General features: G+C 37.4%; 1 protein-coding gene across 50 annotated transcripts; it reads left to right on the forward strand.

The window, feature by feature from the left end:
• The first annotated feature begins 6,335 nt into the window (after positions 1 to 6,335).
• LOC114659860 (mucin-19-like) lies at positions 6,336 to 90,096 on the forward strand. 50 transcript variants are annotated; one of them, XM_051920842.1, is made up of 52 exons: positions 6,336 to 6,417; positions 7,077 to 7,103; positions 8,229 to 8,252; positions 12,682 to 12,717; positions 13,718 to 13,750; positions 16,430 to 16,459; positions 17,362 to 17,593; positions 17,872 to 18,001; positions 19,881 to 19,944; positions 20,185 to 20,282; positions 23,202 to 23,409; positions 25,334 to 25,453; positions 25,829 to 25,949; positions 26,029 to 26,167; positions 27,126 to 27,209; positions 27,925 to 27,994; positions 28,828 to 28,965; positions 30,185 to 30,334; positions 32,009 to 32,103; positions 33,542 to 33,668; positions 35,927 to 36,170; positions 39,245 to 39,285; positions 39,640 to 39,728; positions 42,740 to 42,894; positions 43,015 to 43,153; positions 43,777 to 43,881; positions 43,981 to 44,166; positions 48,839 to 49,078; positions 49,299 to 49,455; positions 61,748 to 61,873; positions 66,926 to 67,067; positions 69,971 to 70,002; positions 70,825 to 71,076; positions 71,125 to 71,220; positions 71,269 to 71,364; positions 71,461 to 71,604; positions 71,653 to 71,796; positions 71,845 to 71,892; positions 71,941 to 72,036; positions 72,085 to 72,276; positions 72,373 to 72,822; positions 73,416 to 73,949; positions 74,069 to 74,304; positions 74,900 to 75,086; positions 75,841 to 76,282; positions 76,435 to 76,613; positions 83,415 to 83,484; positions 85,227 to 85,336; positions 86,630 to 86,661; positions 87,441 to 87,606; positions 88,232 to 88,340; positions 89,516 to 90,096. In XM_051920842.1, the coding sequence occupies exons 1-52, from the start codon at positions 6,369 to 6,371 to the stop codon at positions 89,676 to 89,678; spliced, it is 7,377 nt and encodes a 2,458-aa protein (XP_051776802.1). In that variant the 5' UTR covers positions 6,336 to 6,368; the 3' UTR covers positions 89,679 to 90,096. The 50 variants fall into 50 exon arrangements, with proteins under 50 accessions (XP_051776802.1, XP_051776843.1, XP_051776798.1 ...); XM_051920883.1 differs by having other exon boundaries at positions 71,269 to 71,316; XM_051920838.1 differs by having other exon boundaries at positions 71,317 to 71,412.
• Positions 90,097 to 140,647: the final 50,551 nt, after the last annotated feature.

Raw genomic sequence — 140,647 nt, forward strand, 5'->3', positions numbered from 1 at the left:
AAGTCCTGGATATTTAGACAGCTACTTATTTTCTCAAAGTATAAGCCATTATTGGACTATTTGTCTTTGAGAGTTGTATAGTTGTTGCTCTTTTTTGTTGTTAAGCTAAATGACACATATTAAAAGAGGTTTATGAGGCTAGTGCCCCAACCCTTCTTCATGTGTACCCATCTTGTTTAAATAACAGATATTTAAAAAATGAGCAACACACTTACACCCCAAGAAATTTTCCTAGCGATACAGGATATTTTAAACAATAGGTTCATTTATTGACACTTCATCCTTTACAAGATTTACATCCTAAAATCAAGAAATTGTTTAGCATGGGAAGAATAATAAGGCTAATTAATAATAATTTACACATTGTATTGAAAGCTTATTTTTTCTCTTTTTATCAAACAATGACATTTTCTTGAACATTTGAACCAATGAACATTTATTTTATATCATGCCTGGTGATTTATTACAGAACATGTGACTTAAACTGACATTAGATACAACTTACATTGACACTAGAGATTAAAAAGTATCTGAGAAAAAATGCATGTTGGGCAGAATAACTCAAATTATTGACTAAAAGAAATGAAATGGCAGCTATTTAACAATATTTATAAACTTAAATACAATTAGGATTTTAAAAGAAATCCTTTCTTGTCTCTGTTGTCTTACTATTTTACACAAACACGATTTAATTAATCATGTCGCATTAATCAAACAATCTAAAAGGCTTCCGACACAGAACACAATATCACAAAGTGCTTTACAAAGCTAATAAGAATTCATTTCTACTTAAAATGACAAAATGTAAGATCATTCGGTACATGATAATGAAAAAAAAATTTTTGAAGAGTCTGGATAACTAAGGATACAAAAGCAGAGGAATCTGAAATAGCAAAGCAAAATTATGTATATCAGTGAACCATACTTGGTACAGAAGAATAAATTTGAGAATAAAGTTAGAGGTAGACTATAGCTGAATAAAACCAAAGAGTGAAGACAGACCAACCTGTTTTGAAGGATACAGAAGTGTTTAATGAATATTGCATAACAAGAATTTCAACACACACACACAAATATATGTATGTATGTTTGTAGTGAAGACTTCTGTCAATGGTCTGAGTACACAGAGATTAAGCACTAATTCAGTTAACCAATGCACACAAGTCACTGAAATGTCAGCATGATGCTAATTTAAAACAATTTTTTAGACTGCAATGAATATAAAATACACAAAGTCTAAAATGGAAAATTTCCATACATCCGCTGTGCCCAACCACATGCATTTTACAATTTTAATTGCCTATCCATATCACAAAACAACTGATATGATTTAAGGAAAGATTACAATGAAGAAAAGACTAGAAGAAGAAAATCCATTGGAAAATGTGTGCTTTAGCAGGAATCAGTAAAACAATGGATCTTTAATCTTGTTTCTGAAGCTGATTCAAGTCAAGGAATCAAGTCTAAACCAAACAAGGTGGCACCTTCAGTGATCTAAAAAGTAGCATGATACAGATATTCACTGGGGTGAATAGGATTATTAGATACTTGATTTTTCTGTAAATTACACTTGGATAACTGGTAACCCTTGTTGAAAGATAAGATCCAAACAAGGCACCACAAATGGGTTTCAGCAAGGTCTTCATTGTGCTTGTGGGTATAGACTTCAATATCCTCAGATACTCAATGTAAGCCCTGCCCTAAATGCTAAGTAGTTGGTCACCAGGAAAATCCAGAAAAAAACTGGTTTGGTAAAGTGATTAAATCAATAAAGCTATGGAATATATTGAAGTCGAAAAACTAGATTCATCCCTAAATACTACTGTGTTATAGTGTTGGTACATCAGGAGGAAAATAAACTAGCAAAGCTATCAATTAAATGAATAAGGTAATTACAATATTTTGTGCACATCTTCTAAAGTCGCAAATGGCATCTTCAGATTTTCTTTACAATATCACTGACCTCCCCAGACAGTGTGTAGTATGTGTATTTGTCAGATTTCATGATAACTACATGCACAGAATCTAAACTTCCAAAAAAAGAGTCTGTGCGTGTTTTTAAGTTGATACAAATATTTTGAGCTATCATCTTACAATTGAAATTAAATGTGCAAATACATCCTTATTGCTTATTGTAATTTTACCCACCATTACTATGATTAAAGTTACTTCAATGTGCATTTAATTTTTTCTGGAAACCTAGTAAAAAAAACACAAACAAAACAGCCTTTACAAAGCAGTGCAGGAAACAAATTCAATGAAGACAGCAAATGCTTTATTCTTTCAAACCAATTACTTAAATCAGTGCAAATGATAGGTTTCACAGACCTCTGGGAACTTCTGAAGCTAAAATTAGTGCACTGTCTTGGTTAATCCTATGCTGGCAAAGTAACCCTCTTGGATAAGCACTTGTTGTAGTAGCTGAATGGGCAAATATTTGCACATAAATAATGTCTTTCTCAAATTAAACTAAGTATTTGGTTTCAAAAGGTCATATTGAAATATTCAATTTTAATTAGGAAAAATCATCACATAAAAGTATATTCCATGAGTTCTTTTAAAATGTGAAGTTTCATTTGTAACATTAGTATTAGTTAATCAATGATGATAATTGTGTCTTTACAGTTAAACTGTACTGACCCATCTCCATGATAATTATTTTATATGTGTCTAATTTTTAATAACATACTTTTTTACATTTTTGTTTTAAAAAATCCATTTATTTGTTCATTTACTTCTTGAAGTTATGGAGGAAAATGAGGAGCTATAGCTTAATCTGCCTTTAGTGCATTGTAGAAAACAATGATGACATTTAGCACAGATTTTCAGTACTGGTATATTTCTAGGATTAGTAAAAAGTGAAGGTACCATTGGAATAAGCATTGCTCCTTCATAATAGGTACTAATGAGCAAGTAATCAGGAACCATAAAACCGAGGCTCACCATTCACTTCTTACCAGGAAATGCTTTATTGCAAGCAACTTATTTTCAGAGTAGTTAGCACAGCGGCTTTGTGAATCCAGCAGCCAGGGTTCTAGGCCTATGTTGTCTGTGTGAAGTCCCTCTCTATATCTTTGGAAAGTTTTTTCACATAAAAAAGTGAGATTAAGTTACCATTGTAAATTGGCTTCAAGTATGTCTGGATGTTTGAATACGTAGCCCCTGTGATGGGCTGATACACAGATAATTGTGGAGTTTTACAGCTGTTCTGCAGTTCTTTTTTTACAGATAGTTGGTTTCTCCTTATCTCAGATACTCTTGAAATGGACACCAGACTCTGAATTGAATTAATAGAGGAAACTGTTAGGGAAAATTTTAACTGTTGGATTTTATGGTTGTTAGATGATTTTTTAAAATTTTATTGTGAATGACAGCTTTAAGACTATGTTAATATAAACGGTACTTTTTAATATTTCTAGCTAATTAAATGATAAAAAAGTTTAACATTTTTTCATTACTTCATAAACTGTAATGTAGATAAAATATGTTACATCTGTATGTTAATTTCTAATTAAATATTATTTTTGGGTAAGTTGACACTAACAATGCAGTTATACAGATTTTGGTTGACATTATCTGTCATTGTGTATGAGGACCATACAGAATGTTGTCATGTCATTGATATTATTTATAAGCATAAGCAGCACAGTATGAAGTCTTCAGTGGTGTTTGCTCCTGTGTTCATATGACTCCAGAAGTAAAATTGAAAATTAAGTTGGTTCATGCATTTGAATCTGGTTTGGAAGCCACTGAATGATGGCTGCCTAGCAGTGCAAGCGGTATCATCTAATTTCTTACAAGATGGACATTAAGCTACAAGTCCAGCACTCTTCACATCTGACTCACTATGAAATGCAAATACCATAATCTGCCTGCACTTAATTCAGTTTGTGTAAATATACAAGGTAGGTCTGTGAAATAGGTTTAAGTATACAAGAATTGTTAATACTACAGTAATAGTTATTTGCCTTGAGAGCAGTAAAAAAAAAGATGCTTTGAATATACTGATAATTGTGGAGTTTTACAGCATGTCTGAGGTTCTTTTCTTAGAGACCGTTTTCAAATAAAAAATGAATACTCAACATGTTTTCTAGTATAACTGGTAGTACTGTACTTAGAAGGCAAAGTGGCTCCTTTTTCACACGGTTTTCTTGACTGAAGTCTGTTTACCTATTTTGCTTTTTAAACTTTATAGTTAATTAAGGCAAGTTTTTTCATTCTAACATATAATTTGAAACAGTGCTGGCAAACAATATGAGCTTCAAACTGCTTCAGATTATGACTATCAGCAGTGTAAACCAGTCCCTCCCCAAAGCAAAAGAAAATAGAAAAGTTGTAAAGAGAATAACTGGATTAACAAGAAAAACCTGAATAGGGAATGTCAGGTCTCACAGAGAAAACAAATGAATGACCACTGCAAAAAAATAAACCATAATGTCTATGTTGCCAGTTACAAGTTCATATATACTGTAACTACTAATATAAATATTTCCAATATTAGATAAACTAGCCAGTCTAAACTGGTGGCTCTGTATATGAAAAACTAATTGAAATTCACTGAGTCATAGTTACAACATACTGAGGGTGCAGAATTAGCCATGTTATCTATATCAACGTTTTGGCTCCTCCTGGTAATTTCACAGATGCTCCTAGGACTTCCAAGAGATTTAATCATTCCAGCCTTTTTGGTTCTGCCTTAGGATCTTCTACCAGTGGGCTGTTCCTAGTATACCCCTTGTAGGTACTACAGAGAGAACAGACTAGTTACAATCTTAAACAACTTTAACTGACGAATTGGCTCTATTCCAAGGTTCTCCTTTATTGTCGACTTCCTCACTCTGTTCCTTTCTGTCATTAACTAAAGTTGCTTAAAATGCTTTCCAACATCAAATCTAATGTTTCAAAAAAAGCTTAACACTATGAATATTTGTTAGGCTCATATTGTATATTTGAACAGCCCAAGTAGTTTTCCATGCAACCACTAAGCTGTATTGAGACGATCCTCTTGTGCACTGCTCTAGCTGTAGCACCCAGCCTGGAGTGTGTGAGTATGCTCACACCAAGCTGGGGCCTCTCTCTTATGCCAAGTGTAGAATATGAGACCAAGTAGTCAAGATCTAGACTCAATGCTGTGTGAACAATTGAGTCCAAGTAAACCTAGTCATCCACAAAATCTCTTGCTGTTTCCTTTTATTTTTTTCCTGCCCCCAAATCCAAATTTCAGGTACCAAGATCTAACATGTCTTGATCAGACCACTCTTGTTCGGCATTGGTTTTTCAGCTTTTGTGAGTCATTCAGCATTTACTGGCAAAACCACCCCAAGCTTGACTTCAAGAGTAGTTTCCGTATGCCTTTACTTGATAAAGTAATTTTATATTTTTCAACTATCATGCATCAACGAATGTAGAAAATCTATATATACAGAAGATTTCAACAACCCTGAAATGAAAATGGGTAGCACAGACAATTTATAAGATAATGGAGTACACACAGAAAGAAACACCATAAACAGTATACCTTACATATACTGTGGCTTATTTAGGTTATTTAGATCACGAAAGTTGAATATATCTTAAAATATGAAAGCAAAGCAGAAAATAACTATGACTTTATTGCAGAGGCTGCAAAAATTATTTAATTATAAAACTATGAATAATTAACAAGAATGTTAGCTACTATCTTCATTGGGTGAAAACTATACAGTTATGATTACTGAAGGCTACAGAATATTCAACTCAAACATGTTTCAGACTTTCTTTTTTACTTTATTTTTTTATGCAGTGTTTTATCTAGATAACTGGAGAGGTTATTGTAGACATGTAACTAATACTGTACATACATTTTTATATGTATAAGTGTGTATTGACTATATATGTTTGGTTTAAAACAGATGAAATAAAGTTTGTTATTATGATGACTACTATTACTAATTTTTGCATGAAAGTAGAAGTATCAGTAAATGCAGACTTTTTGTATATATAAATGTCTTAAAAAAAAGCACGCTTATAGTTATATTTACTATTAATATATCCCACTCTCTAGTCCTTGCAAGTTACTTCAGACAATCTAGCCCAAATTTTAATCATTTAGATCCGGTGTCAAACTTGTGAAAATAAAAAAATAAATACTTAACTACATAAATAAATAATAATGTTCTCCAACCCCCCCACCCCCCACCCGCTTCCAAGTTAAAGACTGCTGTTACTTTCCTCTGGAAGACTGCTGTTTAACCTGAAGAGGTGAATTGCACAATACAGTCTACTTCCTCATGCCTTTATAATAGTGGCCGATGGAGAGTGCATATAAGGGGCCTTTGTTGGCACCTGCTGCAGTCTTAGCTCGGGTGTGAGATTGGTACCTTCACACCATGGGGCTTCCACTCAAGGTTGTCATCTTTGGGCTCTCAATAGTCATAGGTAAGTAACCATGAAAAGCTTTAGACTAAAGCAAATTTAAACAGCTCAGCTAAGAAAATAAATAAATAAATAAATAACTGGAATGTTATCAGCTTCAAGTAATATGTATGGAGCAGTTAAATGCCTTACTTCAGCTCAAGGCAACATTTTCTGTCAAAAGAAAGTGAATATTAAAGCTTTGCAGCTGATAAAACTGAAAAAGTTTAATAAAAAAATCAGAAATTTTGTATTTACTAATTATTTTAACTTAAGAAAAAACATATTTTATAACAGTTAAATTAATTTTTGCTTTTTAATACATTAAATACAAAATTGCTTAAGCAATTCTTAGTGTTATTTACAATTTTTTAAATGCATTTACAAGTTAAAAGGAAAAGTAAACATGAAATATAATCCTGGGAATGAGCTGGTGATTGGAATTGATCAAAGTGACAAGGCATGATTTAAAAAGACTGTTCAGAAAATTATAATCAGTGCTCTTCAAGAGAAATTAATTAAAACTTCATTTTTAAGTGGGTAGAAGACCTGTTACTGATTTGTGGGCCATTTAGAATGAGACCCTACCCACTCAATAAAATAAAAAAAATAAAAAATTAAAATACAATAGTAAAAAAGTATGGGTTAAATGTTGTGATGCTAAATTTCTTTTCCTTTTCTAGGTGCCAGTTCTTTTAGTGGATTTAGTGGTAAGTCTCAAATTCTGTTTTACTGTCTTTGCCATAATTTCAGTCACTATTTAAAGATATGCAGCATACAAATGATTTTATTTAATTTTATGGAAAGATTACAATGTTTGGCAATAAACAAAACAGTAATAATAACATTTAAATTCATTCATTTTTAATATTGTATGCTAAAATCTAATTATAATATTCAGTTTTACATAGCTACAATGTATTTTTTTATTCTAACTAGACTAGGCACTTACACCAGATGTCCAATTCTTTATTAAATAAACTTTGTTGTTTCTAGAAATGGTCCAAAACCTATATATTAGAGTGCAGCACTCTCTAGCTTTGTTCACCACAGTACAGACTATAAACGTGTAGACATGCCCTGTGAGTGTCTCCCAAGCTACAGTTTCATTCAGCCTGGGGCTAATGGCCCTGTATAATATGTATTTTATTGAAGTTTTTCTGTATTTTCTCAAAGCATGAATGTGGTAACTGATTCATGTGATCTTACTGAAAAAGACATATTTACCTTAAGACACGTTTATCTTTATTATATCCACCCTCCTCCATCACAACATTATGTTAATTAAACATCTCCTCAGACACAGAGGCACAAAGAAATTCTAAAAATGAGGAAACTTATTTACTAAACATAAAATGCAGCAGAAAAACAAAAAGCACCGATTTGACTTGTTTGGCCTGTACATAATGTCCACAGATAATTCACTCCTTGAAGGAGAGGCAGTTGCCTTGTTTACTCTTCAGCTGCTTTGGTTACTCCTCAGTTACCTTTCTGAAATAGTTGTTTACCAGCTTCCGTAACACCATACTTGGGAATCAACACGCACATCTTTTTCATTCCTTAGATTTTAAATTTTTAACAATTGTAGAACTGAAATGAAGAATAGTTTTATAGATGATTTCAATTGATCATGTAAAAATAAAACAAATCATCTTAAAATAAAATGTACTAATATTTATTAATTCTTTTAGAGGCTGTCCAGTGTGGTAAAGTGCTAGAATACTTTCTCAAACCATTACTTTACAAAGTATACTAAGCTGAAAAGCTGTCAAAGTAGAATGTTTTGAAATTGGATTTTGATTTTAAGTATCTTTTTCCTTTGTTTTTAATTTAAGGTGAAATTGGGAGTGGGTCTGGTGGTAAGTTAAACTAAATGCTACATTTCTTCAATTATTACAGTGCATTTGCATGTTACGGCTAATAATTTCTTTATTGGTAGATTACAAACTGAACCAAAAATTTTATATCCTTATATAAAACAGGCACATAGCCACTATCCTGGTAAAAAAGTTTCAATTTCTGTTTTAATGCGAAGATTACTGCAGTCAAGTGGCGCTTTTCAGAGAATACCAATAAATAGATAAAGTGACAGAATGAAGAATGAAACTGAATCACCAATGTACTCCTTTTTGCTGCTTCTCACTCATTCATTATGGCAAGCAGTGAATAATTTTTGAGACACTAGTGAAAAGAGTGAGCTTGTATTGCCATAGAATTGCCTAAATGAGCGTACTTCCTTGGATCTATAAACTTGAGAGGATTCATGTTAAGCTAAAGTAACTTATTTCTAATTAATATGAATATTTAGAGCCACTGAGGTCAGTCATTGAGGATAGGGTCTGTGCTCCACCTACTGGAGTATTAGAAGTACTGCTTGTCAAGTATCCTGCATCTGCACTTGCAGAAAGAATATGACTGTACTTGATCTCACGTGAATGACACTCAGCTAGTTACAGCAGGGTAGTCAGGCTTAGAATTAAATCATTGTTTAAAGTAGTACCTGTGATATACTCAGAATTAAAAAAAAAATAGTCACTAAATTATTTCTGAATATTAATTTTATGAGGTGGTGCAGTGGTACCACTGCTGCCTTACAGTAAGGAGACTGGGGTTTGTGTCCTGGGTACTGGGAGTTTGCATGTTCTCCCCATGTCTGTATAGGTTTTCTGTGGGTGCTCTCCTCTTCTCGCAAAATCCAAAAACAAGCAGATTAGGTGGATTAGTGATGCCAAATTGGCCATTGTGTGTGTGTGTATGTATTTTCACCCTGCTATGAACTAATGCCCTGTCCAGTGATTGTTTCTGCCTTGCACCTAGTGATTGCTGGGATGGGCTCCGGCAACCCCACAACACTGCTGTGGATAAGAGAGTTAGGAAAATATATGGATTCATTTTATGACCATAATCATCAGTACTATTGGAATTACAAACATATAATTGGAAAGAGAAGCTGTTCTGTTTCTTGCTAGCATACAAATGACCTCATTGTCCACTACTGTGTAGGCTCTGTCATAGAATGGCAATCAAATTTTGTTCACCTGAGTTATGTTACAGCTGCTCTTGGCTTCCGGCCAGTTTTCTACTAGACAAAATGAGTCAAATTTAGAACCTTTTGTTAACAGAACAATAAGAAGTTTCATTTCATTTGAAGAGTTTTATGAAAGTTGGATTGATGTCACACAACTGCTGAAGGAGTAAATCACAAATGTCTGTCCTGTAGGTGAGCTATATTAATTATCCTTCACAGTTCTGCTTATTTACTGCAAGTTGCCTGCTTTTTAAAGGAAATTTTAGGTTCAATTATATATCAGTAAGAAACAACAAATGGGGACAAGAAATCTACTAGCCTATAACACAATCCATGTCAATAATATTGAGCACATATCAATGCATTCAGTGAAATGGATATCGAAATTTGGAGTACAAATACTGAGGGTTCAGTCTAAACCTTTAGACTAAAAGAAAATCTACTGATGCCGTAGTTCTTCAGGACTGAGGATAAGGACCTCTGATCATGTACAGACTCCAGAAAAATCATTTAATATGGACACAAACAAACCTCCATAAATCTAATTAAGACCTCCATTGAGCATACCTGATTTAAAGCATAGCTTATGAGAAAACAATTATAAAATGTTTTCATTTTTGAACTGAGTAATTGTTCATTTATTTTTTATGGTATCACAAAAGTGTACAGAGTTAAAAAGTGAACACATTTCTGAAATTTAAGTACTTCCTTTAAACAATTTTAAATCGAGTGGAAACAGAAATTCCAACATCAATTAGCAGAATGAGTTGTTCTTCTATAGATATTTGGCTCAAGTTACTGGCAAGAAATTTAATCTAAGACCTAAGGGTGTAGTAATGCTCATTCAACATTTCCAAAGTAAAGGCAGACTAGAATAGACCAAAATCAGGTAACATTATTTCAGGTAATTTTAGATTCTGTTTTAATCAAAGCTTACAAAAATGACCATTTAAATTAAAAGTATTTTTGTGGATCAAGTGATTAACAGTACTCCAGAATATTCCTTTTCCTATAAAAAAACAGTTGGGGGGCAGCTTGAGTCTGTCGTTGCAACATCAGGTTCAAGGTAGGGGCCAACCCTGAATGTAGCTACCACCAGACCATCACCGAGCACACTAACTTACAAAGGGCCAGTTTACATATCCTGCACATCTTTAGGATGTGTGAGGAACACTAAAGTATCCAGAGGAAAAACCCACACAAACACAGGGGAACCATAAAAGCTGTAACACACAATGACTGGTCCAGAATTCAAAGAAAGGAACTTGTAGTTGTGAGACAGTAGTACTAAACACTGTGCTACTCTCAAAAACATTAGAGTTAGATGATTAAGCAGAAAAATTACAAAGTAGCTACATTTCCGGTAAAGAGAACTGCAACAGAGCTGTGTGATTTAACAGATAAAATATTCAACTTATCAACCAACTTTCCATACTGTTCAGCTCAAATCAGTGTTGTAAGGATAATACAATCAATGTAAAACAACACCATGCATATCCTATCTTCTTTTGATACCTTTATTAAATATCACTTTTTATTCAATGCTTAACAATGATAATAGAATACGGAAACGGGACAACATTAATTGTAACTGGAAGTAGTTATACAAAATAGTAATACTTCGAAAGAATAAACTGATTAATGTACTTTGCTCAAGTTAAATACCGTAGTGGCAGATCACGCAACAGCACATTGTATTGACTACAGAAGATCATAATGTCAAGGATTCATATTTCAAAATGACGGTAATTCCAACACCTTAGAAACAATAATTCAGCATAAAACAATGGAGAAAATTCCAGAGATTTCAAACAACAGCTTTATCATATTCATCTGAGACTTCAATGACACAGAACAATTACAGTGAATCCAAGCAATTTAGCAAAGAATTTGAAATGTTCTTGAGAACAATTGAAGTCACATTCTGTCATTACTCAAAATGGCAAGTGCTAATGCTTTGTTATTTTTGCCTACTTGCTTTTCATGTTTTTGAATTTAAACTATTTATGTTAGTACAACATTACATAGTTGAATAGCTGATCAAAATGCCAAAACATTTCTTTTAATGTTGTAACTTAAATGATTAGTTTTAATACTAAAGTTCTAATTATTATGCATGGTTTACAAGTGGATGTTCTTAATTTAAAAGCTTAATTATTTACTATACATGGCTCTTTCACATAAAAACCTTATATTAATCCCTAATCTCTGGAATGCTTTCCCAGGCTACTGAGCAACTGATTACATATTCAATGAGCAGTTAGGTTTTCTAATGGAAAGAACTACTTAAGCATACTGATAAAACTACTCAAAGCAAGAGAAATGTATGCCAATAATTATTAATCACATTGATTTATGCATTTACATCTTGCAATTTAAATGTTCTGTCTTATGCCTGATAATAACAGAACAGACTTTCGATCCTAATGTCCTTATTTTGCTCACTGCAAAAGAGGGATATATAGATGTAACTGACAAATTCCCATCTGTAATGTCCATCCATCCATCCATCCATCCATCCATCCATCCATCCATCCATCCATCCATTATCCAACGCGCTATATCCTAACAACAGGGCCATGGGGGTCTGCTGGAGCCAATCCCAGTCAACACAGGGTGCAAGGTAGGAAACAAACCCTGGGCAGGGCGCAGGCCCACCACAGCATCTGTAATGTGTGCATTTGTAAACTGTCAAAAATAGTCAGATTGTTGTCTACAAAGGTAAAAGTGTTTTTTTAACAAATTAAACATTCAGACTTTTAAAATTAAATTAAATATCATATCCAACTATTATTTTTTCTAATTTCTTTAGGTTTGTAAACCAGTGGCATATTAATATAACTAAATGCATGCTATTAGGTAACGTAGTAAAGTAATTGATTTTGTTAATGTAGAGAGCAAATTTGAAAGATTTTGTGATTACGATTAGTAGGTTAGTATGAAAGCAAGCTGCTAATTTTGCGGTGCATTTCCTGTATGGTGTAATCTTTATTCCTTTGGGGTTACTGACACTATTAAACCTTATGTTTTAGGAAGCAAAGTAAGAAAGTCACCAGATCAGTTCAGAAATATCAATCAATCTGATGAAGTGGCTTTAGATTAAATCTAAAAACAAATGACATACTATAGATCAATATTAGGAAAAAATAAAAATGATTGTATACAAGTTGTGTTAAATTTAGAATATTTCAATATATACCTTTTAGCCATAAATATTTTTTATCATTTTGGTATGATTAAAATAATCTTTTTTTTAATAGGTAGTGGTTTTGACAGTGGATCTGGTGAATATGGTGGTAAGTAACTGAGAAAATTCTATTGCACCAAAATGTTTTTTTATATTTTCAGGCTTCCCTCATATAAGCTTGAGTTATTATAATCACATTATTATTTTTTGTACCTAATTACATACATATTCATATACCATCCACATATTCTAATGCTCCTAACTGACTAAAACACTAAGAGTGTTGTCCAAGAAATTTCTGTATCTTATTATGTGGTTAATTTGAAATTATCCAATTACTACTGTAAAGGCACAGTATAATCCATTTCCAAGTAAATGCACAGTTGGCCTTCAAAATGGTGTTGTATGGTTTAACACATTTTTAAAAACTGTCTTATTGAATTTCTTGAGACAGCAAAGAAATTAGCAAGAAATTCTCACAGGTGGCAGGCAAAGTGGCATAGAGGCTTTGGACTACAAACCATGAGGTTGTGGATTTAAATCCTGCTACTGACACTGTGTGACCACCACTTCACCTCCAATAGGAAAAATAAAAATAAATGTATCCAATTGTATCTCAAATGTTCTAAGTCTCCTTGGATAAAGGGATCAGCCAAATAATACATAATAATCATAAACTTTATGGTGACAATAATGTCCATAAAAGCACTGTTAGACCTTGGGTTTGAAAAACTCTGGTGTCTGAAAAAGGTCAAGGTTTGGATGTGATGAATCTGCTAGTGAGGAACAGGCTGCAATTTAGGATTTAGACTGGAATAGGAAGGGGACACATGGTTTTTCAGGCTGTGAAGAATTGCATAAAAAAGAGGGTAGAAAATCCATCTAGTCATCTTAAATGTATGTTCAAACAGTTCTATAATAAATTACTAGCAGTAAAAAAACCTTTGTTATAGATCTTTCTGGGCAACCCTCTATATACAGCATATAAATTAATAAGGTTATGATTAAAAGACTACTGTATGAGTATAATGTTTTTATAGAAATGTTTTTCTGCAGTATAATCTATCTATCTATCTATCTATCTAAAATATATTACTTTTTTTTTTTAGTCAATCCCACTGCACCACCTACAATCTCACCTGGTAAGCAAATAAAATAGAGCTAATCTACTCAGCACAAACTTTGTACAGAAACTAACTCTATGTTTATTTTTGCTAACATTTCCTAAGTGCGTAAGTATGCATAAGCGAATGTGATTATACTGTACGATTAAACCTCACTTCCAGTCCTGAACTTGAGTATATACATCTCATTTGGTGTGAAAATTATGTTAATAGATGTCGAAGTCTTGATTCCCACTGGTTAGTTTAGGAATCTAATACAGGAGTAATACAATCAGTATGAAATAAAATTTTTATTAATATTCATGGCAATTTAATGTGTTTTTCCCCTTTGTCTTGTATTGTACTTACCATGCAAAGTCTGGACGTGTACTCTCAATCTACATAGCATCACCACAAATGAGTCTGTTGGTGCAACCTTTTTGTTAATTGTTCATGTGAGTTAAAATGGATGGGTGCATGAGCGTATCCTGCAACTAAAATGTACTCTGTCCAAGGTTTGCTCCTATGTTCTGACTGAGCTGCCATCTTACATTTCAGCAGTTCATTACCCTGAATAAGCAAATTCAGAAAATGGATGGATGGCCAGAAACGTGCATGCACATATCAAATAAAGACAAAGTGAGGTTTATAATAGTACCATTACTCATGTTCATAGTTGATAATGTAAAATATTTTCAGAAATGCATGTTAAAAATTGTCTTTTGACAATTATCCATTTTAACCTCACATCCACAAACAATGACAAAACCAAAATAATATAGAGCTAAATGACTACAACAATTTTGATAATGCTTTGGATTAAAAACTGCAATGCTCAATACTTTATTACACTTTTATTTGCAGGTAATTACAATTTAAAAGATATTATAAAGTGCACTTGATACTAACCCCTGTTTTGTCTGAATGCAAAGTATACTGCTCAAAAAAAATAAAGGAACACTTTTTAATCCAAGTATAGCATCAAGTCAGTGAAATGTCTGGGATATTGATCTGGTCAGTTAATTAGCAGAGGGGGTTGTTAATCAATTCCAGCTGCTTTGGTGTTAATGAAATTAACAACAGGTGCACTAGAGGGGCAACAATAAGACGACCCCAAAGACAGGAATGGTTTAACAGGTGGAGGCCACTGACATTTTTCCCTCCTCATCTTTTCTGACTATTTTTTCACTAGTTTTACATTTGGCTACGGTCAGTGTCACTACTGGTAGCAAGAGGTGATACCTAGACCCTACAGAGGTTGCACAGGTAGTCCAACTTCTCCAGGATGGCACATCAATATGTGCCATTGCTAGAAGGTTTGCTGTCTCTCCCAGCACAGTCTCAAGGACATGGAGGAGATTCCAGGAGACAGGTAGTTACTCTAGGAGAGCTGGACAGGGCCGTAGAAGGTCCTTAACCCATCAGCAGGACCGGTATCTGCTCCTTTGGGCAAGGAGGAACAGGATGAGCACTGCCAGAGCCCTACAAAATGACCTCCAGCAGGCCACTGGAGGGAATGTCTCTGACCAAACAATCAGAAACAGACTTCCTGAGGGTGGCCTGAGGGCCCGACTTCCTCTAGTGGGTCCTGTGCTTACTGCCCGGCACTGTGGAGCTTGATTGGCATTTGCCATAGAATACCAGAATTGGCAGGTCCACAACTGGCACCCTGTGCTTTTCACAGAGCGGGTTCACCCTGAGCACATGTGACAGACGTGAAAGGGTCTGGAGAAGCCGTGGAGAATGTAATGCTGTCTGTAACATCATTCAGTATGACTGGTTTGGTGATGGGTCAGTAAAGGTCTGGGGAGGCACATACATGGAGGGACGCACAGACCTCTATAGGCTAGACAACGGCATCTTGACTGCCATTAGGTATCGGGTGAAATCCTTGGACCCATTGTCAGATCCTAAGCTGGTGCAGTGGGTCCTGGGTTCCTCCTGGTGCATGACAATGCCTGTCCTCATGTGGCGAGAGTATACAGGCGGTTCCTGAAGAATGAAGGAATTGATACCATTGACTGGCCCCCACACTCGTCTGACCTAAATCCAATAGAACACCTCTGTGACATTATGTTTCGCTCCATCTGACGCCACCAGGTTGCACCTCAGACTGTCCAGGAGCTCAGTGATGCCCTAGTCCAGATCTAGGAGGAGATCCCCCAGGACACCATCCGTCGTCTCAGTAGGAGTGTGCCCCGATGTTTTCAGGCATGCATACAAGCACGTGGGGGCCATACAAGCTACTGAGTACGATTTTGAGCTGCTGCCATGAAATTTCAGCAAAATGGACTAGCCTACCGCATCATTTTTTCACTTTGATTTTCAGGGTGTCCTTGAATTCTGCCCTCTGTAGGTTGATAATTTTCATTTCCATCAAACGATGTGGCATCCTTTTGTTCCTAACACATTACCCAGTCGATATCAGTATAGATGTCCAGAAGGATTTTTTTTCTCAATTGAGATTTGAGGTGCTTTTAAAGTGTTCCTTTAATTTTTCTTTGAGCAGTTTATTTCAATTTGAATATTTCTATAAATTAAGCAAAAATTGTTTATTTTATTTTGATGAAAATGTCATGGTAAAAGTTTAACTGAAAGAGTTGATAGTTTTTACTCAGTTAGTTCTCTTTGGCATTTATCTACCCTATTTGACTATTTTTTCACATTGACAGATTCATTTTCAACATTTGTAACGCATTATCTCTATTTTTATTTCAGATGACATGCCTGATGTGCCATCAGATGTGGGTGAGTAAAATTACACTTTCACCTAAACTAAAGAAACTAAAAAAACAACCAATAATTTAAGATGTAATACTTTTTTATAACGCTGAACTATTTCTTCTTGAAGGAGCAGCCACCAACACACAGCCCAATGTTGTATTCAGGACAGTAGATGAATGTTTCTTTGAACACTTTTCTTACAATATTTTTTCTGATGCTTGAGCACGAGAGGGTAGAATGACAATGCCTGATACACACAATCGATGCGTCCCTTGTGTTACTGTAAGCTATCACAGCACAAGGCTTAGAGACTTCCATACTCCCCCTAAAGAACAGTTTCTGCATTCTGAACAGTGCTTAAGGGTTTAATGTATTTCTTGTCTGTCTACTTGATTGCACTTACTTGTACCCCACTGCAGCATTACACAACTGAGGTCACCAGGCATATCATGATGGTTCAGTCATAAAGTGCCACGTGCAACAGTTTCACTATCTGGTTTGATGACCGTATCATATTGTAATCACTATTGCTTGATTCAACTAAAGGTTCAGTTTTATCTTATTCTAACACTGGCATTACAGCTTCTCGTTTACACACAATTGTGTTTTGGTAGAAGAATCTGAACCACTAATGAATATTGATGAGTTAACTTAGAGTGTCAAAACATATAGAAATATTTATGATTTCTTTGCATGATTTTCTTCTCAAGATGACAGCAGAATACTATTCCAAGAGTTATTCAGGCTTAACACTGTCAAAGCAGACATTAGTGTCACCACCAATCAGACTCGGGTTTAACAGTAATTACACAGAATTTCGTGCCTGAGTTATGCTGGGGGTTGACACTAAGGTGGTTAATATTTTTATTAATACATGTAATTTGTCTATGTTGGCTTTATTAATTTTTAATATGTTTTGATTTTAGATGAATGCAGTGTATTTGGAACTGGATCCATTAAAACATTCAACAGCACCCTTTACTACTTGCAATCAACCTGCACCTTTGTCTTAAGCCGTTTTGACTCTGCCTCAAGCAATGCTGAATTTGATATTATAATCAAGCGAGACATGAATGGCACATTTACTAAAATTCAAGTTACTATAGACAAAACTGAGACAGTTATTGAAAATGGCAACATAATGGTTGATGGGGAAAGGTTAGTGTTTTTAATGTTGTATGCCATATATCATTGTATAATTCATATACATGTGAATCTTCAGGGACATCATTTGTACACTCAAGTAATTTCTCAAATAAATTATTTTATTTTTAGCTAATGAAAATTTCTGATACTTTTCAGATATGATGATTAATTTATGCTGCATCAACTGAAATTATTTCACTTTTGTTAACTTTTGCCTTAGTTATGTACACTTAAACATTGGTCTAATAACATCTGCAGTTCTTTTTAACAAATAATTTTCTAAATCACAGAGTTTCTCTTCCTTATGACCACAAATCCATCCATGTCAACAATTTTGGAATTTATAAAAGAATTGAGAGCAGAAGGGGATTTTTGTCAGTGTTTTGGGATACTAATGATGATGAAGTAGATAAAGTCTGGGTAAGTTATTTTATTTCTACAGATGCTCTATTATTGTTTTAAATTTAAAGTGGATGATGCAAATTATTCAAATTACTGGTAAAAATACAGAGTAATGGGGATTGTGGAAGAGAGGTGAAATAGAGAGTGCAGACAGGGTGGAATGGGTGGAGAAGAGTGTCAGGAGTAATCTGTGACGGACTGATATCAGCAAGAGTGAAAGGGAAGGTCTACAGGACGGTAGTGAGACCAGCTATGTTATATGGGTTGGAGACGGTGGCACTGACCAGAAAGCAGGAGACAGAGCTGGAGGTAGCAGAGTTAAAGATGCTAAGATTTGCATTGGGTGTGACAAGGATGGATAGGATTAGAAATGAGTACATTAGAGGGTCGGCTCAGGTTTGACAGCTGGGAGACAAAGTCAGAGAGGCGAGATTGCGTTGGTTTGGACATGTGCAGAGGAGAGATGCTGGGTATATTGGGAGAAGGATGCTAAGGATAGAGCTGCCAGGGAAAAGGAAAAGAGGAAGGTCTAAGCGAAGGTTTATGGATGTGGTGAGAGAGGACATGCAGATGATGGGTGTAACAGATGCAGAGGACAGAAAGATATGGAAGAAGATGATCTGCTGTGGCAACCCTTAATGGGAGTAGCCAAATGAAGAAGAAGAAGAAAAAGAAAGAGACTGGTACAAATGATAGTTAAATCCATAGGTTGTGACTTTGAAAATGGTAATGGAAACATAGAGCCTACTAATCGGAAAACAAAATTTAATAATACATTCTCTTAAAATTTAAAAAAACATGATTTAACTCTTGTGATAGAAAGCTAAGAGTCATTTCTTAATTGTCATCTTTTCAGGTGGAATTCACTTTCACCTCTTTTATTCACAGTAATGCAATCTACCCAGAAATTATTAAAACTTTTGCTTATTTACAGAGACAACAGATTTGCTAAAATCATCAGTTTTAGATTGCTCTTTTAGTTTGCCTCCTATTTGGTGCTGAGCTTCACAATGTTAGCTGCTTTCTCATTTAAGCATGAAGTACTAGTGGAAAGTACTGTAATAAAACTGAATAATGAGGATAGCTTGTTTATTGTTCGATATCTCTGAAAAAAAAACATGTCTGTTTATTAGTATCCCAATTTGGATGTTATTTATTAGAGATTTAATTAGTACTAACAATAGCCAGCCTCATTATGCATTCATAGATGACAGCATTATAAACTTGGCCACTGAAACACTACAATGTGATGATCTACAGCTAAACCCTGACCAAGCTTAACCCTGACCAATTATGAAAATACAGACATTAAAGAAAAGTGTGCCCAGGGTAAGAACAGAAAGCTTTGAAATGTCTATATTTGCTTTCAAGGAGTAATAATAAAAAAAGTAACCTAGAAGCACAGTACAACACAAAAGAAACTCGGGTTTGCTTAATCAGATTTTAGGATAATTTTAATAGGAAGCATTAATTTACAACTAAGAAAAGCAAGAATATTGCATTCGATAATAAACTGAGTTTAAGATAACTATACAGGAGAAAATTAAAGAAATACAAAATAATGCAGATTTTGCATGTTGTACAAATCTTCAATAATGTGGTTAATACCTCTGCTAGAGGAAAGCAGTGATCATCTGTATCAGAGGCACCTATTGGAAGTGACTTTATTCAGCTCAAGGAGTTGAGCAAGCAAAAAAGTAAAAGGCTAACATTCTCAGTTGTACTTGGCCACAGAGTTGACATAAACAAGACATTTGCAACTGGTCATTATTTAACACAATCAATATCCCTTGATTATGATGAATTAAGAATCACTGTGTGCCCAGAAAAAGAAGAAAAGCCTATGAACATGCACTATGGAAATGTTTTAAATCTTTTGGGTTTCATTTTCCTACAGGTGCAACTTCGTAAAGACTACCGTGGAAAAACAGCTGGACTTTGTGGAAAATACGGTGTTGATGGTAATAAATTGTTTGACAGCTATTACACAAATAGAACTAACTAAGAATTGAAGGCTAAGAGGAAACAAAAGAAAAAATCAATTTAGATTAAAAAAGGATGTTTTGGAAGTATAATCTTCCTTAGTTAATTATAAAACAGAGGATTCATATTATATCTGTAAATTTATATTTTGTTGGACTTTGCATTTTAAAATACCCTAACCAGGATGACAGTAATGCTGATTTTTTTTTTTATTTTAGACAGTGACCTACAGCAGCTAATAGAGGACAACAAAATTGCTACAGAGGAAAGCTGTGAAACTGAAACTTCTGAATCTAACTGTGATGAAACCACTACGGTAAGAGTTTAGTAATAGCAAAGAAAAAATAATGGATAGTAGGATGTCAGATTAATTTCTTTAAATACTATTCCAACAAAACTCAGGCAAAAATCAATTAATGTGGTGGTCAGTGCTTCTTCCTGTCAGCTTCTGTGACCTGGTCCAAATTTTACATGTCTTTTTGGCTACTGATTTCCTTATACATTCCAAAGACATTTATTAGCTCACCGAGTCTAAATTTGACTAAAGTAAGAAGCATGGTTTTGACACTAATACTTCAAGGATTATTTTAAATAATTTTCTTCACAGTGCACACCATCCATCCATCCATTTTCCAACCCGCTGAATCCAAACACAGGGTCACGGGGGTCTGCTGGAGCCAATCCCAGCCAACACAGGGCACAAGGCAGGAACCAATCCTGAACAGGGTGCCAACCAACCGCAGGACACACACAAACACACCCACACACCAAGCACACACTAGGGCCAATTTAGAATCGCCAATCCACCTAACCTGCATGTCTTTGGACGAAACTGGAGCGCCCAGAGGAAACCCATGCAGACACGGGAAGAACATGCAAACTCCATGCAGGGAGGACCCGGGAAGCTAACCCAGGTCCTTAGGTCTCCCAACTGCGAGGCAGCAGCGCTACCCACTGCACCACCGTGCCGCCCCAGTCCACACCATGGAAAGTATAATTCATTGTGAACATGACATAATATAAATTAATGTAAAATTTTCTTTTCAATTAACATAACTTGTATATCTTTGTGTATGTGGTAATAAGGTAAAATAACATACAAGATCACCTCAGTAAATGATCTACTACAAGTGAACAACTTAAAAATCTACACAAGTAAACATAAAGAAACACAAGCACAGAATAAGTTAGTCAGTCTCCTAACTACAGGGTCACAAGGGTCCGCTGGAGCCAGTCACAACTAACACAGTGTGCAAGGCAGGAACCAGTCATGGGCAGGGTGCCAACCCACTGCAGGACACACACCAAGGACAATTTAGAATTGCCAATGCACCTAACCTGCATGTTTTTGAATTGTGGGAGGAAACCCACACAGACACAGGGAGAACATGCAAACTCCATGCAGGGAGGACCCGGGAAGCAAACCCAGGTCTCCTAACTGCGAGTCAGCAGCGCTACCACTGTGCCACCGCACACAATAAGTGACACTTTTAATTTGGAAATATTTTATGTCTGCACTTTCTTGAAACATACAAGACACAAGTATTTAATAAAAGAACAAAAAAGAAAAATAATTTCACTTGCATGCCATTGAAAGCTTACCTCATACACTCTTGCACTTTTTGTTCACCATTGTAGGTTGAACTTCTGCAGTCTCTAAACATATTGGCAATTCAATGCACATGTTATTTGCCCTCAAACACGTTTATTTATACTTAAGCATGAAGTCACAGGATAGCCCTTTATGCAGTATGCTGAGCACTAGTGGATTTATACAAGCTACACTTTAGGGCTCACAATTTAAAGGGGCATCACAAAATTTCAGATTTTTTTTTTGCTTTTAAAATTTTATGTAGCTTGTTATGTATGCTGTAGTTTTAAATATGTAATCAGTAAATGTATTTATTTGAGAATAATTTGTATTTTTCACTTTAGATGTCTTGCTATTAAATAATTAAAAGGCACTTATATGTTTTCAGTTTTTTTGTGGCATTCTGCTTTAGTACGCACCTTTGTGAGAGCTTCTGGTATAACTTTTTAACAAGCTTTATACAGCTTACAGCCTCACTAAGTCTAAATTAGGAACTGATGTTTAGCAATGTTTAAGAAGGATCAGTCATTTTAGGATGCCTGATGCTGTACCAACATAAAATATCCTTATTATCAACATGAGCTGTGACTAAGATTCACACTTGAAATGGAATTATTCATTCATAAGCAGAACACTTTATTACACATACGAGTCCGCAACAACTAAACACTCCACAGAATTATTGTGTTAATATATTTCAGTGGCCTCTATTTTCCCAGTTTAGCAACATGTCCGTGTAATTTTCTCCAAATTATTATTTCCATTTCATATTTATTAGCTTGTGCTGAGCACATATAAGGTCCAAAATCAGTTTGTCTTTTCAAAAATGCCTTGAAGCCCCACAGTAAGGAGACCTGGGTTTGCTTCCCAGGTCCTCCCTGCATGGAGTTTGCATGTTCTCCCCGTGTCTGCATGGGTTTCTTCCGGGTGCTCCGGTTTCCTCCCACAGTCCAAAAATATGCAGGTTAGGTGGATTGGTGATTCTAAATTGGCGGTAGTGTGTGCTTGGTGTGTGGGTGTGTTTGTGTGTGTCCTGCGGTGAGTTGTTGCCCTGCCTGGGATTTGTTCCTGCCTTGTGCCCTGTGCTGGCTGGGACTGGCTCCAGCAGACCCTCGTCACCCTGTGTTAGGATATAGCGGGTTAGAAAATGGATGGATGGATAATTGTAAGTTGCATTGGCTACGCTGTATTTTGAAGCCAATACTTTATTTAACATGCACAAGCTATCAGCAATACAAAAGCACACCGTATACAAAGCTTTCATTCTAGCACACTGCCGTTTTCAAGAATTATTGAAGAATTATTTAAAGTAATGATTTTTGGTGCCAGTTACTCTAATTTCAGTTTAAAACATTAGTATATGATTTTCTATAAATCTAGTTTTATTGATGTTCTAAATCTATCAATTCAATGGCATTGTAAAATATAATTAAAATTCTAAATTTATTATTCATTTTACTTTGTCAATAAAAACATAATACAACTTCTCAAACGAATTAATATCATTTATAGCAATTGCCAGAGTTTTTATGTGCTGTCCGTCTTGGGAAGGCAGTTTATACGATCTTAAAACTGATGTGTAGTTATTATATTTTAGCCCACTACATATTAATAATGATTTTTATATTTTTTTCATATTTTTAGATGTGCCAGAATGCTATTTCGTACAACTTTTTCCCCTGTCTGCCTTATGACTTAATCTGGCCATACATGGAACTCTGTGGACAAGACACATGTCACTGTGCAAATCCAGCCAAGTGTGCATGTGCCATTTTTGAGGAGATAGTCAGGCAGTGTCCAAGTGATGGTATTGCAACACTTTCACCAACATGGAGAGATTCTCAGCATTGTGGTAAGAGAAATAATTAAATATTTAATCAAAATTAATTTTTAATATTTACCAATACAGTAACTATACAGTCAAATCCATACATATTTGGATAGTGACACAATTTTCATAATTTTTGGCTCTGTAAGCCACCTCAATGGATTTTAAATAAAGCAATCATTTTGTGATTGAAGTGTATCCTTTCAGTTTAGTTTAAGGGGTTTATCAAAAATGTTATATGAGCCGTTTAGGAATGACAGCTATTTTTCTGCATAGCGCTTCCATTTCCAGGGGCTCAAAAGTATATACAGTTGACTGAAAAGGTGTTCCATAGCCAGGTGGGAACAGTTCCCCCATTATTTCATTAATTGTTAAGCAGGTATAAGTTCTGGAATTGATTCCAAGTGTGAAATTTGCATTTGGACACTGTCACTGTGAACTCTCAATATGAGATTCAAAGAGCTGTCCAGAGCAGGCCATAATTAGGCTGAAAAAACAAAACAGATCCTTTAGAGACATAGCAGAAATCCAAGGAGTGGTTAAATCAACAATTTGGTACATTCTTAAAAAGAAGAAACACACTGGTGAACTCAGCAACACCAGAAGGTCTGGAAAACCACAGAATGACAACTGTCCTGGATGATTGCAGAATTCTGTCCTTGACGATGAAGAACCCCTTCACAACATGTAACCAAACCAAGAGAACTCTCTAGGAGGTAGACCTATCATTGCCAAGGTTGACAATCAAGAGAAAAATATCATAAAAGTAAAGACAGAGGGTTTACCACAAGATGCAAACCACTGGCAAATCTCAAGCATAAGGAGGACAGATTAGACTTTGCCAGAAACATTTTTTTAAAGGCCTGTCCAGTCCTGGAACAAGCTTCTTTGGACAAAGTAAACAAAGATCAATATGTACCAGAATGTTGGAAAGAGAAGAGTATGGAAAGAGAAGAAATGGCTCATGATCCAATGAAAACCACATCATCTGTGAAACATGGTGGAGACTGTTTTATGGCATGACATGCATGGCTGTGAATGGAAGTCCGACACTAGTGTTTATGTTTATTCTGTGGGAGAAGTAGCAGGATGCTTTCTGAAGTGTATAGGGCTATAACATCTGCTCAGATTCAGCCAAACGCTGCAAAACTGACAGGACGATGCTTCACAGTACATATGAACAATGAGCCAAAACATCATGTGAAAGCAAAGAAAGTGCTTTTCAAAGTAATGAAGTAGAATATTCTTCAATGGCCAAGTCAAATTAACTGACATCATCCCAACTGGACATGCATTTCACTTGTCGAAGACAAAACTGATGGCAGAAAGTTCAACAAATAAGCAGCAAAGGAAGACAGCTGTATTAAAGGCCTCGCAAAGTATCACTAGGGTGGAATCCCAGCACTTGGAGATGGCTCTGGGTTTCAGACTTCAGGCAGTCATTGACTGTAAAGAATTTTCAACCAAATACTGAAAATGATCATTATATGTATGATTTTGTTAGTTTTGTCGAAATACTTTTGAACCCCTGAAAATAGGGGGGATCATGTAAAAAATGTCTCATACAATATTTTTGTTAAACCACTTGAATTAAAGTTGAAAGTCTATATTTTAATCACATTTTGATTGCTTTGCTTCATATTCATTTTAGTGGTGTAAAGAGACAAAATTATGAAAATTGTGTCACTGTCCAAATACTTATGGACCTAATTATACCTACTCTATATAGCCATATTATATGATCATACTACAGAAGACTGAAAAACTACAATTATTATAACAAATGGGTGTCTATGCTTTTAAGAAATGCAAATGTGTGTGTGTGTGTGTGTGTGTATATATATATATATATATATATATATATATATATAAATATATATATATATATATATATATATATAATATGCTGTATATTCATAATATTTTATTATTTGTGCACAATTCACAGATGAACCTTCCTGCCCTGGTAACATGATTTACAGTGAGGCTGGTCCAGCTGTCCCCAAGACATGCTCCAATCCAACATTTTCTGATGACTCACAAATAAGCACTTGTCAATGTCCATATGGTAAGAAACCAACACGATTAATCAAAATATAAAAATTTATAAACCAAATAAAACAATGTTAAAATGGCAGTGCAACGGACTGACAAAGTAGCTGCATTTGCTTTAGTCAGGGACTTTCATCATTGGAATACAAACCAGATTAGTATGCATTATGATTGTGTTAGGTAATACCTGCCCCATGGTTCTGAAAAAATATCGGAGTGAATGCTGCCCCCTCATATTATACTGTAAATATGTATAATATCTTCTGCATGTTTGGGTTGCTTTAAGAACAGACTCATTTTAAAGTGAAGTTCTTTGAATGACTAAACAGAGAAAATTGTGAATATTGTTTTATATATAACACATTGTTATGATTTTTCCATTTAAAATAAGGCACAGTCCTTGATGATCTTAGTGGAAAAAATAAATGTGTGATGAAGAAACAGTGCCCGTGTGCATTTGATGGTAATATCTATGAATCTGGTGAAGTACGTGAATCACTTTGCCAATCATGGTGAGCATCTTTAAATTGAGAATAAAAAAAATAACTTAAGTAAGATATGTTTAATGATGCACATTTACAACTATTTCAGCGTTTGTAAGGGTGGTCAATGGGACTGTGAAAATAATGACTGCGTGTCTCGATGCACGATTGAAGGCGGGTCAGCTATTAAAACATTTGATGGCAAAACCTACTCAGTATACAGAAACTGCAAGTATATCACAGCAGTGGTAAGTTTTGGAATTGTCCTTGTTTCACTTTGCATAATATTTTAAACAGAGCATTACTTTACAACAATGTATCTACAGTATGTATTTATAACTAGAGACTGTCTATTTTGATTTATAGACACAAATGGGCCACATATATGGCATGCAATATTTTTATGTACCAATATATTAATAACAACAATTACTTTTATGTGCTAGACTAGATTAACTTCCCATCCTACCGACTGCTTGACCCTGAGCAATCAGCCACTATTTCAATTTGAACGACCTTTACATAGTGTATCTTTATGATTTGCGTGTTTCTTTTTATTGAATCACTGTATGTATGTACATATGTGTAATTTTATATCTTAGAATTAACAAGTTTTTTTCAAAATTTTAAAACATTTATTCTTAGTTGTTTACATGTCCATATAACTTTCACATATTACGTTTATCCTGGACCTCTGAGTTTCTTTTAGAAGAAATTGTAAACAATATCATGACTAATATTGCATAGGTCCATTTCACAAATTAATTTTATGTTAATTATGGGTAAAGATGAAGCAAAGTATATTATTAAAAACATATTTATTGATGAAATCAAAGTACAAAACTTGACAATAATGAATTATTATTATTATTATTATAAATACTCTATAAACTATACTGTGTACCCGTCTAGACAAAAACATATGAATTATTTAGATTTTAGAACTCTAAAGTAATCTATAACCGTTCCACTATGGCAGTATCTTTGAATATCACTTGTCCATTTTTTCAATCTATGTGTTACATTCCCCACAGTTTTCCTAAATAGAGGCCAAAATTTAACATCACTATCTTTATTGCATTCTGAGTTGTTCTTTCATACCTCACATTCATCTTTATATTTTCTGTGCAAATAATCTTTTGTATGGAACATGTAGAGTATAGTTAATTCTTTTATGCTGTTATATAAAAATGTGTATACCTCCAGGGTGAAGATTGGACTGTCTCAATTACTTTGAGAAAATGTAAGAATGGAATATGCTTGACCCAGGTGGAACTGTCCCTACAATCAGTAAGTTTTAAAATTGTACATTTTCATTTATTTATTTATTTATTGTACTTTATACTCCATAATTGTATGCAAAGGAAAAGACATTATTGCAAGTCATCCTTTGTTTAAAAAAACACTGAAAAGTAGGATTTGTTGCAATTTTATCATCCACATTTTGAAGGAGGGAACTTGGATAAACTCCTAAGTAGTGAATGTGGGCTCTGTAGGAAATCGATCAAAAGAACGTTACATCCATGCTTATATTGTACCAATACCCATGTATGCCAAGCCAAAGTGACCAATCAAAGTGACACATGCATGTCTGAGAGAAAAGGACTGCCCTTAGAAACACAAAAAAAGGGACAATGCACAAAGCTTACTCAGAGATTTTCTGGGTTAGGATTTAAACACTTTGGAGAGTTGTAGAGTAGCAATGTAGGTGTTTGACTAAACCTTAACTTTCATTTGGACCTTGTTTTAAAGGAAAGAGAGAACTTGGAGTCTGTTGACACCAAGAGATGATTCTTTGGCATTAATGAAACACAAATATTAAATAAAATGTAAAACAAAGTACTGTTCTTTTGATGTGAAACTATGTTAAGTAGGGCTTTAATTGTTGTAATTATACTGCACATTAATTTTATATTTTCTTTTTAAGACATAGTAGATGTGCAAATATAATGCATTCTTTACCTATGACATGTTCTGAAAGTTATAAATTATTAAATCTTCATAGGAAATCTTCACCTTCTTCAATGAAACAGTGTCTAATGGTACAACCGTCATCACTGATAGCTACAAATCAGGTAAAGGACACATCTCATTGAATGTCACTGAAATGAAATGCAAAATAAAAAGAAATGGCATAAATTAGAAAATGTCTCTATTTAACTTACTGCATCTTGCACATGGCCTTGTGGAGAAGGCCTTGAACTTTAACTACGAGCTTCTACTGTAAAATACTTAGAATATATACAATATATATGCATTAGCTGTGCAAACCATTTAAGACTGGTTGAAGTCTAATTAATCAATGTACACCTCTGCGTTAATGTTTGCAGTACACCAGGCAATAAATTTATCTTTGTTATACAACATTTGGTTTGGGATACATAAAAGCACTGTTAATGTTTGTAATGTGCCATCTATTGGAACGACAAATGCAATGCAATTTATTACTAAAATGTTTGTGATCCACTATTTTTTGGAATGACAGAGACAAAGCAACCAAACTGACACACAGACATACATACAGACACTTAATCTTTTTTTAAAGATGGATATGTGTGTGTGTGTGTTAACAAATTACCTACTTGTATAGAAAGATACTATAGAAAAGAGTCTGAACTCCATTTATGTGAAAAAAAGAATGAAATGAAATGAAATCCATTATATTAATTTACACCCATGAACATACATTATGGATTGATACAAAAGCTGAAACAGCTATCTGTAGCCTTAATTTTATAGTTCTTGAATATGTTTGCTATATTCTCTAAAGTGATTCTCTCAAGTGACTACGGATGGCTAATCATGCATTCTCTAAGATCATATAGCTTGTCAGTGGAATTTTATGACATGTTGACTATACTAGGAAACAGTTATAATAATATTTTTTCTTTCACTGTTTACTCCTCAGACTCAGTGGTCATTTTCTGGCAATTGTCAACATATGTTCAAGTACAGACATCATTTGGTCTGAAGATGCAGGTTCAAATGGCTCCCAACATGCAACTTTATATAACATTACCAGTGGAAGCAAAGGGCTCTACAAAAGGTATGTCTCCAAGATCATGTGCATTCAACACAAACTGCCACAGAGCATACTCAATCAGTTGAAGACATCGCAAACATACTTTTGTGTTTTATGTGTCATAGGTACTATGGCCTAGTGGCTAAGACTAGAGGATGAGTACACATCACTGACAGAATCAGACAGAATCAGACACATAGCAGGTTTATCACATGTCTGTGCTCTAGCCCTTAAGTTCCATCTGATGGTGCTCAGTATACATAATAAAGATTTTTTTTCTAAACCTTTGTGTGTTTGTTTCTGTCTCGTATCTGACATTGCCAGGATAAGCTCTGGATATGTGTGACTATGAAGTGGATTAAACAAGTTCTGGAATAGATGGCTCGATAATTGTAATTGTAATTGTTTAATTAGTTAATGTAATTTTCAAATTAAATGTTCAAGAGGTTTAGTTTTTTATCTCACTAATAAATCATGGAGATCTAGTAAAATATTAACAAAACAAGGAATAGTTGAGAAAGACAGCAGTATGTTTTGCTCACTTTCTCATAATGTGCCCAAGTACTGAGCTTAACATATGTAATTTGTTTTAATGGTTTGGACAGCAAGGTGCTACTGTGTATAACCCATAATGTAATAATCAAAAATTAGTTACTGCAAAATCTGCCAAACACCGTAAAGATTTACTTACTCTCTTCTATGTATTTTATCAGAAAGCCGTGCTTCCACATTTTTGAAAGTATTTAAAGACTTCAGAAATATTTCATTACAACATGCTAGTTTATCAGCTTCAGTGAATGGTTGGATAGATACTTCTGAATATAATAGTCCATCAATCCATCCATCCATTTTCCAACCCGCTGAATCCGAACACAAGGTCACGGGGGTCTGCTGTAGCCAATCCCAGCCAACACAGGGCACAAGGCAGAGAACCAATCCTGGGCAGGGTGCCAACCCACCGCAGGACACACACACCCACCCACACACTAGGGACAATTTAGAATTGCCAATCGACCTAACCTGCATGTCTTTGGACTGTGGGAGGAAACCGGAACACCCAGAGGAAACCCACGCAGACACGGGGAGAACATGCAAACTCCACGCAGGGAGGACCCGGGAAGCGAACCCAGGTCTCCTTACTGCGAGGCAGCAGCGCTACCACTTCGCCACCGTGCCACCCAGTATAATAGTCTATGGGTGAATTTACTTCTGATTGTGTTTTTTTTTCTTTTATTATTTACAGGTCTGTGTGGCAACTACAATGATAAAATCATAGATGAATTCATTTCAAGCTATGGAATTTTAGAACATTCAGCAGATAATTTTGCAGAATCCTGGGCAATAGGACCATGTGAAGTAATACCACCTCCAGTTTGCATTAGATCAGAGAATGGTAAGACTCATTCTATGCTATAGACTTGAATGTATTATTCAATGTAACACTATTCTTTGTTAATAATGTTCTGAAACAAACAAAATGTATCAGCTGAATAATGATTATTTACTTCCTAAGTATGAAATTTGTTCCACATGATTCCACAATAACCTAAGCAGGTTTTACGATTGATATGAAAGAACTGTAAAAATAAGACAGAACAGTAAAAAAAAAAAGGATGACACTGATAAGTGATGACAGTTCTAGCTATATGAAAATTACTTTACTTCTGGGTGATTTTAATGGCCAGATCTTGCTCATTTCAAAATTTCATTCTATTAAATACAAAGAGGTCAACACATTTTATATGAATTACAACAATATTTCCATTGTTATTTTCTGATTTGGTTGCTGGAGATGCTGCATGCAAAATTACAATTAATTTAATATTAATATGAGCAGAAAATTATCAGAGTAGTTACAGGGAACACCATAAAAGTCCTCAAACTAACTATCCATCCATTTTCCAACTCTCTGAATCCGAACACAAAGTCATGGGGGTCTGCTGGAGCCAATCCCAGCCAACACAGGGCACAAGGCAGGAACCAGTCCCGGGCAGGATGACAACCCACTGCAGGACACACACACACACACCCACACACCAAGCACATGCTAGGGCCAATTTAGGATCGCCAATCCACGTAACCTGTATGTTTTTGGACTGTGGGAGGAAACTGGAGCACCCAGAAGAAACCCACGTAGACACGGGGAGAACATGCAAACTCCATGCAGGGAGGACCCGGGAAGCGAACCCAGGTCTCCTAACTGCGAGGCAGCAGCGCTACCACTGCGCCATTGTGCTGCCCACCCAAACAATAGGGTTTCAAAAAAAAAATTTCGTACATATTAGTAGTTAAATTCTTTCCATGTTGCAAACATTTCTAAATGACCTGGATATCTACTGAATATTTTTCTTGAACACGGCACTCTGTGATTTGAGGACACCAAAAATATTACAATGCGGTATTTTATTTATTTTATTCAGATATGCTCACAGGGTTCTGTACTTTCAGATATTTCATTCATAAAACCCTCACATCAGGTTGATAGGATGTTTATAATTTACACTAATATAAAGTGGTACACACTACTAGTTCAATTAAAAAGCGTGTGAATTAGCAAAAAAGTCAATTTTTGCACATGCTTGATGTTTGAGAACACTGAGTGATTGAGCAGTGATATGAACTTTCCTCATACACAGTTACCAGCACAGAGGCCCATGGTTTTATAGTGAGATTTCTAAATAGTCACCTTTGTCTCATGGAATGACACTTCATACAGCCTTTTTACAGAAGCTTTCTATAAAAGGCCAAATTTACCTGTATCTATCTAAATCCTACCATTGCTGTCACATCTACACTTATTCATGTCACAAAGTAATTTTTAAACATGTTTTGCTTTATTTATGTAAGTGATAATCATTAGGATTTGAAAATGGCAAATAAATCCATGAATTACAAGCTCAGTTGCCACCATAAATATTTGCTCTCTAACATCAGGATAAACTGTTTTTAGCTTATTATGAGGTGTAACTTGATTTGCATTTCTTATAGTTCTTTGCTTTGCATTATATTTTACTCTACTTTAACCTTTTGATTCTTGCACACTTTCATAATTTGATTTTTTTCCTAGAACAATATGGGAAAGAGAAGTGTGCTCAAATCAGGGATCCAAATGGAGTTTTTGCACCATGTCACTCACTTGTGGAATATAAAAATTACGTCAAGGTGAGTAACTAAATAATGAGTATAATCTTTGTATAAATGAAATGAATTGCATGGAAAACTTAATGCAAAAATGTGTATTTCTTCTCTAGGTAATATTATTTTTGATAATATTATCCACCTTGCTAAAATGACTCATTTACAGGAAGAATTCAATTTCTAAAATGACAGACGATATACACTACGCTTCCTGCAACTTCATAATAAAAATCTTCTGTATTGAGATTTTGTTCATTGTACAAATTTAATTGGTGCAAGGCTACTATACTGCTCAAAGAAATTGAAGGAACAGCTGGACAGGGGCGTAGAAGGTCCTTAACCCATCAGCAGGACCAGTATCTGCTCCTTTGGGCAAGGAGGAACAAGATGAGTACTGCCAGAGCCTTACAAAATGACCTCCAGCAGGACATTGGTGTGAATGTCTCTGACCAAACAATCAGAAACAGACTTCATGAGGGTGGCCTCAGGGCCTGACGTCCTCTAGTGGGCCCTGTGCTCACTGCCCGGCACCCTGGAGCTCGACTGGCATTTGCCATAGAACACCAGAATTGGCAGGTCCACCACTGGCAACCTGTGCTTTTCACAGATGAGAGCAGGTTCACCGTGAGCTCATGTGACAGACGTGAAAGGGTCTGGAGAAGCCACGGAGAACGCTATGCTGCCTGTAACATCGTTCAGCATGACCAGTTTGGTGGTGGGTCAGTGGGAGGATGAAGGAATTGATACCATTGACTGGCCCCCATGCTCACCTGACCTAAATCCAATAGAACACCTCTGGGACATTATGTTTCGGTCCATCTGACACCGCCAGGTTGCACCTCAGACGGTTCAGGAGCTCAGTGATGCCCTGTCCAGATCTGGGAGTAGATCCCCAAGACACCATCTGTCGTCTCATTAGGAGCGTGCCCCGACGTTGTCAGGCATGCATACAAGCACGTGGGGGCCATACAAACTACTAAGTACGATTTTGAGTTGCTGCATTGAAATTTCAGCAAAATGGACTAGCCTGACCCATCATTTTTTCACTTTGATTTTGTCTTGTCTTTGAATTCAGCGCTCTGTAAGTTGATAATTTTCATTTCTGTCCTACGATGTGGCATCCTTTCATTCCTAACACATTACCCAGTCCATATCAGTATAGATATCCAGCATTATTTTTTTTCCCATTGAGATCTGATGTGTTTTCAGAGTGTTCCTATAATTGTTTTGAGCAGTTTATATTGATCTATATGTATTGATGTTTTAATCTAGTTCTAATAACATTTAACTTTATTAAAAAGAAATTAAGAATGCCAATGTTACCAACAATATAAATTAACCAAAAGAGACATTCTTCTAATAATTTTAATGAAATTCATCAATTGTTAAAATAATAAATTAAAATGGTAACTATATTTTTTGTTCAGCATAAATTTGTGAAATTATGCATGTTATTTTTCAGCAATGTGAAATCAACACTTGCCTCTGTGAACGAGCTCAGACCTGCCTGTGTGATGCACTAGGAAACTATGCAAAAGCTTGTGCAGCTCAAGGTTTCATAGTGACAGGATGGAGAGGGGACGACTGTGGTAAGTTTTCTTACTTTACTTGATTAACATTTTACATCACATTGTACTTCCTATGCAAAGAAGAGTCTGATGTGATACGATGACCTGAAATGTTTTAGATATTGTAACTACTTACATATTTGTAACTACTCAAGTATGAAGAGTAGTAGCTAGTTACAGTAACTATCAATGTACTGTTTAATCTAAACTTCCTTTTTCCTGTTCTGATGCTACTTTCAGTTCTACTGTATATCATTTGTTTTTGTTATATACATATTATTTGAAAGTCATTTAATAGAAACATATACATTATTTTAGGCCAAATACCGTAACATAATAAAAATGCGGTTAAAATTAAAAAGTAGCTATATTCAGAAAAAAACAGGTAGAAATAATAAATCCTTTATTATGAACCACCCATTGCAAAAATGTGCATTGTCCTATGCATGATAAATGTAGTATATTCATACTTTAATGAAGCTCTTCTGACTGCTTGATATAGGTCTATTTTACAATTACTATGTAAATATCTCATTAATTATTATTGCTTATTTTGTACATGCCTTTACTAAATATAACAAACATTTCATCATACATTACAATAGTTTTTGCTATTAGTAGTTGCTGGGTAAACTGATTTGATTAGGGTAACACAATCAATCAGAGTTGGTAACAAAGTCAATTAACACCCAATGGCACTACACTTTACTGTTTGCCAAGAGGTGCTAGTAGTATAAGACAACATTATAAATATTCTAATATGGTGTTGCACAAAATCAAGGATTTGGGGAAACCATCCCATTTCCTCAGTTACTAAACAGCTTTCCTTCAAATAACACAATATTCGTAAATCAACTTATCTGCTTTTTATGTCATGACAAGCATTCTCTTCACCTTCTCTGCAGTTTAAAGCTTGTCTTTGCCATTTAGCACACAAGCCTGAAAATCATCATCTTGGGGGCTAATGTTGCTTTTTTTTATAGTTATAGTCAGTGTTGACATTGTAGTGTATTTCATGAGGTAAGAAGCACTTTCATTGACAAGAGGACAAACAGCAAGGTTAGTCTTTTAGCAAGAAGCCCAGTTTTTTCCCATCTTCTCTTAAATTCCTTCTTATTATCAGTGAAGTGGTGCTGATAGTACATACAATAATTGGAACCATTTCCCATTATTAAGAATGTTCAAAAATAACTCATTTTAAAACCATTCACATTTACACATTGCATGCATATGCAATTGGAAAAGGGCATCTGTCCTCTCCAATGGATGTACTACAACATATTACTAAAATAAATCTCCAATAAAGGGTACTACTTCCTTGAAAGGATTTTTAAGACCACAGCTACAGTAATGCAAATATGTATGTTACTAATTAATGAATGCCATAATTAAATCCATCCTCCCCTAAGCAGCTCTCTCTTGCATGTCATCTAAGCATAAAACAGAGGAACATTCAGTTAAAAATTATTATTATTTTTCAGCGATGTAAAATCAACACTTGCCTTTGTGACTGAGTTCACTCCTGTCTGTGTGATGGGCATAGTTTCAAATTTCAGATTCAGCTTTAGAGAGGTAGTATGTTCCTCATTTACTTGTGAGATAGTCACTCCTGTCAGCAGACAGATCCTCATTTGTCAATCAAAGGTACTGAACTGGTTACAAAGTCGCAAGTGTGTCCACATGTCCGCTGTTTATGCCCGAGTGTGCTGCCTGTGTAAACAGAAGTGCAGCGATCTAAATAAATCTCTATCACACATCACTCACACCCCTGTTACAAAATATGTAATAAACAAAAATGTCTCCAACTTTTAAAACAGCAAAAAATATAGCAAAAATAAAAAGCATAGAACTTATTTAACACAGTTTCAATAAGAAGACAAAGAACCTAAAAAATATTTCATGTCATTTAAATATTGATAATATTTAGCAATAATATTGCTAATATTTAAATTTAACGGTGTATGTTTCTGTAATTACATTATGTGTTAATGTAAGTGAGATTTACTTTATATTTGTAACTTTACATAATGATATCTGATCTGGGTTATGATGTAAATATATAGCAGCACAATTGTGGAAGTTTTTATTGTTCGTCTGCTTCTTCCCCAGCCTAAATCTCAATCTCTGTTCATGTACATACATTTAATAGATTTATAAGAATTATATTATTACATAGAGTGAACAATGTACAATAGGTAATCGTATTTCTATTATGAACCAGGTGCTGTGAATGAATTATTTTTAAATCCATTATTTCTTTCTTTTATTTGTATTTTTAGTTGAAGAATGCCCAGCAACTCAACACTTCCTACACAACGCATTTGCCTGCAACCGCACATGCAGGTCATTAGCAGGAAATGATTATGCCTGTGATTTGGAAGATGTTCCTGTTGATGGCTGTGGCTGCTTAGAAGGGCTGTACATGAATGAAAATGGATTGTGCATTTCAAAAGAAAAATGCCCATGCTACTATGAGCAAGGCATGGTTTATCCAGGATCAACAGAGATTAAAGGACAGAACTGGTGAGTGCTTTCTGGTGGAAAGTAATAATACAAATAAAGTCATCCATCCATCCATCAATGATTAAATCCATTTACTGTACTTTCTGGTCATGGGGTCAGAGCCAGCACTGAATACAAGACAGGAACCAGTACCACAAGATGCAGTACAACTCCGTTGTAGAGTATATTCATACACTCATCCACACCCACAGCCTGTCATGCACATTTTTTGGACAGGATATTTATTAATCCAAAGACCATTTGGATGTAAACTCTGAAATTGTTATTAAATATTGTCAAATATAGTTTTTAATTAACAATATTAATAGAGTTTAATATTATCGTGGGTTAGCAACATATTATTTTTAACTTGGCCTTCCGGATATCCAACTTTTAACAGAGAGTGCAACAAGTTTTGAAGCAACCCGCTATATCAAAAAAATAGCCAGCCAATTTGGAGGAATTTGTGCCCGTAGTTTCTTTTTTATACATGAGCACAAATTTAAATCCTCCATATTTTTGGTACATTCTTAATAAACTACTATAAATATTTCTTTTGTCCTTTTACTTGTCTAGTTACATATGGTTAACATTGACCATTGTATGTCATCAATAGACATTACTGTTTTAGCACAGCTTAGTTTTAGTAAAACAAAAATAATCTTTAATATCCAATGTATTAAATTAAACATGTTTAGGTAAAATAATCATCTGTAGAATCTTCTATGAAATCATCTGCAGATGCTGTTTCTCAATGCTGCTACTGCATTGACTGAGCTTTACACTCGGTCCGACTGCTGAGGATGCTGGCTGTGGTGACAATCCCACTGGAGCTGGCTGATCAGACTGATCCTCAATCTTTATAGAAATGATTATTTGTAAAGTCCACTGTTTATTCTCAGAATAACTTTTAATAAGGGGTAACTCAGTTTAAATATTTTACTTGACCCAATTCCAACAAAAACAGGAATAGATCAACAAAACGTTGAGAGATCATATTTAACTGGTTATGCATATGTCTATATAGAAAGTTCTGCAGCCTAAAACAGTATTTACCAGGCTATGAGAGCAAGCAAACATCTAAGTGCTAAGCATCTGCTTGTCTTTTGTTTTAGTGAAGCCAGTTATTATCTGCTGCCCAGAACTTCAAGAAAGGAAAAACCTTCCAGGATGCAACATGAACCTAAAAAAAATTATTATAGTTGAAGTGCTAAATGTCGAGCATGATCATGTGGTTTGGCAGGTGCACTGAGACTGCATTTTGGGTTACTTAGTTTAACCACACATTAGAACCCACAGAGCCTGAATTTTGTTTGTACTTAAGATTTTGTTGGCTTGGGGAGAAATTTGGCATAGGATTCATAGAGAATGATATGATCATTATGGACTATCTGACTTATCTGACCATTTGCATTAACTAAATTATTTCACTGATATTTTCCATTCAGTAACTGAAAAATAAATACTACTGTAACAAGTACGGGACCCCTCACACCAAACACACAACACAACTGCACTAGACAACAGTTTCAGTCCAAAAACACTTTTATTGGGTAAAAAAACATCACAAATATATAGTGTGGTCAATGGTCTTCCAATTTCTGTTTTTCATCTTTTCTTCTCTCCACAAGATTGTGGTCCTTCTACGCTCTCGGCTCTAAACAGCTTTGGAGTCAGAGTACTCCTTTTCAAGCAAGACCTAAGAGTACCTCAGCTGCAAAAATATTATCTCCAGTAAGCATTTCCATGTCTGATGGAGCCTCAGTGGGGCATGGAAACCTCCCATGGCAGCTCCCTCCAGTGGCAACAAAGGACCTCAGAAGAGCTGGCCAATTGGGAGTCCACATGGGAGCTTGATAAGAGGGATGCTGCAAGCCAGTATACCTGAGAAACACATGACCCCAGGAAACAGTCTTCCGCTGTCCTTTTATTTGACTTTCTCACCAGGAAAGGGAATACCAAACTTCCCTGATGGGATATTCATCTGGGCTAATACTGTCCATCCTTATAAAAGCTTCATATAACCATGTATCACTAATGCACTTTAGTGCCTACAATTCTGTTATTTTAGTTCCTACAAAATATAAACAGAGGTAAGAGTGAAGACATCGACACATTACTAAACACTGTGCTCTATCTGAGGCACTCTTTTGAACAACACTGTCCAATGAATTAGCCAGAGCTCTGGATCATTTGCCAAAATCTGAGGCTACCTGCAATAACTCCATCTTGGCCTCACAAAATGTCTTCTACACTTGGACATTTGCATTGTTGAATAACAAAGATGTAGTTTTATTAACTAAGTTGGCAATATCTCAGTAAAAGGGGAACAGTCACTTGCTAAAACTAGCAAAAGGCATCCTTTATTAACCTGATATATCCCTCATAACAGGTTTAATCAATAAATCTTAAGCTATCTGCCAGGGCAAACACCAACCACTTTTCAGCTACAGCACTTTGCAGTTGGCCCCACTATTTACTATTGACCGGAACAAAGTACATTCAGTCTTCATGTCCCCCTGCCCTTTTTTGAGATCCATAGACAAAAATATCTGCAAGCTTTTGACATTATTAGTCATTTTGATTAAGCTGATGCACCTTCTGTCTAAGCCAAAGCCCTGTCTTTTTGTGATGAGGTGATACCTGTCTTCTCATGGCTGACCAGATCATAAGCTTTAGATCAGAAGTTATGATTTAAAAAACATCACTGAATGGTCATATGTTTCCTCCTTTGATCAAATTCAGTCATTCACATTTCTTAGTCTCAATAAGGTCTAGATACAAGCAACCAAACCAGCTGAGCTAATGTAGCTCCTCTTTGCTTGGGCTGTTGATACTGCTGTTATTGTTTAGGATGGCACTTTTACTGCAAGATGATTAAAGAGTTTTATTATATAGACATATATTTTCATATACAGAATGTGTGCACAATTATTAAATAACTGATGAATAGTTTCTTACTATTTAATACTTGAAGTTTTCTGTACTGTATTTGTATTATGTTGTTATTCCAATAGCCATTGTAAAGCAAAGATAATAGATTAAATAAATAATTTGCTTTCAACAGTTACATTTTCAATTTTTCTTTCTTGTAGCAACTGCACAGATGGTGTACTTCACTGTGAAACACCAGAATGTAAGTTATCTGAAGAGTATACTGAAAATTGTAAATTCACTTTATTCTTGCAATATAAGTGTTAAACATGTACATTTATGTAGTTCAACTTACAAAAGGTGCACTAATTGATTTAATAGACCCAATAACTGATTCAAAAATATGTGCACACTCTACAGGCAAGGAAAAAAAATGATCAGGTTATTACAATTACTGAGTGAGTGAGTGGGTTTTACTGGACATAAGACCTAAGCATTTATCTTGTAATATGAGTTTGGAGATCCATGGATCTATTTATCTACCTATCAATCTAGATTTCATTATAAACTATAAACAAAAATCAATCTGAATTTTATTTTTCTTAATTTTTTACAGCATGCAGTAAAAATGAGATATATGTAACATGTTTCAATCCATCAACACCTTTAAGTGTCAAAACATGTTCCAGCCTTTCTCTACCCACAGTAAGTTTCTTTAAAGTCTCAACAACTTAATACTTTAATAATAATAATAATAATACATTTTATTTTTATAGCACCCTTAGCATGATCAATGCACTTCACAGAGTCTCAGGAAGAACAGAGGGGTATATGTAACATTAGATAGAAATACTTTCTGCACAGAACACTAAAACAGATAAATACAGGATATACAAAGCATAAATAGAAGATAATAAACCAGAGTAAAATTTCAAATTCAATACTAAAAAAACAACAGTCTGAATAAATGACATAATTTGTGATATAACACGCACACACACAAATTCTCCTAAGCATCTTGACATAAACTAAAAGGCAGAATGTTAGGTAAAGTTAAAAGCCTTCCTGAGCTAATGAGTTTTAAATTGCTTTTCAAAAGAATGAATTGGATTGGCTGATCTAATTAATTTCTAATTAATTTCGGGAGGTAATTCCAAAGTCTGGGCGCTGTAGAGCTGAAGGCCCTGTCACTCACAGAGTGCAGGTCAGTGTGAAGCATGACAAGATTACCAGAATTGGAGGACCTTAGAGGGTGAACAGGAGCAGAATGATGGAGAAGGTCACTGTTGTACTCCACTGCAAGGCCATTTAAAGCTCTGTAGGTTATTATAGAATTTTATATTTGATCCATGAGGTTAGCTTGCATCCAGCCCTGCAAGCAGGTACTCCAACTTGCAGGGAAAACACAGTGATTTGTGGCAGGACTGCTCTCCAGCCACTGTAAAAAAATTCAAACTAGAGTGGTGCCAAGGTGTCACCTGTTCCATGGCTGTGCTTGGTTCCTAATTTGGGACCCTGAAATGGTTCTTATTGAGGTGGATGTGGCAACACGCTGTGATATATGATTAGAAGTGGCACCTGTCAGTAGGGAGTTACAATATTCAATGTGGGATATGATAAAAGCATGGACAGGTTTCTCAGCATTAGAAAAGGAGTGGAATAAGCAAACATGGGATATGTTACTGAGGTAGAAGTAAGAAAGATTCTTAAAGTGGTTTATGTGGGCAGAATAAGAAAGTGATGAATCAAAAATGTCATCAAGATTCTTTGCATAAGAAGAAAGTCTGATGAGATCACCATCAAGGGTGACTAAGAAGGGACTCATTTTCTTAAGTTGTGTTTTAGACTTCTGCACCAACCAGGTCTTAATTTAACTGAGGCAAGTTGTGAGCTGGGAAATCTTTGATGAAGTTGAATTTTAAGATTGAAATAGTTGAGGATCATCTGCATAAAAACAACTCAGTCCAAAACTACAAACAATATGGCCAAGGGGAAACATATAGATACAGAAGAGCAGAGGGCCAAGGACAGAGCCCCGAGGAACTCCTTGTGTGACTGGCGCTGAGTTGGATCTGCTGTTGCCAAGACTAACAAACTCATGCCTATCAGTCAAATAGGACTGAAACCACTGGAGGGCAGTGCCAGAGATACCCAGCATGTTCTCCATTCTGGACAGTAGAATGTCATGCCTGAGAGTGTCAAATGCTGCACGGAGGTCTAACAGAATTATTATGCTGGTTTGTCCAGAGTCTGCTGCCATAAGCAAATCATTGGTTACTTGAAGCAGAGCAGTTTGACAGCTGTGCTGTGCTCTGAAACCAGACTGAAAGGTTTCCATGAATTTATTAGAGTTAAGTAATTGGTGAGTTGGGAAGCTACAACACACTCAAGAACTTTTGACAGAAAAGCTATGATTGTCACCATCAAGACCATTGGGGTTACAGAAGCAATTTTAAAAGTGGCTCGCACAAAGCCAGTGTCAAAGGATGTATTTATTATTGTTGTAACAGTCAGGATTATGGCATGAAGACAGGATTTTAGAAGTGTGGCATCCATTACACAAGTAGTTGGCCTCCACTTACAAATCAGGTCATTAACAAATCCAGATGTGAATTGTGAAAATTTAGAAAAGCATCTGGATGGAATAGGAAGACAGGGAAAAATATAAATGGATGATGGATTTGTGTTTAGTTTTATTATTTAGATTTTTAGTTTTATTACGGAAAAAGTGAAGGAGATTTTCACAAACCTCAGTAGAGGAGGTAATTGGGCCAGATGCAAGTGGAAGTAGTTTATAAAATACAGAGAACAAAACTCTCAGGTTATCTTGGCCACTTTCAATTATTCTGCCATAATGTGTGTTCTTAGCTGCAGTTAGTGCATCTTTGTAAAAACCCTGTGATGGTCAGAGAAAGTCTGGGTATGCACAGTGAGGCCAGTCTTATGTGACATTCTCTAAAAGTGTTGCTTTCACAGACCGTAATTCTGAATTGTATCTTGGAGCTAAATGCTTAAAGGAAACCTTGTTATGTTTTAAAGGAGCTGTTTTATCTAGTGCTGAATGAAGGGCTGAATTATAGTACTCAACTGATTAATTCAAATCCATCATGCCAATAGGAAAATTAGGACATGGGCAAAATCACCCATGTCCTTTGACAAATCCTGTTTGGTGTCAAAAATACAAGTTTGTGGTAGCAAAACGATGACATAGAATATACCTTTGTTTGGGTCCTTGATACAAACAGATTAACATTTAGCACTCTCACCTGTGAATTAGATTTTTCAGCAAAGTAATAGTTCATTCAACAAGGCTGGAAATATACATGAATGGTTCCATGACAGTTACATTGAATAAATCTTAATCCGCTTGCCATATCACCAGTGTCATAGGATGGAATGTGTTTTTCAAAGATCCATCACCATTTAGATTGAAAAAAAGGGGACCCATTGGTGTCAGCATGGACTCTGGCCCATGTGTCACACTTTCAGTTTACCTTGTTAGCCCATGACGTAGAATTTAGGCTGTTCCAACATTTAGTTATATATTGACTGTTTATATATTATATATGTTGGATAAGCTATGTATACAGCAAGTGAGGTAGAGAAGAAAAATACTTATAAGAATTATAGTAGAATATTGCAAGTTGAGAGTGTTTGTTATTGCATGATGTAAAAAATATAATGCACAGAAAATAACCATTTTTTTTGTGTTTTAGGTTGGACGTACTCAGTGTGAGAGTGGTTGCTATTGTCAAGAAGGTTTCTATTATGATCACAATGGTGTATGTGTTTCAGTTGATGATTGCTCCTGCATTTTTGAGGACAAAATCTATAATGCTGGTGAAAGTGTCGACAATGACTGCAATAAATGGTAAATACCAATATTTACCATGGTATCAATATATTTCATATACAAGATTAACATTGAAAATAAAATGTTACATGCACAAGTAGAATTTACATTTATATGTTACAATTTTTTTGTATCTAGCACTTGTAGTCAAGGAAGGTGGGAGTGTACACTGGAAGACTGCCCAGGAAAATGTCAAGTGTATGGAGATGGCCACTATCAGACCTTTGATTTAAAATGGTACAGCTATGATGGGAACTGCGAATATTCTCTTGTAGAGGTAAGATGCATAGAAAAGCAATCAGTATCAGGTGTAAATATTAGTTAATTATAAGTACATTTGAAAATAAGTAAAAGTAAAGGACTGTGGATTTAGGGAGCCACCTAGGTGGTAGAAGGAATGAAGTTCTGTCTAATTGCCTATATAACAATGGAGGATGCAGTATTGAGTAGGTTAGTAATTGAACTTGTTTTTATATTGAGCCAAAGAATCTCTAAGAGACACTAGAGGTGTGTCTCATTAAATATTTTTTAGGTTTGTAGGAAGTAAAATAAACATGATAGCACTAAATTCATTTACTACCTTTCTCCTGTCTACTGTATGTACTTAGGAGTTTTCTAGACCCTACATTAACAGTAATAGTCTTCTGTTTTTTACTAAGTTGCTCCAGGAAAGTGAAAAGCACAATGCAGGATGTTCTTTGTCCCATGTTCACCTATTACCCTCTTAAACAGCTTTAAGAGAGGGTTGTTTTAAATTTATAGGGCTTCTCTACAGTGAGCAATTTAACAAATGTAGTGTTTCTGCCTTTTGGAAGGCTCATTAATTAACTCAAGCTTATTTAAGAATGCAAAGAAGTTTAATAAAAAAATATGTCAATAAGAAAAATTATTTTGTTTCAGGATTACTGTGGTAAAGACACTGGCAATTTCCGTATTACAGTTGAAAGTGTTCCATGCTGTGAGGAGGCACTGACATGTTCAAGGGCAGTGACCATTGAACTCCATGTAAGGATTGTTTAGTTTCACTTATCTATAATTTGCACTTAACCTGATAATAAACTAAGTGCTACTGAATATTAAATGTGTTTTTTTACACCTTGACAGGACACAGAAATAGAGCTTAGTGACTCAAAACTGACTGAGAAGAGAATTGGATCTTGCCGTGACAATATGATAGAATATTCTGCTCATACTGTGGGTCTCTATATCATTATTACTACCTCCAGTGGAATAACATTGATCTGGGACAAGCACACAAGATTAACTGTTATACTAGATCCCATATGGAAAGTAAGTTCATTTTAAATGTGCACATTAATTCATAAAACAAATTCTATCCGTAAATAACTAATGAGCACTAATACTGCAATTTATACAGTTTTAAAAATTAAAAAAAATTATTTTCTGATCTGCTTAGTTCTGAACAGGGTCACAAGGGTATGCTGGAGCCTATCCCAGCTAGCACAGGGCGCAAGGCAGGAAAAAGTATTTTGATTAATTAATCTTTGTTATATAGCACCCTAAACCATCACAAAATGCTTTACAAGGCAAATAAGAATACATATCAAAACATTTAATATTAGAAACCTGACAAAGTTACAAGTATGAAAATTAAGTGGACATATGAAAAGATAACATGAACAGTAAAATGGAGTAGCCATGACAATATATTCAACATAGGATCATTGCAGTTGTTACTGCTGAGTCAAATTAAATAATGCAGTTCTGGATAGACAGCCATTTTTAAATGGCATTTCCACTAGTTCTGTTATACAGCTTCGCAAACACACATAGGAAGGGAGGGAGTTGCATAAACCAGAGGCCATAAAGCTAAATGAAAATTCAGGAAGGGTTGAAAAATAAGTCCTTAGAATGTTGACAAAGTCCGCATCAGGGTATCTCTTTTGGCTGGCTTGTTGGTATCATTTAGGAAGTAATGTCAGATAGCCTGGAGTGTTAATATTAACAGCATAGTAAGTCAGTAGAAGAGGTTTGAATATAATAAAATAGTTTACAGGATGCCAGTGTAGATGACCCCACTTGATGGGTTATTTGTTCATCACATGTGGTTCTTTTTAGAACTGCGAATGGAGAATTTTAAGTATTTTATAACTGGATGACACTTCATGCAGGGAGATCATTGACATCAGCAGCAGTAATTCCCTGAATGGTGAGGAAAGTGTGTCAAAGTATTTATGTATCAGAAGAGGAAAGGAAGAGTCACACGCTTGCACTTTCTGTAAGTGGTGGAATGAAGTCTTAGGAGCTACAAATTTTTTTTTAAAATCACAGTGTTGTCGAGAATATCTCCAAAACTGGTGACAGTCAAGAGACAGGTTGTAATGAAGGGAATTGAATTTGTTCAATTCACAGGAGATTTTTCTAGAAGCAGTTCTGTTTTTGTTTTCAGTTGTAAGAAATTAGGCTTGTTGTGAACTTGTCTACAAAATATCTAATATATAAATAAGGAGACCTGGATGTCCTTCATATTGAACAAGTGCATAATGGTGTGCTTTTGAATCAGGTAGTCTAATAGAAGTACATAGATATTGAAACTGAAGTAGAACCTTGAGTAATGCTGCAGGAGAGGGGCTGCAAAAAAGCATATTTCTTAAGGTACACTCATACAATGTTATGAGCAGGAATAACAGGCATTACTGAAGATAAGAAGTGCAGGAGAAACATCCAGCACCAGCAGTTAGGAGGAGGCTGTTCGCTGTACATGTAACAGTTGTCTAAGCAATGCGGTAGTTGCTGAAATAAAATTAAAAGTAGACGGCTGCCAATGAGACCCTGATTTAGTTGTTTGCAAGTGGTGTAAGACTAAGGTTTTGGTGCAAAAAGAAAGATTTGAGTTTGGGTGAAAGATAGGATGGGTCAGTATAGAATCCTAAAAGTGTGTTTTTGGTCAGGATCAGGCAGAACATTAGACACAGAAAGCAGAAAGAGGTAAAACGGTAGCAATAGGTTGTTCAACAATCTTTAGATCTGGTAATAATCGATACCCTGTAAATCATCAGTTAATCTGAAATCCTGATATTTTAAATTCTGTATTTTTTTTTATTTTTAAGCTTTAACACTACATAACATTGTCAAACATGCATGGTTCATTGCCAGGCCTTGGTGACTATAGCTTATTTTAGTAGGAGGAAGGAAGGAAGGAAGGAAGTGCAAGGCAGGAATTAGTTCTGGATTAGGCACCAATGCATCATAGACCACACTGACATGCACAAAATTACAAATGCCCAAAAGCAACTGGGCATGGGACTCGAACACAGGACACTTAATCTTTGTGGTAGCAGCTTTAACCTCTGCACCACTCCACTACCCTGTTCTATAAATCTCATTTTAGGCAAATCTTTTAGCCAGAATCTGTGTCCTCTATAATAAGAATAGGGAAAACTTTCCCAAAGTGAGTTTTATCAATAAGTTTACTAGGTCAGATTTTTGTTCCAACCAACCTCTGCTTATAATTGGATTTTTAACTTAATTAAACAAGCTGTTAATTCCCCATTTCTTTGTTCTGGAGTTAATACAGAAATTATAGAACTGGGTTTGTTAATTTTTAATTGGAATGCAGCAAGCCTTTCTTTATATATGCCACATGGAGGTAATTTAGAACTGAAGGAAAAGAAAACCTATTGGTTTAGCAGTGATAGTGAGATTACTATGCATCATAAGAGCTGAATTTTTCCTTCAACTCTAGTAGCATGATGAGGATAAATAACAATATAGTAGTGGTGGGGTAAGATTCCTACAGAATTGGGTACAAAACCCACTACAACCAGTCCATAGAAGGGCCATCTCAAGCACACACTTACACAAGGGCAAACCAGTAGTCATTTGACTTAACACTCACACATCTTTGGCACATGGGAGCAAAGCTGCAGTATCTGGAGAAAAACACACACTGACTGAGACTGGGTGAAGGATTTGAACCCAGAATGCTGCATACAGAAAGAGGCAACGCTACCGACTGCACATACAAACAAAAATAAAATTACATTAAAGACATGTACAGTAGGAAAAATGACACCTCCTACATTTATTTTGTTTTCTATTTTACAAATAGAATGTAAAATGAATCTAATTAATGAATCAATTCATGAAAAAAAATACTGTATACAAAGCAAGAAAGGAATACAATTAGAATCTGCTCCAGTCAGAAGGAATTGCTTCCAACATGTAAATATAATAACAGGAATATCCACCAGGGGGAGCTTTAACTTCATATGTACATCAAAAACTTGCTGTGTCACCAGTTCCTTCTGTATTGTGTGATATGCTGCTGAGATAAGCTCTGGGCCCTGGTGATCCAAAAAGTGAGTAACTGGATACCACTTTTTCCCCAAACTACAAAATGTACCATATATTAATTGATAGATTAAATAATCTAAAATTTTAATAATGGTCATCTTCTTCTGAATGTATACTTTAAAGAGATGTCATAAAAAGTTAATATAATAACATCAAATATGCATACTTCCACTTAAATATAGTGAACGGTGAATTTAAATGAAATACGTGCATAGTTCAACACTCAATAGCTACAGGTGTTTATGTTACTGCCTGTTTGAAGAAATACACTGAACACACATTTTTACTGTGATACTATAAACTTAAATTCTGGTGTTGATAACAATATACTGTACATGTATATGCCCAATATTTCAATCATTTGCTGCATAATTTATTTGATATCACACCATGATATGGTGAATTTCTTTTAGCCCTGTAGACAACACTCATTCTAAGCAGCATATTCTATGAGGTGGCAGCTTATTATGTACAGAATTAGAAGCGAAAGGAGAAGATGATTTCCAATATTCAAAATGTAGCTTTCATGGTAATTTTTTATTTAGAATTTTATTTGAGCGAACAAATTAAAACTGTAGTTTGAACCTTACATATATTTTAAGTGGAATCATGTTCACCACTTGATATTGTAGCTGCATTTGTTCCAAATTACCATAGTTCTGAAGCTTTTAGTTTGCTTCATAGGATGATGCAACCAATAGCATGACACATGTTACAAATAATTCCACAGACCAAATATCTTCGTTTTTAAAAGTTTTAGCAAAAATTCAAGGCAAAACAATTCACACAGAAATAGAGAAAAAATAGATATTAAAGAAAAGGTCTTGTTTAAGAAAGTTCTGTTTAAGGCTTATTTATCTTGTTTATGTTTCTCTAACTTTGATCATACAGTTGTACTTTAAATGCTCATTTCAAAATGCTCAGAAAACTGTATGCCAATCTGCTATTTGCAAACATATCTAACAGTCCATGCTAGCAGTAAGACTATTTCCTACCTGGCTTAATTAACACTCCATGTACAGATAAAGCAAAGAAAAGTTCTATTTCTTGTTAACTTACAGGAGGTAAAAGACTATACCATATTCTAGGTAGCTATAAGAAACTGATACCCTGTTATTAAATTATACAAACACTTACACAAATTTAACTTTAACATTACTTTCTAAGATTAGCTCTTACAGATATGTTTGTCAAAAATTGTTTTTCTTTATTTTTCCTTGAGTTGTAAATGATAGAAGTGAATGGAAAAATATCTAATAATATCTTTATTAACTTTTTTTTACTTTTTCAAAATTCTTACATAATGTTTTCTAAATTAAAATACTGTTTCTGAATTATCTTCATAAATAAGTGCTAATTTAAAAAGTATAAAAAATTATATTAGTATAATTACACTAGTAACATTTTAGGACACGAAAGTTGTTCTTGATGAAGTTATTTAACAATACTTGTTATGACTGAAAATGTTAAGTCAGAATGAAATATTATACCATTAATATGGTATAATAATATGGTAAATATACCATTATTTAAATCTTACATTAAAATACAAATATGGTATAAATTTGTTTACACCTTATTAATTTTATAAGGAAAAAGAATATTTTTTGCAACAATATAATTTTTTTTGCATAATGTATCATAGGGTCAAGTTTGTGGGCTCTGTGGAAACTTCGATTCAGATCCTACGAATGACTTTGAGACAAGAGGAAAATCTCTGGTGACAAATGTAGTTGAATTTGGAAACAGCTGGAAATTTGACCCCAGCTGTGGCAACATTGTAAACCAGTCCTTCCCCTGTGAGAAACACTGGTACTGTTCAGCATGGGCACAGAGGAGGTGCAGCATCATTAAAGATACAGTCTTTCAATCATGTCACAGCAAGGTAACAGTATTTTGCATAATATAACAATTATTAACATAGGTTCGGGTATCAGATATATTAAGAATATTGTATTTTATATAATTACCTTTTATATAATTTCATTTGGTAACATTTTACAACTGACTAAGTAATACTTATTTTAATATATTTTAAAATTTGAACTTAAAATAGTATAAAAATATTCAAATAATATATCCATATAATATTTTATGGAATTTAGGTGGATCCTCAGCCTTACTATGATGTGTGTGTACAAGAGTCTTGTGTCTGTGAAATGGAAGGAAGATTTCTAGGTTTTTGCACTGCTGTTGCTGCATATGCTGAAGCTTGCAATGAAGCAGAAGTCTGTATTAAATGGAGAACTCCAGATCTATGCCGTATGTATTTAAAAATAAGTAATTTTACTGCATCAATAATAATCGGTCTATTAATGAGTATATGAGTACTTAAATTTGAAGCAATTCTTTCATTCTGAATAAATCAAGATGCTTTAAACATACACAAACTACATGAGCAACTGTGTTGGCTCAACTTTGGGGTTAATTTAGCAAACAGGACATTTGAGATTATTATATGAAATAGCCCCTTTCGTATGTAGTATGTATTGGACCATCTTTACTGTTGTTAGTGTGGACACTTTTTGTGACTGAAGACAGAGAAGAAAATTAAAATTAGTCAAAACCTTTTATTGATACATACCAGACAAGGGTAAAATGTCAGAGAAACACAGTCCTAGGACACCGCGCTTCATCTGCCTCGAGCGCAGATGTCCTTGCTCTTTTATACATTTCTAATCTCCTGATCGTTGACCACGTAAGCAATAAAAATAGCGTCCTGACTCATTGTATTTTTCCAATTTTTGTAAAGTCATTACCCTAAAGGTATATTTTCTTGTCACACACATCATCAAAAGAAAACTTCCAGAAAGTATACATGCTTTTTGTCACGTACGCAAAACACAAACAAGTTTCATCATTCTGTCCTATTTTCTGTACACACATACATTTTGTTCAATTACATTATTTTATGTTTTCACACTCCTCCCTTTTTGAACAAAATGATGTGGGCAATATAATTCTATCTTGAAATGGTTGATGAAGGGGAAAGGGGGAAGAAAATGGAAGAAGCTATACGAGACATGCGCTCCTCATGTAGCATATATGCCCTTTCCATAGAGGCGGTAAAGTACTTAGATATTATATAGCGAAACAAAGGGATAATACAACAACCAACCAGGAGGAGGAGGCAAAATGTCACAACCAAAGAAATGAAAACAGATCTTATCCATTTTCCCCAGGATCCGAAGGAGGATGCAAACCACTGATCCCAGGGATTTGTAATGCCAGAATTAGTGGAAAGTTCTTTAGAGAGAGCAGTGAGGCCTGCCAATGCACGAGTTATTGATCCATCTGGCGCGGTATTATTTGGAATATATGTACAACAAGCATCACCAAACATAGCACAGACACCTCCCTTTTCCGCAAGTAACATGTCCAAGGCTAGACGATTTTGCCAAGTCATCAGAGAAGTACGATCAAGCTGTTCATGTATGCCTTCAATAGCGTCTTTGGTGAAGTTAAGGAAACGTTGTTGGTTCCCACAGTTGATAATAGAGCAGAAATCAAACTGCACTGATGTGGTAATTCCTAACGGGAAAGTCAAGGTGACCAGGGCAGTAGACAAGGGAAAAGAAAAGCATAGTAGCACAGCAATCAAGGGTGCCATCTCTTGCAATGTGAGGCGTGAATCCAGGCAGGCAGTCCTTCAACTTTCACGGCGTGTGGTGTGGATAGAAGAATTTGGAATGGTCCTCTCCACCTAGGCTGATGCCAGTGTTTCCTCCGAGTATCTCGAACCAGGATCCAGGTGCCCAAGGGAATTGGTAAATCAAAGGAAAGGGGGCTGGTCCTCCAGGCTTGATTAACCTGCTGGTGGATTTCCTTCAACGAGGTTCGCAAACCTGCAAGACTAGAGAGAAGATCATTGTCCACAGTATGCAAATTCACATTTCCTACAACCATGCCAATGGGCATGGGACGTCCGGTCAGAATCTCAAACGGCGATAGTCCCAGTTGTCGGTGTGTCCGTACCCTTAGTCCCATTAAAGCTAAGGGTAGTGCATCCGGCCATGATAAATTAGTTTGTTCACAAATTTTTGCGAGTTTAGCTTTTAAAGTGCCATTGCATCGTTCTACGATGCCTCCGCTTTGGGGATGGTATTTACAATAATGGTGCACATTAATTTGGAGCCAGGTGGTTAATTCATTTATAATAATCTCTTTAATTAGTGCTTTAGCTACTGTTTTGGCATCGTTGTGTTTTGAAGGGAAAGCCTCTACCCATCGGGAGAACACATCGACAATCACAAGACAATATCGGTACCCTTTAGACGGGGTTAGTTCAATGAAATCCATTTGGAGGTGTTCAAACGGACCCATTGGATTAGGGGTAACGGCGGGACTTACCTGGGTACCTTTTCCCACATTAAACTTTTGACATATTGCACAGCATCTGCAAATTGCTCTGCATATGTAGAGAAACCTACAGCTTCCCAATGTTTTTCAACATCTCGAACCATGGCATCTCTTCCTGCGTGATCGAGGCCATGGGCGATTTTTGCCATTCCTGGGAAAGAGGCTTTTGGGAGAAAAGGTTTGTTAGTGTGTTTATGAGTCCAGACTCCATCAGAGAGGGACCCTTCTTTGGACCATTTTCTCCTTTCGATATCCGTGGCTGCACTCTGTAAAGAAATAATTTGATTATCAGGGTCCTGGTCATTTCTCTGTTGGAATAAAGAAATTGGTGTGTTATTATATGCAGCCTCTTTAGCAAAGTGGTCAGCTAATTCATTCCCTTTGCTAACAGGATCCTGTTTTCCTGTGTGAGCTTGACATTTAACAATCGCTAGCTTCGATGGTTTGGTTATAGCTTCTAAAAGGGATTCGATCAATTTCTGATGTTGGATGGGTTTGCCAGTACTGGTCTTAAATCCCCTTAGTTTCCATAGTGCTCCATGATCATGGCAGACTCCAAAAGCATACCTGGAATCTGTATAAATTGTTACGATCTTCCCTTCGGACAGCTGACATGCTCGAGTGAGTGCTACGAGTTCAGCTGTTTGTGCACTTAAGCTTGATGAAATTCGATTTGCTTCCAGCAGGCGGTCCCCTTGGACCACTGCGTAACTAGTTGAGATGTGAAGTTTTGGCTTGTACTAGGATAGAATGTACAGCGTAAGGCACTTTAACTGTTAGGGGGCTCATGAGAACTACATCCGTGCTTGCTAAAACAGCTTCTGTTGTTGCAGCCACAGCACGAAGACACGGAGGAAGTGCTGCGGCCACTGGATCCAGTTTTTTAGAAAAATAAGTCACCGGTCTTTGTTTATCTCCATGTTGTTGCGTCAGTCAGTACTGCATTCATAAATCCCTGCTTTTCGTCCACGAACAAAGTGAATGGACGAGAATGATCAGGCAAACCTAGCGCGGGCGCAGATAGAAGAGCAGTTTTGAGGGTACAGAGAGCCTTCTCAGCCAGTTCATTCCATTGGACCTGGCCAAAAGGAGGATGCCAGGAGTATTAGCCAATTGTTGCAACGGCTGTGCTCTTTCAGTAAAATTTAGAACCCACTGTCTGCAGTAGCCCAGAATACCTAAAACAGACATAACCTGTTGTTTTGTGACCGGTCTAGGAAGATTTTGGATGGCTGTAATGCGATCGCTAGAGAGAGCTCTTGTTCCATACATAATGTCATGACCTAGATATTTTACAGTTGTTTTGATTAGCTGCAGCTTAACTTTAGAAACTTTATGGCCATTTTTCCTCCAGAAACAGCAACAATTTCTGAGTATCTATTGTACAATTTTCTTCCATAGCGCTACATATCATTTCCATCTACATACTGTATCAATGTACTACTTCCGGCCAAACGCCGTCTAAATTTTGGGCAAGAGCTTAACCATAAACACAAAGGGCTTCTCTGTATCCTTGAGGCATGACGGTCCATGTCCAACGGCGGTACCGCGTTTGACAAGATCGGGATGTACGGCGAAGATGCCAGCCTCTGCTTCGGGAGACAAAGGATATTGGGCACGGTGCGGGTGGAAGGAGGATTTCGGGTGGATCACCAGAGGCTCACAATGGGCTATCCTTAAACGGTCAGGAGTATCAAAAATACCTGGAGTAACTTGTAACCAGTCTGTTCTTTCAAGGCATTTTTCCACCCATGGTCCTATTTTCCCCCATTTAACAGTGTGTGATTTAGCTAAGGAAATATGAGGCACTATGCCGCCAAGATAATATATGTGCTGTGAGCATGTAAGATGAACAGAAGCAGCTGCCTTTGTGGATGAAATAAAAACACAGGAGATGTGAAGGGTTTCGGGGCAAATACCAGAAGTAAGGAAAGATTCTAGCCAGGTGGTGTCTACTTCTATAGGGAAGTATTGGGCAGTACAGTGTAAAATGTCAGGGGCCTGTAAATTGGGAAAAAGACAAGGGGAAAAAGAGTGTAGGGCTTTGAGGAGAATGGTGTGTGGGGAAATATCTAAAGTCCATGCTGCAAAAGAGGGTTTGGGGTAAGGGGTAATTTGACACAACAACTTTTGGGGTTGAACAAGGTATGTCCGCCAGGACGTGACTGGACTTGTAGAGGTTTTGATACTTGAAGAAGGTGAGGTTGTCCAGAAGCAGTAAGCACAGTAACAGTTTCGTTTGAGGCAGGGACCTTTGCCAGCAAGAGGGTAGATCAAGTGGCACCAGTGTCGATTAAGAAAACAGTCTCAGTGCCATCAACGAACAATGTTAGTAAAGGATCAGTCTCTGAATTATGGGTGAGCAAAGGTAGTTGAAAAGAGTGGCTGGAGGTCCCAGCGTTTTCCTATGGCCAGTATTGTTGGTCAGGGGTGTCAGAGAAAACAGGTGGAATAAGGGGAGGTGGGGGCTGTTGCTGTCTGTGAGGGCACTCCCGACGAAAATGTCCAGTTTCACCACAAGCGTAGCAAGAGTAGGAATTAACATTGGGATTAAAGGGAGAGGGAATAAAAGGATTCTTAGTGTGGTCAACAGGAGGAGCTCTAAAACCACCTCGTCCTCTTCCTCGTCCTCGTCCCCTTCCTCTAAAGCCATATCCTCGACCTTGGTCAGGAGTATTCCTGGTATAATAGTTCATCTGTGCTGCCAATAATTTGGCATGAGAGTCCGATTCCTTCTGCTTAGTTTGTTTTTCGGCATGTTCAGCATGTCGTTTGACTTCATCAAACGTGGCACTTTCCCACTCAATACAGGAAGTGCGGACCTTGTTTTGTATATCAAAGCGCAAACCGGAAACAAAAGGTGGAACTGCAGCTCGGGTGCGGTCATCAGCATTTCCCAAGCCCGAGTGATTAGCCATAAGGTCTTGAATCCTATGTGCCCATTCATCAACCGTCTCGTCTCTCTTTTGTTTTGCAGCAGAAATAAGGGACCAGTCCGTTCCTTTTTTATATTTTTCTGCAATATTTTGTCTCAACGCCTCCCATTGTGGGTTAAATTCGCCTTCTCCACCTATCCCCTGTCCTCGAGTTAAAGCTGGGTTCCATACCCATGGAACGTCATTGCGGACACCCCTGCTAACAGTGGCCCATGTGGTCCCAAGCTTTCGACGAAGTACCTGGGTCCATTCAGCAGCATTAGGCTTATACATGCTATCTAACTGATCAAGTTGTTCAACAAATTTTAGTCCTCCTACTTCCTTTGGATCTGGAAGTGCATTCACGACATAAAGGGCAAGTAAGTGAAGGTGAAGGATCAGAAGAGAAAAAAAAATTGGAGCTGGTTTGTGAGTGGAGGTTTGACTTCGAGTGCATTTGGAGACGGGGGTTTGTCTAGTACAGGGTGGGTCATCACGATGGGTTGAGGGGTCATAGTGATCTGTGCCTGGGGAATCATCAGGGGAAACTTCTGCTAGTTGTAGTGCAGGGGGGGGGCAGTCGGAATGGGGGATAGAGGAGGGGATAATAGAGGTGCCTGAGGTTGGTTCTGAGGAGGGGAAAAAAATAATAGGATAAAGGGGGTACTGCTTCTAAATTTCTATCGATCATATCCATTCGATACGGTCCACTATTATAACAACCCTGCTTATTCCTACACAGGATCTTCCTAGTTTCCTGTATTTCACTTACATCTCCTGTCCCCTCTATCGGCCAACGCCCACCACTCTGTCTATTCCATTTCTTACATGCCTTCTTGAAATCTAAACCTGTCTTCTTTTCTATAAATTTTCTAGGAGACCCATTTTTACGGGGCGTCTGTTGATCCTCCGAAAATAATTCTTCCAGCATTAATGATTTTGATCCCCCTGTGCGGCGATTAACAGGCTTACTGTTATAAGTTCCCATTATGTTCCCTTGCCCTCCCGGGTCCTGTATTTAATTTTCCAACTATATACTGATTCGCCTAATCCCTTGTGGGTATGAATCAGCGAGGTATTAAGTGTGCCACTCACTATTCCCTTACTGTTCCCTTCTTTAGTTCCAAGGGGAGACACCTAACTATCGGTCCTGTTCCAGTTCCCAGGAGAACACGGTATTGTTGCTTATTCCGTATGTAGATTTATTTATTTTTCCATAGCGCTACATATCTTCCATAGCGCTACGTATCATTCCGTTCCTAACAGCAATCCTGCAATCTGTGCTCTTTTCGGTTTATATTTCCATACCACCCCGTTACTCGTCCCGTTAGCCTGTCCGCTCACATCCCCGGATTCCAGCTCAGGTGACTTCGTGTCCGATTCGGTTCAGCAGAATACTACATCAATACGTCCAGCCGAGTCTAGGATATGGGTGAGGCCAGTATCCTTTCGTCAGACCTTTCGTATGCGTCAAACTGCTTGGGTCAAGTCTCCATCACCTTAAGCAACCCGTTGAGATATGAGTATGACTAGACGGTCAACAGGAAACTCGCCCTCCTGTTATTTAGAAAATAAAAAATGTTCGGAAATCCCCCGGTGCTTACCCCAGCCTGGAAGTGTGCAAGCTCTGTCTGGAAATCCGTTCAGTCACCGTGGATGTAGCAAAGAGGAGACCAGGGACTCCTCACGCAAGAACTGTTTCAGGACAGGGCAGTCCTAACTTTTGCCGGAGCTGCATGCTCTGCTGCCGGAGTACTCAAGTTGACGGCAGTCCGCTGGTAAGACGGATCACTGAAATGGTCTCGCTGGAGGAGTCGACCGGCCGTCTCTTGCCCCACGTCCGGGCGCCAAAAACTGTGGACACTTTTTGTGACTGAAGACAGAGAAGAAAATTAAAATTAGTCAAAACCTTTTATTGATACATACCAGACAAGGGTAAAATGTCAGAGAAACACAGTCCTAGGACACCGCGCTTCATCTGCCTCGAGCGCAGATGTCCTTGCTCTTTTATACCTTTCTAATCTCCTGATCGTTGACCACGTAAGCAATAAAAATAGCGTCCTGACTCATTGTATTTTTCCAATTTTTGTAAAGTCATTACCCTAAAGGTATATTTTCTTGTCACACACATCATCAAAAGAAAACTTCCAGAAAGTATACATGCTTTTTGTCACGTACGCAAAACACAAACAAGTTTCATCATTCTGTCCTATTTTCTGTACACACATACATTTTGTTCAATTACATTATTTTATGTTTTCACATTAGCAAATTTAAAGAAAGAATCTCTTGTTCTCAGTCATTATCTAACACTGACAATGAGATTTAAGCAAGATACATAAATTGCCCTTGATCCCTTATCATGTCAAAAGCAGTTCTCAATCCAATCCATGACACTCCAAGTATTCTTTTACACTGGCCATTCTTTTTCCTTCTGTTGTCTTCAAATTCTGCACCTTTCTGCCTGACTGTATAATGCTGGAGGTCACTTTCCCTTCAATCCTTGTCACATGTGCAAACCATACAAGCATTCTTTCTGTCTCTCATCTTAACTATTAATGTTTCTTTCTTTTTGAATTTCTCTGATCACTTTGTTTCATATCTTGTTCCTTCATGATTTGTCCAATATTCTTCAGAACTAGATCATTTATGCAAATAATATGCATACTGACAACCTGAATGGCCTTACTGTCTCCATTTTTGCCAGATGTGGCATTTCTTCTCCTTTGCTGAGAAGTCTCTTCGACTTTGTTTACTGCTACTGATTTGTTTGAATTTTCTGGCATCTTGATAAACTTCTTAGTGTTACTGCCAGGCAGTGACCAATCCTCTTCCAGGGCCTCATTTATAAATGTGCCTCTTTTTTCTTCGTGGAGTTTTATTCTGTCATGCCCGCTGTGCTGGAAACCATTAATTGACTGGCACCTAATTAGAATGCTTAAAATAATCTGCTTTTTAAAATTGTATATTCCATGAATGCACAAGTCCTCTGTGATGCTAAGAGGAGACTAACAAAAGTCATGGCTCAGTGGCCAGGGTCAGCTCGTGATTAATTTATTTTGAGGCAAAGTAGCTTTGATAAATGTGATGGTACTGTACATGGTGGCTGGCTTATTGGTTACTTAGTTGCGGAGCACAGCCAGATGATATTGAATTCAGGTGGCATTTTCTCAATACATTAGGACCAATTAAGTTGTAGCATTGTTTCAGGGGTGGCATTTGAGGCACATTAACAAGGTGACTGTGATATATAAAGGTAAATGGCATAGAAATGCACGTATGACAGGTTTAATAAATCTTTTTTTTTGGTCATATGCATTTTTCTCTTTTTTAGGTATGCACATATATTATGCTTGAATCAATACAAAGTTTTATAAATGAGGCCTCCTCTAGGAAGCTGGTATATCAGTTGACCTAATTTGCCCTAGGGCACTAGTTCTTAACATGGGGCAAGTAGATATCTCTACATCCCAGAGCTGCCACGCTGCAGCCCCAGTCTGCAGTTACTACTGACCAGTTACAATATAGTTAAAATTAGGGTTGTGGCAGGGTTATATGACTGAAATAATGCAGAGTAGAGTCCAATACATTTACTCCAACTACTTGGAGCTCTAGGGTGGATGCTCCAGTCTAGAGATATACCAGGTTTGCTTGGGTCTGGGTGGTGGTGGGGTTGAGAGGCTACAGCTCACTAGGGCACCTAAGTAAACTCTTGGGGAGAGGCTGCAAAGTGGCTGATAATAATGATAAAATAGTAGCAAAATATTCAAATCAATATTTAAATTAAGCTACAGCTGCAGTGTCAAATCTGTCTTTTTCAAGAGGACCACTTCATCAATATCCAAGATATTGTATCAGCTTGGCTATTGAGCACACACCCCACTGACCATGAAAAGCGTAGCACTGAGACAGATCTATGAGACAGACAACACTAACTTTACAGCTTAGCTATGCAAACAGGATAGATGGGTGGGGGGCATGAAGACATCAAATACTAGAGTTCGAACGTGGATGTTACTTTGCCAGGGGGTTAAGACATAGAGAGAAGCAGAGGAGTAAGCAGCATCTCTCTTTATTGATAATAAAGCTGAAGCTGGTGTTCTTGCAGCATAGCTGAGAAAGAGACATGATACTGGCCACAATGTCAAATGGTCCCATTAAGGGTAACTGACAACAGCAGCATGACCAGAACAATGGGGCAAACTGTACATAGTTATTTCTTTCTTTCCTGCACCATCCTTACTTCTCTCCTTCCAGCATCCTTAGTTCTCTCCCATTTTGAACATCCCAACTTGATAAACTGTTCTTTTCTTGGCTAACCACACTTTCTAAATCACAAAGAAGTCACTACAATACTGTATGTTACACACAGTGCACAATGACTGCCAGTTTTCTCAAAGACCACCTTTAACATTAGTTTCATATAGTACTGTATATAGATCGTATAGATTATATCCGTTTATAATTTAAGAAAGATCATATTTCCACCTGGCATTAAAATCATCTTGCGTCCTCTGACGTAATGTGCGCCAGACAGCACACTGTTACTAGTAACCTGTATGATGACATGCCATACTGTCATAAGAAATGTCAGTCAGCCCGTATCCAACCCGCTATATCCTAACACAGGGTCACGGGGGACTGCTGGAGCCAATCTCAGACAGCACAGGGCGCAAGGCAGGAACAAATCCCAGGCAGGGCGCCAGCCCACTGCAGCCATAAGAAATGTGTTTTAAATTAATGTCAAAGAAATGAAGGAAATGCTCCTCAATGTGTGCCGCTGTTGCCACTCCACTCACATTTTAAAGCTACACAGGAGTCAAGGCTGGCCACTTCTCTGCAACCTTGTCACAGTCCTGCAACGATGCTTTTGTGTTTTCCATTGACTAGTTTGTTGTACATTGAGAGAGAATGTGTTTGCATATTCACTTGTGTTAAATGAGCTACTACTGATGGAACTGCTCCAATATTAAAGGATAACAAAATAGCTACTGTAATTAGGTTATGAAAAAAAAACTAGCTGTGTTACCCATATAAGACAGGTTGAAAGTAACTAACCTAGACCTCAGAGTTAACATTTGGAGTGCATCATGCACTGCAAGCCTCTCTTATATTCCATTTGGTATGGGATTTGTAAAAGCAGTGTTAATGTAGGTGCCGTCTTTTGGAATGACAGAAACATAGTAACCATATAGACACACAGACATATTCTTTTTTTATTATGGTAGATGTCTGCGAAGACTAATTCTACACTTTAAAAATGACTTGATTTTTTTTTCATAAATATGTAATCATTTTATGCATGATTTATCAAATAATAGGCGAAGTGAGTAGTGAAAAATGTCCTCAGTGAAAAAATTGTGTATTTTGATAATTAATGGTTATTATTTATATCTAAAATGTCAACTTCTATATTATGATTAAGAAGTTCATGCACTAGTAAAATGTTGTTTTTTTTTTGGTAAAAACATAAAGGCTGTTTTGAAAGGACTTCTTAGTTTTGCATTACATGTTAAAAATACAGGTAGTGTAAAAACACTAGCAGCAAAACTGAATTTGTTAATAAATGTAAGTTCAAAAACAGGTACCTTTGTCAACACTGCAGCAAACGTGTTAGGGTTAAATATGATGGCCTGTGAAAAAGGGGCCCTAACATATTCACATGATACACTAGCGACCTTGGAGGAATAAAGTTTGAGAACTACTGCTCTAGGGCATCCTTCCATCACTACTTGTCAAAGTTTGCCGCTTCTAGACCAAATGCTGTCCCCAGCCCAGTACTCTATGTGGTCTGTCTCATGCACTACTGGCCAGCTATTCTTGAAGCAGGGTTCTTGACAGGCCTGTCCACTTTGTGTAACACCGTAAGTCATACATTGGCCAGGGCTTTCTCTTCTGATTGCACAGCACTAAAAGGCAATTCTTTACATCTAGTTGTTTGTCCATCCACTACAAAAAGGTGCTGATTTGAAATCGAACAAAAATATTTTAAAAAGCCCCATTTCTTTTGGTTCTTGTGACCTTATAATGAAAAAAATCCAGGTTTAGAAAATGGATGGATGGCTGCAACACCATTCGGCACATTTATAGACATTCAACTGATTTAGGACTCCTTTCAATTCATATAGTCTTTTAGATGAGTTAATTTGATTGGACACTTTGTGCTTGACAACTCAACACCTGAGCCATAAAACTATGCAGAGGCCTCTGTCTGATGATAAGTACAACATTTTTGCAACTTATTGAACATTTGGTCATTTTCACTTTTTCTTACCTAATTACAATGCTGAAATCAATAGTACAAAATTGAATGTGCAAATCCTGATGATGACAATATAAACATTTTATTTGTATAAGAATTATAACTTTAATTTAAAAAATGGTCTTATCTGCTCACTGTGGGATCTGAGTGAAGTGTTTTCAACCAGCTGCATCTGAGATAGTAGATTACAAAGCCATTAGATAATTAGAGGATTTACAATGTACAAATGAATGTGGGACAAGATAAAAGCATGGACAAGCTTCTCAGTATCATAAATGTTCATCTATAACATGAGATACCGTGCAGAGGTGGAAGAATGAAAATTTCCTAATATGATTTTTGTTAGTCGAATACGAAAGGAAGGAATAAAAAATGACATCTTATAGATCAAATTAAATCTGATAAACTTTATTAATCCCATGGGGAAATTCAGAAGTCATGGTGTTATGATTGTCATGATAGTGTCACCACTTAGTAAATGAAAAGGATGTAATTTACTTAAACTGAGCATATAGTGCTAATCAGCTTGTGTTCTGTTTTGTTGTAGTTTATTTTTAAAGAGCTGTGCTCCATCCAGCATTTAATGTCTTCAAAGCGGGAGATCTCTAATGAACCTCTACTTTTAACAATGAAAAGATCTGAATATTAGCTACATACATACATTGTAAACCAGTAAGAAGATTCAAAATATGACTATGGAATGTAGATATAAAATAGCAAAGGGTCCAGGACAGAGCCTTGAGTAACTCCATATGTGACAGGCTGGAAACTAGACCTACTGTTGACTAGACAAACTCATGTCTTAGGTAATACTTAAACCACTGGAAGGAAGTGACAAAGATACTCAGGATGTTCTCCACTCAGGACTAAAGATTGGATGACAGTATTAAATGCTGCACTAAGGTGTAATAGAATTAATATGTTGATCTGCCAGGAGTATACTGCCATAAATAAATATGCATTTTGGTTTGAAAATATATGTATAGCTATGATTCTAAAGTTATCAATATTATTTCAGCTGTTTATTGTGACTATTACAATGATCCTGGGACATGCAGCTGGCACTATGAACCTTGTGGTACACCAGCTATTAAGACCTGCAGTAACAATGAAGTGGGCAACAAATATGCTGCCAAACTTGAAGGTAGGTTAATTTTTCAATAACAAAATATAACAGTCTAATTCTAACATTAGAGAATGTCAACTATTGCAGATACAGCATTATTATTTCATGTGAAGGTCTAAGGTACCACAATTCTATTTCTCATCCTCCATCATAAATGTATAGCTGTTTAGCACTGGCTACTATCCTTAAGTGGTAAGCCACAAATACCAAATTTTGGAATGTACTTTCCAAAGGATTGATGTTTGGCACTCTAAACCTAGGTATTTATTTTCTGACCAAGAAGCCTATTCTTCATTTATTGGATGTCACCTTAGTACAAAGTGACTATATAAGCAAGAGATAGGCTTTAAAAATGAATTTTCTTTGCTTTGTGAAACTCACGTATTATTGTTGTGCATGACTCTTTTTGCTTTTCTACCAATAAATACACTGCACATAGTATTGTGTATTCTACTGAACAGTTTTGTTGCAAAATGCTACATATCTGTTTTAAATTGAGAAAAAAAATCACAATTTTTGATGTATTGAAAAAGCATAGAGAATACTGATATTGTAAAGTGTATAATAAATCTATATCGAAATATTCAATTTTCAAAAGTAAGCCTAAAAAATGCCACATATCAGTTCTATGTTTTTTACAAAAATGCTACTTAAATATAGTAACACATCAATAATAAATCTAAATGAGAAAATAAAATACAGCAAAATAAAATAAATTTAATAATAAAAAAGACAAAGAAGGGAAATAATTAAAAACACAGCCTAACTGAAAAGCAAAAGGCAAGAAGTAGGTATGCGCATGAGCAAAAACACTTTTAGAAACATTCCATAAAGAATGTTGTGAAGATGCATCAAGCAGTTTTACAAAAAGATCAGGAAAAATCTTATGAGATACTGCTTGAGGTGTTCTTAATGATACATACACTCTGTGCAGAAACACTACTTACAGTGCAATACACAAAAATTCACAATTGTGTCCTTTTTCAGTAATTGCTAAATTGCCAATACCTGGGAAATGTAATAATTTTAAGCACATGAAAAATGAGATAAAGTGAATTCAACTAAAGTTTAATTTAAATGCATGTGTAGGCAGTTTATATGAATCTATATTTAGTCTATAAGTTCCAATATATATGCAAAATCTCAGTACATAATGCATGCATTTTAATCTATATACAATGTATGTGTTTCAATATGTAGTGTATTTCAGTGTACAGTTCATGTATTTCACTCTAAAGTATATATCTATCATTATACAGTGTAACAATGTCCATACAGAGTGTATGTACTCTTAAGAGTGATTCAAGTCTTAAACAGCAGTTCATAAAAGCTGATAGATCACCAAAAGCAACCTGCATCTTTCAAGGCACAACTGCAGCACTCAGAGAACCAACAAAAGCCTTGTGCCATGCACAATCCCACACCACTGTAATGATGCAAATAAACACGAGAGGCTGTAGATAAGTGTACATATATATATATATATTGTGGAAGCCGGCCTGGACACAGACAGGTGGACACGTTCAAGTCACCTACAACATTTTTATTATACATATTAACAGTGCACCACAAACCCCCAAAGTCCCCAAAAGTCCATGCCAACTCAAATGCCTTACTCTTCAGGCAGCCTCCTTGCCTCTCCTCCCGAGCTCCGTCCTTCTCCACTCCCGACTCAAGCTAACGAACGGAGGGAGGCGACCCCTTTTATAATCACCTGGATGTGCTCCAGGTGCTTCCTGGCAATCTTCCACCGGCACTCCCCAGTGTTACGGAAGTGCCGGCTGCGCACCCGGAAGCACTCCGGGTGTCCCCATTTCACTTCCCCCCAGCACTTCTGGGTGTGGTGGAAGTGCTGAGGTCCTGGGCTCCCAAGGCATTGGGGCGCCCCCTGGCTGTGACCACGGGCCCGTACAGGGTTGAGCTTCAAAGCTCTGTACCCGTGGTCCCCATAGGTACCAGGGTGGTCGCCCCCACGTGGTCTGGGAAAGACGTAAGCCCTCTTCCGGGACGCCCCCCAGCCACCTGCGACAATATATATATATAACGGTGTATACTAAAAGAGAAGTGGTGCTACTCTAAATTCTGAAAACAAAAGGGTACATCTTAATATTATGAACAGTAGGAAAATTATATATTTTCCTAAAACATTATTTCAACATGTCATGGTAGTCTTGAAATACCTTTCTACCCCAGTGATTCTAATAGTTTAAATATGGTGTTTGTGATGAAACCTTTGAACTACTCTAATAAAGTGTGCAAGAGATGCATGCTCCTTTTATACCACTCACACCTACTGTCAGGTCTAATCTTAGACAACATCCATTGCATACCCTTCTCCTTGTTGTCGACTACAGTGTATATAAAGTACTGTATCTAGTCATCATGTGTCTGGTATATAAGCTCAGTTTGCCTTGTTGCAGAAACAGACCTCAGGCATATCCTGAGCTCTCTTGTGTGAATCAACATCACGCGTTTCCTTCTTAGGCTTACTTTGTTTACTTATTAGTTGTATTTATTTTTTTCTTAACCATTGAGTTAGCTTTATAAACTCTGGTAATAGCTTTTGCTGGAGCTATAGTTTTATTTCATTTCCTGTTCTGGTTTTGACTATATCTTTGCATGAGCAACAGTTGAAAAGTTGATTTAAACATAGCTGGCTGGATCCTTTAGGCAAACTGTAGTTCCACCATGCTGCCTTGGGGAAATTTATAATTACTAAAATGATCTTCCACACATGTTATTTCCATATAAACTACTATAATATGTTTTCATAAGCAGTTTCCGCACAATGTACTTTTTTTAGTCTTTTTACATTGTCTTTATTTATTTTGAATTACATAGCACTATTAAAGTATAGAAGGTGTGTCATTAGGCATGGCACTATTCTCACACAGGTATAGGAACATAGGTTCAATACTCGCCTTGGCAAAGTCTATTTGGAGATTACATACAATCACTGTTTCTGCGTGAGTTTTCTCAGGGTACTCTCGTTTCTTCCCACATCCCAAAGATGTGCACAATAGGTTAGATGATAACTTTCAATTAGCCCAGCACTTGTGAGTGTAGAAATAAATGTATCTTTTTATTGACTTGCATCTCATTAGAATTGTCTCCTACCTCATTACATCCAGTGCTGACAAGACAAGTTTTGGATTCCTATAACCCTATAAAGAAAAAAAAATGATGGATAGCTAGAGCAGCATTTGATAGATAGAAGAGCAATTCTCTTTAAATAAATCAATACATAAACAGGTAGATAAGAAAGTATATATATATATATATATATATATATATACTGTGTATATATATATATATATATATATATATATATATATATATATATATATATACTGTATATCTCTATATATAATCTTCATTTGGATCTTGATCTTTGTTTGTCCGCGAATGAATTAGAAGAAGAAGCACTAGATGGCAGTAGAGAGACAGCTAAAACATAGGCATTGCATTAAGAATCTCCTCCAGGCTTATACTACTGAAGACTTTAGTACCAGTCACACCTCAAAACACAGACATTCAAACTAAACAAATTGTTGTGCTTTAAATTAACTAATCTTTATATATAATCTTCATTTGGATCTTGATCTTTGTTTGTCTGCGAATTCATGTTCCCCTGACACTGCCTTGGTTGTTACTTTTCTTTACAAACACTGTCGATAGCACTCTTTGTGTTTAGATCTGGCGTTGACACCGTGCTTTGTGTTTAGATCTGGCGTCGACACCTGCTTCGTTGTCGAGACTGTGGTTTTTTCTGTTTCTATCCACTGTCGTTGGCAGAACTTCGTCCAAATCGAATGTTCACCCGCTTCTTGGAGTCGGCAGTCAGAGTATATAAGTTGGACATATTTCTGTGATTTTCCATCAGTTGGCATTTGGAGTTCAAGAAAGAAACATTGGTTCTTCCTTACTCTTTGGATTGCCACAAAGCAACCTGCGAGATTGGAGAAAGGTTGAGAAGAGATCGTGAGAGGAAACGACAGCGTCGTGAAAACAAGACGGTCTGTGAACGGAGAGAAGCAGAAATGCTCCTCCACCACCACATAATTACTTTTTCGGACAGTGATTCCGAGTAGGCCGTTCCTATCGAATCATTGTCCAAGGGTTTTGTTTTGTAATTTTGTTTCCCTTATAAAAAAATCATAATGCTGTGTGACGAAGGGCCCAGTTCACGACTGGCAGCCGCGTTTAAACAGGGAGCCCTTCACAGACAACTTTAACACGCGCAACGTAGCTGTGCGCACATGGCTAGTATATATATATATATATATATATATATATATATATATATATATATATATATATATATATATATTTTGGTTTGAACAAAGAAGAAGTATAAAAAAGGAAAACGTCTGACTTGGCTGTCACAGTCTCAGTGAGGCATTATGCAGACTTTTTGCTGTTGGTATATAGGAGCCCCATTTGTGTTTCCTGATACACTACTGCTAAATATTTTGTTGGTTGAAAGTCCTCAGTGTTAATGTGTCACAGAGAGGATATGCAGCATTATTCTCAATGGCATTCAGTTTTGTTTTAATTCTCTTCTTTTCCACTCCCTCCACAGTGCATCCTATAACTGAGCTTGCCCTTTCAATTAGCTTGTTAATTCGGCGGGCCTCTCTTGAAGTGATGTTACCAGCCCAGCACACCACATAGAATATCACACTGGCCATCACTGAGTTACAGAAGATGTGAAGGATGTCACTTCCCATATTAAAGGAATCTTGTCTCCTAAGGAAAAAGAGCCAGCTCTGTCCTTTCTTATATAGTTCCTCTGTGTTTCGTGACCAGTTCAAACTGCTATTAATGTGAATCCAAAGTGTTTGTAGGAGTGGAACACCACTACATCCACTCCATGAATAGTGATCCAACATAGAGACCCTTTGGTGTATCAAAAGTCAATGACCAGTTCCTTGATTTTGTTAAAGTAAAGATGCAGATAATTCTCTTTACACCAAGAATCAAACTTCTCCACCCTGAGTTCTGTATGATTGTTGCATTGTACAATATATTATTAGAAACTGATTAATTATTACTTTCTTCTTAATACAGGGTGCTATGCAAAGTGTCCAGATAATATACCATATCTTGATGAGAACACAATGACCTGTTCTACTTTGGATAATTGTACTTGTTTCCATAATGGAATAATTCAACCAGGAGAAACCATAACAAATGAATGCAATCAAACTTGGTAAGTGTTTACTATTACTATATTTCAAAATACATTAAAATATTTATTTTCAGGAGGTTATAATTTAGCGCACTTTTCAAATCAGGTATGTTAAAAAAAACACTCAGATTTATGACATTTACTGTTCTGAGACTGCATCAGTGTATGGGGGGATAAAATAGCTAGTTAATAAAAGTAATATTTGATGGACAAGTCAAATTAACTCCTGATCTATCATTTTTCAAACCTTTTCTTAACCGTATGGCTATCTTTATGAATAAAATATAAAATATAAGTCAGACTTAATAACAAAGATTATTATTATTTCATAATTCCTGTAAAAAGCTCTTGTTCTGTTGCTTTCAACCTTCCTCACATAATTGATCAGACGTTGCTATTGCTTATGCCAGTGTACTAATCCAGAACAACAATAATTACTCAAAACTTGAAACTATGTATCACTGCCAAACCATTCAAATATCTATCATTTGTGCTTCTACAACATTTGAAATCAAACTAAACAGCTAAATTATACCAAAAACACCACGAACAACACAAATGTATTACTTGCTGATTTGATTCCAGCCTTCAGTATTGTTTTAGCAGTGTTAACTTCATGCCCCCGGGGTAATGCACTTCCATTAACCTATTACTTATCAATCTGAACTGGATTAACTGATTATTCAGTGGATAGGTAGCTGGAAGAAAAACTGTAGCCACATTCATTACAGTCAGAGGCTGAATGTGAAGCTTTGATTTATTTATGAAAGCTACAGTATGTATAGTGCTGTATCAAAAGGTGATTAATCTGGTCTTTCTCATTCACCTCTCTCACTCAAATGCACAAAAGTACAAGTTAAAATTACAGCTAAACTGAAAGGTGATTGGTTAAAAGCAAGCACAAATCTGGTACTGTATTTTTTATTTCTGAATCAATTCCAAGTGTTAATAATGAAAGCTTTTTTTGCCTTGAAAAGGAATCAGGATTTTATAGCAAATTCCTGACCTTCTGTGTGTGTGTGTGTGTGTGTGTGTGTGTATGCATGTGGGTGTGTGCATGTTCTCTCATGTACTACCTCTTAAGTTCTTGCAAACCACAGGCTGAGAACCACTGTCCTATTACACTGTAAATATCATTTGTTGGTAAATGCCAAATGTCCCTCTGTCACTGCCTAATTAGTATTTAGCATTTCAGGCACCATAATGTTTGGGACATAGCAATGGTAGGTATATTAAAGCAGTCATATTTATCACTTTGTTACAAATCCATTTCATGCAATGACTGCTTGGAGTCTTCCATACATAGACAATACCAGGTGCTGAGTATCTTCACTGGTGAAGCTCTGCCAAGCTAAGAATGAGCCATCTTCAACTTCTGCTTGTTTCGGAGCTTGTCTCTTTTAAGTTTTCTCTTCAGCACATGGAGGACATGCTCAATTGAATTTAAATCAGATGACTGTCTTAGCCATTCAAAAATTTTCCATTTTTTTGGCTTTGAATAACTCCTGTTTTGCCTTAGCAGAATGTTTCGGATCATTATCTTGTTGTAGGATAAAGCGCCTTCCAATGAGTTTGGAGGAATTCACTGGAACCTGAGCAGATAAGATATTTCTATACACCTTAGAATTCATTGTGCAACTGCCTTCAGCAGTTACATCATCAATGAAGATAACTGTGCTAGTACCTGTGGAAGCCAGTACATGCCAATCCATAACATCCCCACCACATTTATCAGATGAGGCAGTATACTTTGGATCTTGGGCAGTTCCTTTTTGTCTCCACACTTTGCTCTTGCCATCATTCTGATACAAGTTCACCTTTGTCTCATTTGTCCATAAGACTTTTTTGCTAACTGTAATGTGGCCATTCTGTTTTTGTGGCTGAACAGTGGTCTGCATCTTGCAGTGTGGCCTCTGTATTTCTGTTCATGAAGGCTTCTCTGGATAGTAGTGTCTGACACAGATACATCTGCTTCCTGAAGACTGTTTCTGATTTGTTAAGACAGGTGTTTGGAGCTTTTTTTTACCTATAGTGAGGATTCTTCTATCATCGGCAGTTGGAGGTTTTCCTTGGCCTACCAGTCCCATTGTGATTAATGAGCTCACCAGTGCATTCTTTCTTCTTAATGATATTCCAGACAGTTGGCTTAGGCAATCCAACTGTTTTACTGATGTCTCTAACAGTTTTATTCTTGTTTTTCAACCTCATAAAGGCTTTTTTTTTTACTTTCACTGGCATAGCTCTTGTCCTCATGTTGAAAAATGGCAACTATAGACTCCAAAGGTAGTCTGAAGGTAGAAGCTAGCCTAGGTGCCTTATGCCTGCACTAAACAATGATACACACTTGAGTAATCACGAATACCTGTGAAACCAATTATTTAAAAAATTATGGTGACCTAAAATGGGGGTAACAGTGTATAAAAAGTGTTGTCATTTATATATGACGTTACTGAAATGTACAGTATGCAAATATCCTTAAATGAAAGTCTGCAATATGCACCTTAGTCATGTCTGAATTGTTTGATTTGTAATTTTAAACAGTAGAGCAGAGGTGTAAATCAATGAAAAACATGGAGGGCACTATGTATAATGTTATATATAGTACTAATAAATTAAATTCAGGATTACTGGACCTTGATTCTCACATTGGGGGTTTCGCACAGTGCCAGACCCCCAGCTGTTTCTGAACTTAAATCCCTCCTGGATTGCATGGAGAGGCAGTTAAGCTAAATGAGAACTTCTTTTATTCAAATGACTAATGTTCAATGACTATTTTCAATGTTCAAATTCACTTTACCTGAGCTCTGTTACAGCAAAAATGAGTCTGAATCTTAAAAAATGATCAGTTTATTCAATACACTGCATTGAATTAATAATCTTAATTGACACTAAGTGTGAAATGACATTTTACATTTTTTTAACAGCATATGTACAAATGGAGTGTTATCATGTACAGGTAAGTTTAATTTTAATTCTTGTTAGTTACCAGAACCTCTCTGATTTAAAATATATATCAACTGTATACAGCATATTCTAAATATTAATATTTTTGGATACTGTCCTTAAATGTGAAAGAGTTTAATAGAAAAAGTTTCAAAATTGGTGTTGCTTGTTTTTTGGTAAAAAATGGTTAAACTTCAGGCTAACTTAATATTAAAAAATTAACAAAATTTCAAATATTTCCATTCTACAGTAATGCAATATCAATTCTTTTTGTATTATTTTTTAAATAGTACTGGGTAGTGAAAATTGAAACATTAAATAGGACTGCCATCTGTAATTGTCAGGTTGTCATTCTCATTCAACAACTCAACAACAACTCAAAAACTCAAAACTCATCTGTTCAGGAAGGCTTTTAGCTCTACCTGACTTTATTACCCTTCTTTCCGTTTACCTCTATGTCAAGATGCTCATGTAACTTATGTGTGTGTGCTAGACCATCAATTATGTTGTCTGTTAGGATGTTTCTCTGAATTTACTATCTTACTCTTCTTTATTTATTAATTTGGTTTATTACAATGCTATATACTATATACTCTGCCGTTCTTTCTTAAACTCTGTGAAGTGCCTTGAGCATGGGAAAGGCGCTATATAAATAAAATGTATTATTATTATTACTATTCTTTTAAAAATAATCTAAGTGATGAAATGAGATTTAAAGCTTCCTGCTTTGAAATCATATTCTGATGTGTCACATTCAGATAGATAAAATATTGTTTTCTTTTTAATATTACTTTTTAGATTATAATATTCATGTGAAACTTTTTTTTTTTAACAGACCCATCACCTCCTATACAGCCAAACCCGATGCAACCAGAAATACCACAACCACCCACAGATCCTCAGCAAAGCCCAACACAACCAGAAACACCACAACCACCCGCAGATCCTCAGCAAAGCCCAACACAACCAGAAACACCACAACCACCCACAGATCCTCAGCAAAGCCCAACACAACCAGAAACACCACAACCACCCACAGATCCTCAGCAAAGCCCAACACAACCAGAAACACCACAACCACCCACAGGTCCTCAGCAAAGCCCAAAACAACCAGAAACACCACAACCACCCACAGGTCCTCAGCAAAGCCCAACACAACCAGAAACACCACAACCACCCACAGGTCCTCAGCAAAGCCCAACACAACCAGAAACACCACAACCACCCACAGGTCCTCAGCAAAGCCCAACACAACCCGAAACACCACAACCACCCACAGATCCTCAGCAAAGCCCAACACAACCCGAAACACCACAACCACCCACAGGTCCTCAGCAAAGCCCAACACAACCAGAAACACCACAACCACCCACAGGTCCTCAGCAAAGCCCAACACAACCAGAAACACCACAACCACCCACAGGTCCTCAGCAAAGCCCAACACAACCAGAAATACCACAACCACCCACAGGTCCTCAGCAAAGCCCAACACAACCCGAAACACCACAACCACCCACAGATCCTCAGCAAAGCCCAACACAACCCGAAACACCACAACCACCCACAGGTCCTCAGCAAAGCCCAACACAACCAGAAACACCACAACCACCCACAGGTCCTCAGCAAAGCCCAAAACAACCAGAAACACCACAACCACCCACAGATCCTCAGCAAAGCCCAACACAACCAGAAACACCACAACCACCCACAGATCCTCAGCAAAGCCCAACACAACCAGAAACACCACAACCACCCACAGATCCTCAGCAAAGCCCAACACAACCAGAAACACCACAACCACCCACAGGTCCTCAGCAAAGCCCAACACAACCAGAAACACCACAACCACCCACAGATCCTCAGCAAAGCCCAACACAACCAGAAACACCACAACCACCCACAGGTCCTCAGCAAAGCCCAACACAACCAGAAACACCACAACCACCCACAGATCCTCAGCAAAGCCCAACACAACCAGAAACACCACAACCACCCACAGGTCCTCAGCAAAGCCCAACACAACCAGAAACACCACAACCACCCGCAGGTCCTCAGCAAAGCCCAACACAACCAGAAACACCACAACCACCCACAGGTCCTCAGCAAAGCCCAACACAACCAGAAACACCACAACCACCCGCAGGTCCTCAGCAAAGCCCAACACAACCAGAAACACCACAACCACCCGCAGGTCCTCAGCAAAGCCCAACACAACCAGAAACACCACAACCACCCACAGGTCCTCAGCAAAGCCCAACACAACCAGAAACACCACAACCACCCGCAGGTCCTCAGCAAAGCCCAACACAACCAGAAACACCACAACCACCCGCAGATCCTCAGCAAAGCCCAACACAACCAGAAACACCACAACCACCCGCAGGTCCTCAGCAAAGCCCAACACAACCAGAAACACCACAACCACCCGCAGGTCCTCAGCAAAGCCCAACACAACCAGAAACACCACAACCACCCGCAGGTCCTCAGCAAAGCCCAACACAACCAGAAACACCACAACCACCCACAGGTCCTCAGCAAAGCCCAACACAACCAGAAACACCACAACCACCCGCAGGTCCTCAGCAAAGCCCAACACAACCAGAAACACCACAACCACCCGCAGGTCCTCAGCAAAGCCCAACACAACCAGAAACACCACAACCACCCGCAGATCCTCAGCAAAGCCCAACACAACCAGAAACACCACAACCACCCGCAGGTCCTCAGCAAAGCCCAACACAACCAGAAACACCACAACCACCCGCAGGTCCTCAGCAAAGCCCAACACAACCAGAAACACCACAACCACCAACTATATCACAGACAACCACAGGTATGTAAAATAAAAAAGCACTATTTTTCCTGTAATTCTAAATGAAAATGAAGATTAGCAGAAAAATGCCTTTCAATTTAATTTGAAGTTAATATACAATATTATTAATGGTACAGTGTTGTAATGGTTAGCACTTCTCCCCGATCACTGTATGGAGTTCAATTACATTTTCTGCGCATTTGGCATGTTTTCTTGGTATTCATTTTGGTTTTCTGAAGGTAATCCAGTTTTCTCAAATTTACCAAAGATATACATAATAGGTTATTTGGTAACTATATATGTGATCATTGCTGGGTGTATAAATAAGAATGCCCAAGAGTTGAATGATACTCCATGCAGGGCTGGTCTCTTCACAATGACCACTGTTTCCTGCTTTCTTATAATGAACTAGGAAGATTCATAGAAGTGAAGACGGAACAGTTTTCCCCTGTATCTAGCTAGGGAATCTTGGGGAATAGATGGATTTTATAGTATTTTGAGTGCTGTGTTTTGGATTCATTCACATGTAGATTATAATTTTCCCTTAAATTTGTGTTAGTTTGCATATTCTGTGTAGGCAATTTAAATTAACCTGTTTCATATATATTTTTTAGGTCTTGCCTGTTCTGGTACATGGACTGATTGGGTTAACAAGAATTCTCCAACTCTAGCAAATGGTGGGGACCATGAGACCACAGCCAGTCTTTGCTCTCCAGGAAGCAAAGTTGAAAACATTCAGTGCGAGCCTGTAAACCCTAACCAGTTTATGCAGAATGTAATATGTAATAAAGAAAGTGGTTTAATTTGTCACAATGACGACCAAAGTCTTAAAAACGGTATACAAATGTGTGCTGATTATCAGATTAGAGTCTGTTGCAGTAACACAGTGCCAACAAATACACCACCTCCAACGCCCACCAAAATAGTTACTCCTTCACCTCCTTGTATTTGTGAGGGCAATCAGGAAAATGACACTTTTGCTTGTGGGGAAACATGGATTGATGGTTGCTCTAATTATACATGTATAGGACACAACTTGATTCAAAAAATTCCATTTAACTGCCCTGTAATTCCAATGCCAAAATGTGACAATGGTTTGGATCCTGATATAATCTCAGATGGCTGCTGTACAACATATGACTGTGGCTGTGAGTATACTAAAGTTTTTCTATTAAAACAAGCTTACATTTAATTTATTTATTTCACTGGTGCTTTTACTCAGTATAGCATACCTTCTGAATAGTTACGTGTTGTTGCTTTTTTCCAGGCAAGTGTGAGGTGTTTGGAGATCCTCATTATCTTACATTTAGTGGAGTTCAGTATGCCTTCTTGTCGGACTGCACTTACATTCTAGTACAGGAAAAAAAACCAGTATATGGATTCTCAGTTGCTGTGGATAATTATTATTGCATACCAGGTCTCAAAGCATCCTGTGCAAAAGGAATGTTTATAACCTACCTCAACAACAGTTTGTCACTCACTATAACAAATGGAAACATTTTGGTAAGAGTTAAACTATATTTTTCAGAAAGCAATAGCATTTGGTTAATAAAGAAGAATTATAGTTTTTATGAAAAGTAAATTTATAGGTCAGATAGTTCCACATTTTTAAATCTGTTAGCAAAAACAGGCAATATGCCAGCATCATAAATTCATGATGCTGGCTTTCAAAATATAATCATATAAGCTATAACTTTCTTTTCTCTCTCACTTACTTTTTCCTTTAAAATCATTACAGTGAGCATGTTTTATGATCTACTGTTTTATGCTAGCATTAATAATTACATAGTTAAAAAAATTATTAGTCAAATAAATAATATCTATATTGAATGCACTTATTTGTTTATACTGGAGCAGGACAGAAGGAACTGCATTCTTTCTCTACGTTGTCCTGCTCATATAAGACATTTATTCTTGGCTTTTTGGTTGTGCTGGTTTTCAATATTGACCCGTTTTTATAGCCAGGCTATATTTGCCTGGGCTTGCTCTTCCATTGGCTTTTGTTGTTTTTTTTAGGTACAGTGTCAAATCATATTCACTTTACATGTTCAGGTAACATTCTAATTTCTTGCATTTTTTGAAATGTTTTTTCTTTTAGTCAATACTCAATGGCAATGTTGTAAAACCACCAATTTACCAAAGTGGAATTCAAATGCAAACTACTACAACTGTAGTGACAGTTTACATTGAAGATATTCGAACCTATTTGTCACTTTCCATATACAACACAATCAATATCCAAGTACCAAGACAGTTTTTTGGAGGCAATACACAAGGGCAATGTGGTATGTACGATTGCTTACTTTCTGTTGTGGGAATTTCAGTCACAAGTCAGTAACTGAAGGTTGCAATTAGCATTAAGTTTTATTTAACTGAATTTGCAAGTCATTGTATAAGAATGTGCTAATTTATGAAGGAAGAATTTTCTTCTAAGAGCTTTCAACATATTTATCTTATTTTTGTTTTATTTACAAATCATTTCCTTACTTCAAATATTAAAAATGGATTAGATCAGTAACTTTTAAAATGCCTTTTTGTAGGGAGAGTGGTCGACATAGCAGCATAGCAGTTGAGTGTCTAAATATTTAATTTAACTTGCTGAAGAAAGGGTTGACTTGGACATCTTGATTAGACTGTGTAGTGCACATTAATATGTTGTTGCAAATGTGTCCATAGGAAATATAAAAACAATTCAAGAACAAACTTTAATATATTGCTTCTCAAAGTAAGTATTATCAGAAAGCAATGTAATATGTACACTTGTTTATTCATGTCTATAGTTTAGTTCCCTCAAATAATGCAATTTGCTCAAGGTGGCACAGTAAGTTAGAAACCTAGTGGCTTTTGGCTTAAGCTCATATGATGTATGACACACTAGTAAACAGTGGTATGAAGAAGTGACAGGTATTTGTTGAAGTAAGTGCCATGGTTGTTTTTTTTTTTTTATTAATGGCTGTCCTTAAACTAAACTTTAATATTAACTATCCATCTTTTGTAAAATAATACATATAGCGTATTTAAAAAAGTGTTCTTTTTCAGGTGAATGTGGTGGGCATTCATGTATCCGCAGAGATGGAACTCAAGAACCAGATACTTGCTGCGACAAAACTGCTTATGAATGGATAATCAATGATCCTACAAAACCATCATGCACATCAGCTCCTAAACATGTCCCTTGTCAAGCTCAGAGTACTTCTATACCCCCGACAACAGTGACAAAACAAAAAACAACTACATTACCACCTAAAACAAGCACTAAATCAAAACAATCTACTAGAGCATCACATAAAACTACTAAGACAATGGCAACAACAAAACAAACTACTAGAGCACCACATAAAACAACTGTGACAACGCCAACAATAAAACAAACTACTAGAGCACCACATACAACAACTGTGACAATGCCAACTACAACTCTGCCACCTCAAACAACACCAGAAGCACCCATCATACCAATTTGTGACATATTAAATAATAAGTGAGTATACATTTTATTTACATATGTTATACTTTTCAAAAACCTTAACATCCATTTTGGAGAAAATAAAAAGGGAAGCTTTTCTTATGTGACCAATATGTAAATTAAATGTAAATGATTTTGTGATTATCTTTTGTAAACCTTTTTTTTAGGATTTTTGATGAATGCCGAGCTCAAGTAGACCTTACAGTTTATGAAGATGCCTGCATTTTTGACCATAATTTGGTAAACAGCTCCCAGATAGATTGCTCTAGTATTTCACGAGCTGCAGGCCGTTGTAAAGAAGTAAATATCTGTGTGAACTGGAGACATCTAGCAAATGGATCCTGTGGTATGTGTTTTTATTTACTTTTATCAGTAAGAGTAAGAGTAAACATGGTGTATTGTTTGCTAGTTCAAAATTGAGAAATGCTACTATATATATACACTACATATATTGTCTCCTATTTGCGGTTGTGTGACTATAAATATTTTATATAGTATATATATATAATATACAGTATATATATATAAATATATATATATAAATAAAATTAAGGTTCTCATTTCAAATAGCAGAGTTATTGAGCAGTGCCATGCATTTTACTGAGCTGCAATATTCTGTGCCATTAAGAGTTGCTGCTGAGGTAGTGGTGACTTAGGAGCAAGACATTTGCATGTCTGATGAACCTTCCTCTCTCTGCAATCTTGATGAACATTTGAAGTTCTTTGTTTCATGTGACACTGCTACATTCCTTGAAGAGAGTTAATGAGAGAGGAATCATTCATCCCAGACCTTATATGCACATTGGAAAGTGTTTGGCGGAGATTGGGTACTTGGTGCTGCCCACTAGTTAAAATTATTAAAATATGGTTAAATTATTTGATATAGTCTATAAATATTACTAATAGTTCCCACAATTCCTGGCAAACTATATTTCATTGAAGAAACTGGGGAGTTACACAGGTTCTTTTTCACAAATTTTTTCTTTTGTAAATTATAGAAATGGTGTGTTACAGAAATTCCATAGTGAAGACATAGTCAATCAAAGGGTGCATCCACATTATCAATAATGAGTTCTCTGAAGATCTAATGAGCAATTGAGCTCCATGAATTGAACACCGTATAGATTAAAATGAAATATATAACTACCCTGCATGGGATTAGCAGAAAAAAGTATTTATTCCTTAATGTAATTCTTACTTTGCTTTGGTATTATGAGTGTGTAATGTACAACTGGATTGATAGGAAGTTAGAAATAGTTATTGATAATTGGAGTACAAAGCAAAATATATACAGGGAATAAACTGAGCAAGAAAGGAATGTGCAGTTCCATTACTTTTTAAGTCCTTCAATAGTCTCAAAGCACAAATATTAACCAAACAATAAAAAAAGCCACTGGCTATTACATAATGGCATACCACCCATTGCTTTAGATTTTCTCTCGATTGTAACATAAAGCGAGTTGACTGGGAAAAGCATGCCCATATTTAAACCAATCTTTGAACCCAGAGATGCTGTAAAATTCAATAAACAAATGTAACACTATGGGCAATGTGAAGTGAAGCATGACATCAACACAGATGGATTCTTTTTGCTTCATTCCTTTCCTTATATATCCAAATAGCTGACGTTTGCCAAAGACAGCAACCGGGAAGATATTGTAGCAACTGCAAAAATGAATCAGCAATAACAAACTGCCATGTCTGGTTCCACATTTTTTACATATCAATATAGTAATCCATATATAGAGTGTTTTGTCAATTTGACTGGAGGCTTCCGGGCTAGAGTATAGCAGACCTAACTACACAAAAATATCAGGTGCAAAGCCAAATCTGTGCAGTGTAGTAGAGACATAACTTCCATTCCATTCTCTCAAAAGCTTTTTTTTAAAATCCAGAGTTAGTCCTCTAGCAACTTGAATTAACAGTCATCAAAGGTTTGGCAACAGAGGTCTGTCTTTAACAAAACCAGTTCAATCTTGTGATATTGAAGGGAGCACCACTTTATCTATTATTTTAGCCAAAACCTTAGTCACAACCTTAACATCATTGTTCAGTAACAAGACTGGCCTGCAGATGAAATTGGCCTGTTCTATAGAAACTAACTAGAATGAAAAATTATTTTTTAAGTCAGTTCTGGCAAGATTGTAATTAAAGCTTGATTGCCATTTGCATCAAAGCAACATAAAAGTACATAAATATAGATAAATAAATGATATCTGTGCATTAGTGAACAGTCAATAGAAGATTAGGCAGGGAAGATTGTGAAATACAGTATGCTAAAATTGCAATGGAACAGCAAGAGCACATAATAATAGAGGTGCATATGATATTATTTATCTTGATTTTCAGAATACTTTTGATATGGTACCATATGAAAGGCTTGTGATCAAAGCAAAAAGATGGGGCATCAAAGTGTAATCTATAGACATATACAATGTAAAAGGCAGTATATACATGCTCGACTCAACACAGGCTGACACGGAGGCATGTGTAAAATCAACAAAATGATTTTATTTCTTCTTCAGCGGAGATCCACGTCTTCCCCGTGTCCCTCAGCCCTAACATAGTCCCAAGTACACCAAAATAAACCAAAATAAAGCACGCCACACTCTTCTTCCTCCACCACTCCTCCCAGGAAACCTCATCCTCCTCTTCCCGACTCAGGCTGGTGAGTGGTGGCTGCTGGCTCCTTTCATAAGACACCCGGAAGTGCTCCATGTGCTTGATTGCCGAGATCCGGCTGCACTTCCGTGTGTGGCGAAAACACACACTCTCCTCATTACCTGTCTATATGACTTCAATCTACTTTCATGTGCTTCTTTAGATATCTCTCCCATTTTTGTTGTACGTCTGATTGTCGCATTTCTTATTCTGTCCTTTCTTGTAACTCCACACATCCATCACAAAATTCTCAATTCTGCCACATCTAACTTCTTCTCCCGCTCTCCCTTTACTGCCCATGTTTCAGCTCCATACATCATTTCCACTCTCTTAAAAAGCTTACCTTTAACCTTTGCCTTAATTCTTCATTCACACAATACTTGATACCGTCTTCTAATTTTTCCATCCACACTGCCATCTATGAGTTATCACTGCATCTACTTTGCCACCTTGGGCTATCACTGATCCTAGATGTTTAAATTTATCCACTCTTTTCAATAGTTATTAAACCTCATACATTCTGTCTTCTTCCTATTTATCTTCAATCCTCTATCCGCCATTCTTGCAACTTCCTTTGCAATTCCTCTTTTTTGCTGCTACTTAGCACAACATCATCAGCAAAAAAGCATGCACCAGGGGGATTGGTATTTTATCCAATTTTATCACATCCATAAATGGATCAAAGAGGTAAAGACTTGATCCCTGGTGTGGACCTACTCTAACTGGGATACTGTTTGTTAGCCTAACACTGTTTTTAAACCGAGTCGTCACTCCCTCATATATATCCTGGGCAATCCTCACATACTTCTCTGGTACTCCTTTCTCTCTCATGCACCTTCAGACCTCTTAATGTAGCACTATATCATATGCCTTCCCCAAATCTATAAACACCACACAAACCTTTCTGCTTTTCTTGATGGTCTCTATGAGCTGTCTCAATGCAAAGAATGCATCAGTTGTTCTTCTCCCTGGCATAAAACCAAACTGCTCCTCCCCTATGGTGGTCTCTTTCCCAAGCTTGCTCTATATAACTCCTGCCCAAATTTTCATTGTGTGTAACATCAGCTGTATACCTCTGTAGGTTTCACAATTCTTAATATCACCCTTCTCTTCATAAATGGATACAATCACACTCTTCCTTCACTCCTGTTGTATTCTCCCCTGTTCATACCTCTTTTGCATTAGATCCCACAACACAATTTCTCCCTGTTCTCCCAACCACTTCCACACTTCTGCTGGTATTTCATCTGGTCCTGCTGCCTTTCTATATTTGACTCTTTTTAGTGCCTACATTACATCTTCCTTCCTTATTCATGGTATTAACCCTTCATTTGGGACTCCATTCCTGAAAGCTATGCTTGGAGTTTCTTTGTTCAACAGCTTTTCAAAATACTTCTCCATCTATTCTTCATCCAATCATACTCATTTAAGACCACACCTTGCTTATCTTTCATCTGCTTATCTGACTAAAATCTTTTCCAGCCTTGTTCCTAGCTTCGCTGTTCTAAAAATCATTCTCTCTCCCTCTTTTGTCTCCAATTTTTCATAAGGCTCTTCCAAACTTTATGTCTTGGCTCTTGCTACTGCCCTCTTTGCTTCCTTGTTTGTCGGCTTATACAGTACACTCCTTCATAGCCTTTATCAGATCTTGTACCTCACTTTTTCACCACTGTATTTTTTTGTCTTTAGGTGGGCTCCTTCCTGTCATCCTACCCATTCTTTAATCCAGCTATCAAAAGATGGGTTAATTGGTTATTCTAAATTTGCTCATACATATGTGCATTCTGTAATGGAACAGTTTCCTTTTCTAGGTTGGATCCTGCGTTATGCCTGCTTCTGCTTGGATTTTAGTGATTCTTATAATAATAAAAGTGGCATGAACAATATTATAATTTATGTATATTAAATTAAAGATAACACAGTTAAGTAATAGGATGATGACTTAAAGCAATCCAGTTCTTATTGCTCACTTCCAAGACTTGATGTTAATATTAGACTTACATTACACTGATGCAGTACAAGTGAGTGTAGTTATGTGTGCTGTTTCCTGGGATAAATTAGCATTCTGTCTAGAGCTGGTATTTATGATTGATCTGTTCAGAAAATGAAATAATGCAAGTGTGCATATCAAGAAATATAACTTAGAGCATATTCTTGCCTCATCCTGAGTATACTTTCTGATATACGCATTAAACATTAGGCAACACTTTCTCTTCATGCATAAATATGATGTTGAAGACGTTTTTTCTTTGTTTTATTAAATATTTTAGTGAGATATATACTTACTTTTGTACAGAATCGTATTATAAGATTTGCCTTTAAGTTACTTAAAGTTATCTAAAATTAGTTCCAGCAATGTTGCAGATATATTTCTTGAAATACGTTAAATCTATTTTTTTTAGCACAAATGTGTTTCATTGATAATCTTGACTTTGAAATACAGTATATAAATGCCAGTACTTTATTTTCAAATGATATGAAAATATGGCAATCCCCTGATTATTTTGTTTGAGTGGGGATTTACTGCTTTGAAATATGTTAAAGAATAATGCTCTGCTTTCCTAACTTCATACTCAATATCTGCTTGGAAATGCTTAAGTGTGTACAACACATTAAGTGCTTCATATACCGCATCTTCTAGTGTTTATAATAAAATAATAATATACTCTATAATTAGTAAACTGTTTTTTTTATATTTAGTAGAAATTTTTAGAATATATATATTCAAGATTGCTTAAGCAATGGTCTTGCCACATTGGAAATAAGTTTGGAAACATGAAAGAAATTGCATAAAACGTCTTTCTCCCTGATATATCAAAACTGTAAACTTTATATTGGATTGTTTCACTTGCAATACAATACATAGTGACTGGGCTGCATGTAAGGCTTTATTTTTAGAATGAGATGTTTAAGAAATTATACACACAAAAATATAATAACCATTCAAAGACATTTTACTACACACAAATAACATAGTAATAATACACATCTTAGCAAATAAAATCAAGAAAACTATTGGATAAGAACTTACAAAAAAAGTTACTGAAGCAAATAATTCTGGAGAAGCAAAAATTACTTTGTTTTTAAATGAATTCACTTCAGAAGCAAACATTTTAAATTAAGTTTAATATAATGGAAAGTACTCAGTAAAGACTATTCGATAGTTGTGAAGTATTATTTAAAAGGATCTGGATAAATAAAGTACTTAGAGAGTGTAATTTCCCACTAGGCCTTTGCTGATTAGTAGCACCAAAATGTAAGTACTGAATGGGAAACAAATATGAAAAGGCAATGCTGAAGAAAATAAAAATGTGATCTCTTACTAATAATAGGTTAGCCTATCAAAATAAGGAATACTATAATGTAGGATACATGACATCCCCTGTGTGCTTTTTAAAACATAGCTTGCTTCTCATCTGTTTGTATATTCTGCATTCTTTCTGCTGCCCTCAGCAAGGGTAGGGTTAGCAAGTTTGGAGGGGTAGGCTTTTGGAAGCCTTGTCCTACACCCAAGTGGTCCTACACCCAAGTGATTTATATAGCATTCCTTTACTTGTTATGTGTATGCTAATTTTAGAAATAAATGTTTCTTTGTCCACACTAATGACGCAGCAGTTCAAACTAAACAGATGAAGTGTCAGATTTGATAGATAGATAGATAGATAGATAGATAGATAGATAGATAGATAGATAGATAGATAGATAGATAGATAGATAGATAGATAGATAGATAGATAGATAGATAGATAGATAGATAGATAGATAGATACTTTATTAATCCCAAGGGGAAATTCACATACTCCAGCAGCAGCATACTGATAAGGAAACAATATTAAATTAAAGAGTGATAAAAAATGCAGGTAAAACAGACAATATCTTTGTATAATGTTAACCTTTACCCCCCTGGGTGGAATTGAAGAGTCGCATAGTTTGGGGGAGGAACGATCTCCTCAGTCTGTCAGTGGAGCAGGACAGTGACAGCAGTCTCTCGCAGAGGCTGCTTTTCTGTCTGGAGATGACACTGTTTAGTGGATGCAGTGGATTCTCCATTATTGACAGGAGCCTGCTCATTGCCCCTCACTCTGCCACAGATGTCAAACTGTCCAGCTCTGTGCCTACAATAGAGCCTGCTTTCCTCACCAGTTTGTCCAGGCGTGAGGCGTCCTTCTTCTTAATGCTGCCTCTCCAGCACACCACCACGTAGAAGTAGTGAAGTGGACCAAAACATGACTTTTTCTCTAAAATCGGTCAGATATTAATTCCTTACAGACACATGTAGCTTTTCATTATTATATTTAAGAGAACATTTAATCGGACAATGAGGCGTTATTGATTAAGAGAACTTTATACCCAGAATATGTGTATAAGATCTTAAAGGACTGAACAGCATCATTACACTTATGAATAAAAATTCCACACATATTTCCAATGATATATTTTCATGTATTAATCTTTTGTTAAAGACTTTTTTTTCTTACTTTTGCAGACATACCATGTGATAAAGGAATGGTATTTGATGAATGTCAAACAAACTCTGATGATTACTGTCAGGGAGGGTATGTATTATTTGGGCAGTGTATTTATTAATCGCTGCACTTTAGTAGATTATTAATAATAGATATTGTGTACCTAATCATAATATACATTTATTTATAATTATCATAAGTCCATGATATTTAAGTAGTAATGTAGAATTTTTAAAGGCTAAGATAAACTATTCGCAACATCTTTAAATTATTGGGTATTTCTGAAAAGTCAGATATAAGTTTTTAAAAATATCACCTAAGTAATTTCAGGAATAGTGTTTTAAAACTATTTACAAGAAAATGTATAATTTTAAGTTATATGCCCTAGTTATCTGACATGGGAGTACACAATATTTTGAACATACCTGTTTGTCTTTGTCAAATGGATGTAAACTAATTTTTGCATTCTTAATGCACTTAATCATAAGGGGTCTCAAAATGCCCTTTAAATATATCTGAAAATAAGCATCTCATTAAAAAAGATATCTTAACATTGAGCTGAGAGATGAAATGGTTATATAAAACATATCTCAAAATGCATGCTAAAATACACTTAGGTCATTCAGATATTTCTAATGCATTTAAAATACTGAATGAATTAGAGATTTATCTTCTGTAAATATTAATTTGACTTGCTTACCTTATTCTGGAAGAAAACTGTGATTACTAGAGTAAAATACAATATCAAAATTGTATTTTTGCAACAAACTCTCAAATAAATGTTGTAATCTCTATTAACTTACCCAGTATCTACTGTGGAATGTGCCATGAACAATATAGCTCATCAACTCTGTACCCTGAAGTACTCATTACTACAGACAAGTATGCTGTGTTTAGAACTTCCTGTACCAAATGAATCAAATGACACTGCATATTGCACAGTCATTAGCAAAGGTGCCCTACAATTTTCTTTCATATCCCAAAAGCCTATCATTTAGTTAATTTATGATTGTAAATTGTCACAGTATGAAATAGTGTGAGAGTGTCCCTATTCCTGACTCCTACTATCATGGATCTAACCAGGTCTGGAAAAAGTACATGCGCATGTATGTACAGTACGTATGTAAAAAAGTCACACCATCTGAAATTCTCAATAAAACAAAATTTTGTTCTTATCAATACAACACTGAGGAGTAGAAACCTGAGTTCAGTCCATGGCAATTACAGACCCAGTTCTTGCCATTTTATAGAAACTTGAACTTGAGCCTTGGCATTGATTACTTTCAAGTGAAATCTGTGAATATGCCCTGCATTCCAGAAATTCAGAAATCCTATAAAATGCAAAGAATGAAAGAGAATATTTTCCCATTTCTTTCAGTGAGATTATTTCATTTACTTTATTCCATAAGAATATCGATCCCTAACATTTTTACTATGTATTAATATTCACAGATGATAGCCAACCACTGACATGAACACATGGGGCCAAGTATCGCTGTTTCTTTTTTTGGCACCTGATCTAAACTAATGTAATAAATGATAGAAAATACAAAATGAATGTTTCATTCTTCATTGGAGTGGAGAACTGACCAACTTAAAACTGCATGTATTTCTTTCAGTAAATACAACTATAGTGGCATAAAAATTACAGGCAGGCTTGTAGTTTAGGCGGTACATTCCACATATATTCTGTTCTGTCCAAAACTGTACAACATCTACTTGTAAGCTAAAATTACCTAAGTATTTTCAGGCAATCTCTTGAAAACATTTTGGTGAAGCACTCTTATAATTTAGAATCATGAGTAAATGTCTGTAAATATTAATTCTTTCAGCATGCAATACAGTGGCGGTAGCCTGGCAATGATGACGGCTGGGTGCTTCTGCCCAGAAGGTCTGATGCTTGCCGACAAGTTCAAAACAGTGTGTGTTTCAGAATGTCCCAGTAAGTATTTTAAGCTGCATTTTAGTATAACAGTCAAGAGGAGAGAAGTATCCAACAAAATTAATATTTGCCAAATGTTGTGATTTTGACAACGCTGGAGTGTTTCTGGTCATTTGACTCTTTAAGTGAACTGGGTGTAGTAAAGACTAACATGAGCAGGCTCCTAAGGAGTGTGTAAAAAGGTTTACACAATGTGTGCAGTAATTGAAAAGTCTATGGTCAGGCATTGAGATGATGGTAGTGAGAAATGATGGTCTAAATGCAGTTTAAGGATAACAAAGTTGGTAAAGTACCCCACATTAAGAACAAGGGCAGTAGTATATTCATTTATGGGCCCAGTGAAGTAACTGGGAAAGTCTGTGTTTTGTACATGAGTGAAATAGCCACTCGACCCATCTCTCAATGTACACAGTAAAGAATGCTGTTAAAAGAAAAAAGAAATGGATCAACATGTGCAGAGGTGTGTTATAGCTTCTGGGATATATAGCCTTATATACCTTTACATACTGAATACACAAAGCCACATTATCGCCATACACTAGTTAATGAATATTTACTATCCAAAAGAACATAATGCCAATTGTTGTCTACTAGCATTAGCACAGGTGCTGTAGCATATATCCTCTTGATAGCAGCTTTAGAAAATGTGCACTGCTCAAATTTTTAATCACACTTTTAACCAAAAACACAATATTAGAAGATTTACTTTTTCACACATTCAAATTCGAAGTTTTCTATATCACCCTGTAAGTATGTTGTTTATTTGCAATGTTTAAGTCATGTATTTAAACTGATTTTTACATTCTTCTGTAAGTACTTATTTGGCACACGCATTACTAAGTTTGTTTAAAAATAAAGATGCTGCTTGTGAGTATACAATGTATATTTTCATTTTATTAGTTGATTACTTTATACTATGTGTACTTTAAAATATTTCTACTTCCTTTTAATTAAGAATAGCTTAACAAAATAAAATTTGAGGTAAAGCTGATTTACAAGTTTATGAGAAAAAATAATAAAATCTGAAATACTGTTACATTAAATAGTTGCATATAATAAGATGGTACTATAAGTATTGTGTAATAATTAATGATTGATACTGTTTTATCATACAGTATATGTCTTTAATTTTTATACTAATAAATATTTGGAGAATATTTGGCTTATTTTGGAGATTGCTAGAAAAGTGTTTTCTTTTGACAAAAATGAATATTTAACACTAAAAGAAAAATAATTATTAAAAATGTAATGAGTCTCATGAAATATTGTGAATATTTTGTTTTTCTCGTATAGGCTGTAAGGGTCCACTTGGAGAGCCGAAAATGGTATGTATACACAGTTTTATTGCATGAGAAATATGTTAAGTATATTGTTTTTAATGCAATACTATCCTGCTTCATGCAATGTATTTGTCAATTTGATTGTTAGATATTTAATGTAAAATATACAGTACACCACATTCAACCTAATACATTTTGTCTGTATAAGACGTCAATCCAAAAAGTTCATGCCAGAAGTGCACTGTTAAATAACACCTTTCTTTTTTTGAATAACTACAATAATAAAAGGCTATATTAGAAATGAGTAATAATACATTAGAGGGTCAGCTCAAGTCGGATGGTAGGTAGACAAAGTCAGAGAGGTGAGATTGTGTTGGTTTGGACATGTGCAGAGGAAAGATGCTGGGTTTTTTGGGAGAAGGATGCTAAGGATAGAGCTGCCAGGCAAGAGAAAAAGAGGAAGGTCTAAGAGAAGGTTTATGGATGTGGTGAGAAAGGACATGCAGGTGATGGGTGTAACAGAACAAGATGCAGAGGACAGAAAGATATGGAAGAAGATGATCTGCTGTGGCAACCCCTAACAAAAGCAGCCGAAAGAAGAAGAAGAAGAAGAGGAATAGTAAGAGATACTAAAGGCAGACTTTAGTGCGTTTTGAGATGTCCTTAACTTCCCAGAGGTCATCCCTATACTTGTTTCCTCATGGGTTTTTTAACAGGGCTGTCTAGGCAAAATATATTTGAATCGTAATTGACGTGTATAGAACTTTAGAAGACTTTGTTACTCTTTAAATTTGCATGCAGAATTGTATTTATCTTTTCTTTAGGTTGGTGACATATGGATATCCAATTGTCACATTTGCACTTGCAACAACCTCACCTTGACTGAAGACTGTCAACCAATTAAGTGTCCACCAGTTCCTACTTGTTCAGATGGTGAAATCTTCGTGCCACAATATTCATCATCTGGTTGCTGCACAATAGGAAACTGTGGTAAGACTTCTGGATTTTGGAAGCATTGTTAGCATTACAAAGGAAATTGAACATACTAAATGAACTATAATCAGTTTTCATAGAAGCCTTCATTTTGTTTACAAACGTGCAACTCTATAAATTATATTGTTTCCATAAGTGCATTTGTCCAAAGTTTTGTTTTAATTGTTTTTATGTAAAATATGCATCTGTGAGAGGCTGAGTAAGTTCCAGAGTGAAAGTTAAATACAGTAAATACTAACTAATATAGATCATTAATGAAAAATATACATGATCTAATAAAAACAGATGATTGGGTCAATATGCAGTACTTTAATTATTAAAGCTTTGTTTAGTATGTCAAAAATTAAAAAAACTGTTAATGATATCATATAAGTTTATTAAAAATATAAAGGTATGATATTTTATATGAGAATACAGAAAAGTGCTTGGCTCTTTATATTAAGAACTCTTTTTGACTTTATCTTCACAGTATTAGTTTATGCAAAAGTATGACTGTCTGCAATATAACACATATGCTTATTTTAAAATAGAATAAGTATGTATCCCATCAATTGTAATTTTTTTTGGTGTAATGGTATAAATTGCAAAAAGACTAAAGGAAAAAAAAATCTTTATTTTCTAGTGGAACAAACATGTGTTACCCAAGTCTCCAACGTAACTGTACAGTACAACGGATGCACTGGAGTCGTACAAGTGGCAGAATGTCAAGGCCAGTGCCAGTCTGGAGCAAGGTATTATTAAAGTTTTCCTTACTGACTCAGCTATTTTGTTTTCTGTAACATTATGTAAAGATAGATGTGTAAAAAAAAAACCATTACATACATTTGTAATGTCTAAACCATAGAAACTATAGTTGTCTATGAAAAGCTTTAAGGCAGCCAGGCAATGCACTGGTCAAGGCTGTTTTTTCAGAGCTACATGGACCTCACATCTGTTTCCAGGCTGGTCAGTGTCAATGCAAGTTTGTACAGTTGGTCTGTGGTTACCTTTACCAGTTGGTCTCCTCCCACATCCCCCAAAAAAATGTGTGCATGTTCAGTTGATTGGTGGCTATATTTGGGGTTTGCCCTGTAACATGCAACCCACTCAAGGTTTATTCTTGCCGTATGCATGCTGCTTCAATCTCCATGACTCTTTGATAGAAAAAAAGAGGGCTCAAAAAAGGAAGGGAGGATTACCAGGTGTAATTATGCAGCCTTCAGTGGAAAACATTATGCAGTAGAACATCTGTAAGTGACCATTGTCAGATAAGTGAGAGTATCATTTAAAATTCAAATGATTCAAATCAGTGGGCGGCACGGTGGGTAGCGCTGCTGCCTCGCAGTTAGGAGACCTGGGGACCCGGGTTCGCTTCCCGGGTCTGCCCTGCGTGGAGTTTGCATGTTCTCCCCGTGTCTGCGTGGGTTTCCTCCGGGCGCTCCGGTTTCCTCCCACAGTCCAAAGACATGCTGGTTAGGTGGATTGGCGATTCTAAATTGGCCCTAGTGTGTGCTTGGTGTGTGGGTGTGTTTGTGTGTGTCCTGCGGTGGGTTGGCACCCTGCCCGGGATTGGTTCCCTGCCTTGTGCCCTGTGTTGGCTGGGATTGGCTCCAGCAGACCCCCGTGACCCTGTGTTCGGATTCAGCGGGTTGGAAAATGGATGGATGGATGGATGATTCAAATCCCTAAATATTCATTTTTGTTTTCTAGCATAAAACAGTAAGAAGAATAATCAAAATCAATGTCAAAATATTTAACATGTTTGTTTTACTTTCATATAGCTACATAATATTAATGTCCTCACCACCACCGCCACCATCTTCCTAAACACAAATGTTCAATTCTGATAAGAATTTCTGGTTTGTTAAACTGCTATAAACCCACCTACACTGGATTGCTAACTAAAATATGTCATTTTATTCCCCAGCTTTTCTGCTGATTCAGGACAAATGACCCAATCATGTACCTGCTGTCTGCCATATGACACAGAAGAAAGAACTGTTCAATTAAACTGTCCTGGATCCAGTGGATCAAACTATAACTATTCATATGTTAATAGCTGTACATGTTCTCCATGTTCTAATAATTAAATCAATCTCAAAATCTATTTCTGCCAGGAACTGCACACTTAAACATTTTTGACTGTCTAGTATTTTTCTTTGTTAAAGTGTTTTCTCATTCTTGTATAATGTAAACTTTATCTGTATACAAAAAAGGTCTATTTTGTGTAAAATCAGTGACAGAAAAAAATCCATGCTATAGACTAGGTTTCATGAATTTTTAGTAGAACACCTAAATTAATATAGACCTTGGAGTTTGAAATTGAATTTTTTAAATGAAGGAACTTTTACCTATTCTGTACATACTGAAAAACTGATATACATACATACATACATACATATATATTTTTTAAATGCATTTTCGGCTTTTTTTTTATCCTTGTCTGGTGAATGCTGTACAAATGATTTGTGGGAATATTAAAACGTAATAAAAAATACTTGCATACAATGAATATGAAGTTATCGAATTATTTTGGAAAACTTTTTATTATGCACAAACCATAAACTTTGCAGTTGTATTTAATTTTGTTACTTCATGAGAAAATAAAAAGGCCTATCATTTTTGCTGAACAGCAATTGCTTGTGCTATTCATGTTCTGCCATGTTTAAAGAAGATTATTGGAATCTGCCTTTACTGGAGACACATGTACACCCAACATGTTCTGTGAAAATGCAGGTAATGAGTCACATACTTTTTCAGCCAAACTGCATTATGAGGAGACATTTTAAATATACAGTACAATACTTACAATATTTAAAATGTAAATTTAGTAAACTGGGTATGGCAATAGTCTGAATGTTGGTCAATAGATTACCATACAGTTAAACTTCTCCAAAACATATAAATTACTGTTATGCATGAGTTAATATGCTATACTAAAGACTAGGCTGATGTTTCAAGTGTTCTTTAAGGCCATAGAAAATACATCCATCATTTGTCCTCTACTGAAAATGAAATTGCTACTGTGAAGTAAAAAAGATGCTTATTATTTCCCAAAATAAAACTATTTCATTGATAGGTACACATTGGGGAAGTCAAATTGTAACAAACATGCAGCATCTCATCAAAATAACATTTTTTTTGTAATTTATTCTAGCATGTCTCAAATACATCCCTATCAAGAAAAGAAGTAGGACAATGGAAATTATTTTAAGCCATTAGCTATATTCCCCTCTTCATTATTGGAATAACAGAAAGGGTGCAATAAAAAGAAATTTAAGATCCTTTGGCAATTGGTGCCTGCAATGACATTTAGGGCAGATTAATGCCATTTTTAAATCAAAACATCATCAAACAATGTTACAAAATTAATAAAATAAATGCAGAAAATATTATTTAAGGCTATTATGAATATTTTGAAAACAAGTGTTGCACAATTGTTGATCTTTACATAAACCTCTATGTATTTGCTAAAAAAATAAAATGTTGAACTTTCCAAAGAATCTTTTAAACTGTGTAACAACTACTCTGTATTTTGCAGAATTAAATTCCAAACATAATCACCATAAAGAAGGAGTATTAGTTTCTGTCTGCGAAGCATGTGAGTGGCCATGTTTGTGCCTATGCATAAGTTTGTGCTGTGTTGTGCTGGTGGTCTGTCCTCATTGTTGTTGGGAGGAATTCCTCGCTGTGAACCAAAAATGGCGTAACTTCAATCAAGAATAATTTAAGTTTCAGGAATAATGCTCAACTCACAAAACGAGATGGGTTTGAATACAGACCTTCAGCATCCTGTGACGTCATTCAGGGGGCTGTGACTAGGAGAAGGGTATTGCTGCAGACCGGAGACATTATGGGTGGATCTAGAGGCGGGATATCTATCAATCAAATTCAACTTCAGCAAATCATATACTAATTCAGAACTTCAGTGAATGAGATTGTTGTTACTGTATGACAATCAAAAACTCACCTGTCCAGTTATCAAAGTTTGAAGTTGTCTATCAAGTGTAACTTTAACCAATTGTTTCACAGTTCGTGATCCCTACCTCTTTGAGGTTCCGCCTTATTGAGTTTCCTCTTAAATAACCTGCCATTGTACCAAGCGACGAAACTCCATTAAACAAAAGGAGACAAAAAAAGAAGCAGCAGCGACAAAACACCATTAGACAAAACAAGAAGAAGCAACGAAACTAATTGCTCGTATTTTTGACAATGGAAGTAAATATGCTTCGAAATGAAAACTTTTGAAATGTGCACAGTTTTCTTCATATATTTAATAACTTTGTTTTGCATGGTTATGTTTGTACGTGAAACTTTACGTTTGTATTAAAAATCATTTTTGCTGTAGTAATTAATGCATATTCCGTGCTTGAAGTGGATCAGCGCTCAGCAGTACTGGCAACTCTTCAAATTCCACAAGGCAAGTTTCACGAGAACTCCTTGACTGTGCATGGAAGACAAAAAACTTTTACAAGCATCTTGGAAACGTTTGATCAGTTATTCTGTGGTGAACCAGGCTTTTGACAAAGTTCTGATCGACTACAATGGTGCACGGTATTACCTTTTTTTTCTTTTCAGTTTAGTTCCTTATGTTGGAGTTCTTGGAGCAATGTGTCTAAATTGTAATACCAAGTAATCTGCCATGTTTTTGTACCGTCAATTTTAATCAAATTTCATGGTAGTTTTGTGCAGATGATGCCTTCCATTTCTAAACTGTTAAAAGACTTTAATGCAATGGGCACTGCACCACTTAATTGTATGTGACTCACACTGAGTGTCGCGATGTTCACAGAGCCTTTTTAATTTAATTACAAGTGACATTTATATTTTTCCTTTCAGCCAACTTGCTACAATAATATCTTCTGGAAATTAGATGTTAATGAAAAATCAGGTAAATTGCAAACAACCATTTCTTAAACTTGTAATTCACTTGTAGAGTTTGACTTTTTTTTCTTTTTTTTCCTTCTTTTCCTAGGACATCCCAACTCAGTAGACTGTGGAATAGACATGTTGATGGTATTTGAATATTAATTTATAGGCTTTAAGTAACCTTACATTTGTATTTAGATTATATATGATTTCAGTACTTTTTCTCTTATTCTCTGTCAGTATGCACTTTATCTGACCATGGAGGAACCCTTTGATTTTACTGTCAGTCATTTAAAGATGCTGATATTTTTTATTCTTCATGTGTGACATACTTTTAACTGTGGCATTCATTTAACGTGCCCCCACTATTAATGGCACCCCTTATAAAAATGTTAATTTTAAACATATTTATTTCTTTGTTTTTGTGGGCTTTGTTTTTCTTTGAATGAACTTGCCTCAATTAAAAGTCAGATGTTTCTTATTTTTTCAGTGCAAGATGACATTTCTTCAGCAAACAGGGATTATTTTTCTAACCCTTCTTACTAATTTTTACAAGGGGTGCCAATAATAGTGGAGAGCACTGTAGATATCCTTTTTAAATTAGGATGACATGTATGTGACTTGCATATTACTTTAGGCAGTGTCCAGATTGGTGTATTCATAATACTCTGAAATAATAGATGTATTCTAAAAAACTATTGAGATAACCGTGAATGAGGGTTTTTGTAGTGAACCACAGAGTAATTCTCAGTTTGAACTCTATTCCAAAGTGTCCACTTTTCTGAGAAAACAGAAGTGTTCATATCAAAACCAGTTAGCTTGCACAAGACAAATACTACATATGACAATTTGATGTATTATTTGTGTGTGTCCACAGTGGCTGTGTGGCTGCAGTTGAGCAGCAGACCCCAGAACAAGGGGCTCAGATTTTTGTGCCTGCAGAGATCAGAAGGGCCTCCAGGAGGACTGTACATGAAAAACTGTTGCGAGTTCATCATAAAGGGCCATGGAGCAGATGATCACTTGCCGGTAACTTAGTTCAGATAACAAGTAAAACTTTGTTATTATAATCAATCTAGTAGCAAAGAGCTTTGATGACTTTATAGCACCAAACTCTTGTATTTGCTTGTCCAACAGGCTGTTGTATCTGGAAAGGTGTCATCCAAATGGTTTAAAAATTATGAAGATCCTAAAGGTTACCGGGTAATGATCTATATACAGTAGAAGATGAGGAGATGGCAGATGGCCTCTACAACTACCTGGATGAAGTGCTGTCAAGAGCTGTAGGCACTTTTGAAAAGATCGACAGAGTTCATATCACTCTGGATGTGCTGATGCCAGAGGCTCATTTGGCTTTAGTGAATCACTAATGAATACAGAAAGTGTCTCTATGAGTAACATCCTCTCTGCTCTTATTAAAGCTCTAGGAACAGTTGAGAGGATTTCTCTACCAGAAGCAGAAGGTCTGTTCATTGATGGACCAGCAGACAGTGAGTGGTACATCATGTGGTGTTGGGGGAAAGAGACAGTCCTTTCTTTTTCTTTTCAGCACCATTCTTCTGTTAAACAGAATAATATTTTACTTGTAGTGAATTTAGACAAGAATATAAACTAAATCTATATAAATGTAAATATATATTTAAAGGGAAATTTAAAATATGCATTAATACACTTTTAGTATTGATGAAAGTAAATCTTTTTTTTTTAAGTGAGACAGAAGAGTTTGCCACACTTATGCTTCCAACTGTTGCAGTACAAGGGCAGACAGCATCACTAAGGCATTTCAACTTGGGATTCCATCTCAACCGCTCCTCTAATAAACATGTCACTTGCTTTATTTGTCTTTGACCTTTTTTATTTCTGACTGTTAAATTGACTGTGCATAATAGAGTTGTGTATATTTGATTTAACTATTGATGTAAATAATAAAGGACACTTTGTTATTGTTAAAGATTGTTGATTAAGTTCTGTATATTTGAAATTGTCTGCTTATCTGTTTTTAGCCAGTTCATGCCATCAGCATTTTTTCTTTATTTTTTATAACTGCATTGTACAGTTTTATTCCTTTCTGTACATTACAAGCAAACATGTATATCCCCATTACATTGTTCTTTTATCTATACTAATAAAAGGCAAAGCCCTCACTGACTGACTCACTGACTGACTGACTGACTGACTCACTCATCACTAATTCTCCAACTTCCCATGTAGGTAGACAGCTGAAATTTGGCAGGCTCATTCCTTACAGCTTACTTACAAAAATTAGGCAGGTTTCATTTCGAAATTCTACGCGTAATGGTCATAACTGGAACCTGTTTTTTGTCCATATACTCTAATGGAGGAGGTGGAGTCACGGATCGCGTCATCACGCCTCCTACGTAATCACGTGAACTAAAAACAAGGAAGAGATTTACAGCACGAGTCAAATGCGGTAACGAAGGTAAGTGACGTTAATTTTTGAGTGTCTTTTAATACTGTGTAAGCTTACATATTAACACATGTGCAATTAAACATGTGCATTTACGGGGTGATTTCTCAGGCTTAAAAGCTCACCTTTTATCAAACGCGGGAACAAAGGTAAATAACGTTAATTGTTGAGTGTCTTTTAATACTGTGTAAGTATACATATTAACACATGTGCAATTAAACGTGTGCATTTACGGGGTGATTTCTCAGGCTTAAAAGCTCGCCTTTTATTAAAGAGGTAAATGCAAACTGTTTTCATTCTGAAGGGCACAAACCACGTTAGATTTCATGCTCAAGAGTAAACTCAGCACACAGCTTGGTCATATTACAACCGGTTCATTTTCCTCAGTTTAAAAAGGTTTACTTTTCTTCTTAATAAAATTTTTAAAGCAGTACTTCGCCGCTGCGAAGCGCGGGTATTTTGATATATATCAAAATATATCGCGTCATCACACCTCCCACGTAAGCACGTGAACTGACCCGCTGCGGTTTGCAATGCCATATTCGCGAGATACAAGTTTAATGAGAAGACACGAGGTATGGACATCGCAACATCACACAAGACAGCGGCTCACGTGAAGTGACTGAACGCAGCAGGAGTGATCACTTTGATGAACCAAACCTGTTCAAAAAACACATTACACAATTGATAAGGTACGAAAACAATATGAAACCGATTGTAGATTTGCGTACAGCCACTGAAACTTTGTGACGGCACGAGACTTCAGGTCACGTGTCTGCAAAAGAACGTCATTGAGGCAACTATTTTTACTGGCGGTGGCTCAGGGGAGAGAGTTTTCATTCCTCGCATCCCCGTTATACCCTCTGATCTCCCATTTCAATTCAAACGCCTCCAATTTCCACTAAGGCTCTGCTTCGCAATGACAATTAATAAGTCTCAGGGACAGACCCTACAAAAGGTTGGCATTGATTTGAGGCAAGACTGATTTTCACATAGCAAACTGTACGTTGCATGCTCAAGAGTAAGCTCAGCACATAGGTTGGTCATATTACAACCAGAGGGGCGAACTGACAACGTGATATACAAAGAGATCCTTAACAAATAATTATTGATTCATTTTCCCTCAGTTTAAAAAGGTTTACTTTTCTTCTTAATAAAAATTTTTAAAGCAGTACTTTGCCGCTTCGAAGTGCGGGTATTTTGATATATATCAAAATATATCGCGTCATCACGCCTCCCACGTAAGCACGTGAACTGACCCGCTGCCGTTTGCAATGCCATATCCGCGAGAATACAAGTTTAATGAGAAGACACTTTTAACTGCCGGGTCTTAGCTAACATTAAATAAACCCGTGGACATCGCAACATCACACAAGAGAGCGGATCACGTGAAGTGACTGAACGCAGCAGGAGTGATCACTTCGATGAATCAAACCTGTTCAAAAAACAAATAACACAATTGATAAGGTACGAACAGAATATGAAACCGATTGTAGATTTGCGTACAGCCACTGAAACTTTGTGACGCCACGAGACTTCAGGTCACGTGTCTGCAAAACAACCTCATTGAGGCAACTATTTTTACTGGCGGTGGCTCAGGGGAGAGAGTTTTTATTCCCCGCATCCCCGTTATACCCTCTGATCTCCCATTTCAATTCAAACGCCTACAATTTCCACTAAGGCTCTGCTTCGCAATGACAATTAATAAGTCTCAGGGACAGACCCTACAAAAGGTTAGCATTGATTTGAGGCAGGACTGCTTTTCACATGGCCAACTGTATGTTGCATGCTCAACAGTATGCTACCACACAGCTTGGTCATATTACAAGCAGAGGGGCGAACTGACAACGTGCTATACAAAGAGATCCGTAACAAATAATTATTGATACATTTTCCCTTCTTAATAAAAATTTTAAAGCAGTACTTCGCCGTTGCGAAGCGCGGGTATTTTGATATATATATATACATATGTGTATATATATATATATATATATATATATATATATATATATATATATATATATATATATATATATATATATATATAGATATGTGTGTACAGTAATCCCTCGCAATATCGCGCTTCGCCTTTCGCGGCTTCACTCCATCGCGGATTTTATATGTAAGCATATTTAAATATATATCGCGGATTTTTTGCTGGTTCGCGGATTTCTGCGGACAATGGGTCTTTTAATTTCTGGTTCATGCTTCCTCAGTTGGTTTGCCCAGTTGATTTCATACAAGGGACGCTATTGGCAGATGGCTGAGAAGCTACCCGGCTTACTTTTCTGTCTCTCTTGCGCTGACTTTCTCTGATCCTGACGTAGGGGGATTGAGCAGGGGGGCTGTTCGCACACCTAGATGATAAGGACGCTCGTCTAAAAATGCTGAAAGATTATCTTCACGTTGCTATCTTTTGTGCAGCTGCTTCCTGAAACGACATGCAGCACGGTGCATCGCATACTTAAAAGCTCGAAGGGCATGTATTGATTTTTGATTGAAAAACAAACTCTGTCTGTCTCTCTCTCTCTCCCTGCTCCTGACGGAGGGGGTGTGAGCTGCCGCCTTCAACAGCTTTGTGCCGCGGTGCTTGCATACTTAAAAGCAAACAGCCCTATTGATTTGTTTGTTTTCCTCTGTCTTTCTGACAGACTCTGCTCCTGACGCGCACTCCTTTGAAGAGGAAAATATGTTTGCATTCTTTTAATTGTGAGACGGAACTGACATCTCTGTCTTGTCATGGAGCACAGTTTAAACTTTTGAAAAAGAGACAAATGTTTGTTTGCAGTGTTTGAATAACGTTCCTGTCTCTCTACAACCTCCTGTGTTTCTGCGCAAATCTGTGACCCAAGCATGACAATATAAAAATAACCATATAAACATATGGTTTCTACTTCACGGATTTTCTTATTTCGCGGGTGGCTCAGGAACGCAACCCCCGCGATGGAGGAGGGATTACTGTATATATATATATATATGTATATATATATATATATATATATATATATATATATATATATATGTAGATATGTGTATATATATATATATATATATATATATATATATATATATATATATGTAGATATGTAGATATGTATATATATATATATATATATATATATATATATATATATATATATATATATATATATATATGTAGATATATATATATATATGTAGATATGTATATATATATATATATATATATGTATATATGTAGATATGTATATATATATATATATATATATATATATATATATATATATATATATATATATATATATATATGTATATATATAGATATGTATATATATATACAGTAATCCCTCCTCCATCGCGGGGGTTGCGTTCCAGAGCCACCCGCGAAATAAGAAAATCCGCGAAGTAGAAACCATATGTTTAAATGGTTATTTTTATATTGTCATGCTTGGGTTACAGATTTGCGCAGAAACACAGGAGGTTGTAGAGAGACAGGAACGTTATTCAAACACTGCAAACAAACATTTGTCTCTTTTTCAAAAGTTTAAACTGTGCTCAATGACAAGACAGAGATGACAGTTCAGTCTCACAATTAAAAGAATGCAAACATATCTTCCTCTTCAAAGGAGCAAAAAAATCAATAGGGCTGTTTGGCTTGTAAGTATGCGAAGCACCGCGGCACACAGCTGTTGAAGGCGGCAGCTCACACCCCCTCCGTCAGGAGCAGACAGAGAGAGAGAGACAGATAAAAAAATCAATATGTGCCCTTTGAGCTTTTAAGTATGCGAAGCACCATGCAGCATAGTTAAAAGCTGCACACAGAAGGTAGCAACGTGAAGATAATCTTTCAGCATTTTCAGACAAGCGTCCGTATCGTCTAGGTGTGCGAACAGCCTCCCTGCTCAATCCCCCTACGTCAGGATCACAGATAGCGCAAGAGAGAGAGAAAGAAAAGTAAGTTGGGTAGCTTCTCAGCCATCTGCCAATAGCGTCCCTTGTATGAAATCAACTGGGCAAACCAACTGAGGAAGCATGTACCAGAAATTAAAAGACCCATTGTCCTCAGAAACCCGCGAAGCAGCGAAAAATCCGCGATATATATTTAAATATGCTTACATATAAAATCCGCGATGGAGTGAAGCCGCGAAAGGCGAAGCGCGATATAGCGAGGGATTACTGTATATATATATGTAGATATACATATATACATATCTACAATCCACAATCGGTTTCATATTGTTTTCGTACCTTATCAATTGTGTAATGTGTTTTTTGAACAGGTTTGATTCATCGAAGTGATCACTCCTGCTGTGTTCAGTCACTTCACGTGAGCCGCTGTCTTGTGTGATGTTGCGATGTCCACGGGTTTATTTAATGACCCGGCAGTTAAAAGTTTCTCGCTACAGCAATTTGAACTCTGTTACGAAGTGATCCAAACTGTCGTTTATACCTCGTGTCTTCTCATTAAACTTGTATCTCGCGAATATGGCATTGCAAACGGCAGCGGGTCAGTTCACGTGCTTACGTGGGAGGCGTGATGATGCGATATATTTTGATATATATCAAAATACCCGCGCTTCGCAGCGGCGAAGTACTGCTTTAAAAATTTTATTAAGAAGAAAAGTAAACCTTATTAAACTGAGGGAAAATGAATCAATAATTATTTGTTAAGGATCTCTTTGTATATCACGTTGTCAGTTCGCCCCTCTGGTTGTAATATGACCAACCTATGTGCTGAGCTTACTCTTGAGCATGCAACGTACAGTTTGCTATGTGAAAATCAGTCTTGCCTCAAATCAATGCCAACCTTTTGTAGGGTCTGTCCCTGAGACTTATTAATTGTCATTGCGAAGCAGAGCCTTAGTGGAAATTGGAGGCGTTTGAATTGAAATGGGAGATCAGAGGGTATAACGGGGATGCGAGGAATAAAAACTCTCTCCCCTGAGCCACCGCCAGTAAAAATAGTTGCCTCAATGAGGTTCTTTTGCAGACACGTGACCTGAAGTTTCGTGCCGTCACAAAGTTTCAGTGGCTGTACGCAAATCCACAATCGGTTTCATATTGTTTTCGTACCTTATCAATTGTGTAATGTGTTTTTTGAACAGGTTTGATTCATCGAAGTGATCACTCCTGCTGCATTGAGTCACTTCACGTGAGCTGCTGTCTTGTGTGATGTTGCGATGTCCATACCTTGTATCTTCTCATTAAACTTGTATCTCGCGAATATGGCATTGCAAATGGCAGCGGGTCAGTTCACGTGCTTACGTCGGAGGCATGATGACGCGATATATTTTGATATATATCAAAATACCCGCGCTTCGCAGCGGCGAAGTACTGCTTTAAAAATTTTATTAAGAAGAAAAGTAAACCTTTTTAAACTGAGGAAAATGAACCGGTTGTAATATGACCAAGCTGTGTGCTGAGTTTACTCTTGAGCATGAAATCTAACGTGGTTTGTGCCCTTCAGAATGAAAACAGTTTGCATTTACCTCTTTAATAAAAGGCGAGCTTTTAAGCCTGAGAAATCACCCCGTAAATGCACACGTTTAATTGCACATGTGTTAATATGTATACTTACACAGTATTAAAAGACACTCAACAATTAACGTTATTTACCTTTGTTCCCGCGTTTGATAAAAGGCGATCTTATAAGCCTGAGAAATCACCCCGTAAATGCACATGTTTAATTGCACATGTGTTAATATGTATGCTTACACAGTATTAAAAGACACTCAAAAATTAACGTCATTTACCTTCGTTCTCGCGTTTGACTCGTGCTGTAAATCTCTTCCTTGTTTTTAGTTCACGTGATTACGTAGGAGGCGTGAGGACGCGATACGTGACTCCGCCTCCTCCATTAGAGTATATGGACAAAAAACAGGTTCCAGTTATGACCATTACGCGTAGAATTTCGAAATGAAACCTGCCTAATTTTTGTAAGTAAGCTGTAAGGAATGAGCCTGCCAAATTTCAGCCGTCTACCTACACGGGAAGTTGGAGAATTAGTGATGAGTGAGTGAGTCAGTCAGTCAGTCAGTGAGTCAGTGAGTCAGTCAGTGAGGGCTTTGCCTTTTACAGTAATCCCTCCTCTATCGTGGGGGTTGCGTTCCAGAGCCACCCGCGAAATAAGAAAATCCGCGAAGTAGAAACCATATGTTTATATGGTTATTTTTATATTGTCATGCTTGGGTCACAGATTTGCGCAGAAACACAGGAGGTTGTAGAGAGACAGGAACGTTATTCAAACACTGCAAACAAACATTTGTCTCTTTTTCAAAAGTTTAAACTGTGCTCCATGACAAGACAGAGATGACAGTTCCGTCTCACAATTAAAAGAATGCAAACATATCTTCCTCTTCAAAGGAGTGCACATCAGGAGCAGATAATGTCAGAGAGATAGGGAAAAGCAAACAACTCAATAGGGCTGTTTGGCTTTTAAGTATGCGAAGCACCACGGCACAAAGCTGTTGAAGGCGGCAGCTCACACCCCCTCCGTCAAGAGCAGGAGAGAGAGAGAGAGAGAGAGAGAGAGAGAGAGAGAGAGAGAGAGAGAGAGAGAGAGAGAGAGAGAGAGAGAGAGAGAGAGAGAGAGAGAGAGAGAGAGAGAGAGAGAGAGAGAGAGAGTTTGTTTTTCAATCAAAAATCAATACGTGCCCTTCGAGCTTTAAAGTATGCGAAGCACCGTGCAGCATGTCGCTTCAGGAAGCAGCTGCACAGAAGGTAGCAACGTGAAGATAATCTTTCAGCATTTTTAGACAAGTGTCCGTATCGTCTAGGTGTGCAAACAGCCCCCCTGCTCACACCCCCTCCGTCAGGATCAGAGAAAGTCAACGCAAGAGAGAGAGAGAGAAAAGTAAGTTGGGTAGCTTCTCAGCCATCTGCCAATAGCGTCCTTTGTATGAAATCAACTGGGCAAACCAACTGAGGAAGCATGTACCAGAAATTAAAAGACCCATTGTCCACAGAAATCCGCGAACCAGCAAAAAATCTGCGATATATATTTAAGTATGCTTATATATAAAATCCGCGATGGAGTGAAGCCGCGAAAGGCGAAGCGCGATATAGCGAGGGATTACTGTATTAGTATAGATATGATTTTTATGATGAAATGCATTAAAGTATAAATTATAACAGAGAAATAGTTAACTTCATTTAAATAATATATACTGTTAATAAACATGTGGGAGCACGTAGTAGCGGTAGTGATGAACTGACGCCCTGTCCAGGGATTGTTCTTGCCTTGCGCTCTATGCTTGCTGGGACTGGCGCAACCCTGAATGGATGAATGGATGGAATAATTTAACATGTATAACTAAGATTTTTCAATGTTCCTTAAAAGTTTTGAAGAACCAGCATTCTAAGCCTGTATCTAGTTTTACATTCACTACGAACACTTATTGAGGGGTGTTTGGTTACGTGGAGTAAGAAAGAAAGGACAGGAATTGGGAGTTGGTACATTTGACAGAGACTGTACTGCTTCCATAAATTATTCCATCCAGGGTCTTGCACGTCCCAGCAAGCAGCGTGTGGGAGGCAGGAACAATCCCTAGATGGGATACCAGCTCATCACTGTGCCACTGTGCCCCCCATTCAATTCATGCTTTAATGCAGTTCATCATTAAAAGATACCAATGAGATCTTACCATTCTAAAATATTCAGAGAGCTGTAATACCACAAATGTAATGTATTCTGTGTGGCGATCACTGCCTGTGTGCTCCTGTTGGTGTAAGAGAAACACTGTTTTACACTTTGGAGGCTGGAGTCAACTTAGGTCCATACCTACACATGAAGGTGAATGTTGACTAATGTTGACTATCAGGGGTAGAGGGTGGTAATCAGCTGTAAACACTAACAAACTCGAAGTTACATTACAGGTTGACTCTCTTTGCTAGAAGGGAAGTTAGTTTCAATGATTTGACCTCAAATTTCTGCATGTGTAGCACAGAGTAAACAATGTCTAAAATGGAATCTGACAAGAGAGTGAAGTGAATGTAGAAAGCAAAATACTCCGAGTATGATGTTTTGAATATTATTGGTAAATCGGACTCTGACTTTTCAAATTCTGATTTTAATGCAAGTGATCTGTAAGTCGAAAATGAAAGTCAGGTACCTGCACCAGCTGATCGGTCCCCAGCTGATCGTAGTGCTGAATGTGTTTCTGTAGCTGACGCACCTACGGCCACATTCGCCTGAGAGGACTAGCCAGACATAGATTCGTGGGAGGCAATCTGGCCGCTAGACTTCACCAAACAACATGCCGTGCTACAGATTACCAGCCACTCAACTACTTCAAGCTGTTTTTTCAAGGAAGTGACTTTTAGCTTATTAGTGATGAGAAAAGCAGTTATGTTATAGATATGTAAATACACATACTGTTTAGGCTCATGGAACATAAAACAGAGTGAGATTGGTCGTAAATAAATATTTTATGTTGATTTATGTGTGAAACTATTCCTTTGTGTGCTTTTCATAAAACTTAGGTTTTTGGAAAAAATATTCAGCCTTGTGCCAAAACATCCATTCATCCATTTTCCAACCCGCTGAATCCGAACACAGGGTCACGGGGGTCTGCTGGAGCCAATCCCAGCCAACACAGGGCACAAGGCAGGAACCAATCCCGGGCAGGGTGCCAACCCACCGCAGTGTTCCAAAACAAAAAAAAATTAATTAGCCCTCAAAGAGTTAAGAAGCACGGAGCGATTACCGACTGGCTCAGGGAACACTTAGAATAAGAAGCATTTAATGTGCTACTTTAGTTATGATGTGATTTGAGAAACTCTAGTAAACCAAACATTGATTTTAAGATGAAGTTTAGGATGTTCTACTTTAATGACTAAATAAACCACAACATTAAGGTGGAAATTTCAAGATTAAAGTCAACATTTCAACTTTAATCTCGACATAGACCTTTATCTTGTTCACTGTGTCCCTGTTTTATTTCTTCTCTGTGACCTTAATATGCTTCTGTATGACACTCAGGCACTCACCTTTACACGTCAAACTTTGATATTTCACCATTACTTTTTTATTTTGGGCACTATATGACTTTCTGAACTTAAACCTTTGACCGTCTTTGCCATGCTGTCAGACTCCCATCAATTTCCTTTTGTTGTTTATACCACTGCCTAAGTCACATAATATTACGTTTTTCCTTGCCTCAGTTTCACTGAGCAGGACTTTCATTTCGCATTTGATGAAATCCTTATCCTTCTTTTTTCCATGTGCTTTTGCCATTGTCTTTTAACAAAACACTGAATGGACACAGCTATTTATATTGATTTGCATATTCATATATGCAAAATTTGTGGAGGAGTTGGGGTGGGCTGTAGGCACTAGAGCCCAGGATTGCCGGAAGAGAATTCAGGCACACCCGGAGTGCTTCCGGGTGCTCATGCAGCACTTCCTCCAGGAAGTGTTGCTGGAAGATTATTACAGAGCACCTGAACAACATCTGGGGCAATATAAAAGGGGCCGCCTCACTCCAGTCAGGGAGCCTGAGTCGAGAGGAAGAGGATGGAGCTTGGGAGGTGAGGATTAGAGGCAGCAAAAGAGTTGAGAAGAGTTGAAAGGAAAGAAAGGACTGTGAGCAATTGTGGCTGTTAATGCATGGGTGGTGTAAAGGCAAGAGAAGGAAATAAACATGTGTGTTTTTCGGACATTTGGTGTCTGTTTGTCTGTGTTCGGGGGCTGAATTTCCACACTGGTCACAGTAATAATGTCAGGCATTGCGTATTCCCGGGGACTCCTAGAAAATCCCCTAGGCATCAATAGACGCAAACTCACAAAATTGTGGCACCCGTAAGCATCTAACATGGAATTGCAGGTTTTTTAAATAAACAAGTCAGCAAGAAATAAGTGACAAAATCTAATTCCTTGAAGTAAAAAAACTTAGTTTAGATGTGGATAAAGTCAAAAAGACTCTCTATTAAAGGCAGAAAAAAATAATAAGATACACTAATTATAACCAAAGAAAGCTGCAGGGAAGAGCATATATTAGCCCTGTCAGCCCTATGCCCCAAAAATCCACCTGGGAGTACAGTGGAACCTCGGTTCACGACTGTAATTCGTTCCAAAACTCTGGTCATAACCCAATTTGGTCATGACCCGAACTAATTTTCCTCATAGGATTGTATGTAAATACAACTAATCCGTTCCAGACCGTGCAAACTGTATGTACTGTAAATATTTTTTTAAACAAATATAGTTAATTACACCATAGAATGCACAGCGTAATAGTAAACTAATGTAAAAACATTGAATAACACTAAGAAAACCTTGAACAACGGAGAAAACTAACATTGCAAGAGTTCGTGCTATAGCGCTACGAACCGCTCGCTAATACAGTAATCCCTCCTCCATCGCAGGGGTTGCGTTCCAGAGCCACCCGCGAAATAAGAAAATCCGCGAAGTAGAAACCATATGTTTACATGGTTATTTTTATATTGTCATGCTTGGGTCACAGATTTGCGCAGAAACACAGGAGGTTGTAGAGAGACAGGAACGTTATTCAAACACTGCAAACAAACATTTGTCTCTTTTTCAAAAGTTTAAACTGTGCTCCATGACAAGACAGAGATGACAGTTCCGTCTCACAATTAAAAGAATGCAAACATATCTTCCTCTTCAAAGGAGTGCGCGTCAGGAGCAGAGCATTTCAGAGAGATAGAGAAAAGCAAACAAATCAATAGGGCTGTTTGGCTTTTAAGTATGCGAAGCACCGCGGCACAAAGCTGTTGAAGGCGGCAGCTCACACCCCCTCCGTCAGGAGCAGAGAAAGAGAGAGAGAGAGAGAGAGAGACAGAGAGACAGACAGAGAAAAACAAACATCAAAAATCAATACGTGCCCTTCGAGCTTTTAAGTATGCGAAGCACCGTGCAGCACGTCGCTTCAGGAAGCAGCTGCACAGAAGGTAGCAACGTGAAGATAATCTTTCAGCATTTTTAGACGAGCGTCCGTATCGTCTAGGTGTGTGAACAGTCCCCCTGCTCAATCCCCCTACGTCAGGATCAGAGAAAGTCAGCGCAAGAGAGAGAGAGAGAAAACTAAGTTGGGTAGCTTCTCAGCCATCTGCCAATAGCGTCCCTTGTATGAAATCAACTGGGCAAACCAACTGAGGAAGCATGTACCAGAAATTAAAAGACCTATTGTCCGCAGAAATCCGCGAACCAGCAAAAAATCTGCGATATATATTTAAATATGCTTACATATAAAATCCGCGATGGAGTGAAGCCGCGAAAGGCGAAGCGCGATATAGAGAGGGATTACTGTAACATTTTTTTTTAATGAGTTTTAAGCACAGGGAAAAAAATAAACATTTGAAAAATCTGTAATTTAATAAACAACCAAGAAAAGTAACATTGCAACAATGCACGCTACGAACCGATCACTGTAAACAGAAGTGAAGTGGAGGTTAAAATCCAATAGAAAAAAATCTTCATTAAATACAACAAGGTTAAAACAATGCTCGAATCAGTCTCTTTAAAAACAAGCCCGGTGCATTCTTTAACTGCCTTCTCGACCTTATGTGGCCAGCCCTCTCTCTCTCGCACGCGTGTGTGTGTGTGTCTCTCTCGCGTGCGCGAGTGTCTCTCTCTCACATGCGCGTGTGTCTCTCTCGCTCGCTCTCTCTCTCCCACTCACTGCACAGGGAATGCACAGGTAGAGACTGAACACGTGCGGAAATCATCGGCGCGCACAAACCGAAAGGGAAACTGGCTTGTTTGTATACCGAGTGTGTGGTCGTAAACAAATGCAAAAGTTTGGCGAACTTTTTGGTCGTAACCCGATTTGTACGTGTTCAGAGACGTTCGTGAACCGAGGTTCCACTATATTGTGGTGGGACGCCCCTGCGGCATATGTTCCAGGGGAGCAACCATGGGCAACTCAATACCTCCCCCAGGACGGTTGGTGGCAACCTCCCTGGTCGACGTTGAAGCCTCAGTCTCCCACAGGGTTCCATGGGAGATGGAGCCCTCCACAGCCCGGTTGGGAGCTGGGGTGGCCGCCAGGGGTGCTGCATGGATTCCACAGCCCAGCTGGACAAATCTTCAGCCCCACCCGGAAGTGCAATTGGAACACTTCTGGGTGGGCTATAAAAGGGGCCAGCCACCACCACTCAGTGGCCAGAGTTGGGAGGAGACAACAAAGCTTCAAGGGAGGAGTGGTGGGCATGTTTTGGTTTGGTTGTGTTGTGCTTATTGTGGGACTGTGTTGAGCCTGTGGGGTTCACGGGAAAGACATGTCCCACAGGTGAAGAAAATAAAGTTTTTGTGTTATTTTATACGTGCCTCCGTGTTAGTCTGTGTCAGGTCGGCGCCAATAAAGCTCTTTTGTTACAATATATATGTTGCAGATTGTTTACCTGTCACTGCAGGTTATGATTCTTATTTTAATGTAGTGGTAAAAAGCCTTAAACAAATCAAAATGTTGCTGGTGTTTGGTCTTGTATAATATTAGCCCAGTAATACTCCATGGGATGCTTAGTATGCTACACTTACCTTTCTGCCATCTGTGCACTTTAATGTCTATCAAGGAGCCAAAAGCTGTATACAAGTGGACCAGAATTTCAAAAAAGAGTGTTTTAAACTTAAAAAACTATCACCCAGTGAAGATTATTGTCACAACAAACACATTATTCAGTCACAGCTGTTAAACACATTACTTACAGCCTTTAAAGGAATTTGTGATATATAATTTCCCTCCACCTTATATCTGATGGAGGCAACATTGTGACCCAGTGGTTTGGATCCCATGTGTGTGTTTTTTCTTTAGGTATTCCTGTTTTCCTCCCATATTACCAAGACATGCATATCATTTTAATTCATTATTATAAATTGGCCCTGTGTAAATGTGTGTATGAGTGGGCCCTGTGAGGTACTGATGTGCTGTCTAGGCTTTGCCCCTGGATTGCATTCAGTGCTGCTCTGACCAGGACTAAGTAGGTCTGTGAATGTAACAATTTAATGTTTTATTTCATACAGTAGTTACCGCTCCTTCCTTGTATCTCAAGAGTTTTTGGTTCAGATCCCCTCCTGGTCATTTTCTGTGGGGGCATCTGCACATCTTTATGAGTTTTTGGCCACATCCCAAAGACGTGCATGTCAGATTTAATGGATAATCTAAATTTATGAAACTCTGTGTGAGTAAGTCCTGTGAGGGAGAAGTGCCATATTCACTGTTGGTTCCTACCTAGTGTCTGACACAGCCATGATGGGTGACCCTAACTAAACTAATAAATGGACAGATGAATATTTGATGCCTACAAATTAAAATGCCATGCTTTATTTCAGTTTCACATCAAAGCAAAAACAAACACTTTTTAAATATTTTCACTGGTTAATAAGAAATTATTTACTATAGGTACTGAGATGGTATACAGTATATGCCATTATAAAATAAATAAATTTGAGATATATAAATAGAAATAATCATTTAGTCTTTGTTATGTGTTTTTTATAAATTAACTTATATTTGCACTTGACTCATTTAAATTTATTCTGGGCGGCACGGTGGCGCAGTGGGTAGCGCTGCTGCCTCGCAGTTGGGACACCTGAGGACCTGGGTTCGATTCCCGGGTCCTCCCTGCGTGGAGTTTGCATGTTCTCCCCGTGTCTGCGTGGGTTTCCTCCGGGCGCTCCGGTTTCCTCCCACAGTCCAAAGACATGCTGGTTAGGTGAATTGGCGATTCTAAATTGGCCCTAGTGTGTGCTTGGTGTGTGGGTGTGTTTGTGTGTGTCCTGCGGTGGGTTGGCACCCTGCCCAGGATTGGTTCCTGCCTTGTGCCCTGTGTTGGCTGGGATTGGCTCCAGCAGACCCCTGTGACCCTGTGTTCGGATTCAGCGGGTTGGAAAATGGATGGGTGGATGAAATTTATTCTGGATTCCTATCCGTTGTCTTTAGTTGAAATTGCAGCATTCTAATTTTTAAACAAGTGTGCTCCAATGTACTTGGAATAATTACAAAATCTTTAAATCTGTCACAAGCTACTTTAAAAGAATAAAAACAGTACAAATTTGAAACCTGTGGAAGATACACTTTAGTAATTTGTATATGTTTTATTGATATTAATTCTAAAAAACAGCAGCTCTTCTTAACAGCATCATTTTTCAAATGTTACTGTATTAAATAATTATCATACAGAGAATGGGTGGCATGGTGGCGCAGTGGTAGCACTGCTGCCTCGCAGTTAGGAGACCCGGGTTCGTTTCCCGGGTCCTCCCTGCGTGGAGTTTGCATGTTCTCCCCGTGTCTGTGTGGGTATCCTCCGGGCGCTCCGGTTTCCTCCCACAGTCCAAAGACATGCAGGTTAGGTGGATTGGTGATTCTAAATTGTTCTTAGTGTGTGCTTGGTGTGTTTGTGTGTGTCCTGCGGTGGGTTGGCACCCTGCCCGGGATTGGTTCCTACCTTGTGCCCTGTGTTGGCTGGGACTGGCTCCAGCAAACCCCCGCGACCCTGTGTTCGGATTTAGCGGAATGGATAATGGATGGATGGATACAGAGAATTGACAGTTATCTATCACCATTTAATAAGCCTGTTCGCTTAGTTCTTTGTATTATAACATTAAAGGGAAGAATAACCAACAACAAATTAATCAAACTTTATCTGTTTAAACTTGGCAAATTCCTCTTTGTGTGAAGTTTCAGTAATCCATGGTGCTGCACTGTGCAGCACCAGCCCCACTGATAAAGAAGGGGATCATCAAGATTGAGCCTCATTCAGCATGCCCACTGAGCAACATGGTTTTCCTCAAATACAAAGTTTTAGCATTAAATCCAATGTAGTCCTGTATTATCCAATAACAGTACTGTCCAGACTACTGAAGTGTTACAATATGAATATCACTATAAAAAATTGATAATGCCATTGCCCAATACCAAAAACTGCAGCCATGTTTTAGCTGGTTCTTGTATATTCTGCTATGTCGCAGGGCTCCCTCCAGCTTTCTTCTTCTTCTTGTGTGTTCATCACAGTAAAATGTATTAACAATCACATGATTTGTGACAAAGAGTTTCAAAATGATACCTTTTAATGTTATTGATTATTCACATTTCCATATTTTTCTGTTGCCAAAGAACAACCAATACACACTGTATTTAAGAAAGATCATTTCCAGTTCCAACAAAAGTAAATTCAAAAACATATGTGATCATGTGGGTGATGTACACCAGGAACCTATGGCTCCACAAAGGATTAATACTACAAGCCCATTATGATCCATACCTGTGCTCATCAATATCTGATGGCTGTATTTATTTTTCCACAATTATTAACTATATATTTAAGTATAAAATTCATGTTCTAAAGTGACTTATTTCAAATACAATAACCCTTGGAAAATGGAGCCGATCATAAAAATTGGGAACATCAGTTTATTGTTTAAAGGATCCTCAACTGTAATATGGCCCGCATTAGACAGTCCTTCCGTAGCAACATAAAAGCCAAATATGTTCAGAGTGAATCCGTGTATTCTTCAAATTGCAGGAAATGCACAGGAGTCTGACATTTTATTAAAGTGAATTGGAGCCCACTGTACTCCACTGGACTTGACAGGCTTTTTGCAGTCTTCTTTTGCTTTTTTACAGCGTACGCTGCAGTGTACAGCTGAGGTCAGAATTTCAACTAGTCCGATTAAAATGGTAAGAAATGTCAGTGCTGTGCCTATCATGTATAACGAAATGATCTTAAAGAGAGGCCGATGCTCCCTCATAACAGCTGTTGAAAAGGTTCTCCAGATGTTTTGTATGTTTTTTTCCATGTTCTTATACCTTGACCAAAGTAATAGGATGAAGAAAGCCTAAAGATAAAAAATGCCATTAGAAAGCTTGAAACATTTTCACTTTTGGGAAGACAGAAACAATGCATAATATCAATGCTGTAGGATGCAGTGTACTTAGTCTACTAGATTAGAGTGTAAAACCAGGTTAAAAAAAAAGAACTCCAGAAAATGTGTTCCTTTATTTTTCACTAGATTTATTTTTATTTTATCTATCATTATTGTACAAAACACAGCTACATAATATGGTTTATATATTGTTTGTATTAGAACACAAGAAGGTTATGGGGTTTACTGAGGGCCATGCAGGGTGATGGTGAGAAAGATGAATACAGTAGGTATTGTTCTGATTTATTGTCTAAAATCATAAGCAATAACTGTTTATGATGTAGTATGAAATTTTTTCACCTACCATTATCTACCTGCCTGACAATGCACTTGAGGAAAATTCCAGAAAATTATAGATAGCTGGTAAAATACACATTCGATGCTAAACAAAGATTACTAAATACTGGTTTACATAACTCCTTTATCAACGTGAGCACTGTCACATGGTATGTCACAAATGAAAAATAATACTGCAGCAGCATGTTTCTCACAGAGCCAGCATCCTGGGGTCCCAGGTTCAAATCCTATGTCTTCTCAATGTCTGTGTGGTGACTAAATGTATTCATCATGTTCATTGTGGTATTCTGAGTAGTCCTATTTTCTCACACATTCCAAAGATGTGCATTACTAATTCTTGTTTCTAAATTGACTATGTTCGAGTGCATGGGCTCTGAGATGACCTGCTATGCCATCCAAGGGTATTGCCATGCATCCAAAGTTGCCAAGGAAAGGGCCCAGTACAGCTGCTAAAGCAAGCATCTGAAAAAGGAAAAATGGACATAGGACATTTCCACACTGAGACAAAACTTTTTAGCTGTAGGGGCTTCACAATGTTGACACAGAAATAATTAAAGTTATTCTACTGAAATGTTGGATGTTGATTTCTGTCCTCCCTCTCCCTATATATGTACATACATGTACATAGACATGAACACAGATAGGTAAAACTAATGTTCATAAAAAAAGAGAAGGGTATATATCCATCCATCCATTTTCCAACCCGCTGAATCCGAACACAGGGTCACGGGGGTCTGCTGGAGCCAATCCCAGCCAACACAGGGCACAAGGCAGGAACCAATCCTGGGCAGGGTGCCAACCCACAGCAGGACACACACAAACACCAAGCACACACTAGGGCCAATTTAGAATCGCCAATCCACCTAACCTGCATGTCTTTGGACTGTGGGAGGAAACCGGAGTGCCCGGAGGAAACCCACGCAGACACGGGGAGAACATGCAAACTCCACGCAGGGAGGACCCGGGAAGCGAACCCAGGTCTCCCAACTGCGAGGCAGCAGCGCTACCCACTGCGCCACCGTGCCGCCCAAGGGTATATATATAAAAATATATATATATATATATATATATATATATATATATATATATATATATATATATATATATATATATATATATATATATATATATATATATATATATATATATATATATATATATATATATATACACACACACACACACACACACACACATTCTTTAACCATTTGTAACCATGTGTTTGAATGTTGTAAATGACAATAAAACAAAAAAGTCTAAATTAAATACCTGCCATTTACTTTCAATGTGTTAACTACCCTTTACTTTTGTAAATTCACAGACTGGCCATTTTCCAAAGAAAATAAGTTCCAAAGAAAGCGGCTAGAGTTTTAGAGGGCATCTGATTTAAGAACAGAAAAAGGGGGCGAATCGTATGCAGCGCTGTGCAGTGTTGCTAAGCAATACTCCAAAATGACTCCTTGAACGTACTTCTAGACACTTCTGGAAATACAGAGAGACGATAAATCTGCAGTAGCACGGATTTGAATTGTCTTTTAGCATTAACAAGCTTTTATTACAACGAGCAGATAGATAGATAGATAGATAGATAGATAGATAGATAGATAGATAGATAGATAGATAGATTGCGCAGCATCATATGGAAGGAGTTTGTTTTACGTAACAAGATTCTTTTGAACAACAACATTTACAAATTGCATAAATTTCTCAGGGACGGTGTTTCCCATTTCTGTTTTTTTTAACTGTATATACCGTCGCAATAGCCTATTAATTTCTATTGTTGTGATAGCTTATAAACTCCTTGCTATTAAACACATTTAAGAAGAAAAAATTCACAAAAACGATAAACTCACAATTCCGGGTTTGTTTCTTCTTATCCCAGAACAGTTTGGACAGTCTAAACGAAGCAGCCTCTTTGCATGGCAAATGGAAGCGTCTGCTGAGAGACCGAGCCGCACAAGTCCGACTCCGCAGCATCAGACACTGAGCAGGCGCAGTACCGACTTTGACTGAAAAAAAATGTGTGCATGCGTGAACAGAATAACTTTGAGTCGTTGAGAACAAATTCTGGTTATTTCCACTTACATTGGTTAGTATTATTACAAAAACGAGCGGAGTGTGATTATGATCTAAACAGGCACGTCGTGGGCTTGGTTAAAAGGTTTTATTATAAACCATTAAAGGTTTGTATGTGCTCTACGTTTAGCGTATCCATCCATTTTTATATCATATTGATAATATATAGATTAACAGGAGCATATAATAGGGCATCATGTGCAAAACAAGAAAAAACCCTGAACGCTGATGTGCATAGACCTTTTGGTGGACAGTGGCTCAAAAGAGGAGAAGGTGTGCTTTACCGCGCGGAGTTTGTTGCATTTCAATAAAGACACAAATTAGTGTCACTTTAAACTCTGTTCTTTAACTTCACGGAAAATTAGGGTTTAAGTCTAGGGTCATTATAATATACACATCGTTGACTAAAATGTGGGTGCATGATTGCTGATAAGATTATTAGAAAAGACACAACAGCCAACGCAGGAGCATACTCCTTATTTTCCTACTTCCAAATGAGTTCGCATCATAGCATATCAAATCAAGTTTTTTTCCTTTCCCCTTCATAAACTGCCTATTTTGGTAAGTATGCAGGAAACCTGTAAAACTTATCTGATATCATGTATCATTATTCGTTTTTGTTCATTAGATTTTTAGCAAGGAATAATACACTTATTATTATTATCCAGTACCCTGAGGTAACAAATGTAAGATGATTTTATATATATGAGAGGGGAGTGCAGTGAGTGTGTACGCCTGATGAGCCCAGAATTAGGGCGAAACACGTGTAGCGTACTCTTTGCATTATTTGACAGTAAACTATTCAACTATATATATATATATTTATATATATATATATATATATATATATATATATATATATATAGATAGATAGATAGATAGATAGATAGATAGATATAGTTAGATATATATATATATATATATATATATATATACAGTATATATATATATACTGTATATATACAGTGCATCCGGAAAGTATTCACAGTGCATCACTTTTTCCACATTTTGTTATGTTACAGCCATATTCCAAAATGGATTACATTCATTTTTTTTCCTCAGAATTCTACACCCAACTCCCCATAATGACAACATGAAAAAAGTTTACTTGAGGTTTTTGCAAATTTATTAAAAATAAAAAACTGAGAAATCCTATGTACATAAGTATTCACAGCCTTTGCTCAAAACTTTGTTGATGCACCTTTGGTATCAATTACAGCCTCAAGTCTTTTTGAATATGATGTCACAAGCTTGGCACACAAATCCTTGGCCAGTTTCGCCCATTCCTCTTTGCAGCACCTCTCAAGCTCCATCAGGTTGGATGGGAAGCGTCGGTGCACAGCCATTTTAAGATCTCTCCAGAGATGTTCAATTGGATTCAAGTCTGGGCTCTGGCTGGGCCACTCAAGGACATTCACAGAGTTGTCCTGAAGCCACTCCTTTGATATCTTGGCTGTGTGCTTAGGGTCGTTGCCCTGCTGAAAGATGAACCGTCGCCCCAGTCTGAGGTCAAGAGCGCTCTGGAGCAGGTTTTCATCCAGGATGTCTCTGTACATTGCTGCAGTCATCTTTCCCTTTATCCTGACTAGTCTCCCAGCCCTTGCCGCTGAAAAACATCCCCACAGCATGATGCTGCCACCACCATGCTTCACTGTACGGATGGTATTGGCCTGGTGATGAGCGGTGCCTGGTTTCCTCCAAATGTGACTCCTGGCATTCACACCAAAGAGTTCAATCTTTGTCTCATCAGACCCAGAGAATTTTCTTTCTCATGGTCCAAGAGTCCTTCAGGTGCCTTTTGGCAAACTCCAGGCGGGCTGCCATGTGCCTTTTACTAAGGAGTGGCTTCCGTCTGGCCACTCTACCATACAGGCCTGATTGGTGAATTGCTGCTGATGGGTGTCCTTCTGGAAGGTTCTCCTCTCTCCACAGAGGACCTCGGGAGCTCCGTCACCTCCCTGACTAAGGCCCTTCTCCCCCGATCGCTCAGTTTAGATGGCTGGCCAGCTCTAGGAAGAGTCCTGCTGGTTTTGAACTTCTTCCACTTACAGATGATGGAGGCCACTGTGCTCATTGGGACCTTCAAAGCAGTAGAAATTTTTCTGTAACCTTCCCCAGATTTGTGCCTCAAGACAATCCTGTCTCGGAGGTCTACAGACAATTCCTTTGACTTCATGCTTGGTTTGTGCTCTGACATGAACTGTCAACTGTGGGACCTTATATAGACAGGTGTGTGCCTTTCCAAATCATGTCCAATCAACTGAATTTACCACAGGTGGACTCCAATTAAGCTGCAGAAACATCTCAAGGATGATCAGGGGAAACAGGGTGCACCTGAGCTCAATTTTGAGCTTCATGGCAAAGACTGTGAATACTTATGTACATGTGCTTTCTCAATTTTTTTATTTTTAATAAATTTGCAAAAATCTCAAGTAAACTTTTTTCACGTTGTCATTATGGGGTGTTGTGTGTAGAATTCTGAGGAAAAAAATGAATTTAATCCATTTTGGTATAAGGCTGTAACATAACAAAATGTGGAAAAAGTGATGTGCTGTGTATACTTTCCGGATGCACTGTATATTCGGGCTTGGGTCTCCATTGCTGGGCCCTTGGCAATCGTGGTGCACTACGCTGAGCCACACACATCTCCTGCCACCTGTTAGAGACACCGCATGTTGGGCCGCTCCTACTCCCTGGCAATCGCCCCCAACAGGAGTGCCCTTTCTTCAGCCTCAGGCTCCTCACTCTACGGCTCTGCTCCTGACCACCTGTCTACATTCTGATTCAGCTGGGCTCTCTCATTTCTGTCTCTCTTTTCCTATCAGATCCTTTTTTAACCTCTGTCCTTCAATTTCATTCTTTTTCTGTTCTGTCTCCTCTTGTCATCTGCAGACTCCTCTTATGTTGGCTTGCCCAACTGGGCACAGGTGCGATGTGCCACTCCCTCTGAGATAAAAATGAGACGCTCACATTCACACTTGTATGTGTGATCAGTCAGGCACCCCAGCCATCCCCGGAGTAAAATGTGCTCACACACACCCACGCCCGATTGGATTATTTATTTAAAACCTGCTTTACACCACAGACTACTTAACAAACATGATATTTTCCAACCTTAGGGGGAGGGGTGTTCAAATGTGTGAAAAGAAAGTTAAAGATTATTTCCGTATTGAAAAGGAAAGAAGATTAAAGGCATAACATTTTGCCTATATAGTCTTTATCAGGTGTGCGTTAATATACTACTATGTACAGTATTAAATATTGCTCAGTGACAAAAATAAAAAGCTTTGCTTTCTAGGTCTTGCCATGAGGTTTATCATATAGTTTTTATTTTGAATTCCATGTTTTGATAGATTATAATGACCTCATCGCTGTTAAAGGATATGTCGGGTATTTTACAAGTTGAATGTTTTTTTTCTCCAGCCCATCTGGAGTTTTGTTTTTGTTTTTTCCGTCCTCCTGGCCTTCTGATCTTACTTTATTCTTTGTTACTTAGTATTGCCTAATCTTATTTTTGTTTTATATAAACCTTTCCTTCTTCATCTTGTAAAGCTCTTTGAGCTACACCATTTGCTATATAAATAAATGTTGTTGAAATTATTTCTTCACTATTGTGGTATGTATTATTTTTCCACATAAAACTGTGTATTAAAGTGAAGCACATTTTATACATTTTAAAAAGTAAACAGCCAGCTCTTGCATTTTATAGAGGAGCTTATGGATACTGAGGCTCCAATTACAAAGAAAAGTCTTAAAACTAAAAAAGTGCTGAATTACATCCATCTTTCAAGCCAAAAATATTATTGAGTATTGATTCACATGTTGTGATTACACACATATTGCAAAACAGTGCATCCATGTCATTTTAAGAAGGAAAAAATCAAAACACAAACTTATTGTTGTGAAATTCAGCCATTTTAAAAGGAGACTAGCTACTGTATGCGCTTTATTATGACAACTTCCCCATTTGTCTTCCTCAACAGCATCCTTTCAGCCCCAGTGCCCTGGATTGACCTCGAAAGCACATCACCAAGCACCTTTGTTGACATGATTGAATGTTGATTCCTAAATCTGAGTGTCCATTTCTGTTCTGATCAAGTCACCATGTACCCCCTACATTGATGAATTGAAGGCCAGATGTCCACATGACTGTCATCATCTAATTCTTTCACGTGAAGCCTGTAAACCATGAGGACGGATTTAGATCATTTATGTTAGGTACAATGCCCAGTGGGGGCATGGCAGTCTAGTGGCCTCGGGACCCCTTCAGGTTTTTTTTTGTTTTTCTGTCCTTCTGGCCATCGGACCTTACTTTATTCTTTGTTATTTCGTATTGCTTAATCTTATTTTTTATATTTTTCTTTCTTCATCTTGTAAAGCACTTTGAACTACATAATTTGTATGAAAACATGCCATATAAATAAATGTTGTTGTTGTAGACTAGACAATAATAACTGAAAAAGTGCATGATCGCTTAGACTCTTTCACTATACAGTAATTTGTTTCTTTATGTGATTGGACTGTGGGAGGAGAATGGAGCATCCAAGTAGAACATGCAAACTCCAGTCTCATTCACTGTTGGACAGCTCTACTAACACTGCACCACCCTACTGCCCAATATTCCCCTTCTCCTTTTTCTCCTTCTTATTATTAGTTGTCCTCAATACCTTCCATCCGTTGATCTACTCTTACATTTTTCTCTGCTATAGACAACAAGGAAAGGATTTTGGGGAAGCTGGAGCTTATGCCAGCAAGCATCAAGCTCAGGGCAGAAACAACACCTGGACAAGGCATTTAATTATTTATTTATAAAGCACTTTAAAAACAACATTAAGGCTGACCAAAGTGCTGTACAATAAAAACCCAACACATCAGACACACAATAACCAAAGGGTAAATGAAACAGAAACACAAACACATAAGAGCTGAAGAGATTCATAATAAAAAGTGTACAGATAGCCAACATATCATACTGGGTTTAAAGCCAGAGAGTAAAAGTGTGTTTTTAAATAAGATTTAAAGACAGCTAGCGAAGGAGCCTGCCTAACGTGCAACGGCAAATCATTCCAGAGTTTTGGGGCTGCAACTGAAAAAGCTCGATCACCTCGGAGTTTGCATCGTGCCTTTGGAACGTGTAAAAGCATCTGGTCTGCTGAGCTGAGAGAGCGAGACGGTACATAAGGGTGCAGCAGTTCCGACAAATAAAGAGGGGCACACCCATTAAAGATTTAAAAACAAATACAACGATCTTAAAATGGATTCGAAAATGAATTGGAAGCCAGTGGAGGGAAGCCAAAATCGGGGTAACATGCTCATGCTTTCTTGTGCCAGTTAAAAATCGAGCAGCAGTGTTTTGCACCAGCTGTAGGCGAGCCATGGAGGCCTGGCTAATTCCAAAAAGAAGCGCATTGCAGTAATCTAGACAAGATGTTATAAAAGTATGTATCACTGTTTCAAGGTTGCGTTTAGACAAAACAGGCTTGATTTTTGACAGCCGTCTCAACTGGAAAAAGCAAATTTTTACCACTGCGTTCACATGGCTATCAAGTTTTAAAGTAGAATCCATTTTCACACCTAAATTTGTGATCATGGATTTCTCAAATTGAGCCACAGTGGAAAGGTTGATGCAGGGGGTCCCACTGGTGCCATTGGGTCTAAATAGCATGACTTCTGTCTTGTTCTCATTAAAATTTAGAAAATTTAATGCCATCCAATTCCTTATCTCAATAAGGCCATCAAGCAGGGGCTGGACAGAATATGGACCTTGGCGCTTCAGAGAGAAATAAACCTAACAGTTGTCTGCATAAAGATGAAAGGAAATACTGTGTTTCTGGGAAAATAGCGCTGAGTGGCAGCAGGTACAAGGTGAACAGAAGAGGTCCCAGGATGGAGTCCTGTGGTACACCCCAGGGGAGGGCAACAGAGGTTGAAGTAAAATCATCAATGCTGACACAAAACTTCTGTCTGAGAGATAGGACCTAAATCATTGGAGAGCTGAACCTGTGATGCCCACCCACTGCTCTAGCCTGGAGATGAGGATCTCATGGTCTATAGTGTCAAAGGCAGCTGTTAAATCCAAACGCATAAGTAGTACACAGTCACCAGAGTCCACTGTTAAAAGAATATCATTAAAATCCCTTAACAGAGAGGACTCAGTGCTGTGGTGAGTTAGCTCTCTTCTCCAGGTTTAGCTGTGGATTGTATGCTGACAGAAGTAGTAGATCAGAGAATTTTTCTTGTCCACATAGGTTTCTGAGTTTGAACTTAACCAAACTGAACTCAGAAAAACTTTGTTTAGCAGTTGCTGGCAATGTGGCATTGGATTTTCAGCAACTGAAAAAAGTGTTGGAAATACTAAATTAGCATCACATTCTTATTATTTGAGCAGTCAAATGCAGAATGAAAGGCTATCAACACTGTCAGCATAACTAAGCCAACTAATCTTGAATGGTACTGCAAAAATTGATCTGCCTATTTTCCCCCCAGAGTAAGTAGACACACATGCAGGCATGGAGATGCAATCTCACAGATGCCTGTGGTTTTACAATGCTTTACTTGGTTGCAATGCACCAATTTGATGAGTAATGAGTTAATAGTGTAATAAGTGCAGCACGTGAAATGGCCAAAGTGGTGTGAGGCCTCCAAAATATAACCACCAAGCAGGCAAGAATCCTAATCGGCCAGCCAGGAAACATACACTATAGGGCAGCCTGAGGAGGTACTTTACAGGCTGGCTTTGGCTACAAAAGTAAAAAAAAAAATATATATATATACAGTTTATATATATATATATATATATATATATATATATATATATATATATACAGTATAAATATATATATATATATACAGTATATATATATATATATATATATATATATATATATATAGTGGTGGACGGCCGGCGTTTCATTCGGGCTGTTACACCCCTCAACAGAAGAAAGCAGCCTTTTCAGGGCACTACATTCCCCGGGATGCAAAATGGCAACTCCCCTGGATAGAAATGGTTCCCCGGATTACCGCAGGGCAGCATGGGACATGGAGTCCATCTCTTCAGCCCTGTTGGGTACCATGGGTGCCACCAGGGAGAGCTCACCAAGAACCCAGGGACTATTACTGTTATGCTAACCCGGAAGTACTTCAGGGTCACGAGGATGGAAGCCCACAGTACTTCTGGGACACATGAGGAAGGATGATGTGGCGTTTGACCCAGAAGAAGAGGAGTAACATTTCCAGGTCATGGACTATAAAAGGACTGTGGGAAACCCAGCAGAGTGAGCTGGAGTTGGGTGGTAGAGTGATGGAGCTGCTGGGTGGAGAGGAGGATTATTGTTATTATTATTAATTATTGTTTATTGTATTATTGGAGAATTGTGGAGTGTGTGGTGCTTTGGGCACTTTATTGAAGAAAAATATTAAAGAATTTTCTTGGTGCTTTTAACGTGTGTCCTGGACGTCTGTCTGGTGGGTTCAACGGGGCAACAGTGACCCCTAGCGGCCACAATATATATATTCCAAAATATAATCAAAATGCTGTCACAAAGGAGGGGATTACCACAAAACCTGGGCTTGCACAGAGATAGGTAACAAAAGAATCTTCGTAAAAGGAAATTTATTTGCAAAAATCAGAAAATATAACAAAATGCTCAAATGAGAAAAAAAGAGGCAAAAGGAGCTTCCTAAATGTTTATTTAAAAACAAACAAATTCCAATACAATATACTAAATCAAAATCCTTACACAAAAGCAAAAAGAGCTAAAAAAAAACTTGGAGATTCATTGATAATAGCAATACTTACAAAAATATCCACATTCCACCAAACTGCATTTAGTGAACTACAAGGGACTCTACTTCCCACCCTTCCTTTTTGGGGTTGGGAGAGGTCCTAGAAGTGATGTATTGGTAGTGTTGCTTCTGGGGGGGTCTGTCATGGTCTGTTTTGGCTTCACACTCCCTGTTGCTGCCAGGAGTCTCTCTAACCTGTAACCGTCAATACTCATGAACCAAGATGAGCAGGGCAAATGTTCAGGAAAGGATTGGTGCAAGAGTGTTCAGTGCTTTTATTTAAAATCCAAACAAAGTGCAAACAGTGCAGTGCATAAAAATCTTCCATAATAAATAAATAATCCAATATTCAGTGGACAGTCCGTGAGTTAAAACCAAATAAATAATTCAAGAATAAAACCAGAATAAAACACAGTCATCAGGTCCTTAATGTTTCTCCTCTCTTCTATGCCGAGACCAGTGCAACTCCCTCTTTGTCTCACCAGCTCACCCATAGCTCACTCAGCTGGCGAAGACTCCAGCAGCCATGGTTCTTTTCACCACCCCCCATCTTGGCTGCATCTATCGGTATCTGCCAGACTGCTCAAGGTTGGTTATCCTCCTATCTTCCTTCTCGTTCCCCTGGCATACCTCGGATCCCTGAGGAGAACTCCACTGCCTTCAATCATCAGCAGGAAAGATCCATCCCTAGAGCACTGATCCTTTGCTCATCACATCTCTGTTTCTCCCTTGCCTGGTGGCTGGCACATTCTGTTTCAGCACCTAATAAAGCTCTCACATTCTATGTCTTTCTCTGATGGATTTTTACTCTCTCTGTTATTTCTTTTTCTCTCCTCTCTCTGCCTTGCAGGCCCCTTTTACCCTGCCTGATTTAGTACAAGTGTGACCTTCTACCCACTCCGAGGGGTGAATGAGGCACCCCAATCAACCTTGGAGCGAGTACTGGCATGTGCGTATATAATGCCGATCAGAACCTTTGATTTAAAACAGAGCTTTGCCATGGATATCTTATCACAGGGTTCACCATTAACGTACAAGTAACTTAGAACAAGATTATGCATATAGAATTCAAAAAAACAAATAAATAAAGTAATATTGACATAGAATTCTGAGATAGGCAGAAAATAGTGTACATTTTGAAAAATGGCCATTTTATAAATATTTAATGCTGATAACTGTAACAAGCCAACTAGAAAAGCTGGCGTTATTAGCAAAGTAAATATGTATGGCCTGCATGCAGACATTACTGCTGTCTTTTCTGTCATAATGTCTTACATGTGGTAATAACAGCAATAATTATCATAGACCATAGTATATTTCCATATGGGACAGTAAACTGTAGCCTTTACAAAACATGTTGCTTATCTTTGTTGTTTCTCTGTTTCTTACAGAGTCACATGCTTACAGTATGTATGCACAATGAAATGCTCTCAGCTCTGTCAGTTGACCTAACCCAGCTAAGCTTGAATGATACTGCCAAAATTGGTCTTTCTTTTATCCTCCCAGAGTAAGCAGACACATATGCAGACATCTGAGGAAAGCCAGCGTAGCCACCCCTCTATGTATGTCCTGGCCTAAATGGCTCACCAAGCCATGGTACGGCACATTCACATGCACCCACACAAAAGTAATACAGAACAACCAATTAACATATCTTTGGTACATATGAGGAACAACATGAGTACCCAGAACAAAACAAAGGCATGGAAAGAATGTACAAACACTCTAAGAACGCCTGCAGTGTGTCTGTGGGTGTGAGTTAGAGAAAAAGACACTAATGATCAAGCACTTGTACAGCAGCACTTACAGGACATGCTTCTCTGCTTTAAGCCTGAATACAAGGCTGCCAGCAAAATCAGAAAGGATCCTGGTTGGGTTCAGATCTAGAAGGTGGCTGGGGGCACCATGCACAAATAACACTCAATAAACTCCAAAGGGAGAAATTGCATTGAGCATGTCATGAAAAAAGGGATAATAATGACTGAACTCAGTTTGCTGTCAACCTTTCAATAATATATTAAATTACTGAGATAGATAGATAGATAGATAGATAGATAGATAGATAGATAGATAGATAGATAGATAGATAGATAGATAGATAGATAGATAGATAGATAGATACTTTATTAATTCCAAGGGGAAATTCACATACTCCAGCAGCAGCATACTGATACAAAAAACAATATTAAATTAAAGAGTAATAAAAATGCAGGTAAAAAGAGACAATAACTTTGAATAATGTTAACGTTTACATCCCCGGGTGGAATTGAAGAGTCGCATAGTTTGGGGGAGGAACGATCTCCTCAGTCTGTAAGTGGAGCAGGACATTGACAGCAGTCTGTCACTGAAGCTGCTCCTCTGTCTGGAGATGATACAATTTAGTGGATGCTGTGGATTCTCCATAATTGATAGGTGCCTGCTGAGCGCCTGTCGCTCTGCCACAGATGTCAAACTGTCCAGCTCCATGCCTACAACAGAGCCTGCTTTCCTCACCAGTTTGTCCAGGCGTGAGGCGTCCTTCTTCTTAATGCTGCCTCTGCAGCACACCACCGCGTAGAAGAGGGCGCTCGCCACAACCGTCTGATAGAACATCTGCAGCATCTTCTTGCAGATGTTGAAGGACACCAGTCTTCTAAGGAAGTATAGCCGGCTCTGTCCTCTCTTGCACAGAGAATCAGTATTGGCAGTCCAGTCCAATTTATCATCCAGCTGCACTCCCAGGTATTTATAGGTCTGTACCCTCTGCACACAGTCACCTCTGATTATCACGGGGTCCATGAGGGGCCTGGGCCTCCTAAAATCCACCACCAGCTCTTTGGTTTTGCTGGTGTTCAGGTGTGGGTGGTTTGAGTCGCACCATTTAACAAAGTCCTTGATGAGGTTCCTATACTCCTCCTCCTGCCCACTCCTGATGCAGCCCATGATAGCAGTGTCGTCAGCGAACTTTTGCACGTGGCAGGACTCCGAGTTGTATTGGAAGTCCCGTGTATATAGGCTGAACAGGACCGGAGAAAGTACAGTCCCCTGCAGCGCTCCTGTGTTGCTGATCACAATGTCAGACCTGCAGTTCCCGAGACGCACATACTGAGGTCTGTTTGTAAGATAGTCCACGATTCATGCCACTAGGTATGAATCTACTCCCATCTCTGTCAGCTTGTCCCTAAGGAGCAGAGGTTGGATGGTGCTGAAGGTGCTAGAGAAGTCTAGAAACATAATTCTTACTGCACCACTTCCTCTGTCCAAGTGGGAGAGTGATCGGTATAGCATATAGATGATGGCATCCTCCGCTCCCACCTTCTCCTGGTATGCGAACTGCAGAGGGTCGAGGGCGTGGCATACCTGTGGCCTCAGGTGGTGAAGCAGCAGTCGCTCCATGGTCTTCATCACATGTGATGTCAAAGCGACAGGCCGGAACTCGTTCAGCTCACTAGGACGTGATACCTTTGGGACTGTGGTGATACAAGATGTTTTCTAAAGCCTCGGGACTCTCCCCTGTTCCAGGCTCAGGCTGAAGATGCGCTATAGAGGACTCCCCAGCTCCAGCGCACAGACCTTCAGCAGTCGTGGCAATACTCCATCTGGACCCACTGCTTTGCTGGCACAAAGTCTCCTCAGCTCTCTGCTCACTTGCGCTGCTGTAATTGTGGGTGGGGATTTCTCTCCTATGCTGGTATCAGCAGAAGGATGGGTGGAGGGTGTAGTACTCCGAGGTGAGAGTGGGTTAGGGTGGTCAAACCTGTTAAAGAAGTTGTTCATTTGGTTTGCTCTCTTCACGTCTCTCTCAATGGTGGCACCCCGCTTCGAGCTGCAGCCAGTGATGATCTTTATCCCATCCCACACTTCCTTCATGCTTCCTGTTCTGCTCCAGCTTTCTCCTATACTGCTCCTTCGCTGCCCTGAGCTGGACTCTGAGTTCCTTCTGCACGCACTTGAGCTCATGCTGATCACCGCCTTTAAAAGCCCTTTTCTTCTGGTTCAAAAGGCCTTTGATGTCACTTGTAATCCATGGCTTGTTGTTAGCATAGCAGCGTACTGTTCTTACTGGAACTACAATGTCTATACAGAAGTTGATGTAGTCAGTAGTGCAGTCAACAACCTCCTCAATGTTCTCACTATGTGATCCCTGCAGGATATCCCAGTCCGTAGTTCCAAAGCAGTCTCTCAGAGCCTGCTCAGCCTCAGGGGACCACTTCCTGAATGAGCGTGTGATTGTAGGTAGCTCCCTCACTCTTGGTTTGTAGTGAGGCTGAAGCAGAACCAGGTTATGATCTGCTTTCCCAAGCACAGGCAGCGGGGTGGCATTGTATGCGTCTTTAACGTTTGCATACAGTAAGTCAATAGTCTTATTTCCCGGGGTGTTACAGTCCACATACTGGGAGAAGGCAGGTAATGTTTTGTCCAGCGTCACATGGTTAAAATCTCCAGCGATTAGCACAAGCGCCTCAGGATGCTGCGTTTGTAACTTAGCAACAGCAGAATGGATGATGTCACTCGCTATCTCCACGTCCGCCCGAGGAGGAATGTAAACAACAACAACAATGACGTGGCCAAACTCTCTGGGCAAGTAATAGGGACGCAAACTTACGGTCAACAGTTCGATGTCCCTGCAAAAAGTGGAGATTTTTGACGTTTAAATGTCCAGAGTTACACCACCGTGTATTGACATAGAGAGCGAGTCCTCCTCCTTTGTGCTTCCTGCAGGTACTTGCGTCTCTGTCCGCTCTAACTGTGCTAAACCTGAGTAGCTCCACGTTACCATCTGGGATGGTGGTAGTTAGCCACGTTTCGCAAAAGCACAATAAACTGCATTCTCTGTAGGTTCTGACATTTTTCACCAGCGCAGCCAGTTCGTCGATCTTATTTGATATTGAGTTCACATTTCCCAGGATCACAGAAGGCACCGAAGGCTTAAAACGGCACTTTCTCACAAGCCGCTTCATTTTTAGCTTAGTGCCAGCTCTGTCGCCACGATACCGCCTTCTTACCTCGTCGGGTAAATAGGGAACCACACTGACATTGGCATTTGTTCTCAGCGCTTGAAGTTGACTACTTGAATAGACGAGTCTCGGCATGTAAAAATCCATGTCCACATTGTAAAAGTAAAAGTGTCCAGGGAATGAATCCACATAAAAGAAAGTGATAGGAGTGATCAATAAAAATGATAAAAAAAGAGAAAAATAAAAGGTAGAAAAATAAAGTCGTACATGGAGCTGCTGAAAAGGCTGCCACTCTCGGCGGCGCCTGAGGGGAGTTTACTACATTTTTTATTTTAGCACAACAGAATCATCTGCTGGAAAATAGAGGGTGGAACTCCACTTGTCCTTAAATTAATATTCCATCCAAAAACAATATTTTGTTTAAATGTTACTTATACCATGGGCTTTGTAGTGACAGCTCAGAAAATTTTTAATCGTATGCTGAACGGAATATTTATGATAGAATAGCAATTAGTAATGAGTTCTGTCCAATGCCAAAAAGTCTGAAACATCAATGAAAAAAATTGTCACATAACTTGTGTTGTATAGTCCATGTGTCCATTATCCATTTGTAGGAAAGATGTAATTCCCAGAATACAGTGATTTTGATTTGAAGATCCTCCTCACTCCCTCATTTATTGGTCAAGAGTCCTGTCTTCAATTCAAACATACAGTATTTTTGGAAAGGCATCTTTCCTGTTGTTGACATTCAATGCTGCGTTTTCAAAAAACATGCAAAATGTGTTTTAGGTTAACTGATAACATTAAATTGGTCCTCTGTATGGAGTATGCATGAGTAGGCATAGCAAACAGACTGTCAGGGCTGGTTCTTACTTGCAGCCAGTGCAGTTGGGAGAGGAATTTTCTTACTGCGATACTGAAAAAGTGTTGTTAACTGACATGCTGAATTGTATTAAATGAGTCTTAGTGAAGGCCAAAGTGATAATAGGCTGAGAACGTTAGAACAGACTTTCTAGATACTGTATGCAGATACTATTTTATTCACAAGTACACCCAGAGAATTATGGAGTTTGACCAGAGACTTCTGACATTGGGCCATGTGTGATGAATTTCAATCAGAGTGCATTTATGTACACCTCAACTTACTCCTAAGCACCTTGGACAAAGGCAGTTCTATTTCAAATCTGACAAGCTCCTCAACATTTTACAGTAACCGAGACCTGCGCTTTTGAGGAGGAATCTCACTTTTTTCATCACTTCCTAAAGCCTATGACAATAAGTTAAGATGGGTACACAAACTGATTTGTAAACTGAGAGCTTCCACTGCACGCTTAGCTCCCATTTCTCTACCACCGTCCATTAAAAAATCTCAGTACTGCCCTTGCCACACCAATCCGTCTTAATGAAAACTGCTAGTTTTATTCCAAAACTGTGGGGTATAAACTTTGATTAAAAACGATTGAAGAACCATTGTCTGTTTTAATTTAACCAAGCAGGCATAAAGTAGAAACATGAAAGAAGTGTTTATGATTTTCAGGAGAGTTAGTAGAATGAATGGCAGCTCTTTCATTAAAATAGTTCTTAAGTTGGTGTGAAATTCACAAAAGTGTTACAAAGTATTTCATCTCATAGGGAACAGAACCTGCGGTGGGCTAGCGCCCTGACCGGGGTTTGTCTCTTGCCTTGCACCCTGTGTTGGCTGGGATTGGCTCCAGAAGACTCCTGTGACCCTGTAGTGACCCTGTAGTTAGGATTTAGGAGATTGGATAATGCATGGATGGATGGAGGGAACAGTACATACACGCAGCAAGACACCAAATAATATGACTTAAAGTTGCATCTACAGGACCTTTAGCTCTCAAACTAATTGAATTTTATGTGTAAAGAAAATGACTGATCCTTTCTAGGGCTGATGGAATGAACTCATCAGAACTCTTACAGCTTTGCCCACAGGATACTGGGGGTAACCCTGTCTTGAGCCTTCTCCACATTCACGAAACACCTTTAGACAGGATTGGCAAATTCAAATAACCCCTTAAATACATCTGCAAAGACAAAGTATTTGTGCTTTGATGTTGTGTTGCTGTATCAGAATTATGTTCCTTTTAAAAAATATGATGTAGGCTTTCTAGAAGAGGCAGAGTTTGAGCCCTCATAACTGAAATACTGTGTTGTTCACATTTTTAAAAATGGAGAAGAGACCTAATGGGGGACCAGAGTCTATTCTAGGACCAGGACACAAGTATAGCAATATCTAGCCAGTATTGTATAACCTCCCACACAAGCTTCCTGTACATCACTAAACAGGCACTACGGGCTGTGCTTTGAACTTTAATCCCCAAAGTTGCTGGTGGCAAGTAATTTAGGCAAAAAAAAAAAAAAAAAAAAAAAAAAAAATATATATATATATATATATATATATATATATATATATATATATATATATATATATATATATATATATATATATATATATATCCTCTTTAATAAAATCCCTGTGTGCGTCCAGGTGTCCATGTGTGTGTGTCTTCTGGTGAAGTGCGCATGCGCGGGGGCACGGTGCGATGCGCGATATTACTGTCACAGAAACTTACAGGCGTTTTACGGAAATACAAACCAGTATTACTGCGAGAGGAAATTAAAGGTACACAATACAGTGACGCATATTACAGCCACATACAAGCCAGTATTACTGTCAGAGGAGATTAAAGGCATATTACCAACGTGCACGCCTGTATTACCGCAAGAGAAAATTAAAGGTATATTACGGACGTACAAGCCAGCGGACGTACAAGACAGTATTACTGTCACAGAAAATTAAAGACACATAATACACGGCGGCAGCCCACGAAGAACGGTCAGCTGAGCAAGTAAACATCAACAAAAGAAAGGCTGAAAGAAAGAAAAATACGACCAACAAAAAGAATGAGGTCAAAGTCCTTTGCCATTTAATATAGACTGTTCCTACTAATGTTTATGCACTACTGCTCTAGCGCCCGTTATTTTAACGGGCTAAATGACTAGTATATATATATATATATATATATATATATATATATATATATATATATATATAATATATATATATATATATATATATATATACATACAGTGGAACCTCGAGATACGATCACCTCTGTATACGAGAAATTCAAAATACGAGGAAAGTATGAGCGAAAAATTCAGATCTAAATACGAGCATTGGCTCGCGTAACGAGCCACGAGCCAGGCTGTGGGTATAGCTCGCGGCTTAGCAAGAGGGCGTGGTAGCAGTTGCGAGCCGCGATCTGCGGTGTCTGCGTTTCTCACTTAAGTGCACAGGTGGGAAACTGCCCACATCCATGATTGTTCCTGTGGCTGATGGGCTGCAGCTGCCATGTCCTCCCCGCATATATAGAGAAGCGCGAGCCGGTTAAGGGGGAGAAAAAGTAAAAGAAAAGAGAGGAGAGAGAGAGAGAGAGAGAGGGAGGGAAGGCAGGCAGGCAGGCAGGCAGGCGGGCAGGCGGGCGGGCGAGTGAGTGAGTGAGTGCAGGCTCGCGTGTAGCTGAACAGTGAGCTGAACAGGCGAGCCAAACAGCTGAAGCAGGACGGTGTAGAGAAGGTCAGCTGCATTAAGAGTGTCTCGCCTGTTGCAGAGCCCGCAGGTGAGACGCTAACAGAGAAGAAGCACCAGGGATTGTCATCTGTTTTTTTAAAGACGGCATCCTTTTGACGTTTTAACCTCGTGTTAAAGGATTGTTATTCTTGTGTATTTTAAACCTCCACTTCACAACTGTTTTAAGGATTATTTATTTAAAGATTTATTGAATGCTCTACTGCATTTTGGACACCTGTTTTGATTCTTTTAATAATCAGTTATATTATTTACCAGTGTTATTTATTAAAGGTAGACTACAGTATATATAATTTATCAGTGTTATTTGTTAGGAAAATTGATTTTTATGTTAATATATTTGGGGTGCAGAACGGATTAACTGGATTTCCATTATTTTCAATGGGGAAGTTTGTTCAAGATACGAGAAATTCGCTATACAAGCTCAGTTCTGGAACGAATTAAACTTGTATCTAGAGGTTCCACTGTATATATATATATATATAAGGTGCGCCTTTAAAAAGTATACAAGCAGAACTGTACACTAGTGGCTACTATCACCTTCAAAGTACTCCCCTTGTGCATCTATACACTGAGTTACAAATGCTGTTCCCATTTCTGGAAGCAGACCTGGTGCTCATTTTCAATATTAATGTCTGTCATTGTTGTTGTTGTTTTTGGCTGTCTGTTTCTAGGGTCATCTGTCACATTTTCTCACCCATCTTTGAACCTCTTATGCCACTCAAACACACTCGACTTTTTCATAGCATCTTCACCACATGCCACTTGCAACAGTTGTAATGTTTCAGTAGTGCATTTGCCAATTTTCACACAAAATTTAATATTAATACTCATAAGTTGCTCTAAATTTCGATCACTCATTTTTACGGCAAAGTGTTCACGCAGTTATCTATTACCTTTCCAATAACTATTTAACAACTGGCTCTATCAGCTTGCAATTTACGCACGTATTAGTTCAAACATGTTTAAACACGAATACTCACAATTTTGATACAATTACGTCATGGGTGACACTACACAGCCATTCCGGGAATTAAATTATCACACCTAATGCATATACATATATATATATATATATATATATATATATATATATATATATATATATATATATATATATATATATATATATATATATATATATTCCCCAGCGAACATCACAGTACAAATGCACCAATAAACAGCACAGTATAACACTTTCTCTTTCTCTCTCTCCCTCTCTCTCACTCTCTCCATCTTCCACCTTCACCCCTTCTCCGGGACCAGGATGATAACTCTCATAACAGCGCCGCTCCTCTCCAGTTCACACCCTGCGGGAATGGAAACATGACAGAAAGTCCTGTTTTGTTCTTTGCCCAGCTGAGGTTGGTATGTGTCTCTGCCCTCACGCAGCGAAGCCCTCCCCTGTCTTTGAGCAGATGGGCTCACGCTGCATACTGTTAAGAGACCCAATCTTACTCTTCCGGGTTCTTCTTTTATTTTGGGGTATAGCAAAAGTCTGGGTTCCCCTATGAGAAAAAAAGAGACCCGGAACTGACCGATACAGGCTCACTTTTGCACTGCACCCCTTTTTCATTTATGGTACAGGCATTACTTACCTGTACTTCCGCATCTTTCCGGCTCTGTCTTGCACCCCAAAACGCGAGGCTGAGTCTCAGTACTTTAGCAAAACCAAATTTATACAGCTTGAATCAGGAACAGCATGGTTATTTATTGTATGGGTATCTACCACTCTCGTAAACACAGACACAGCAATCAGGTAGGGTCGTGGCCAGGGTAGTGTCCAAGTAATTCTGTTCAACTCTATTTCAATATTAAAAGTGGAACTTCATCAGAGCTTTGTCAGCTCACAACCTGCCTTAGTGAAATTAAAACCTGGATGGAGCAGAACTCGTTAAAATTAAATTGCAATAAAACTGAACTCCTGCAAATTTGGACTAAAATGCAACTTAATAAAATGAGCTCTCTCCCAGTCCATCTTGGCAGTGATCTCATCAGATCTGCCTCTACTGTAAAAAATTTTTGATTCTTATTCCGCCCACATAAATCACATTAAGAAACTTTCTTACTTTCACCTCCGTAACATATCCCGTGTTCGCTCCTTCTTCTCCTTCTTTAATGCTGAGAAACTTGTCCACGCTTTTATCACATCCCATATCGATTATTGTAATTCCCCACTGGCAGGTGCCCCTTCTAATCTTCTGTCACAGCTCCAGCTTATGCAAAACTCAACTGCAAGAGTCCTTACTCGAACCAGCAGCAGTGAGCACATCACACCCATCCTGCTCCGTCTTCACTGGCTCCCTGTGTCTTACAGAATCGAATATAAAATCCTACTAATAACCTACAAAGCCTTAAATAACCTCGCGCCAAACTACATCAGTGACCTTCTCCATCACTATGTGCCTGCCTGCCCACAAAGGTCCTCTGATTCTGGCAATCTTGTTGTGCCCCACACTAATCTACACTCCATGGGTGACAAGGCCTTCAGCTGTATAGCGCCCAGACTCTGGAATGACCTACCAAAATTAATCAGGTCAGCTGACTCCATGAATTCTTTTAAAAAACAACTCAAAACTCTTCTGTTCAGGAAGGCTTTTAGCTCTACTTGACTTTATTACCCTTCTCTCAGTTTACCTTTATGTCAAGATGCTCATGTAACCTGTATGTGTGTGTGCTAGACCATCAATTATGTTGTCTGTTTTTATTTCTCTGAATTCACTGTCGTAATCTTCTTTATTTATCTGGTTTGTACAATGCTATATACTGTATACCCTGCCATTCTTTCTTATATTCTGTAAGTGCCTTCAGCATGGGAAAGGTGCTATATAAATAAAATATATTATTATTATTATTATTATTCCCTGCATTTATAATGTTCCTTGCATCATCCATCGACAGCAAGCTCTTATACCGTGACCGTGATCAACTCAGATCTGCTTTAGCTGCAAGCTTCTTTCGTGTTGAGAGCCTGTGGTTGCCCAGGCAACTGATAAACTGTCTTCCATATATGCGGTGATCTCGCTTTGTGATGCTGTTCAGCATGTCATCCTTTTAGGGGGACTCCCAAACGAGTTTAGAAACCTTACAATATATCTGTGTGAGTTTTCACCCATGTACTTTTGTTTTCCTCCCACATTATTAAAGATGTATATGCTTGGCCAACTGGCAGTTCTAAACTGGCCATGTGGACATGTATGAGAATGGGCTCTAGTATACTATCCAGGGTTGATTCCTGCTTTTGCCTCATGCTGCCAGGATAGAATATGGCCCGTTGCAACCCTGAAATGCGCTGAACAGGTTTGAGAATAGTATATTAGACCTATCATGTATTGGACAGGCAGGACATTGATGTATTGATTAAAATACTAGGTCAGGATGTGAATGAAAGATTTTATACTTTTTATAAACTCAATTAGGGTACATAGATGGCCAAATCCTCCAAATAATTTTTATAGCTATTAACATGAAAGGGGAATGCATATGAGCACCCTCACGACCCAGTTCAGGATTAAGTGGTTTAGAAACTGACCTTCATAAATTAATATCAACAAGTAATCAATCTAAACCCACACTAACCACTAATGGGGTTATAAAGCTGACTAACATGATTCCTGATTAGTTACTTGTTAAGCTCTGCTACTTACATAAGGAATGGATCCACATTAATTTTAAACTCTTATTTATCATAACATGGGTGTCATGGTGGGTACGGATGTTCTCTGTGTGGGGTGTGCATGTTCTCACCACTACTGTGTGTTGGTTTTCTGGATATTCTTGTTTCCTAACACATTCACAAAGACATGCTAGTTGGGTTAATGGGCACTTCTAATTTGGCCTCTGCATTAGTGTAAGCATGACTGTTATATGAGTAGTCCCAGTGAAGGACTACCACTGCCTGGGGATGTTTCCTGCCTTGCACCCCGTGGTTCTGGAATAAACTCAAGCCTGCAATGACCCAAGTGGGTTTAGAATGAGATGAAATGAGGTGTTATTACTTTCTGGAACACATTTAATTGGATATAAGACAGGAATCCCAGCTTATTGCCAGATTCACTGACACATACAGGTGTCCTTACAGGCAAAATGGCTTTATTCTATTTTAGTAAGATTACTCCCTTAGACATACTAACTTGTGTATCCTTAGGTGGATATTGAAATAAAGTGCAACAGTTGGCCTTATCTAGAAATGGCTTCACTCCTTGCCAAGTTAAATTCAGATTTAATCTGTAAGCAGGGTGAAAATAGCCATCATTCTTCAGTTCACGACAGGGTGCAGCTTATAAACATGGCCATGGAAAAAATACTTTACCAGCAGCTGTGAACTATTGCACTCTACCTTGTAGCCACACCCGGGCTTGTTACTCATGACTTTTTTCATTTACCTTTATCAAGTCTCTTCAGTGTTTCCTTTAGCAGTAACCCTGTCCTGTTTGGTAGATATCATTATGTCATTGATAAATATTCATAAGTGCTAAAGCAAAAGTAAGGGGTGGCCATTTAAACCTATTGGAAAGTAGGCATGCTAGTGACAAGTGTGCATTGACATGTTTTAACAAGCACAGATCAGAATAATTCGAAGCCCCTTAGATGTCAGAATTATTAATTCGTTTGAATGGATTATTTTATTTTTTTCTTATTTTAGTAGCTATTTATTTTTCCTTGTATTAAGTTTAATGAACCACAACCGGAAAAACAAAGCCAGCCAATACTTTCAGTCTATTCCATGTTGTTCAATGCCATTATCAACTAGATTTTAAACTTACCTTTTCTTCTATTAACGTTTCCACCACTAACTCAGGAACATCACCTGTGTTTGAAACTTGTTTCAGGACTCCTCAATGCTCCACAATGCTCTACCAACTAGTTTCGCTTCCGGTTCACTGACTTTAACACACACCTTACAGTTCACTTCCGGTTCACTGAACTGTATGCCAGGAAAACCACACAAGGTTCTGTAATAAGAACTGGACTGCAAGGGAGAAAGATAATAATAATCTGTTTGAACAAATTAATACACAACGGGACTCCATATTACTGAAATAAGATGCAGGGAACAAAAAAATAATAATCTGTTCGAACGAGTCACAGAATCAAACAAATTCTATGGGGTCCATAGGAATGAAAATGTTGTTTGAATTGAATTGTTGTTTGAATTTAATTGAATTCTTGCACTATTAATATTATGCTGACCATGATATCAGGAAAAAAATACACTGCAAAGCAACTTGATTTCCAATATAAAATAATGAATACAGTTGATTGAGAAAGTATTTAGACCCCTTCACTTTCTATACATTTTATTGTGTTGTATATTTAATTTTAAATTGATTTGCTAACTTTGCCTATCAATAACAAATCAGTAAAGCATAATGACAAAGTGAAAATAAGTTTTCACAAAGGTTTGCAAATTTAATAAAAATCAAAAACTGAAAATTTTCATTCAATTAAGTATTCAGATCCTTTTCTGTTGCACTCCAAATTGTGGTCAGGTGCATCTTGTTTGCTTTAATTGTCCTTGTACAATGTGTCCAGAAGTTGACTGGAGTCTACCTGTAGTCGTGTGGCCCAGTATGAGATCAAGTGCACTCTGGAGCAGGTTTTTGTTCAAGGACCTATCTGTATTTGGCTGCATTAGTTCGTCCTTCAATTCTTACCAGTCTCTTGGCCACTGCCACTATGAACTACTCCCAGAAGCATGATTCTTGTACCACCATGCTTCACTATAGGGATGTTATTAGGCAAGGTATGAGCAGTGCTTGGTCTTTACCAGACATAGTGCTTGGAGTTCTGCCCAAAGAGTTTAGTTTTTGTCTCATTAGACTACACAATCTTTTTGCTCTTGCTCTCAAAGTGGCTTAAATTCTGTCAACAGTGGTTTCTGTCTAGTCACTTTACAATAAACACCTGATTGATGGAATGCTGCTGAGATGGCAGAACCTCAAAGAAGGACAACTCTCTTATCAGGACATCTGAATCTTTGTTACAGTGACCATTGGGTTACTCGTCACCTCCTTAACTAAGATCCTTCTTCCTTGGTTATTCAGTTTGGCCTGATAGCCAGCTCTAGGAAGTGTCCTGGTGGTTCCATACTTCATCCATTTAACAGTTACTAAGGCCACTGTGACCCTGGAAATAGTAAAGTTTTAGAAATGGTTTTATGCCTTTGCTCTAATCTATGCCTCACTGCAAATTTTTCATACAGGTCTATAGAGAGTTGCTGAAAACATGTTAAACATGGACTATTGAGTATAGATTGATTGGCAAAAATGGGAAACCTATCCATTTAAAATTAAATTTACAACACAATAAAAATGTGCAGAAAGTGACGGGATCTGAATACTTTCTGATCACATTGTTTATACAAAAATATAGAAGTTTCTTCACAGAAATAGTTTCTTTTGGAAAAATTGAGCCAAAATAGAAAAAAGTAATGATAATATTCAAGAAAAGTTTAAGGCAATCCTTTTGAATAAACAATATCACAATCTACATGTCACTGACTTCTATGGGCTAAACAAAGAAGGCGTCAGCATGTTCTCTTTAAGTCCTCTGACAACCGGCCCCATCATTTGTTTATTCTGAAATCTGCTTCTTGGAAACTGTAGAAATTCCTTAGATGGCCTGTTTAATTTCACAATTTCTTGGCTCCACATCAAAAAGCAATTTTCACTGATTGAGTAAGGTTAAGGAAGTATATAAACAAACTAAATAATCTTAAAATTCTCCAACTTTATTTTCTAATTTGTATTTAATGGAAGATTTTTAATGTTTAAGGAATTCATACAGAAGATGTTCAGTTGCTAAATTATTCAACTGAAATGCTGTGGCTGCTTGACCATTTAGTATATATACACTGTGCCACAATTTGCTCCCCTGTGTGGGCTAAGCTGTGAGCAAATATGGGAAAACTATGAAGGAAAGAAGAAGGGATTCCAAATACCTTAAAGCAGTTTCTTCTTTCTTTCAGGAGAATGGCAGAAGTATTAAATAAATGATGCACCTCAGAAGGGAACTGGAAGTTCCTGGGATTCTGGCCAGTTCAATAATTTGTAGAATTGGAGGATTGCCCCTTTTGATTACATTACCCAGTGTCCCTATGAAAGAAAATCAGTTTTGCTTAACACAGCTCCAAGGAGAAAACTTGGGACTCTGTGTAAAGGTGGATAATGTAAGGGAGTGCCTACCCAGCCTAGAATAAAGGTTTTGTAAAAGAAACTAAAATGGTAGGAAAATACTGTTATGGAGAACACTAATAGAAACTGGGAATCACTTGGATTTTTATTGCTTTGTTATTTAAGAGAATACTTTTTCCTTTTGTTATAGTTTTAATAAATGCATTTCCCATATCTGGGACTGAAACCTTAAAAAAGCTTTTGTGTTTTGGTTGACTGAGTCCTCCCTAAAGGTCACACTTATCTTTTTTTTTTATATTTGGCTGACATCTTTATGAAAGGGGTCTTACAAGAGCAGAATATGTTAAAATTTTTTGCATAGATATTTTATGGTTGGCGCAATCTTTTTTTTTATATTTGGCTGACATCTTTATTAAAGGGGTCTTACAAGAACAGAATATGTTAAAATTTTTTGCATAGATATTTTATGGTTGGCGCACAGGCAGGTTAACCGACTCACAGTGAGTTGAGAATGTGAACAGAAAGCTTATGGTTTAAATTTTAATGCCACTGCTATCCTAGGTTGCTAGTTATATATTTAGAAATCTATGACACTAAAAAGAAATAATTCCTATTCTTTTACTACATCACAACACTCTAGTCTCTGATTCAATTCTGGATTGGATGCTTTGTCTGTAGAGTTAGCATTTTCTTTCTCTTGATATATACCATAGGTCATCTTGTATCATCCAGGCAGACTGCCAAGTTAACCAATATCTCTAAATTGCACTAAACAAGTGTTGTGTGACAGTGCTTCTGTGCAAACTGCAATACAGTAATATGCAAAAAAGGGTCTGTACTCTCATAACCATTAATGTCTCAATAGTCTCTGGATCCAAAGAAGGTTAAACAGGATAGTAGGAGTCAATGTTGTATTAATTATAAAGCATCATTTGTAATGCAAACCCAGCAGCAAAGGTCTATTGCAAGTTTGAACTCTCCTTTAAGTGTAATTAATGTGTCTTTGCTTAGTATAAATATTTTTCTTGGTAAAATGCATTGTCCGTTATCTGAACCTCATTTGACAGTACAGAATAATGGGAAGAATCATAAGGCAGGAGCCATCCCCGGATGATAGGTCAGTCCTTAGGGCATATTTGGTGACTTAACCAAGCTCTGTCACAGATGAACACATTAAAATCTTCAGTCATATCAAAATTTTATTTTTGGTATATGGGAAAAGACTGGAGTCCTTGGAGGAAGTGCACAAGAATACAGGCAGCTTATAAACTTCACTCTGTGGAATTGAATGTTAGCATGAGTGTACCCTGTATCCTATTAGAGGTAGATTCCTGCCTTGTGCCTGTCTTTTTGAAAGGGTCTCTCTCATACTCAAGGTCAGACTTGAATTATTTGGTTGCCTGTCTCATGTGAATTTTCATGGCCTGGGTAGAATGGGGCAAGCATATTGGACTGTTACTACAAAGTATCATGGAATACTTTTCTTTGAAAACTAGAAATTGTTCATACATGAAAAATTACTTTTGTGATGACAGATAGTGGGACAGGTGCCTCATAACCCTGACTTAGATTAAAAATGATTTAAAATTGATGTAGGGGTGGATAAAGAGCCTCTGTTTCTTACTTAGGAAGTATCAACTTAAGGTTAGGCTGCCATTACAGTTATGCAAAAGGATACAAAATCTTGACAAGCTTTTTGCTTTTTAGCTCCAACTTCATTTAGTGTTTCATAACTCAGACATGCTGAACTACTGAGAATAAGACTATTTAGACTCTTGGCATCTTGAGAGCCATTAGAGAAGCTGAAAACTGTTTGCATATAGTTTGCCTGTTCTTCCAGTGTCGACATGTTCCCTCTGAATACTGCAGTTTTCTCTTACATTTCAAACACTTGCAGGTTAGGCTGACTGTTAACTCTGGTTTTATCCAGTATGAGTGAGTGTGGGTGGGTATGTACAGTATGTGAAGGCTCCAATGATATGTTTATGCCTGTCCAGAGTTGGCTTCTACCTTAAACTCCATTGGTTTCCTGTATTCCTAAAGTCGTAATACTGAGAATAATGGAGCTCAGACACCACATGGACTAACCAGTAATGAAGTTTGTTTCAGCATGTCGAAAGGCTTGAATTTGCTTCTTTGTTGTATGACTTTTCCTATGATCAAACTCACATTATAACATTCTTTTATATGGATGCTTAGTAAGTGAGAGGTTCAAACCATCTTACTACCATCACCATGAGAAATTTGATAAAAAGGTCAGTTAAAGATTTTTGTTATAATTAATGGTCTCAGACATGCCAAAAGCATTGTAGAGGCCTCCAAAAGTTCCACAAAAGCAAGTCAGGACCTTTACTGACTTTCCCAGAAGAGGATCACCTAGTCTAGCTTACTCCAAATACAAAGAGTGGTCTTCAAATTGACTAGGCCCAAAAATAAAGAAAATGTATAATTTAAAGCTTCAAGCTTCAAAATATGCCTCACAAAAGCATGAAAACTTGGAAAACCTTGGTTTGTGTACAAATGGCAATAAGAATTTTTAATTCATGAAAAATACTTAAACAAAAATTTTAAAAAATAACAAAAAGTTCTTTAAAGAGCAGACAGGAGTTGCCCAAAAAGGCAATCCTTAACCAAGCAAGATTAAAAAAAAAATCAAATCCTGAATCAGACTCTAAAAACAGAAGCAAAATGATCAAAGAACTGGCAAAAAACAAGTAAGCAACAATATTTATAAGACTCCTTTTCTCAGCTGTAGGCATGTCAGGGTGACCCCACCTGAACAAAGGAGACAGAACAAAAATAACAAATGCTAAGTAAAACTAACAGAAAAACACAAAAACACAAACAACAATAATAACTCAAAATCAACAAAAACAACAATAAAACTGAATAAATACAAGTCAGGCAACAAACCCTGACTGTAACATGACAATTATAAAAGAATCTTTGAAGGTAAGACATTATTTTTGGTTCTGAGGTCTTTAATGGATACAGCAAAGTGGTTTGAACAGGGCAGTTAGCAGACTGAGAACTGAAAAATGATGGAAACTTAGGTGGAAAATTCAGGTATAGATGCTTGAACTAAATTTACTTCTGGTATAGCTTCTATTTGCTAGTGCTGTTAAATTATTCAAAAAGGAAAAGGCTGAAGTTATGTTGTATAATTGTATTATCTGCAATGTCTAACTCCAGTCTAGTAAAAATTAAAAACAGCCATATTGTGTGTGTGTGTGTAAAGCACTTTGCAGACTAGCATTGCCACTTGGGAATTTATTGTGTGCTATGCTATATTCAGCTATTGCCATTAGGGATTATGAGCTATATTGTGGACTTCAAAGATTTAAGAAGGTGTGAATGTTTGGCTACATCCAAACCATGCTTTTATTTAAAAACAGCGCTTTGCCCATACCAGTATTTTTACATTGCTTATGAAAGTATCTCTGTCCACAATAACACAACCGAAAACACAAATGATGTAGATGTTTGCCTACACTTGGCAAACACCCATCAGCAGAAAAGTCCTTGAAGGATTAGTAATGCCACCGAGCATGGTATTTATCACAAAACTGTAGCCAGTGGTAAATTATTTCCTTTTTGCACATGTATGCAACATTCAAATGATACAAAACACAATTTATATGTATACAGGTAAATAATACAACAAGTTCCGTGGAAATCAACTCCTCTGTGACCACTATGTTGGAATATGGTCTACTTCCTTGAAGGGTGACCAGTCATGCAATGAGAGGGGTCCAGTCAGGGAATGGCTACCTAATACGCATGAGCAAATCAGTCTTAAAATCAGTTTTAAAAAGTCTATGATTTCTCCCACCCATGGCTTTTTCAAAATGCTTCAGTTTTAGGGATTGAAAACACTGGGGTAGTGTGGACGAAAGGCAAAAATGGAGACTAATGACTGTATTTTTAAATGAAAATGTAGTTGTATGAATGGGGCCTTAAGAAACAAAGTCATATAGAAAATAGTGGAAAAACATCATTCAAAGGATATCACTTATAAGAAATTATTAAAATGTGATAGACAATAATTTATCTTTG

Source organism: Erpetoichthys calabaricus, chromosome 1 (assembly GCF_900747795.2).
Source record: "Erpetoichthys calabaricus chromosome 1, fErpCal1.3, whole genome shotgun sequence".
Lineage (NCBI taxonomy): Eukaryota > Metazoa > Chordata > Cladistia > Polypteriformes > Polypteridae > Erpetoichthys > Erpetoichthys calabaricus.

What these genes read in the sequence shown, in the direction of transcription:
- LOC114659860 (XM_051920842.1), top strand. Translation starts at nt 6,369, where the DNA reads ATGGGGCTTCCACTCAAGGTTGTCATCTTTGGGCTCTCAATAGTCATA. An exon ending in TTCAATCATGTCACAGCAAG is followed by an intron (nt 49,079 to 49,298) that starts GTAACAGTATTT and finishes TATGGAATTTAG; the next exon opens with GTGGATCCTCAGCCTTACTA. An exon ending in TACAACATATGACTGTGGCT is followed by an intron (nt 73,950 to 74,068) that starts GTGAGTATACTA and finishes GCTTTTTTCCAG; the next exon opens with GCAAGTGTGAGGTGTTTGGA.